Source organism: Phoca vitulina, unplaced genomic scaffold (assembly GCF_004348235.1).
Source record: "Phoca vitulina isolate PV1807 unplaced genomic scaffold, GSC_HSeal_1.0 scaffold11, whole genome shotgun sequence".
Classification (NCBI taxonomy): domain Eukaryota; kingdom Metazoa; phylum Chordata; class Mammalia; order Carnivora; family Phocidae; genus Phoca; species Phoca vitulina.
Genome location: NW_022589714.1, coordinates 32995129 through 33125250, shown reverse-complemented (window position 1 = coordinate 33125250; position 130122 = coordinate 32995129). Strand labels below are relative to the sequence as shown.

General features: G+C 39.4%; 1 protein-coding gene across 1 annotated transcript; it reads left to right on the top strand.

Moving 5' to 3' along the window:
• Nucleotides 1-38527: 38527 nt before the first annotated feature.
• On the top strand, nucleotides 38528-100704 carry TFAP2D (transcription factor AP-2 delta). Its single transcript, XM_032410153.1, has 8 exons — nucleotides 38528-38566; nucleotides 39584-40081; nucleotides 43616-43676; nucleotides 53334-53499; nucleotides 53677-53795; nucleotides 68513-68654; nucleotides 74584-74697; nucleotides 99951-100704. The coding sequence occupies exons 1-8, from the start codon at nucleotides 38528-38530 to the stop codon at nucleotides 100168-100170; spliced, it is 1359 nt and encodes a 452-aa protein (XP_032266044.1). The 3' UTR covers nucleotides 100171-100704.
• Nucleotides 100705-130122: the final 29418 nt, after the last annotated feature.

Genomic DNA, 130122 nt, shown 5'->3' with positions numbered 1-130122 from the left:
AGAAAGAAAGAAAGAAAGAAAGAAAGAAAGAAAGAAAGAAAGAAAGAAAGAAAGAATAAAGAAAGAAAATGTGGAGAAGTATGGGATAATAAAGGATCCTTAGGGGAGAAGCTTGTCAATCAATCACTCCAGGGACCGTACAGAAGCATTAACTGATTTCCGGTATATAGAAATCCAAATATTCACAGAGCTACAGCGTCATGCAGAAGCTTTCTTTAAAGATTTCTCTACCCACACCCAATACAAGAATAAGAAAATTATTAATATCAAGCATTTGTGTAATTAATGAATTAAAATTGGCACTAACACACTTCCTTCTTGTTCTTTTCTGTCATACACCACACCCTAAGGGGGAAGCAGATCTCACAGAACAGCTTTCTCTGCAGCCTGGAGGACTGCTTGGCACCTGGATAATGAGGCAAAAGCTTTAAATCCAAGGGTTTTGAAACCATACAAACTGAAGAGTAACACAATCATTGGTCAGGACCCAAGGAAAGTGGAAAAGCTGTGATCTTAATACATATAATTTGCATTCTTCTGGTCCCTGGAGTTATGTACACAGTAGGTAATCAGTGTAGACAAACTATGTTTTATATACTTTGTGGGCTAGTTGCATAGGGATATGTGTGAGCTTTATTGTTGTTGTTGTTGTTTTTTTAATTTACCCCTCTGGAACCATGTGGGTAGACAGGTGTTAGGGTTAAAAATTCATATGGTATGTGATAGGATTTTGGTGAGGAAATGGAGCAGAAGGGATGGACATTTTAACAGCTTGTGAGGTTTTAGAAGTGAAAAGGGAAGGGGGAGAAGTATTTTGCCTATTGAAAAAAATCATTGAAATATACAATTGTGCATACCGAGGAATCAAAAAGGTCTAACTCTAAAGTTAGAGAAGAAATAAAAAGTCAAAAATATTTTATAGAGACTAAGAGACTATTTAAACTGGGGATTTTTTTCTCCAGAGATTTTTCTAACAATTTAGCCCAAGGACAGATTAATTCCGTTATTAATCAATAAATCAATGTGAGATACAGACAAAAAGAAGAAAACAGATTCTTGTTGGAATTTTATTTCTTAACATAGATCTATTCATTTATTCTAAAAATATTTATTGTGCTCTTCATATACGCAAAGAATTCTACTGGCGACTGAAGTATACGAAGAGATTTCTTTTAATTAGTAATATTGTAATTTATAAATAGGAAATTATGTAATAATAAAAGCAGTTAGCATCTTTGAAATCCTATATATATACCTTTGGGTAAGCATTTTACATGGATAGTTTATAATACTGACAATAATGACACAGGCAGGTATTTATAATTCTTATTTCACAGGAAATTGCATCTCAGAGAGTCTCAACGATCACAGGACTGGTATATGATAGAATTAAGATTTGAACCCGTATTTTTTTTTTTGCGTTTTGCTATATGAATAACAGCAAAGGTATATGTCAGAAGCACAGTATCACAATACAAAGTAATTAAAAGCGCAAAGGAAAGAGAGAAGTGCATTTTCAATCTTCCTCTCTGCATCCTTTTATGTCTTTCTACATCATTGACATCAACTTTTATTTTTCCATGTATTCAATAATTCATTTAACACATACCAGTTGAGTCCTACTGTATATCTGGCATTATTCTAGTTTTGGGAGGCATGGTCCTTGCCTTTATGGAGCTTACATTCTAATGTGAGAGTCAGCCAATAAACAAACAACTATAGTGTCAACTAATGTGCCATGAAGAAAAATAAAGGAGCAGAGGAATAGAGAATCAGTACTATTACAGACCATTTAGGACAATCGTCAGAAGGGGCCTTTCTGGAGAAATGGAATTGGAGGTGCTGTGGTATAGTGAGTCCTGCATATACCTGGAGATGGGCATTTTGAGTAACAAGATATACTAGTTTAAAGGCTGTGGAGAGTTCAAGGACCAGCACGGGGCCAGTGTGTGTGTGTGTGGCTACAGCAGCATGAGTGATGGAAAGAGTGATGAAACAGGAGGTCAGATACGGAGGCAGGTTACCTATGAACCGGGTAATGTGGGTTCTTATGTGTCATGGGATTCTTTAATTTCATTTGTAATGTGATGAAAAGCTATTAGAAAGGTTTAAGCATGGAAATATCATACAGTGCACAATTTTAAAAAATCACCCTGGTTGCTACATGAAGAACAGACTCTCTAGAAGGCCAAACTGGAGGCAAGGAGACCAGTTAGGAGATTGTTTTAGTTCTGTAGGGAAAGGATGACCCATCCCATGGATCTGGGATGCAGGAATCTATATGGGAAAAGAGTGAATCTTTTTTTAAAAATTTTTTTATTGTTATGTTAATCCCCATGCATTACATCATTAGTTTTTGATGTAGTGTTCCATGATTCATTGTTTGTGTATAACACCCAGTGCTCCATGCAGAACGTGCCCTCTTTAATACCCATCACCAGGCTAACCCATCCTCCCACCGCCCTCCCCTCTAGAACCCTCAGTTTGTTTTTCAGAGTCCATCGTCTCTCATGGTTCATCTCCCCCTCCGATTCCCCCCCTTCATTCTTCCCCTCCTGCTATCTTCTTAAAAGAGTGAATCTTGATCTCTAATATATACCATATACAAAACTTAGTTTGAAAAGGCTCATAAATCTAAATGGGAAAGTTAAAAATATAAACTTCTAGAAGAAAATATAAGAGAATATATCCATAACCTTCACGTATCCAAAGATTTCTTTTAAAAGAACACACATGGGGCGCCTGGGTGGCTCAGTCCTTTAAGCGTCTGCCTTCAGCTCAGGTCATGATCCCAGGGTCCCAGGATTGAGACCCGCATCAGGCTCCCTGCTCAGTGGAGGGCTTGCTTCTCCCTCTCCCTCGGCCATTCTCCCCACTTGTGCTCTCTGGCTCTCTCTATCTCTCTGTCAAATATATAAATAAAATCTTAAAAAAAAAAAAGAACACATACAACAAAAAACATAAATAAATAAATAAGCGAACACACCAAAAAACCTAACCATTAAAGAAAAGATTAATAAATTGGACTTATTTAAAATTAAAAACATCCATTCATCAAAAAGAATAAAATTAAGAGAATAAGAAGTGCATAGGTGTAATCCAGAAAATACAAAGAATCCCAATATAGTAAAAACAAGGCAAAGAAAAATAATATAGAAATGACAACCAGTCACCTTTGTCATATTCTGTTGTTGCAAACAAGTCACAGTTCCCACCAACATTCAAGGGCATGAGAACCAGGAGGCAAGGATGACTGGGGGTCATAGTAGAGTCTGTGCATCACATATCTCACCCCTTTCTTACACAAAAGGAAGCCTTCTATACACACTATTCTCACCTGGCCTTTTTTTTTTTATGACACTATATATTCTGTACTCACTCCATAACAGGATATAGAAATCTTTCCCATTCCTTTTTACAGCTTCGGAGTACTCTTTTGTGTGAATGTGCCATATTTTTTTAATCAGTCCCTTATTAATGGACATTTTGGTTGTTTCTAGTCTTTTGCTATATAAATACTGTGGCAATGAATAGCCTTGCACATACACGATTTGTTTTTCCTTTTTTGTTTTGTTTTGTTTTGTTTTGCCAGTTTATCTATGAGATACGTTTTTAGAAGTAATTTCTTGGTCACCAGATTAATGCATATGTAATTTTGTAATCCCTTCAGTAATATATGAAAGTGCCCATTTCCCCACATCTTTGCCAACAGAGTGTGTTCTCAAACTTTTGGATATCATATCTCATTGTAGTTTTCATTTGCATTTTTCTTATGAGCAACATTAAACATCTTTTCATACTTTTTTAAAAAAGATTTATTTATTTGAGAGAGCAGGAGAGAGAAAGTGAGATACTTTTCCAGATAAGTAATTATATTCATATGTAGAAAAAAGGTTTTATTTCTTCCTTTCACATTTTTATGCTTCTATTTGCTTTCTTTTTTATTTTTTTATTTTATTATGTTATGTTAATCACCATACATTACATCATTAGTTTTTGATGTAGTGTTCCATGATTCATTGTTTGCATATAACACCCAGTGCTCTTCTCTTAACTAAGTTTGTTGAGTAACATTGTATTAAATAGTACATTGTGGGCATCCTTGTCTTTTTCCAAACTTCAGCCAAGATGAAAAGCCTCTGGTGTTTTCCCTTTAAGACTTTCTAGGGCTAGGGTCTGTATGTGTATACAGGTGAATGTAAATGTAGGTATATAATCAGGTTAAGGTAGTAACTACCAATTGACAATTGATTGTTTATTTTTAATATTAACAATTCTTGAATTTTGTCAAGTGTTTTTTTTTTTTTGTCAAGTAATAAAATGTTTTTTCTCCTTAGCTCTATTAATAATTTGTTGAATTATATAATGGTATTTTTATTATTGAACTGCCCTTATATTCCTGAAGTAAACTCCACTTGATCATTATGCATTTTTTAAAGATTTTATTTATTTATTTTAGAGATTGAGAGTGAGTGAGCGTGAGTGGGCGGGGAGGAGCAGAGGGAGAGAGACCAGCAGACTCCATGCTGAGCACAGAGCCCAATGTGGGGCTTGATCCCAAGACTCTGAGATCATGACCTGAGTTGAAATCAAGAGTCAGACTCTTCACCAACTGAACCACCCAGGTGCCCCAATCATTATGCATTTTTGAGCGCTCTTGGAATCTGTTTGCTAATTCCTGATTTGTAAATTTGGCATTGATAATCTGTAGTTTTCTTTTTGGTACAATTTTTGTTAGGCTTTTATATCTATTTATAGTTGTTTCATTAAAAGAATTAGGAAGTTTTCCTTCTTTTACTAAGCCCCCAAAAATATAATTAGCTTTAGGATAGTCTTATCTTTACATATTTTATAAACTTTTGTATCTTGTAGCTCATACTCATACCTAGAAATTTGAGCAGTTAGGTGGAAAAATAGCATGAATTGTGCTGGCTACTTCAATAAGGTGTTGCTAAAAAAGAAACTTTTTTTTTTTTAAGATTTTATTTATTTGACAGAGAGAGAGACAGCGAGAGAGGGAACACAGCAGGGGGAATGGGAGAGGGAGAAGCAGGCCCCCTGCCAAGCAGAAAGCCCGATGCAGGGCTCAATCCCAGGACCCCAGGATCATGACCCAAGCCGAAGGCAGAGGCCCAACGACTGAGCCACCCAGGCGCCCCAAAGAGAAACTCTTCAGACTGATACAGCATCCTTTGAAAAGAAAGAAGGTTAACAGCAAGAATCTTTGTTACAAAAGATCTTTTTTACCCAGACCAAGAAATTCAAGACTACTATGGGTCATATTAATCATGCGTTTTTTAGAATTTGCAAAAGCCTAATAGGCAATCTCAAGACAAATAAAGTGTAAGCAAAAATGAGGTGTAGAAGGGAAGGACATGGGGCAAATTAAGCTGTGATATGGGAAGGGTCAGAGCAATGGGGGAGCATGATCTGACAGGACTCTCCAAAGCCCTTCCTGAAATGTGCTCCAGCCTGACTAAAGTACTAATTATCTACATTATGAAAATCATCTATAGAGAAAAAGCTTAGGGGCAGGCACTATAACCCTGTTCTTTCCTGTTGATTTAAGGATCAGGCACAGACTAAAGCCAATGTTAGGAGGATTAGGGAAATGGACAGAGTTCTGAGGCCAGTTGCTAAAGAACAGAAACTATAAAGGGAGGCCAAAGCGAAGATTATGATGGTAGTCTGCATTCAAGGACCATGACTGGTTAAGAACACCAAGACTGATGAATAGCTAACAGTGTGGAAAAGAAATTCAATAAAGTAGCAAGGCAATTAATACTTTATCTGCTGCCCCCAACAAACCGCACCTCCAAAGGGTGAGAGGCTCAAGGGGTGTAGCTTCTAGAATAGAAATCGTTCTGTGTCTACTTCAATTACGGTCATGGAAAACAATGAACAAGGCAGAGGCTTCTCTTGGGCTCACCAAGAAACCATCTCCCCTGCCACAGCAAAGAGATTCCTTGTTCTTCCTGCCCAGGAGAGTGTTAGAGACAGTGAAATTTGTAATTGATTCATTGTCAAATCCTGTGGAGCCAATCTGGACCCAACCTCAAGGAAAACTTATCATCTAGAATTGGGACTAGATGCAGTAGCAAGAAGTGACACAATGTGTCTCCCACTGGGGAGGAGTGAGTATATTTTTAGTTACAATCTGAGATGGCTCTTAAAATCATAAATGGCAAAAAGCACACAGGTGCAACTGTATGTGTTGCAATATGTATGTCTTAGCTTAAGGGTGTAAGAAAGCAGGAAGTCAAATACAGTAGACTGTTACTTTATCTGTCTAGCATCTCTTACCTTCTGGAAAAAAATTCCTCCTTTTCAATGGAGAATCTTTATGTATTGCTTAGATAGGGCTGACCTCACCTTTTCCCTAGCCTAGGTTCTGGGTACTGGGGCTACAACGGCGAACAAAATATATCAAATCCCTGGCCTCTTGGAGCTTTCATTCTAATCATTAGAGAAAAGCAGTAAACATAAAAATTAATACCTATCAAATATGTCTGAAAATGTTATATTCTAAGAAAGAAAGAAAGAAAGAAAGAGAAGAAAGAAAGAAAGGTGATGGAAGTGAATTATTTAATGACTCAATAAATGTTCTGGAAATAACATTTATTGGATTTTTATGTACAATGCACTCAATTTTGAAATGTAGGGAAACAAAAATCGTACATTAGTAACTTTTGAAAACTTTTCTCCTCTTGGGGCACCTGGGTGGCTCAGTCAGTTAAATGTCTGACTCTTGGTTTCAGTTCAGGTCATGATCTCATGGGTCGTGAGATCAAGCCCTGTGTCAGGCTCCTTGCTCAGCGGGAAGTCTGCTTGAAGTTTCTCTCTCTCTGCCCCTCCCTGTCCCCTCTCTCAAATAAATAAATAAATCTTTAAAAAAAAGAAAAAAAGAAAAGTTTTCTCCTCTCTATCAAAAAACTTTAATAAGTTTTCTCCTACATCTGAAGCTTATTTGGTCAATATTGAAAATATTTTGAAGCTGATGTATTATAACCACCAAAATATGCCTTTCATCTCATTTATGAGATAGATGTTGAAGAGATCTGCAGATATTCCAAAACTCACTTTCCTTTGTGTAGAACTGTCAAAGTAGAGTCTGTGACTTTTAAGTATCTTAAATCCATTTCTGCAGACTGTTTCTACTTTTTCAGAAATATATCATTCATGTGTAATCATTTCGTTTCAACCCATGTGCAGAGGAAACAATAGAAGGAAAGATTTGCCATGTAATCATTTTTAAAGAATGCATTTTAAACCATATTCAAAGAAATTCATGAAGCTTTAAGAAGAAAAAAAAGATTGTATGTCATCAGCTTAGCCATACCAAATAAGAAAACTCATGCATTAAACATCGCAAAAGGAAGTAATACAGCTTGAGTTCAATCTGTAATTTGTGAGCTATCACAGAGATTCTGGCTTGGCACCTCTCAGAAATGTTCACTGAATATCATTGTAAAGGTTTGAGAGGACTCTCCAAGGACCAATTAAAGGAATGGAGAACTAGGGAAGATTGTTCACCAGTAGGAAAAAGCAAGAATAATGGTGCAAGATGGATGTGGTTTTCCAATTTTCTTGTTTTGACTGTAAAGATGGAAACCCAAGTCAAAAATAAATAATAATAATAAACATCTCATCCTGTTATTTGTTTATGATCATTAAAAAGGGATTTTTTGTACCCCAATCTGTCCTTGTCCCGTCTAACTCCCAGTAGCCTTCACTCCCAAACACCAGACTACGTCATCGACTACATTGTCACTGCTCCTTTACCATGTGTGAGTGTACACACACACACACACACACACACACATTTTGAGCTTATCTTCATTTTATTAGCAAGCAGTATATGATGCAAAAAATAGAAACCAAATATTCTTATTTAAGTATGTGAACAGAAAATTTTTTTAAGAAATATTCTTTACCAACATAAACTTATGATTAACCATCAATTTTTATGTTTTATGTATTATATGCATAGGCCCCATTGATACATATATGTTAGCTTCCCAAACAATTCAGGGCATATTATAGACACACAAATGTTGATTTAATAGTTAGTCAGCTAATTGAGTAACTGGACTAGTTGGACTATGAGTTTTTACTATGTCCTTTAGGAAAAAAGTCTTTCCTCTTTTTCATACGTCTTGTTTACCCAAACCCAGTTGATATTTTCAGAAATTTAAGGAGAAAGTTGCTGACTAGTTTCATTACACAGAATGCTATGAGTTTCTGTAAGTCTGGAATATGAATGGAGGAGACCACAAAAGGAATAAAGACAGAAAGGACAGAAAAGCAGGTTCTATTGGTCCAATGATTTTAATTTTCTCAAAGGTGAGGACCTTCTTCTGTAATTTTCTATATGCCTGGTGATAAATAATAGACCTTCACCAATTACATGTTGTATGAAGAAAAGGCAGAAATTTAGAGAAAATTTAAATCCCCTGTAGTAACTCTTCCCTGAGGAGCTTTTCACTTTGTTTTTTTCTTTTGTCTCCTTTTCACCTCTGGGTTGCTTTAGTTCTTTTGGAGTTTAGCCTCTGAAATATACCAGAGCAATTTCTGTTCTCAAACCACAGAAGGGTGGAAAGTCTTACAAATTAGGATAGTGCCAATTCCAGTTAGAATAATAAGTAAGAATGACCACAGAGCCTTGGGTTGAGTGAAGTCCTGGTCTGGAGATAATAAGTGGTGAAGTGGAAAGAGCCCTAGGCTGAGTAACCAGGCATGTCCTTTTATACCATTTGCCTTCCTTGTCTGAGATCCAGTTTCTTCATTTGGAAAATTAAGGAATGAGTCTTGTTTCATTCCAGCTCTGATTTTCCATAATTCTAACAATTTCCCTAAAGTGCATACTTTGCAATCATTTACAAATACCACAGATTCATTTTGCACAGACATGCCAAATATCAAAGTGAATAAATATTCCCTAAAGATCTTTTTTTTTAAACTTTGCTATGACCAATTGGTATGTAAAAGACTGAGTTCCATTCAGTGTAAAGTTATGGCATGAACATACTTTGTACAACTACTATAGAAATTGTCACAACACTTTTTTTTATCATCAGTTTACAGGTCCTTTAAATTCAGTAGACTAGGAGCTTCTCTGGGGCAGTACTGTTTCTTCATCATTTTTATATCCCCAGTACATAACATTTAGCATGAAAAAAATTAAATGTTTTTAATAATTAATCTGAACAGCTAATCCAGGCTGGAGAAAAGCTTGTGGAAGAAAAGCACGTTGACTGACCTCACTTCCAAGACATGACCAAGAGCCTTGGGGGTCCTCAGTGTTGCCTGGAAATCATACTATATTTCCCTAGCTCATATTTCCCTACACTCATAGGTGTCTATTTCAGACTTCATTTTCTATCCTCTAATCTTCCAACACTTCCTACCTCATACTTGCTTCAAAAGAGAACATTCACAAGCTCCCATATGCATCCTTATCAGCATCTGTACCATATGGTAAGTTTTCCTATTGCTATTAGGAATGAACTTTTTATGTTCTTGGGCAAGTCAACAAATCCACCTATACAACAGATCCATCCTCTACATCAATACAAGAATAATCATTCCTTCCGGAATTCTCCTCGCGCTCTATTGAATCACATGGATTCTCTCTCTCCACTGGATCTTTTCCATCAGTGCACAAACATGCTATTGTTTCTCTCATCTTAAAAAAAACTGAAACAACAACAAAAACTCTCTCTTGACCCCACCTCTCCCTCTAACCACTGCCCAATTTCATTTTTTAATTTATTATTGTACTATAATTGCCATACAATATTTTATCAGTTTCAGGTGCACAGCACAGTGATTTGACAATTCTATATATTATGTTCACCACGGTAAGTATAATTATCATCTGTCACCATATAACATTAGTACAATATTATTGACTATTCCCTCTGCTTTACTTTTCATTCCCATGACTTACTTATTTTATAACTAGAAGTTTGTACTTCTTAATCCTCTTCATTTATTTCATGTATCCCTCCTATCCCCTCCTCTCTAGCAATCACCAGTTTGTTCTCTATATTTATTTCTATTTTGTTGGTTTGTTCCTTCATTTGTCTTGCTTTTTAGATTGCACATATAAGTGAAATCATATGGTGTTTGTCTTTATCTGTCTGACTTATTTCATTTAGTATAATCCCTCCAAGTTCATCCATGTTGTTGCAAATGGTGACACTAAGGTTGCTTCCATATCCATACCTACCTCACGATATTCGTCCTCAACCTCCTTTATGGATCTCTCCTCTTCTTCCCAGACTCTAAATAAACAGTGGTGAACACCAGAGCTGAGGCTTGGGACTTCTCTTTTTCTATTTCTCTGTGTTACCTGAGCCAGATCCAGGGATTTCTAAATCATCAAAATGCTCATAATTCCAAAATTTATACCAAATTTATAATGCAAGGACCAACCAAACTCCCTATATCCAAACTTGTATATCCAATTGCCTTCTTAACATCTCCACTTTGAAGTCTGATAGGCCTCTGAAACTCAGTACATCCTCAAATAAAAGTCATAAATCTCTACTTCAATCTGAATAATTATAACTCAACAATTCCAATTTCTCAAGCCAAAAATTTGGGAGTTGTTCTTGAATTCTTCCTTTCTCTCATGTCTGTAATCAAATCCTATCTGATACAGCTGTAAGCTATATCGAGAATACAACCGTCTTTCACAACTTCACCTTCACCTGTCCGGCTCAAGCCACCATCTTCTCCCATCTGAACTATTGCAATAGCTCATTCTTTTGCCTGTGTTTGTCTCAAGAAAACTCTCAACTAGCAGCCAGAATGATCCCTCTATGTCAAATTAGGTCAGAATTCTGCAATCTGGTCTCATCTCACTCAAAGTAAAAGCACAAGAAAAAATAAAAAATAAAAGCCTCATCAAAATCGTCAGGCTCCTTGGAACTCCCCTGACTTCCTCCATTCTCCCCTGCTTTGTCCCACTCAACCACAATGATCCCCTTGCTGTCCTCTGAACACCCCTGGTACATTCCAATTCAGGCCTTGGCACCTGCTGCGTTGCACAACCTATCACATTCCTCTCCCATGTAGCTTGCTCCCTCCCTTACTTTAGGCCTTTACTCAGATGTCAACTCAATAAGATCTTCCTTGTCCTACTTATCTAAAATTTCAACCCCTCCCCACCAACCTCCAGCAGTGTCTCTCCTCCTTTCCTGCTCTATTCTGAAACATAGTAGGATCTTACATAGCTAGTGAATGAACTGAAAGAAAGGAAGTCACCATAACACACAGTCAGTATTAGAGATAATTTTTGAGAAACGAAACTTACTTTCAAATGCCTCCAACATTCGTGGAGAGGCCTCTGAAGTCTTTCTACAATTAATAAATAAGAGTTGTTCATAATGAGTACATAAACCTTTTGGCAACAATTGGATATTACTAACATACTTACAATAGTTTGAAAAAAAGTCTTGAGAATGAGAATGTTAACAGATGAAAATTTCACAGAATTAATGATTGTTCATCTTTGCTACCGACAAGCAGGAATTTATTCATTTCTCTGTTGCAGGAAGACGTAGGAAGAAGAGGAAGCACTTTAAGTCTAATTTGAATTTTATCTTCACCAACTAAGAAAATAAAACTCGATAACACACTGAACATATAAGACCTACCTCTTACATGCACAGTAGGGAATTAGTAAATGGAATTTCCCTTCCTCTAGTGTATTATATATATTATTATTTAGTAAAGTGTTTTTACAATTTACTATCTAAACCATTTGTCATATCACAATCACAGTGCTTTCTTAAGCAATTGAAAACTTTTTTCCCACATATATAACTTTCTGCAAGAAAAAGATTTGGCCACTAAGTAGAGTAAAACTGAAGACTTTCTTTTTTACTCATTTCATTGTTTTTTTTTATGGAAGGGCATTTGCTACTTCAACACTGTCTTCCTGAATTATCTTATTTAATTACTACTGCGGATATTTAACCTTTTCAATAGTAAAGGGTCCAAAAAACAAAAGTCATGAACACAATAATAGTTGAATTCAAATTTTTAACTGCACCCTGGGTGTTAAGGATTGAGAAGGTGGTCACTTGGTTAGAAGCGTCTCATCATATCTTGTAAGTAAACGTTAAATAAAAAGAAATGCAATCATTATTTTTTTGAGGGAAGGTGTTTGGCCACCTTCTGATGATTTCTTAGCCAGGAAGGAAGCTTCTGAATATAAGCTGCTAGAATGACAGTGGAGAACTGAAGTTCAGCAAAGTCTGGAGAGATTTAGGAAAACAAAGAAAGATGGTTAAACAACAAAAAAAAAAGAACTCTGAAATTAGTTCTTAATCCAGAAGGCCAAACTCTCCTGGTTTCAAATGAGCTCTTGAACTGCAGTCAAGCTGCTCAAAATGGGGGTTGCCAATTGAAATTTTTAGGAAGCAGAAAGTGACTTGCTGCCTCTGTTTGTTTTAGTGATTTACCCTTCCTCCGGACATTGTATTACTCCCTTTCAAAGATGTAGCTGAATCTATTGTTTAGTAGATGGGGGTTTTTCATTTACCCATCAAAGCACCCTCTCTCCTTCTTTTCAGAGTATTGTCCAGGGGTGCGTCATCCAGGAAGATGAAAGGAAGGATATAAGGTCCATGGTCACAGGCAGAAATTAGCAACAGTTATAAAAATAAATAGTAGATATCCAGTGGTTTTGACTTTCTGCTCTTTGAAGGTCTCCCTGGAGAGATGAGGAAGGGAGAAGAGTGTCCCTTTAGTTCCTACAGAGTTTTCCTCTCTAGTTAGTCATAAACCTGAGTGACAGAGAAAAGATGATCCAAGGCCCCTGCTGCTCCTAGAAAAAGGAATCAGTATAAGAATGTTTTTACATACCCTTGCACAAAAACCATCATTATGTGTGTGTAACCTCTTGCTGTACCCAAAACCAGTCCCAATTAAAGTGAGAACAGGACTAAAAATCACCCTGAGAATCATTTCTCCAACCTCCACAGTGCTTCCTTTTCTGAATAGAAGAAATAATTTCTCCTTTCTAGCTTTTGGTAATATCCCTGTGCATTTCCACTGGCAGATGAAGTAAAAACCTTGAACTATTGTTCTAGCCTCCATTCCATGACAAACTGCCATATAATGGATGTCACATCCCCCATATTTTCATATAAGGCTGTGAGCCTTTCTTACGAATATAAAATATTAAATGTAAAAGTTACATTTACCATTAAGATGGATGAAAATGGATTTTTCAGACTTATTAGTCTCTCTGTTTGCACTTCTGATAAGCCAAGAAAGGGGATGAAAATAAAATCTATCTAGAGTAATGATATTCTCACATGATTGGTCTTGAGCCCTTGGACCCCACCCAAATCACAAATTTGTGAAAAGCTGGCTCCAAGGAATAAACATCTATATTAGTAGTCCAGTTGGCAGGGAACTCAGGCCAAGTATGTATGAGTGGCTGTGTGTGTGTGTGTGTGTGCGTGCGCATGCATGCATGTGTGTTTGTGTGCGCGTGTATCTTGTTACTTTCTACATTGACACTTTGGAAGGCCTACTTCATCACTATGTAAACTATCCAACACATTCCCACTGAAGCAATGAGAAGTCAGATAAATCATAATTAACAGATCCTATCCTCAACCAAATCCCAGCCCCCAATCTAACCAACAATGCTAGATTTTGCTCTGCTTTAGATTGTATATTATTTTTTTTGATTGGCCTGAGGAAACATGAATCACCTGACTACTACCATATTTATGTGTCCTCTCTTGTGTTTGTCATGGCTAAAAGAAGATTGTAGCCAAGCACACTGTTCACTTTTACTCTACACCTCACCACCACCATCAAACATACACTTTGGCAAGGACATGCTTACAATCCTCCTATTACGTGGCATTTGTCAGGAACGTTTCAAAAGTAGCTGTAACATATATGGATAATCCTTCAATATTTGCATTATCAAGCCAACAAAATCTTGTAATCTAAGCATCCTTACCACAGAGAGAACTGCAAAATGGACTCACTGTAATTTGATGGAAAGCTTATTTTAGGAAAAGTAAAGTACCATCGGTGAAATGTGACCTAAGTGCTGCTGAATAACTCAGAAGGTGAGCTGAAGTCTCTCTAAAGAGTGCACATCCCCGAAGATGATAAGGCCAAGGCCTGAAGGTTCAGAATAATCCTGGAGATTTCCAGAAGGGCAACTGGAAACAAAATTGAAAGTACTACTTAACTCTGATGCAAAATAAGGACTACTCCCTGAAAAAAAAAGGGGGGGACTTAGTGGAAATTGGACAGAAGATAATTAACTAGAGAGATGGAGGAACCTTAGGAGAATAAAATTTGAGAAGGTAACAATGTTTGTAACTTGTGCTAAAGCTATGAGTAAGGTCAATTAGACTTCCACCAAATCTGAAATTTTCACAACCAGGACCTAAACCATGAAATTTGAAGGAGATATTTTTAGGGTAAACAAATCACCTTTGTGAATAGTGAATTTATCAGACAGATTGCATCAAGTAGTTGCATAAATAAGAGATATAGACATATACATTGAAAAGAGATCAAAATAATAAACATATAACTAGATACAGGAAATCGGTTTTATATCTCTGAGTTTTTTAGGTGAAAGTAAATAAAGACAGTGATGCTTTCACACAAAATACTATTTTGCCTTCCTGTCAGTGTGTCAGGATGGGACACAATGGGCTGTTTGTCTCACCCAAAGAAGTGTTTCTTTATCATGTCAATGTCAAGAGATGGGCTTTGAGTCTACTTGCCTCTTCTATGTTTGAATCCTGGATCCATCACGTGCCATAAAAGAACTGCAATTGTTTCCTTAGCTCCAAAGTTGTAATAACCTGGCCTACCTCTCAGAGTTATGGTGTAAATTAAATGAGATACTCTGGGTAAAGCATTTAGCACAATTCAGGATATATAGGAGGGGCTCAATTAGTTTTAAATATCATCCACAATAATGTAAAATAAGCAATTTACTCTCAAAATAATAAAATGATACCCCAGTGTCTTCTTAACAATTCAGTTATACCCTGGAAATTCTTTTTCCTTGTCTTGATCAATGACTTTCCCCTCTGTATAATCAGCTATTGCCACAATAATGCTGCATAACAAATAACCTCATATTCTTGATGGATTACATCAACAAGTACTTGTTTTTCTTGTTCACAAGAGTTGAAGTTTCGTTGATTTCAGCCAGACTCAGCCAGAGGTGACTCTAAGACAAGGGCTAGGTTAAGTCTGTTCCATGAGTCTGATTCTGGGGTCGGGCTGAGGGACAGCACCAGGACATATTCTCATGGAAATGGCAGAAATCCAGGAGCCAAGCAAAATTATGAAAGCATGTTTTAGACTTTTATAACATTCCATGGGCCAAAGCAAGTCACATGGCCAAAGATGACCTTAAATGGGGGCAGTAAGGCATACTCTACCCTCAGTAAGAAGAGAAGAGAGTGAATATATGTTGAACAATAATCTTAACTATCACACCAACTGATATCGAAGGTGAGAAGAATTTTAAAAGAAAGAGTAGTGTGGGAAGGCAATCCAGCTATTTGCAATAACATGGGTGGACCTTGAGGGCATTATGCTAGGTAAAATAAGTCAGACAAAGGCGCATACTATGTATCACTTATATGTGGAATCTAAATAACTTGTAAAAACAGACTAGACTAGAATGGTGGTTACCAAGGGGTAAGGGGGTGGCAGAACTAGGGAGGTGTAGTTTAATGGTACAAACTTTCAACTAGTAGATAAATAATTTCTGGAGATCTAGTGCACAGCACAGTGATTACTGTCAAAGATACTATATCATAAACTTAAAGTTGCTAAGACACTTTATCTTCACTTCTCATCACAAAGAAGGAATGATAATCATGTGACATTATAGAAGTATTAGATAATGTTAGCATGGCAATCATATTGCAACATATAAATGTATCAAACCAACACATCACATACCTTAAACTAACACAATATTATATCTCAATTAAAAAAAAAAAAGAATAGTGTGGGGAAAGACTCTCATTGTCTCTCATAGCCCAGAAATCATACTCAAAATCTGCTTTTCACAGAGTCAAATTTGATAAATACAGAAGGAAAGTATAATGGGAACATCAGGCTATTCCCAAGGAGATCCAATAAACCCCAGTATCTAGAGTTTCCAAAAGGAGAGTGGCATGATCTCAAAAGTGCACATCACATTGATATCATGAAAATGGTCATACTGTTACTCACTTAAAGAATATGCTCTGCTCAACATTGTGTTTATGTCTTTAAATTAATACTCATTATAGGAAATATCTATACTATTCAAGTAAATGTAATAGAGCTTGAGGAACCATGGCATGGCCTAATTTGTCTTGACTATAAAATACCATTCTAAAGTTTGTATATCAATAATAGCAGCAACACAAAACAACAACACATAGCCCCCTCTCATTAAAAAATATTGGAAAGAAGCAAGTCTTGAAAGAGATCAAAGGATAGAGGGATCCCGAAGCAACTGCATCACGCTGGGCCCTCTGGTCAATGACATCAGTTACTTTGTAAATGAATTGGAAGTCCTAATTCTGCTTTAGCTTAGAAATCTGATTATCCTAGAGCTTGTAAGAAATCAGCTTTAATCCTCTTTTAAATGTCATTCAACAGGTTCTCTGTTGTACATGGGATGTAAATGAAGTTCCCTTATCAGATCCTTTCTAATTCATTTTTCTTCCACAGGACATTCTCAGAAATAATTTAAGACTGGACTCTGAAAATTGTTCCAATCTTGAATAACATGTTTGAAGCATATTGTCTCTCCAATCAGCAAATCACTCCCGAATCATTATTCAAAAGCAGAAATCCTTGTTACTCTACAGGAAAATTAAACACGAAATTTTTCTGACATATTATGTCCACAATTAAGCTGCTCTCTGTATTTCAGTGTCAGCTCAAAATGAAATTTAAAAGTCCCAGCATTGTCTACCCTATTCAAAATACACCAGATTTTCTTATTATTGGTGTGATTATAGCCAATATTGCAAGGAGATGGGGGATGTAACTCAAGTTGTGCCTTCTTCAGACAGAGAAAAATTGTACTAATAATTACTCTTCAAACAAATCAAAAGGAAAATAAACACGGACATGGAGTCCAAGTCCTGGTTTCAGTCCCAAATCTGTAAGAAAACATGGGAAAAGCTACATCTTCGTAAATTATTTTGAGTTGGAAAACAATGAAATTTTGCTGTTGTATTGATAATAAGGTCCTTTTAAGAGGCATAGCTGCTGAAATGTCACATTAAACAGTATGAATTTTATAATGTGTTTGGTCTAAAACTAAATCCATACAGTTGTTGAATCTAATTTGGAGATTTAAGATGAAATTTATAAAGTGTTATTAATCATATGTTAGACCTTCTAAGAAAGCCTTGGGATGCATGATTTGTATTTCTCTCTTTGCTTAGATGTAGGCACTCATATAAGTGTTAAATGATTTCATTTACTCTATACCAGTGTTACCTTTTTGATCTTTTAAATAAGTTATCTTATCATTGAAGATCAATATTACATTTAGAGTTGGGAGAACATCAGTCAATAATTGTCAGTGTCCTTTCCCCCTAAGACAGAGTTTTTTTGTATTACCCATTTTATCAGTATATATGTATATAAATATAATATGTATATAATAGATTTTATTATATATAAGATATAGATGCAAAATGGATACCCAGGTGAAATTAACATGCATGACCCCCAATATTTTAATCTTATGTCTAGATTTTAAGAATTCCTTATTTTGCAGGTCCTGGTAGGAGGAAGAATCTGTCCCCTGGTGGGGGCGGAGAACTAAAAATCTGGATACTTGCATTTTTGGCCTCTGTTACAGCTAAGTAGGACACATGTACTAGTACTGGCCAATCAGACACAGCTCTTCCAGGTCTGATTCCCAGAACGTCTAGTAGAAGAAAACTCAGGAGTGGTGGAGAATGCATGTTGGAGGTAGTAACAATGGTTCAAGATAGGCTCCAGTGTTTAATAAGCAGAGGTAGTCTTGCCCTCAGCAGAATGGTTCTAAGCCATGATTTGTGCCTGAGGTTCACATTTCTTGGCTCCTTTACCTTGCCTGTTCTCCAAGTCAATTTACCCAATCTTCTGGCAATTCAGTGAGCCACTCAAAATCTTTTTAATAACTTCCTTTCTGCATAGGTCGCTACAATCAGTTTGGGTTGCTTGTTACAAGGAATCTTGACTAGTTGCACCATTCTGTGAACAATGAGAAACTTGGGCTTTTCAGGAAAGATATCAAGGTATGACATATGCTAGCTGTGGTATCTGGCAATCTCTGAGGGAACCATGACATACAAACTCCTAGTTGTAACTACCTTAATAAAATAGTAATAGTTGGTCATCTAACATTAAACTAAATAAGTAGTGGATAGCTCTCCCTTGACATGCTTCTTCCACCATGACTTACTGAGTTCAATAGGCCACTGGAAGCCTGTGTATCTATTTTATGCAGTAATGAGGGTAGATTTTAGGTAAAGTTAAAGACTTAAAATACATTTTTAAAATTACATTCTGTCTATCAACACATTTGGTCCCTGCCCCACTCCCACCTCTTAAAATAGACTATAAAAGTCCTGTGCTAGTTTTTCTCAATTAGCTTCCTCTGGTAACAAAAAGATTATTCTCCACCCTTCTATGCCCTTCTCTGTACCCCAGTAGGCTCACCCTATAATCTGGACTCTGTGGCCATTTATTTTTCCCTTTGGATTGGTCAGTGGGTGGCAACAATGGCACAATGTCTTCATCAGAAGAAGCTGCAGCTCAGCTCCTGCTCAGAGCCCCCTTCTATCTGACTCAGCTCTCACCAGTCTCTAATAACACTAGTTCCTTGATTTTCCCCTTCAGTCTTAGCAGTGGTCTCCTACTATTATATCTACTGATTGTTTTCCCTTGGGTAACTCAACATCCTTCATTCCTTTAACCCTAGCCACAACTCTACAAATAGTCCCTTCATGAAAGTCTCATTATTTGCATCACCTTACCTGAATTTCCTTTCCTGACATAACCGCGACTGACATGGCAGTCCAAAGACAGAGGCTGGATCTTACTCACCTTTTAATCCCAATGATCAGCAAAATACCTATCACACACAAAGTTCTCAGAATATGTTGATGGGTCTGAACTAAGTATACAAGAAAAGCTCCCAGACAGCTTCTACATGGAGACTATATATGTCTGATTTTCAGCAAGCTCCCAAAATCTATTTCACTGTAGCTCCTAGGACTCTTCCCATTGTGTCTGGAACTGGTATGCTGGAGTAGAACAAGCATGGAATTTGAAGATAGGCAGATAGATCTGTGTAATCTTAGAATAATCATTTAATTCCTCTCAATCATTTAATTTCTCAGTAATAAAACTGACCTTAAAGGACTGAATTGACTATTTTATAGACTAAACCATGGTGTCAAATAAATATAAAAATACAATGGCTTTGATGAGAGTAGTTTATTTCTCTCACACATAATAGTCCACATGAAAAGTGGCTCGTGCTATTGGAGCAAGTCTTTCAGTGTGGTCATTCAGACCATGGTTTTTGCCATCTCATTGTTCTTTCACACTTGGGATAGTGTTTTCCTCTGCTTGGTAGAAGCTAAGTGATGACTACCATATGAGTGGTTAAGCAAGAATATGGAAAATGTACAATTTCTTTTTAAAATGTTTTCTTCTTTTTCCATTTTTTTATTGTGGTAAAATATGCATAAGAAGATTTAGTATCTTAACCATTTTCAAGTTTACAGTTCAGTGGTATTAAATGCATTCATATTGTGCAATCATCATCATCTATCTCCAAAATACTTTTCATCTTGCAAAACTAAAACTCTAGACCCATTAAATCATAACTCCCCATGACCTCCCCACCCCAGCTCCTAGTAACCATCATTCTACACTCTGAAACTATGAGTTCTTCTTTGTTTTTTTCTTCAGATACAATATATAAGTGATATACAGTGTCTGTCTTTCCATGCCTGGCTTATTTTACTTAGTATAATGTCCTCCAGGTTTATCATGTTGTCAAAATGGCAGGATTTCCTTCTTTTTTAAGGCTGAATAATACTGTATTACATCATATTATATTAATATAATAATTATAATTCATACAATGGAATATATACAATAAAATTCCATATATACATATATATACACTTTCTATACACACACCCTACATTTTCTTTATCTATTCACCCACTGATAGACATTTAGGTTGTTTCCATAACTTGTTATTATGAATAATGCTAAAACATGGAGCTGCATATATTTCCTTGAGGTAGGATTTTATTTCCTTTGGATATATACCCAAATGGTATTGCTGGATCATATGGTAATTCTATTTTTACTCTTTTGAGAAACCTCCATGCTATTTTTCATAATGGCTATACCAATGGCTCTGTGTGTGTGTGTGTGTGTCTGTGTGTGTGTGTGTGTGTGTGTTGCTTGACAAGATTCTAAGAAAATGAAACAATCCCAAACTCTGGAGTAAGACAGGTTTAAATCCTGGCTCCTGTCTTTACTATACAGGTCACCTTGGGCAAGTGACTTAATCTCTTTAAGCCAATTTCCTCATTTATGAGTCATGGAAAACAATAATGAATACTTCATAGAATTTTGGTGATAAATAAAAAGACTATATATATAGTTAGCACAGTATCTAGAACATATTATGTGCCAAACCAATCATTATTAAGAACTGCATTTCTGTGGGAACTGAGTAAGGCAAATATAGGTCTGTTTATTTCCCAAGAAAGGCACACTGGAGTGGGACACCATGGCAGTCACCACCTCAGTCAGCTCTTAAACCAAATAGCTTAAAAGTAGTATTAAACCTCATAAAGATAGTCATATTGTTATGTTCACCTTCACCTAGGCTGAGGATGGTATAAGGACTTTAATATATCTAGGGAAGGGCATCAAAGGAAAGACAGACATACAAACATGCAAAAACAAGAAGAAACAAAAAAAATGACCACCTTAAACTATAAAACTTTGTCTGGAGAATACTACAAAACTCTAGCATCACTTATAGCTTCTTCCCTACTTTAACTTTTTTTTAGAATAATATAGGAATTCTTAGGCTGAACAAGAAAATAAAAAGCTCCAAAGTGGAGTGCCTGGGTGGCTCAGTCAGTTAAGCTGGATGACTCTTGATTTCAGCTCAGGTCATGATCTCAGGGTTGTGAGATCAGATCGAGCCCACCTCAGCTCTGCACTGGGCTGGGCATGGAGCCTGCTTAAGATTATCTTTTCCTCTTCCCCCACCTCAACTTTCTAAAAAAAAAAAAAAAAAGTTCCAAAACAAGAATCCCCCCCACCTCAACTTTCTAAAAAAAAAAAAAAATGTTCCAAAGCAAGAATCCCAGCCCACAGACAGGATGGAAGCTTTTCTGGTTTCGTAAGTCATGCAGTATCTCCTCCACAGCATTCTATTAGCTGAAAAGAATAACTAAAATCAGCTTAGATTCAAGGATAAGCAACACACACAGACTTCTTGATGGAGTTTTAAAATCTCTATATGATGTATTATTACATTTTTGGACTCAGGTCATAAGTTGTTATATATGTATTCTGGGTCTATACTGAACATTCCACATACTTTGAAATTTAAGACTACAGCTCAAACATTATTTAAGCAAAGCCATTATATAACACATAACGTATATTTTTAAATTATAATGGCATCTATTACCTTAAATTCTCTTTCCAGAGTTTGTAAATATGTATCAAATGTAATGGACAGAATATATTAGCAAAAAAAAGTGTTTGTCATAGCAAGAACTTTCTCAAAATGATTGTTAAAAATACAAATTAGATGTAAATGCTATGTATTTTTGTAGACAACAGATGATATTAAATAGTCTTGTAGATGTTTCCCCAAAACTTCCCTCCCTAGAACTACCAGTGCATTAGAAATGATGCACTTGCTAAAAAGCAGTATCCTTAACTTAAAAGCTCATACAATCAATTTTATGGTTCACGTATTTGAATTGTCATTAATTTAATTAGGAGTTATTTATCTCAATTCAGCCCAGATCACATCTAATTCCTGAGTGGGTGGTACTCTGCTAGATTATTGTTTTAGAAAAAATTCAATTTATTGTTCAGTGGCAAGAATATTATCCTTATCTGAGGAAGACTAAATAGTAGAGCTGGCCTGAAAATGATCTGATACAAGGAAAATTCACCAAACTTGTCTCTAGCCTCATGTTTTTGGTTTGATATGGTATGACCCACACTTCTACCCTAATGTAATTCTCTTATCCAGTTACCATCCAAGCAGTCCCATGGGAAGCTGGGGTTTATGCTTTGAATGTGAGTATAATTTCCCTCCTTAGAGCAAAGAAAACATGAGATTTTCCTGAAAAGAGAAAGGCTTAATGTAAAGGACAAAATAGAAATGATACCCATGTTCCAGTATAAAAATGGGAGAAAAAATTATCTGTCCAATAAGAGTTAGAGGTAGAAAATGTGAATTAATTATTATGATTCTTTATTATGATTTATTTTGATTGTTATGATATGTAACTTTGATTTTTAATGCCATATATCAATGCTTAGGCTATGACCATGTTGTTTTAAAATACCCCTCTTCACCAAGTCCCAGAAAACTAACCTAAACCATTCTGCCCCATGTTATTATGTCACATCTGTTACATTTTGCCATTCATATAATTGACTGCCATTCATATAATTGATTTTACCTGTGAGTATTATTTCCTCAACTGGATTGTAAGTTCCCCAGATTCTGAAAATTATGCTTTATACACTTCCTCATGCCTTCCTACTATCTAATGAGGTATTAGGTATAAATAAAATAGGTGTTTACTTAATTTTTTAGAATTTGATTAAACTATTGAGAATTAACATGTTAAACTTACATCTAATAGAGGGCAAAATACTAGGTTTGAGTACCAGAATCAGTTTAATTTTATATAATCAGTCTCTTCAAATAAAAACAAAACTTTGATGATAAATAAATCATCAAGACCCTGAATAACTTTAAGAAAGCAAGAATAATCATTTATGTTTTGACAAAGAATTCATTATTCAGTAATAATACAAGATAAAGGAGATGGGAGTAAAAATAACAAATAAACCATAAATTGTCAGAGAAAATAAGTAAAAGCTGAAATAATCTGATGATTTCAGTTCTGATTGTTGACCAAAATTTCCATATTATTTATCCATATTTGAAACAAACTAAAAAGAGTGACTCAAAGAAGACACCATGTTTTTAAGATTTTATTTTTAAGTAATCTCTACACCCAGTGTGGGACTTGAACTCACAACCTGGAGATCAAGAGTCGCATGCTCCTCCAACTGAGCCAGCCAGGCATCCCAAAGAAGACACCTTTTAACTTAAAAAAGAATGTCATGATAGGACATGGAATGAAAACTTCAGAAGTTGAAGATGTTCAGTTAGACTCATAGAAGGTCAGAACATGAAGAAATCTTAAAGATATCTGATATACCTCCTTAACATAAGAGATGAGGATCAGAGACCAAGAGATTTGCTATGGGTGTGAAAATTAGTGACTGAACCAGGAACAGAAAAAACTTCTAACTCTGTAAATGAGCTTTTTACCACAATGTGCCCTTTTTATCACAATAGACAGACATTCACTCATCTATTATATATAATAATGCACATTGGCTCAATTTTAAATGCTGTTATTTTGAACCCCCTAAAAAACTTCTTCTGTTCCAAGGAATGCCTCAAATTGTGCATTTATCTTCTTTTTTTCACCACCTGTGTAATATATCAATAGAGTCTTTACAGCTAACCAATTGTCGATGTCATACAGTACGTCATGGACAAAGGGAAAACCTAAATTGAAATGGACTCTTGTCTAAGGCTACTTTTTCCCAGTAGATAAAGTTTGGGCAATCAAACGTTGACTTCATGTTCGAGTATCTTGTTGAATTCTTAAAAATGAATTCTACTAAAATTGATGCAAAGTGATTTTTTTTAAAAAAATGCATTTAATAAATACAATAGCTTGTATTCCATGAGCATTCTGGCAAAAGAAAGCAAGAATTAACCCAAATTAAGGGCTTCTTTTGTTAATTTGGGAGGTGTCCCAAATATGTAAACAAAAAATAATTTCAGAAAATATACTATGAGTAAAAACCAGCAGAGGGCTCACACAGAGTAGTTAATCAATAAACATGTATTTAATAAATAAAATTATTTTTCTAGATAGTGTTGGGGTTTTGATCCCTTTTGCCTGGGGACTTACTGTCCAGTAAAATTATAAGAACTGTGTACAAAAATAAGTAGGAGCACCAAAAGGTAAATTATCAGGGCCAGATGCAGATGCATAATACAGACAACAGTGCATGCTCTAGTAGTTCAGTGAAAGAAGAAATGTTTGGCAGGGGGTGGGGAAAGGGATGGCTCATATAACTGGACTGGATGTTGTTGCTACAACAGAAATGTCTCAGAAGAAAATAAGAATGATTCTGCAATAAAATCCCTTGAAGAGTTGTTTCACTGTTTCCATATAGACAGCTTTTGAATGCAATATGTAAGACAGCATACCAACTGAAGTGCAAAAATCCTTCTCAAAAAAAGCATTTTCCTTATTACCTGAGGATCAAATAATAAATAATAATAATAAATGCAGCTTGAGGAGGAAAAGCCACACTTACATTTATTCTTCTTTGTGTTTTACCTTAAAAGAAGCTTTGATATTTTTATACATCAGTCAGCATGAAGCTCATTTCCGTGCTGGTGTGTTAACCTTCTCCCTCTGGACACTTGGGATATTAATATTATCCTCTGTAACAATCAGCAGAAGAAATAAAGCATTTACGCAAATACTGCAAATTAGATTAAACTGCAGTTCTGATGTAACCCTGTGACATACAGTTTCTTGCGAATTAAGCCAAATGTACAAGCATTTAATGACTAATCCTTTTAGGTATTTTAATGCCCACATGAAGATTTATTGAGGAGAAAGGGAAAGCATATGCGATTTTCCGTTAGAGCCTGCCTGCGGGCGGAGGATTGAGCAGATTGGCTTTTTTTAATTAATATTTCAGTTCTTTGTGTTTTGGCGGGCAGCTTGCACGTGGTCCTGGTACTGAACGGACAGCTCCTTTCTCTTAGGCTGTGCGCTGGGGGCTAGCAGTCTGAGGGCAGTGGCAGACCCTGGAGAGAGAGGAGAGAAAAGAGGGCGGGAGAGTGATATGAAGTGCTGACTCCCCCCTCTTCCTTATAGCCCACACAGCCATAGGCTTGCCTCCTTCAGAAATTAACCTACTGATCTATATTGGTAAAATTAGTTATACTAGAAGCCTTCTCGGTTCAGCCACAAAAGGGGAGGAGAAAGCTTGTCAGACCCTCCTCCCTCCCCTGGGCTTACTACAAACAACTTTTCTGATGCTAGGAGGAAACCTTTGAAGATAAAGGCAAGTTCGCCTGCATTTTAGGAATCCCTCCTGCAGATGGGAGGATTCTAACTAATGAAATCTCAAGGATCACATTTGTTTTTAATGTTATGAAACCTTGTTAAATAAAGTAATACATGCCTGTGTGTATGTATGCATATATACATATGTGTGAGTGTGTATATGAGTACGCATGTATGTATATACGAGTATGTATATGTATATGTATATAAAGAGAGATGGAAATAGATGCATCGATATAGATGGACAACCAACTTAAAAATATCAATGATCTTGAAATTTTTCTTCTATTTATTCCAATTGCACACTGCTTTCAAACAAAATTTGAACTTTGTTTTAAAGTTCATCTGGGTATAAGAAAAAGATGTAAGGAATTGTGAGCTCTCCTTGCCCTGTAGTTAACCACAGCCATGTGACTAGATCTGGCCTGGAACATAGAACTTATTTACTTGTGCCAGAACCTCCAGACCACTCCCCAACATAACCTGGTGATAATGCAGAGATAAAGATTTCACTAGATCCCTGAACCTCCATATGGAGAATAGCAGCCCTGGTGAGGTGTCCAAATCCACAATGAATTGTATATTTGAGGGAAATAAACTTTTGCTGTGTTAAGCCACAGAGACTTGGGAGTTATTTGTTACCACAGTGCAGCATGTCCTAATCTGACTAATAAACTCCTTTAAAGAAAAAAAAAAAAATAGTAAGCTTCCCATGGTCAGAATTGCCAAGGATTGACCTTTCTTGGGACATTATAAACCAGTGTTGTTCAAAAGAAATAAAATGCAGGTTACATAAATCATTTTAAATCTTCTAGTAGTTATAGTTTTAAAAGAAAAAAAGAACAAGTAAATTTCCTTTTAATAATATATTTATCAATATATCAAAGTATTATCATTATGATCAATACAAAAATTATGATATGCTTAAAATTTTCTTTTTCAAATAAGTATATGAAAATCAGGTGTGTATTTTATACTTACAGCACATCTCAATTTGGACTAACTTTATTTCAAATTGTCAATGCCTTCTAGCCAAAAATCACCAAACACACACCTGTTGAAGAAATTGGGTTTATAACTTGTATGCACCTCATAGGGAATCATGGAACATCTTAATAAAGGGAGTTAGAAAGGATTGATTATATGAGTTGAACTTTGGTTGGGTTTTTTCAGGAATGGTCCAAGGGAGTAGAGGTTCACACTGGATTGAGTGTTCTCAGAAAGAGGGGAAAACTTTGTGATTGGGTATCACAATAAACGTTTTACACTGAGGGAAGACTAAAGCAAAAGCTGTAATTAGTAAAGAAGCAGCGGTCCCTCCCATTAGGCAGGAAAGGAGTATGTTGGGTATTTTCAGGTGTGAACAATGTTCATGTCTTGTCTGTATTGACATGATTGCAGAGTAGTCTTGTTTTCATCTAAATCTGTCATGGTCACAGAGTGGCCCTGTGTAACGTTGATGTTCTGTGAGATGGTTTGTACACCTGGCTGTGAGTTAGGCCAGCCTATAGCAACACCATGGCCTAGCTGATAATACTAGTTCAACTCCTGGATGTCAGAAGCCATTTGGGCCGGGGGGGAATGGGGCGGAAGGTTAGTTTAGTTTTTTTCTCAAAGTTCTTGTATTAGTCTGCTAGGGCTGCCATAACAAAATAGCACAGACTGGAGGCTTAAATAACAGAAACTTATTTTCTTACAGTTCTAGAGGCTGGAGTCCCAAGATCAAAGGGTCGGGAGGTTTGGTTTCTTCAGAAGCCTCTCTCCTTGGCTTGCAGATGGCCACCTTCTTGCTGTGTCCTCACATGGTCTTTCCTCTGTGGGTACACATTCTTGGTTCCTGTTCCTCTTCTTCGAAGGACATGAGTGATATCAGATTAGGGCCCCACTCTTTTTTTTTTAATTTAAATTCAAATAGTCAACATATAGTACATCATTTGGTTTTGATGTAGTGGTCAATGATTCATCAGTTGCTTATAACATCCAGTGCTCATCACATCACGTGCCCTCCTTAATGCCTGTCACCCAAATACCCCATCCTCCACCCACTTTAGGGCCCCATTCTTATGACCTCATACAACCTTAATTACCTCCTTAAAAGCCCCATCTCCGAATATAGTCACATTGGGGGTTAGGGCTTCAATATATGAATTTTGGAGGGAACAATTTGGTCCATAATGGCACTCCATAGCCACATGTAGCTAGGCACAAAACAGTACAATTATAGACAATTTTTTTTTTAAAGATTTTTTTATTTATTTATTTGAGACAGAATGAGAGAGAGAGAGAGAGCACATGAGAGGGGGGAGGGTCAGAGGGAGAAGCAGGCTCCCCGCCAAGCAGGGAGCCCGATGCGGGACTCGATCCAGGGACTCCAGGATCATGACCTGAGCCGAAGGCAGTCGCTTAACCAACTGAGCCACCCAGGCGCCCCCAATTATAGACAGTTTGAAACTGATTGTGTCTATGTGCTAGAGACTCACATTGACTGGAGACATTTATCAATGCAATAAAAAGTTTTTGCAAGTTTCACTGCTAAAAGGAACTCTGGATATTTTTGGTCCCTCTTTTTATTATGTCCTTTCCCCATAATGTAATGTACTGACTTCATGGTAAAAAGCTCTGTAATTAGGTGTCAAGATGACCCAATTTTTCACATTAAGGTGAAGTTCCATGAACAGTTAAATAAAGTGGGTGAAACATCTCCCTATCCTTTAACATTTCCTGATTTCCAGTCAATGAATCACTTCTTGAGAATAGATTTTATAGTGTCATAGGAACCCTAACTCTGTCATTCCAAGCCACCCAAGTGGCATTCTTCCCAACCTAGCAAGAATCATAAAAGAGCCTCTGTCTCATGCTAGATATACCACCTTGGGAAGGGACAGGATGAACTTTCTATACTTATTTCCTAAGAGGCCAGTAGTCTTACTTTTCTGTGGAAATATGAGTAGGTTCCATGTTCTACAGAAAATCACAGATTTTTGGGGTGATCTTTGGTTTTTTGATTTTGAAAAGGGAGAAAAAAAATGTTAGCATGAGCAATTTGAAATCCCAGACCTTTTAAAATAACCCTTTTGGGTTATTCTGGCCACCGTGATCTATGTAATGGTGGTAAATAAGCACAATGTCAGGGTATACAATTTCTACATCTCAAGGATTTTGAATTTTACTGTCAACTGTACCTGAGACACACTTGACCTTGTGAATGAAAAGTACATTAAAATGATGTCTCTAACATTCTGAATTGCTACTCCTCCTCCACAGCCAGAGTCCAGATAATTAGTGGAGGAGAATCTTCCTCTAAGTCAAAACTGGATGTGCTAGTGCAAAGCATCTACACGTGCTTAGTTTTGTCACCATCTAAATCTTAGCATTCAGATTGGAACACACTCCTAAAAGACTAATGCTGTTTCAACGTATTTAACTAGGGAAAGAAACCTGTTCTCCTTAACTCCTGGCACATAAATATACGAGAAGTAGATAGTGTTCAATCATACAAAGAACCTTACACTGTATTATTTATCAGAATGTCTGCATTCATTACAGATATTTCTAATATGTGGTACATATTTAATACATCACAGTCTATACGTATTTCGGGTGTCTTATACCAGAGAGAAGTCTCAGTGCTAGATTTAGTCTCTAATTTTCCAAAAGGAGGGCTTGAGAGATGTTATTTTTACATCTGAAGATTTACATTAACCCATAACATCCCCACTTCACTGAACTTCTTGAAATGGACATTCCATGACATGCCCTCTTCCCAGCCAGATTGGCAGGATACTCCCAAGGGGACAAGACTCCAAGAATCATTAGAATGGGTTGTCTTTTTTTCCGCAGTAATTTCTTCAGTAAAGATGCTTTATCTGAGGACAACGAGAGAGAAAGGGAGTGATTGAGAGCAGGAAAAAATATTAATAGTGAGAGGATGACCAAAGGGCAGCAGTAGTGATAGGTTGTTTCCGGGATTGCTACCTCCATCCTTTACAGAGAACATTGAGAGAGAAGAGGGGATTTGGGAGTATGCCTGCAGGTTCCCTCAAGGCTTTTCATAACACCATAATGGAGAAGAGGCCTGAGCAAAGTTGTCTCCTCTGAATCTAGACTTCAAAAAGATAGTACTCTGACATGGAAATCAGTAGAAATGTTTCCAATGAAGACAGACAAACCAGAATTTAGTGTGGGAAAGGATGGATCATGGAAGAGAAGCCATACGCTTCATCACTATTAGGAATTGATACAAACCCATGAGAAGGGTCAGCCTACCAGCAGGAAGGTAATTTGAGAAATAAATCTTACCTAATCATTTGAAAGCGCACTATCAAATACAAAGTTGCTTTGTATATATTTACCCCGATTTAATATAAACTGGCCATGAAAGAGCAGAGTGGTTAAGTGACTTACCTGATGTCATAGAGCCAGTCAGTGGCAGAATCTATGCATCCTTCATTATCCTCCACAGGCTCAAAGGGAAATCAAAAGAGATAAATTTATGCTAGCAATTGTCTAATGCCCATATGATGCCTATAACCAGAAGTGACTTGGGAGGAAGGGGCATTACCTCAGGCCACCAAAAATGGCAGGGCCAAAGTAGAGGAAAAAAATGTAATGGAATGTCCTACTAGGTAAGATACATAATAAGGCAGAACTGGTACACATTTCTGGACAATGTCCCTGAACATTCCAGGCAGCAGACAGATAGCAGGAAACAAAGGAATAAGGTAAATATGGATGGACCAGGAGTTTCAAAACAAAACTATTCAAGGGTAAGTAAAAGACAGACGTGAGGTCTAAACTGCATGCGCAGAGCGTGGAGATTCGGCAAGATTACATAATGAAGTCAAGAAAGTGTAAAGGCAAACACTAGCACAGCCAAGTTGAAGAATAAAGGGCGATTGCACCAGAGATTAAGATAAATAAAATAATAAGGCATTGTTCCAGTACATAAGGAAGAAAAGGTCAATGGAAAAATAAACGGGACCTCTGAGAGGCTTGCTGAGGTAATTGACAGAAGAGGAAGACAAAGCTGTTTCAGGAAGAAAAAAAAAAAGTAACTGGAGGCCTTGATTGCCTCAAAGCTCCTCAAGGCTACTAAGAGGGAGAAGAGGCAGGGGCTTAGGGTCAGCCACCAGACACATCAACAGGGGTCAGTTAGAAGGTAGACAATGAGATATATACTAGGGTGACCAGAACATGAAGTATTACAAATGGAGAAGCACACCCACACTCTCCCAGCCCCCATGTTACTGAGAAGATGCCCAAAGAGAGACGGAAACCTGTGGACACTGGAAGGGAGGGAACTAAACCAGAGCAGAATCCCAGGAGGGCGTATGTATGGGGGTCCTGGGGCAAAATTGGGGGGAGAGAAGGAGGAAAAGAATGAAGAAGAGAAAAAGGGAAGGAGAGGAGGGACTGGGAGGGAGAGGGAGGAAGGGAAGGGAAGAAAGAGAGAGAAGAAGAGAGGAAGAAATGAAACTCAAAAATTGAAAAGACCAAAATGTTCAGTAATCCAGGAGCAAATACTGGAAATAATTAGCCATAAAGGAAAAGGAATTGGGGTGTGCAGAAGGAGGACTGAGCTGTCCTTTCCCTGGATCCTGAGTGAGAGGCTTTGGACTGAGCGGATGCAAGCTTCTGAGTTCTAGCCCCAGCCCCGGCCTTGTCACTTGCTTAGCTGTGTGACTGCAGCAAACGGTAGGACCCGATGACCCCCTGCATCTCCCCCAGCTGGATTTTCTTTGGTGCCATCTGTCCAAGGGCTAGAAAACCCAACTCTGAGGAAGCTAGTATACCCTGCTAACAATGTCTCTCTTAGTTACCTCCTTAGCAACCACCCTCCTTCCAAATAATAATACCCAACATTTCTTAAGAGCTTCCCTCCGTCCAGGCTGATCAAAGGGATATATATATTTATATTCATATATATATATTCACTTGAGCCTCACAATGTCCTGATAAGCTAAGTGTTCATAGTCTTTTTCCCATTTTACAGGTGAGAAAATTAAGTAACTGGCTGAGGTAGACTCGGGATTGAAGCCCCAGGCGCTGTGGTTGCAGGGGTTAGGAGGGGGTCCCAGAGTCTAGCGCTGGATCCACAGAGAGGCACTCGCCACCCTGCCGGGAGCAGGTGCTGAGGGAGACTGGCTGATCCTCCGGTTGGCCCAGCGGCCTGGCTCCGTCTGCGTTCGGCACTCCCAGCAGGTCTGAGCCACTGACTCTCAGGGGTAGGGCCCGAGGCCCACGCACCAGGGCAAGGGACAGGCTCTGGAAGCCCGCACACGGTCGCCACCAGAGAAGAGAGGGACAAAATCAGGGAGGCCGGATTTGAGGCCTCGGGAGTCCGGAAAACTTCCCCAGGAAGGTGTCAAGGTGGCACATCTCTTACTGCAAAGGAAACTTGGACCGGGCCTCCAGGTGAGTGGTTTCTGTAAGGAGTCTAGAAGGGAAGGGAGACTAGGGATACAAAGGAGGAAAAGTTTCCACACAACAGCAGGGGCCAGAAGACGTAGCAGTAGGACACCTTGGCGATCACTCCTACCCTTTTAAGCCTCACTTTCTGGAGGCTTGCCTACCTGCCGGGGGCGGAAAAGTCCTGAGCAACTGCCGAGTGCTTCAGTTTCCGCCTCCCCCGGGGTTGGGGGAGCACTTACACCGCCTTACCTCCAACTAATATTAGTACACACTCTACCTACCTCATCGGGTTGTTGTCAGCATAGAACGACGTAATGCTTGTGAGGAGTCCGAAGATAGCAAGTGCTCAATAAAAGCTAGCTCCGGCTATTACTTTGTTGCTATTCTTTGCTCTATAAAAACAAAGTAATAACTATGCAAATCCTCGCTCCTTGCGTCGTGGAGAGGGGAGTGTTCTCAGGATCTAATGAGTCAATACTTGTAAAGGTGCTTAGCAAAGGAAGGCTCCAGAGGCGACCCGAATGCCTCAAACATCCTTAGCGCCCCGCAAGGTGAAACACTGAAGGAAGGGGGAGAGGACAGAGCTCGGCCCTCTGTGAACTCAGCAGTTCTTTGCGGAAAAGGAGCAAGTTTCCCCAGGGGAGAGAGCAAGGCCTTAGCTGAAGAGCCGGCTTCCCGCCTCAAAGAGCGCAGCCAGCCAGGAGGCCTCCGGGGCGCCGCGCCCTCCCGGGCTCGCGCGGCTGCCAGGGGTGAGCGCCCCCAGACGCCGCCGGGCTGGCGAGGCCGGCTCCCCCCGCGCCCCGGTCGCTCGGAGAGGGTACGCGAGCCGGTGCCCTGCCTGGGTCCAGCTCGGCAGCCGAGGCAGAAGGGCGAGGAGGCTGCCCTCTCACATGAGGGCCTCGGCTCCGAGTTGCACTGTTACGAAAGAGAAGACTTCAGACGAGAGTTCCTCTATTTAACTTTCGACTAATACATTCGCAAGGCTTTTTAATTGCTTGCAAATGCATCTTCTCTGTACGATTATGGGATCCGTGTTGCCTGTCGGCTGCAAGGCTGAAGCGGAATACAGATCTGCTTTAGGCTTTTGACAAACAGCGCGGAGGGCGGGGTAGGGTCGTGCGGGAGAAAGTTTTTTTAAAAAAAAACAAAAACAAAAACAAAAAAGTAAGTAAGAAAAAAGAATTTAGAAAAATCAATGACAACCCTAAACTGAAATGACTGGAGAGTCTGTCAGAAATGTTAATTTCCCCTAAATATCCCAAAGCTCTTTTTAAAAATGGTCTGCCTTTTCTCGTTTGGAATTAGGTAACATTTTACGCAAAGTGGCCCTTCTGTTGTTGAAAGTGGAATCGGGGCCGGGGAAGAAAATACCAAGAGAGAAGGTAGAAGAGTTATCACATCCTGACTGGACGGGAGGGACCTTTCCAAAGACACCTGGGATCAGCGTCAGCTCAGGCTAATAGAAGTAGGAAAGGCAAGCAATTCGTTCTTGGCTGGGAGGGGGGGTCTGACCTGGAGTGCTTATGCATGCCGGTGCTGTCCAAGGCTTTTCTCTTCAAATATCCTAGCCCTTGTAACTGGGCCAAGTTTTAGCTGCTTGGCTCCTGACCAGAATTTTCCCTGTATTTGGAACACTCTTCTCTCTCCATCTTGCATTCATTACTAATGAGGAAAAATATGAATGAACCAGGGATTGGAATACTGTGGTGGACCCAACACGTTTGCCTTTCAAATGACTTGAAGGATTGTCCCCACCCACCTACCTATCCACAGCATCTGTAACTGGGAGAGATTAGAGGAATCACATCAGAAGAGGTCCTTGGATAAGACCTTTCCATTATCATTAAAATCCTGAGAGATTGTGAACCTTGGACCCCTTCCCCAGAGGGCCCTGAGATCTCCCTCTGTTGTTGGCTCTTGGAGACCCCAGGCTGAGCTCAGAAGCTTATCCAGCCAGGGTGGAGGCACTCGGAGGGCAGGGAACTCAAGAGCAGGGGGAAAGGTGCCTGAAATAGGGTAGAAGCAGACACCACTAAGATAGGACAGAGCAGGGGTGCCTGGCTGGCTCATTCGGTAGAGTATGCAACTCTTGGTCCTGAGTTCAAGCCTCACGTTGGGTGTAGAACTTACTTAAAAAGAAAATAAGACAGGACACAGCAGTCATTGGCTTTCTTTAGGCTCTCTAAAGGTCCCTCTGCTCCCTATGTGCATCCAAAATAAAAAGTGGAAGGAAAGGATTGGAAGGGTTATGAGAGGTACTGATATTCAGATCTACACCCCTTGTTTTGCTTTGTGGAAAGAAGGTCTGCCTACTATATTGGATCTTTAGTGCTCTGCTCTTTCCCCATACTAGTACCCTTCCAAAGCTGGGTCTTTGTAATCATGAAAATTATCTCCTATTGTGCAAACTTATGTCTGGGTTATGGAACTGTATGCCCCACTGGAGCAGAAGACACTAAATTTCATTACTAGATAATGTACACACATGCCCTGATAAGGCATAAGTTTAATGGATTCAATCTCATCTCTATCTTCCTCTAAAGAGGAAGGGAGGAAGGAAGGAAGGAAGGAAGGAAGGAAGGAAGGAAGGAAGGAAGGATGGAAGGAAGGAAGGAAGGAAGGAGGGAAGAAGGAAGAAAGGAAAGGGAGAGAAGAAGGAAGATACTCTAGTTGATTCATATGTATGAATATATCCAAGGAAATAATTTTGGTTAAAAGTGTCCAAATAATTAGAATAATTACAATCTTTATTCCATTTCACTTAGCATTATTTGTGGGGGAAATCTATTTAAGCAACAGGAAAATGCAAAAAATCTGTTTGGAGGAGAAAAGGAAATCCCAAGTAGGAAAAAGAAAAAAGAGGAGGAGTGGGGGGAGGAGGGAGAGGAGGAGGAAAAGGAGAAACATGTGTTTAATAAAGTTAGGGTAGCCACCTGTTTGCTGGTAATTGTCCACCAACTTCAAACATACAGTGGGTGGCAGGCCCTTTCAGGGGAGATGTTTGGCATTGGATGAAAACTGTGGTGACTTGTATGATACCAGCCCAGAAGCTCAGGAAGGGACCTGAGCTTCCCACACCAACATCTGAACTGTAGGAAACAGTTCATAACCTCTCTTTTCTAGCTCTAACAACCAAGACAGTAATGATAGATATAAAGATTGCAGATTCCTAAAAAGCGACTGCAGTAGAACAATCCCTCCTGGGGTGTGGAGCATGGAATCAGACGGCAGAACAGAAGTGCTGAGTGCTAAGGGAGACCCTTCTTCAGCTTCTAGGGTGGGAGGCTGGCGGGGATTCTCCGGTGCTTTTATGAGCTATCTCGAGTGGGCGGGATCTGCCCGGCCTTGGGCTCAGGCTGGGATGCTCACTACCGGTTTCCCGAGGGAGGGAGCCCCAGGCGATTGTCACCGTGTCTCCAACTCGCCGTGGCCAGTTAATTCAATTATGCGCCCGCTGGAGAATGTATGGCCAATCGCTCTCCCGGAAAGGGGCAAAGCAGAGAAAGAGGAATTAGCTTTGCTGAAAAGCCCAGCCTTTGGGTCAAGCAGGATGGCACTTATTAATTGCTCAAGACTATTAATTGGATGGGAAAGGGAGATGGTGTGGGGTGGGGGGGACTGTCTGACAGAAACAAATCCCGAGCGCGCGCACATCACACACACACACACACACACACACACAGACACCAAGCACAGCCACACACCTGCCTCGATGAGTTTCTTTAGAATAGGGGCGCGCCAAGCAACCCCAGAGCAGATGGAAGGGAGCGTTGACCAGTATGTGCATATGGCGCGGATGATTTCCCCAACTTTTCTTTCAGGGACAGACAGCTTTTTTTTTTTCTTTTTGTTGGGATGAGGCGAGAGGGAGCAGTTGGCCAAATGGAGTTTCCCTACAGTTCAGACTCTGGTGTGGGAAGCTGGGACACTGGAGTGGGAGGAGAGCTTTCCAAGGCAGATGTGGGTCCTGGCAAAGTAGACCCTTAAGCCAAGAGACACACTTTACCCTCCCTGCTTCGTTTCCTTTAAATATAAATGCAAGTTTGTTTGTTTGTTTGTTTTCTCATTCTGCAAGATCTTTACTTTCCTCTAATTCCACGGGGGTTCCAGAAACAGTAAATGAACCCTGGAAGCCTTTTGTCTTATTATCCAGAAGTCACTCAGGAAGATGAAATGGGGATAGGGAGTGGAACGGAGAGTTAAGATTGCCCATTCTTCCGTGATGTCCAGAAGGATTTAGAGGGAGGAGACAACTAGAGGTCGTTAGGTGGATGTACTCAGCTCCAGGCCAGAGCTCATTACCAAGAGTATCAGTAGTGCGGGGCCTGCGTGTGGATCTTCTCCCGGATGGGGACAAACACATGGGCCAAACGCACTGGCCCAGCAGGCAGAGCAGGCGGCCACCACGACCTGAGCCTCCTGGTTGTTCCCAGGGGAGAGGATTTTGCGTCTGCTGCCTGGACCTAAGCTGGGGAGAGAAGGTCCCTTCACTTTCAATGAAGACGTATCTGACAGTAGGGGAGTTGGGGGAGGGGTTTGCAGCTCGTCTGAGAAGGGGCCATCCTTTTCTATTTGAGCTCGGACATGCAGGGAAACCAACATCATCCACCTAGAAAAGCGCGTCTGGCAATTCCCAAGATAACCTGCGGGCTCTACCCATTCTCAGGGTGGGGGTGGTCATGGTGAGAGGGGTGTTAAACCTTCGCAGAGGCGGAGGTTCCTGGGGTAAGGTCGTGGGGGCAGGCCCCAGCTCCCACAGACGGTTATTTTTTCCTCTGTGGGTGGAATATAGAGGCCTCACTCAGTCCTGACAAACAAAAGATTCCGCTGCAAGCATTTTGGGATTCAGCCCCTCAGTGCCAAGGGCACTCATCTTACCCCCTCCTACTTAAAGATCAAGTTGGGCATTCTTTCTTTTCATCTTCATTGGGCATTCTCCTGACTTCATTAGACCAAAATATAAAATTTCAGGAAGGGGGGGAGCTTGCGCACCTTGAAAAAGGGAGCAAGTGCTGGCTGCTGACCCTTGTGCAGGACTGAAGCATCACGGATCTCCATTTCAGACAGAGCATTTCAATTCTTGTCGTGTGCCTTTGTCCATTTATATAAAGCAAAGAGCGCTGAGTGACAGCCCCAGTTAGCCTGCATGAGCAGATCCTAATAAACCCTCCCAAACCCCGACCTAAAAAAAAAAAAAAAGCCACATGCCTGTTTGCCTGCGGCTTATTATTAAGACACCTTCTCAGCTTAAACACTTAAAAGCTAACCAAATGAAATGGCAATTAAGACTAAATTACCCCTTCTATCTCTGAGATGAGTCTGTGGGGCCAGCCAGTTCTTATGAGATAGACAGGGCTGGAGAGCGGACCTCGCAAAGCCTCAGTATTGCGGGCATGTAGCCACCGCTACCCCCTCCAGGTGCTAGAACACTTGGTGCAGGAAGCAGAATTTTGAACGAAGTAAAGCTCAAATACTGTTTGAAAGTCGAGAAATCCACCGAAGAGACAGAGATAGGTGTGCACTGCCTCCTTTCTGCCCTCTCTTTGTAAAATATAACTTTCAAACATTTAAGGATTATTTTGGGGTAATAGTGTTCAAATATCTGGTGTCACTGCTAAATGGTCTACAATCCCCCCCACCCCCATCCAGCACTGTTTCAGAAAGGGAAGAAGGAAAACACAAAAGAGGAGGAAAATGGGCTGGGTTGGAGAGTGCAAGACAACGTTTTACCTAAATGTAGAATCTTGTCACACATCTTTATTCTCTTGTATTTTTCTTAAATATATTGCCAGTTACATCATTTCTTTATGATGAAAAGTTGGGGCTGTCCACCGTGGCTGTTTATTTTAAAAGCTGCTGAAAGTGTAAGCAACCGCAGGGTGTTGCCTTTCAGAAAAGGGAAAAGAACCCAAATTCGATGTAAATATGGAAAGAGCAGTATTGTTTCCACTTGGGCAAAGGCAGACACCCCAATCTGGGTGAAATTGATTTGGGTGCTTGTTGGAAAAAGCAGCTTTCAGCATCTAGGGAGTGGAACCAATAGGAATGAACACTTACTCATGTAAAAGGGAGCTTTAATTAATATATATTTCTATCTCTAATATACACATATCGGGGCTGGATCTTTATCTTCACAATAAAATGTGTGCAAATGCCCTCTGTAGAGATGAGTCCCCACCTCAGTCGATATAGAAAAGCATGATAAAGGTTGGAAAAAATGGATAAAAATGTTGAAAGAACCTCCAGTTCCTTATTAGGCGAAGATACAATATTTATTCCTTGTCTCCTGGGATAAATCTCTTCTGCCTATTGTCCTCCCAGTTCTCAGTGCTGATGCTTAATTTTCAAAACTTCTATATTACCAAGGGACCTACGACATCAGCCAAAGAAATACTCAGCAAGTACAAAATCTGTTCCAGGGAGCTGCTTTTGTGCAGAGGGAAAATTTTGTTCCTACAGGTTTTTAAGTGGGTACGAGGCAAGGAGCTATCTGATCCGGGCAAAGCCATTACAATTTAGATCTCTATCTATAGAACATTTTTTTTTCCTTAAAAAAAATTGGAAAATACAAGAAGTTTGGATTTTTTTCCCGATTCTTTTTTTGGAGGGGGAAATTGCATCGTAAGCTTTCGGAGAAACCCAACATGTCAACTACCTTTCCGGGACTAGTCCACGATGCCGAGGTATTATTACTTTTTTTTTTTTTTTTTTTTTTTTGAGCGCGCGTGTGTGTGGCGGCGGCGGCGGCGGCGGCCGCGGCGGCAGCTCTCCCTGTCTCTAATCTATATTGGACCGTTACGTTTAATTATAATCTGGCTTTCGGGGGAAGTTAGGGAAGGAAAGGGGAGAAAGTTCGTTATGACATCTGTCGCCAGGAAGGGCAACTCTCTGCCACGTTAAGAAACATTTGCCATAATGAGGGGGAAAACATAATCCTAATAATAAAGAAAGGGAGGAGGGGGGTGAGGAGAAAGAGATAGAGATGGAAAAAAGATACTCAGAAAGGCAAAGTAAAGAGATTGATGGGGGGCGGTAGGTGGACGAGGGGGGTGGGGAACAACGCACCCCTTTTGGAATGGGCTTATTCTAGGAAAGTGAAGCAGAAAGGGGGGTCGGATTCCTTGCCTCAAATGGTTCAGGAAATGAGCGAGTTGAACGATTTGCACAGACTGGATTTTGTAAATATATGGATAATGATTTTGAGCAGCTCTGGCGGAGCAGCTTGGCCTGGACAACCGCGGAATCCCGGTGTTGGGACCTGGTGGCGGTGGCGAGACGCCGGCCCGCGCTCTGTGCGTGTGGACTCTGGTTCTGCTCCCCGCCGCCCCGGAGTCGGTCGTAAACCTGGCTCCCGGCGCCCAGCTCCCCGTGCAAGTTAGGCAGGGGCTGTGTGTGTGTGTGTGTGTGTGTGTGTGTGTGTGTGTGTGTGGTGTGGTGTGTCACCCGCACCTATATAGGGTGGGGGATTTTTTTTCCGCCCTCTCGACTGTGAGGACGAGGCCGCCCACCCCCAGTTCGCCTGCTCGCAAAGGCTCTCTGGCAAAGGCGCTGAGCCGGGGCTGCAGCTCGGCCCCAGCCCTGCGTGCTCACCCTCCTTGGAGAGCCAGAGAAAGCTCCTGGCTCCGGGAGAGCGGCGCCTCGGTTGCAAAATGACAAACCTCAAGTTTTTCTGCTCTCCCTTTTCCCCCTCTTCCTTCCAGATACGTCACGACGGATCAAACAGCTACCGTTTGATGCAGCTTGGCTGTCTGGAGTCCGTAGCCAATTCCACTGTCGCCTATTCCTCCTCCTCTCCTTTAACTTACTCCACCACCGGCACCGAGTTTGCGTCCCCCTACTTCTCCACTAACCACCAGTACACCCCGCTCCACCACCAGTCCTTCCATTACGAGTTTCAGCACAGCCACCCGGCCGTCACCCCCGACGCCTACTCTCTGAACTCGCTCCACCACTCGCAACAGTACTATCAGCAGATCCACCACGGGGAGCCCACCGACTTTATTAACCTGCACAATGCGCGGGCGCTCAAGTCGTCCTGCCTGGACGAGCAGAGGCGGGAGCTGGGCTGCCTCGATGCCTACCGCCGCCACGACCTGTCCCTCATGAGCCATGGCTCTCAGTATGGAATGCACCCAGATCAAAGACTCCTGCCAGGGCCCAGCCTGGGGCTGGCCGCCGCGGGAGCAGACGACTTGCAGGTAAATAAGCATGCAGCGAATTTGTCTGCGCCCTCCCCTCTTTGCCCTCCCCCTCCCGCTCGATTAAAGCTCTGACTGTAAACCTCCTCTCCTCTCCTCTCCTCTCTCTCTGTCTCTCTCTGTCTCTGTCTCTGTCTCTCTTTCTCTCTCTCTCTCTCACACACACACACCACTTATTATGGAACGTTATCAAAACAATTAGAGGAGGCGTGTGCCATTCTGTCACTCTCATTGGATCAAGGCATTTCACCTGGTCGCCGGGGAGTCTGGCTACCTGCGGGCCCCACTTTCAGTCCGTCTGCACAGAAGTCAGTTGTGAATCCTCATTTCTGTCCCTGAAGGGATGGGGTGGAGGAGATCATGGAGGCTGGGTTGAGCCAACTGGACTCAGAGTAAGACCCGATAAGATGATGACCAATCGCACCCTCAGTCTCTGCGTTTTACTGGGTCTACCCACCCATCCCAGGTGTTTGTCCCAGACTGAGCTTGTGGAAACTTACTAAGAATTGGGGGGCTGGTTTGTTCTGTAACTTTGTTGAGCTCTAGCAAAAGTTTCCCCAAATATACTAGATTGCTGTGGATAGTAAAGAATTGCAAACGAAAGTCTCAAAAATTTACACCAATCAAAGAATCTGCACAATGCACTTCACCAGGTTGTGGAGTTGAGCCTAATTCTAAGGAGCACCCAATCCCACCACCCAGCTGGGTAATTCACAACTTTATTTTTCTCACCAGGTTATTAACTTTTACACAAGATGCAACTTCTTTAAAAGAAGGAAATGAAGAAATAAAGGAAGGGGAAAGGGGAAAGAAATAAGGGAAGAAGAAAGGAGAAAAGGAAAGGAGGGATGAGGGAGAGAGCAAAAGGAGAGAAGAAGGAAGGAAGGAAGGAAGGAAGGAAGGAAGGAAGGAAGGAAGGAAGGAAGGAAGGAAGGAATCCAGATACTATGGAGACCATCAATCAGAGGATCTCTCTCCTAGTTTCTTTCTTAATGTATTTTTGCACATTCTTTGCCGACAATAGAATTTATAATTTTGCAAACATATTGTCACAGCCACATTTCAAACAAATAAACCCACAAATATCCAAAAAAGAACTCAAAAGACATGAATTTGTAGCTTCCTTTGGCTGAAAGGACAACTGTAGCTGAGTCCCCACTTTTTCAGTCTGCACAAAGCTGGCTACCCTCTCCACAGCCTCCATAACGAAAGGGAAGATACTCCAAGAGCACAAGTTGGAGACGTAAGAGATCCCTTGTTGCGCACAGAAAATCTTTGCCCCTCATTTACCTCCGAGCAAGGGATTATTTTAAAATTAAAGTGAAAGCCCTTACAGTCCCAACAAAGAGCCGTGGGCGCAAGATCGGCACACAAGAAAAAAGATTTGGCTCCATAAACCTTGACTTTCTACATTTACATTCACAAAATAATTTTATACGCTCAGAACATTTTTACATTTTTCACAAGGATCCCCTTATGTCTCAAGGGGGAAAAAATCTGCCATTCAATGCTTAGCTCAACTAAAACCTATTTACTCCTTTTAATAGCCACGTCTGCTGCTGATTTTTTTGTATCTGTACAAATTTTTTTTCTGTGCTAGGCACAAAGCCGGGCATTTTTCAAAAGAGGGGATTAGAACATTTGCAAGCACCAGACAAAGAGCAAATCCCGTGAAAAAGAACACCGTAGTTTATCCAATTTTCGACTTAGTGCCATTCAACTGGTCATTTATGCAATGTCATCCGACCAAACAACATGTTTTACTTATGAGGGGGAAAAGTTTGTTAAGTGTAGAGACCAAGATTCATTTCTTCTAAGAAAATAAACATCTTAACAGTGCGCCAGAGAATGGGAGGGAGAGTGGCTCGCTCCCTTGGAGAACTTCGAGACCCTTTACCTTCTACATTTCAGGTATTTTGAGACCTTTTTTTTTCAGTCTATGTCTTTTTTATATTTATAGTATTTTTTTTAGTTTATTGCTCATACTGAAGGAATATTCATACTGAGAGAAACACTCCAAGATCCTAGAAGAAATTGAGGAACATGATATGTGATATATTTATGTATCTATGTCTAGAGACATATCTATATATGTACATATCATTGTGTGTATATATATATATACACTATATATATATATATATATATATATATATATATATATATAAAGCCAAGTTGTAAATCTGGCAAGTTATTTTCTTGCACTCCTCCTGGACTTAGTTGGCAGAATGAAAAAGAAAGAGAAAAAAGTAATAGCTACTTTTAAAAAGAGAAATAGGGAGGGGATGTGTGGGAGAAACCCGTCTCTCTCCTTTTATTTCTTCCTTTTTAAAACATTCATCAGCATATGCCTCATTTCAAATGCAACAAATGTAAATATACTTTTCCCTGCACAGAATTTTAAGTGAAAGTCCAATGGTTTGCAGGGCGGTCTAAGTCTGCCTAACAGATGCAAACAGTCTTGTGGCTTCAGTTCCATCTTTGAGTCCCCTAAAAAGATTTGCTATGGCCAACAAAGGAAACTGTCACACCTTTTCCCATCACCGCTTTAATTTATGCTCAGTCTCCAAGTTTTTTTTTTTTCATATTGATTTGATAATCACTTTAAGGCAGAACATTTAAAATAAGAAAGAGCTCGTGAGTAGGTTGAAAAGGGGGGTCTTACAGGCCTGCCTCAATATGGTGAAAATGGGGAAGCGAGAGGGAGCCAGGGCTGTAAAGGTTGTTTTGTAAAGTGGGTTTTTATTATGCACCGACTCTCTCCGCATTTACTTAACTCTTCACGGGCTGTTGGGTAGGTTAACACCCTTCAAGGCCTCTTTCATGTCCAATACCTCGTTTGTTTGTAAAGGAAAATGAGCCTTTAACACATTTCAACTCAGGGGGAGAAAAAGACAGAGAGAGAAATTTTTATTTTTCTTAATCAAAAATCAGCAAACCCTTTCCTTCTTCCCAGCCCAAATGATCCCTCAATCCATTAGGAGCATGAAGATCTACAGTGAGTGAACCTGAAGGTGTTTCCTCTCTAAGGCATATTTTGGGTAGGATACTCCTACTTCCGTGGTAAAGCAGAACCAACATCAGATATCTTGAAGGCTGCACTTGTAATGGCTCCTCTGAGCTCCCAGAAACCCACAGTGCCAGACTTGACACTTTTAGTGTAATTTACTCCACGCAGAAAGTGCCGTGGAGACTGTCTGTATATATGCTATGTGCCTTGATGGGGACTCAAAGGGCTTCTCATTCCCTTATGCCAAGATGAAAGGCACTCAGGTGCTTTGAAGTGTAATATTGTGTGGTGCTGCAAAATGCATACCTTAAGATTTATACAACTTTTAGATTGTGGTTTTTCTGGCACTTTTTTTCCTTAAAATCATGTGTGCTGCCAAACTTGCTCCAGCTCAATGGTTGCTTTTAAATGTCTACTACGGGGATATGGGGTTCAGGAGTGGGGCAGATTGAAAGACTTAACTCATGTGGTCATACCTATTAGAATCTATTTGAGTGATTTTATTTATTTTTTCTTTTATTAAGGGCTCCGTGGAAGCCCAGTGTGGGCTTGTTCTCAATGGTCAAGGTGGAGTGATAAGAAGAGGTAAGTGACATGTTAAAACAAAACATTCTTCTCTCATCTGATACTTTGTTTTGAAGATCTGGTGGTGTTTTAAGTATCAGATTCCTTGTCTGATGATTAAGAAAACAATTACTCTTGGTTGATTACTTTTGTCTTACACAGGCATACTCCTTTCCTTCATTGAGGCTTGAACCCAGCCTGTGCCCCAAAGAACTATGATAGAAGAGATTTGCTGTTCTTCATGGAATAGTGACCGAATAAAAGTTGGGGGGGGGGGAGGAGAAAAAGAAAAAAGAAAAGAAAGGGAAAAAATCCCTGTCACACCTCCTTTCCCCATCACCACATCCTCAAGCAGAATTTCTGGTCCCTTTTAGCCCTGAATGTGCCAGCCACAGCCTGGGTGATTGAGGTGATGGTGTTAGCTTGAGGCTTTGAAGGATTCTATGAAAGACTAGATTCGTTGAGGCTTCAGGGAAGGCTAATGAAACACCAATATTGTAGCTGCCCTTATTTTTCTAAGTGTCCAGAACATTTCTTTCTTTAAGGGAGGTGGGAGGAGGAGGTGGTGTTAACTGTACCGGATAAAGCTTTCTTGTTCCCATCTGTTGAGGAAAACATCTGAATCCAGAGTTACCCACGGAATTGGAAGGTGGGGGGAAGGCAAGAGTCGAGAGCTGTTGATTTTGGCTCAGACACTGAAGGGGGCTGCATCTCAGATGTTCCATTTTGACAAAAGGTTTTGAACTATGACATTTTAAGGGCCTCAAGGCGGTGCAGATTTTGCTAGCTTCCCCAGTTAACTGTACCCAGAGCCTCTGAAGCTTATTTTCCTAGCAAAGCTGAGTAACCCGAGGAGCACACAGGCAAGGGGACCAGCTGTTATCCCAACTTCATACGAATTAATAAGATGTAGCCTATTCACCAGGACTAATTCCAGCTTGAGGGCCGCAGTTGTCTTCAGTAACTGAACGACTAAAGACTGAGTCACTTCTGATGGAACCAGATAAATGTCCTTCAGTCCCTGTCCATCCTTTTCAAAGCTTATTGAGATTCCAGTGCTTTTCCAAAGAAAGCAATGGATTCTTTCATGTTTAAACTTCAGGTTTTACAACCCAGTGTTCAATGTGAAATTCCATTTAAATTGAGGAGTAAAGAAAACAAAGATTGCCTCTCTTTTGGAACTTGACGATTGTCATAGTGGATACTTGGAACTTCCACTAAATGTAAAATAGCTATTCGGCTCCATGGAGATTTGAAACTATTTTTTCAAAAAAAAAAAAACCATCAGTGTTGCTCCATAAGGATTTTTTTAAATGAGTAATATTAGGCTTGTCAGCCAAGCTAATATTCAGCCATGTTGAAGTGACATGAAATAGGCCCAAGACTAGTGAAAATTGAAATAAAATACACATACTGTTGAAGGGAGGGGTTAAAATGCATGGTGAAAGAAGGGTCAGGTGTGATCCGGGTCTGTTGGGGCGGTCACGCTAAAGGTGAGGCTGAGTACTCAGGGCGCACGGAGATTTCGGTGGTGCTGAAGGACAGCGCCACTAATTAGCGCCCAGAGCCGGCTCCTCCCAGAGCGCGACTGGCGCTACTGCGGTCGACGCGTTCAGTTCCGCACTTGCTCCAAGATCACCTTCTCAAATGCTTGGAAATTGCATCAGATCTTACAGTAGCTGGCAGAGGGTGGGAATTATTTGAGACCGAGGGCGGGAGCTGGCAGGGAGGTGGCTGTGTAATCAGTTGACGTTTTTGGAGAGAGATTTAGGGGACACCCGCTCAGCATTCCCCCAAGAAAGGCCTACGCTCTTGGGTAACTACAAAATGGGAACTGCGGTCCTGTCCTATTAGAGCCACAGAAATGGTCTTCCTTAGGTGATGTTTTATTGTTCTTGTAGAATTTGGTGTCACTTCGTTTCACCTGAAAATCAGCGTGGAGCCTGTGATTTTTAAACCAAATATTGATCTTTTAGGAGAACAGCATAGCTCCAAAGAGAAAGGGGTGGTAACTTGGGGCTTCTATCTGTATTGTTTGACTAAATCCCAGTCCTCCCCTTCCCCCCCACCCCGCCACCCCCTGCGAAGGAATTCAGAATTTAGCTGCTGAGTGTATTCCATTTCCACATGTCTTAGAGAAAGGCCAATTAACTTGGTTGAGCCCCGGAGACCAAGTGTATGTCTGTTACTCTGAAATAATCAATGTTCATGACAATTTACAAATGGATAGCAAGGAAGTCTTGCTTAAAAGGTTTTGTACATCCTGCTAGAGTCTGCCCAGCCCCTCATCTCAGGACTGCCAGCCCCTCATCTCAGGACTCCCCGTTTTTGAAGAAAAGCTAATGAAGCCCCTTCTCTCTCTTGTCATGGTAATGCACTGGATTCTTAATATAAATAGCTCATGTCACCTTTGTTCATCAAAAACCAGGAGGGCACTAAGTCAAGCACTCTGCCATATCGCCATATTGTGCAATGGTTTTGTTTAGATAGGAATGTCTGTTTCTCTTCTAATCCATGTTTACAGGCGACTCTCCACGGGAAACATGATTTCTTGAAAAGCACAACTTTTTTGCCATTTTTCCTCCCGTGCTAAGTAAGTTCTCCAATAAACTTACGTTTCTAATGATTTCCAGAATTTACTGTGGGAGGAACAAAACAGATTTCACTTCCAAAGACTCCTGAGTGCTCTTCTAGAAGAAAGATCCCTACGTGCCCCATATGAGTTCACCAGGGAGAGGCTGTCCTGGTTTGCAGGGTGTGTGTGTGTGTGTGTGTGTGTGTGTGTTTGGGGGTGGTGGTGTTGGGGAAGGCGTTCAGTTCTTTAAATTTGGCCATCTCTATTTGCAAAGAACAAAATACCATTTCTCTGACTCACTTCGGTAAGTGGCAGTTACATTGTTTTTGCTTATAATGAAGGCCCTGTAGCCAAAGAAAGCGCGGAAGAGGGGCAGCGGCAAGGTAATTACCGCCCAGATAAAATATTTGCCCCCGCCTCGGAGGTGCAGCTCCTGCGCGCTCACTCTGCGCGCTCACTCTCGCTTAATGGTGTGCACGATTTTGCCCGCAGCTCCGCCACTCCAACCATCAGAACCAATAATCTTTACTTTACCCTGTGCTCGCGTATCGATAGCTTCTCTCGCCTCCGGCTTCGGCTTTGATATGTTAATATTTCTGAGTAGCAAATTCTGCAGAGATCATATTAATGTTGTACATACAGAGTGGAGCTTTGCCTTCGTTGAATATTCAGATACTGGCTTTCAAAAGGCGCCTCTTGAAGAAATGAGGCTTCTATTTACAGGAGTCGTCTGTGTTTTTAATCATTAAAAAAAGAAAGGAAACCCCACTCTTCTTTTCCCCATGAATCTTCTGAGGCTCCCTCATGGCCCCCTCCCCTTTGTCAGGCGCTGGTCCCTTTCATTTCTCTCTCTGAGAATTTAATAGTAGGAGAACAATGTTGATGACGATGATGATGATGCTAATAATGAATGGATCCAGATTGGAATGGCAGGGGTAGGGGTTCAATTGGGTAGGGGGCTGTGGTCTTCAGACGAGGATGGAGATGAGATAAGAAGACCCAGCTTTTCCATATTTGGGTGGGAAGTGACATTTTGGCCCTGGTCTTTTTCGAGAAATCGGAATGGCAAACTCAAAAAAAAAAAAAAAAAAGGAAGAAAGAAAAAAATGAAAAAAGTGAAGAGGGGAAGTGCCCTTGTTTCGCTTTGTGATCACTCTGCCTTGCAGCCCCAGGCTAATTTCAGACGCTTAAATACCGCCATAGCCTCTGGGCCACGCGGAGAGGGAACGGACCCGGCCACGGGCAGGCAGGAGCACTTTCCGGATTGCCCGTGGCTACACAAAATACAAACTACTTTGAATCAAAACATTTTTGGGGAATTAATATGATCTGAACTCTGCACGTTTTAAGAGAGCTGGAGTTTGTCAGATCGCTTAGAGGTGACTGGCACGCCAAGGAGGAGGAATTTACGGGGCGGTACAAACATTGTCAGATCTGATTTAATTTTTTTAAAATGCTTCTGTGAAACGGAGTTTAGCATCAATCGCCCAGTCTGCCAATAACTGGGTGGATGGACCTGGCCGCTCTTCCCTTCTACAGCCCCCACAGCTGGCTGCCCACGGGCTGCTTGGGCAGGAGGATGAGCTGCTTCTGCTTTTTCAGTTTTGCGAGGACCCTGAGCTTTGGAACTCGAGTTAGAAAGAGGCTCTGGCCCTTTCAGCGGCTTCCAGAAGGAGTAACATTGGAGTGGGGTGGGAAGGCTTCTTCCTCTACTTTTGTCAGGGCCCCCAGAATCTCTCTTTACTAGAATCGCCAAAACTCATCTCTATAGCTCATGCATTTTGAAAATACAGCCAGAAACACACCTCTCCCGCCTCTTTAGTCCCCAAATACACATGCTGCAGGTTTGGAATTCTATCTCCTTTATATGAAGACTAAAATTCATATACCAAAGTATCTATAGGCATGGTTTCTTAAAAATCTTTTTTTTTTTTTTTTTTTTTTTTGCGGGGGAGGGGAGCTCCTTTTCCGTAGCCTACTGCCTTCTCTCTAATTTCTTTATCGCTGTTAAAATAACCAAAAACTAAAGCACTCCCTGCATTGAGAAATGGGGATTAATTCACACACACACACACACACACATGCACACATGCACACACACACACAATTACACACCCACCGCCACATTAAAGCAGTGTCTCTCCGTGCAGACCTCCCTTTCTTTTGTTCTGCTTGGAATCTGCACACGGAGGAGCGTGTTCAAACCTGGTAATCCACTTATACCTGTAAGGGTATATCCTCCCCTCAAACAGCGCAGTTAGCGGCTGATGCATCCTTTGAGGCCTATTTGATTGCAATTAAACCACTATCCCTTTGCTGTTTGATTACAATTAATACCTGCTTGGGGGGGGGCGGAGGAGCAAAGAGGGGATTACCCGAGGGGTTTGGGATGGAGAAGGGCGAGGGGCTAGAGAGCAAGCAGCCGAGAACGATCCTATCCCACCCAGCTTCCACGCGCACCTCACAGAAATGCACCCGCCAGAACAAACAGGGACAGGAAACTCCTATAATCGCTTACACATTTTTAATGTGTCAGAAAAAACGAGCGATCACTGGAGATGAAGAAGGGGAGAAAAAAATCCCTGCCGTTTGTATTTCTTTCATTTGAATTGTAAACATCTGTTTGGCTGTAAGGCGAACAGAACATTTATTTTGCTCTCAAGATTTGGTCTAATTATGTCAACACCGAATCGGCGGGGAGTGGGGCGGCGCTGCGGCTTCGGAGAGGCTGCGCGCAACGGCCCCGCGCCCGGAAGCCAGCCAGGAAGTATTGATCGCACCTGGAGAGCGCGCAGGGCCTGTAGCCATCACCCGCCCACTTCTTAGAGAGGACGGCACCCAGAGGGGGCGCGTGGCTTAGAGGCAGCTTTGGGGGCGCCAGGAGAGCCACAGCCCCTTGGAGACGGTCGCGGCTGTTTCCTCTGCCCTAATTGCCTGTATAAGAAGAGGAAAAGCGCACTCATGCGTCGGCGCTTGTCTTTCTATCCCGTAGCCTCGCAAAAGGTGGGTGGGGATATTGTGGCGCTCCACAGCTCGCACCCCTGGGCGGTGGTAGTTGCCCAACACAGTGGTGGAGTTGGGCGGGCTTTACTCAGGTTGCTGAGCACGTGTGAGTCCATTTCCCGTTGCACTTCCAACGAGCTGGGGAAATAAGTTGAGCAGGCGTGAGCATCCCCATTTTTCAGATGGACAGACCAAGGCCCAGAGTTACTCATCAAAGGTCCTATGGGTCGCTAGTTGGCCAGCCTCTTACTTGCAGCCCAGTACTTCTTCCGCTCCCCCACGCTGTGCCTGCCAACACAGGGCCAGATGTCTCCAGCCACACCAGGAAGGACACAGCTCGACCCGTTTTTCTTTGGCTTCATGGGATCTAACAAGGTCTGGCAGCTGAAGGATTTGCATCTGTGTATTTCATGCCTAGTTTTGTTCCCTGCACAGTTTCTTTGGCTGACTTTTCCCTGTAGCTATGGCAAAGTTATCCCTTTTATGATAGTCATGTTCTAGACAAGTGACCTTAAGTAAATAGACCCCGATTTCTTATGCTGTTTCTAGAGCTACAGATCTGAGTTTGAGCATCACTGGAAATGGGAAGCCCCATCTCCAAATTTCAATTTTGAAAATAGTGCCCTCCATAGAAGTATTACTTCAGTGCACTATGAATGGAAAAGAGATGTACTCTAGAGAAGTTCTGCATGAGTAGCCTGGTTTTGGCACCAGAGGCACCTTTAACTGGAGTGCTGGATCTAGAATGAATGTTACATAATTTCAGTAAGAGCCCACATGCAACACAGGCACCATGAAGAACTTCAGCTGGTAACACTGGGGATGAATACTGTAAATGCCTTGGCATGGTTGACTCTCATGGCTTTCCTTTGAAGTCTCATCATTGCTATCTGTAGTCTGGATCCCCTTAAAGAAGTCCCACCTCCTTGGGCCTTCATTGTAAATGCAAAAATCTGGTTATGTTGACCTATTACTCTTTTTTTTCCTCCCCCCAAAATAAACCGCTGGGAAGAAAGAGATCAGGTTCCCCATGCTGCTGTAAACTCTACAAGTTGCCAAATCTTTAGCCAGGACGAGAGAGTTCCCCAAGGCTGCAGCAATGCCAACTATCAAAGCAACAGAAATTCCCTTTAAAGATGCTGTGACATAAAAAATAAAAGACTCTAGAGTTGATGGCTAATCCTGAATACAAAATAAATCCTCCAGGCAGTTTGTGTGTGCATAAAGCATACTCTTAATATGCAGCCTGTGTAACTTACCTAATAAATGCTTATTTGAGCATAAGCCAGAAGCCTCACCTGGATGCAGGAGAGAAAGACCCAGAGCCCAGGGAGATAGCACTTGGCTGGGTAGCAGATCCAGTGACTTCCCTGGGAGCAGCTGGCTTTCACCACATGGGGTTCACTTTGCCAAAAGGGGGCAATTTTCCAATTGGAGAAAGACTGATTTAACTCCTTTCTTTTTAACAAAAATCTTTTATAATCTTCTGTGTCTCCCTAAATTAGGTTTCTGACCCACTGTAGATTAGTAAATATAGGAAAGGTCTAAAGCTGTGTCCTTTTTCCCTTGGCTTGCTGGGAAGGTAACACATGCACAAACATTCTTCTCTCATAATTTATTTGAGACCCATTGGGTGAGATTCCTTGTGTCCTCAGTTGCATGTTGGCTATTGTACAAGAGAAGAGGATTTATGTGAGAATGTAAATTTGCTTATGATTCCATGACCATGGGTGGAGGCCCATTTTCAGAACAGGGCTCTGTGAATTTTGAAGATAGATATTATGATTCTTTAACATTTTTGCTTCAGATGACCCCACAATGACCTAAGTCCTAAAGTTATCAGGGTCCTGATTCTGACAAAATGATGCTAAAAGCCAGGTTCATTGATATCCTGTTCATCTCAGTTTTTGAGAAGTCACTTAAGAGCTTATTTGTAAAATGCATTTTGCATCTATAGGTATAAAGGGAGAACATTAATGAATGGATAATGATAGTTCCAGGCCCCCAAATCTGGGAAAACTATGATGATGATGATGATGATGATTAGTTTTAAAATTCTCTATGATGATGCAAAGTGGGGAAGTGCAGGTGAATTTGTATTTGGGGCTCTGAGGCAGACATTTGCATGATTTTCCACTATGTTGACCACAAGTTTAATGCCAGGAAAAGGATTTCGGTTTGACAGTTGAGATTGTGACCCCTCAGATTTCAGACTGAGGGCCAGTTTCCAGACATTAACATTGAGAACTTAGCCAAGTGTACAGGACTCATCTTCTAGTCTAAAGAGGGCTGGCTACTCTAATGATATCAACATCCTCTCTTCTGTTTTGGGGGGTCATTCAGGGTGATCACCAGCCTCAGAATGCTTAAGGAGAAAGACATTGGTCCCAGTACTTTCGGGGGAAACTTGGATGACTCCAAGACAGCCTGGAAGAATCCCAGGTGGTACAGGAGTAGAAACACTTTAAGAGTAGGGTAAAGTTAACCTGTTCTCTCAATCCAGGACCTCTTCGCCTTTTTAAACATCCTCCCAGGTTCCTTAGCCACTGTGCTCAGAGAACACACCCAAATCTGAATGCCAGAGACGTCAGCAACACAACATTCTCCCTGAGCACTTAGTAAAGGAGGGGAGGATCTATGTGGAAGGCAAGTGGTGAGTCCTAGACCAGGGCTTCTCAAACTTTACTATTCATGAACCACCTGGGGATCTTGTTAAAATGCAGATTCTGATTCAGAAGGTCTGAAGTTGAGCCTGAGATCCCACATTTCTAACAAGCTCTCAGGAGATGCCAGTGTTGCCAGTTGAGGACAACCCTTTGAGTAAAAAGATTTTGGACAACACTCTCCTGCTTGTTTTTCTTCTTCCACCTACTTTTCTCTCTTTTCTCTCATAGAAGACCTTTTATGGAGAGGAGTCTTAAGATCTCCCATAGTTGAAGAAATTAGATGTATGCTCAGGAAAGCAAGCCTTGAATTTGAACCTGCCAGTGAACCCCATAAGCTCTGTCCTCAGTTTGCTCAATGCATGAGGAGGCAGCCTTGAATGCCAGGGCTGTGTAGCCACCATGTTAGCAGTACGGACATTGGCTCAGGATTTTTGCAGTATGGGAGGATTGGGCAGCAGGAAACTCTCCTCAATGATTATCATCTTGGGTCCTCAGGTCTACTTCAGGTGCCTGAGTTTAGGGAATGTACTCTTGTTGTCCTGGAGAAGAGCAAAGCTCAAGGGGCTTTCTGGAGCTTGGAGACCAAAGGCTTCTGCTTCAGGAGCCCCAGCATGGCAAAATTGCTTTGGTGATTTTGCTATTAGCAGTTATTTTTGCTTTGTTCCCTAATAGTAATAATGATAACAACAACCCAAACAATAATATTATTGGCCACTAACACAATGTGACTCTTACTATGTTCTAGTCTTGTGCTATATTTGACTGTGTGTGCCAATCCTGAGGGCTGACATGTGGTAGAGAGATGTGACCTATCATCCACCCACATGGGTTGAAAGTTTATGACAATGGGTAGATTATTTTTGGTAGTACCTGGGAACTGAGTGATTCCAGTACTTATAGTTGGTAGGTGGATGAGAGAAAGGAGATGGCAGTTTTCAAACAATTTGGAAAAGAGTTTTCAAAACTTTTGTCTATATAGTAAGTCATGGATAAAATATATCCATCCATTGTGTCTATTGCACATACATGCACACACATATACAGAGCCATGGAAAAATAATACATACCCTCTGTGGGGGTAACTGGTGGAGTTTGGGGTTTTTAATTAATTGAAGTGTTTTTTGGTGTGTATGATGTCAAAATTAGCACTGATGGGCCAGCCAGCTCTACGTAGGATGATAATTTTTGCTTAAATTAAAAAATTGTACCCCCACAAACATGTTCTATATGATATTTGAAAGCTAAAACCTGTATTGTTATTTGAAAGGATGTCTTCAGAGCAGCTTTCTGAGATGATCCAGGTGATGTATATATGAGAACATTTGTTGCCATGTATTCCCAAATCCTAAATAGTGCCTTGATGTTAACTGTCTTTCGTGCAATTATCTTCTCTCACTGTCACTAATATGTAATATACTTTCCCCCTCCCTCAAGGTGGCACCTGTGTGGTCAACCCCACAGACTTGTTTTGCTCTGTCCCTGGCCGTTTGTCCCTTCTCAGTTCAACTTCCAAATACAAGGTGACGATTGCTGAGGTGAAGAGGCGCCTCTCACCACCTGAATGCCTCAACGCTTCACTCTTGGGAGGCATTTTGAGAAGGTAAGACAATTGTCTTCTGGCATGTCGTGTCTTCCAACTGTACTGATACCATACTCCTCCACCCTCAGCCCTGAAGCCTTCGGTCTCACACTGAATTCCCCGTCTGGTCAGGTCTTCTTGTCATTTCCCTCAGGATGTGAACTTTCAAAACCTAGTTTTTCTTTTGTTTTGGGACAGAGCGAAATCCAAGAATGGGGGTCGCTGCCTGAGAGAGAAACTGGATCGGCTTGGCCTGAATTTGCCAGCAGGGAGACGGAAAGCGGCCAATGTCACGCTCCTTACTTCCTTAGTTGAAGGTACGATTTTTCAGCTCTGCAAAGTAATGATACAAGGTTAGCAGTTCTTTGGACCTCAGGCTTGTTAGATTATGCTGTTTCATTTTTGTCTATGGTATTAAGCAAGACAGTCAAGACTTACAGGTGCATTTCCCAATTAATCATGATAAAGATGATGACATTAGACAACATCAGGTTTAGATAATTCATAAAATGTCATTTAATATACTAATCTTGGCAATAACACAGAAGAAGACAGTGCAAGATTTAAGTACTTCAACCAGTATTTCCTAAATAACAGCAACAAGAAAACTGGCTGTGCTATTGTCATTTTTATGATTGTTTATTTTAGAGTTCAGATAAATCTAGCTTAACTCATTATTCAGTGCAACATGATCTATAGGATAAATAATCACCCTTTATATAGGGTTCACAGGAGTCTAGCCATGATACCAAGCCTGAGAGCATAACGTGTTAATCCAAGTATGTATCTCTTAAAGTACAGTGATGTTCCATGGCTTTCTGAGTGGATAAGCTGAGTCAAAGAAGGGTTAAGGTTTATCAGTGGTATAGAGACAGAGGTAAAAATACATTCCCAGAAGTTATTTTTTTCCCAACTCACCTTTTCCTTTTTGTTTCTTCTGTAAGGACTAAACTACATAATTTTATTCAAACTTCTTTTAAGAAGAGGTATTATTGGAGACTTATTTTTCACTTTGTGGGGGAGCTTTTGAATGCCAAAGGAGAGTTCTTCCATAACCCAGAATGCTATTGTTCTAAATCTGAACAAAGGGGCCTTTTTACCAAAACTCACCTGAACACACCGGTGACACTTTTCTTGCATTGGTTACTCTCTTGTCTATAAGGCACTATAGGAAGTGAAAAGTAAGGGAAACACAAAAACAAACATCTTGCCTTTATCCAGATTATCAATTCATACTATTTACTGTACAACTTTGTGAAGTAGTGTGTTCTAGACATTGGTCTGGGCAAAATTGCTTTGGTGATTTTGCTATTAATAGTTTGCTTTGCTTTGCTTTGTTCCCTAGTTGTAACAGTGATAACAACAATAATATTATTGACCACAAACATCTAATAAGTGTTACTATTACTATGTTCTATGTCTTGTGATGTGTTTGCCTGTGTGTGCTGATACTGAGAACTGACAGATGGCAGAGGAAGTTGACCTGTCATCCACTCATATTGATTGGGGGTACTGGGGGAAGGACGAGGTAGAAAAAATGACACATGGGGTTGATTCTAAAGGGAGACAGATTCCTGCTCAATTTAAGTAAGAAGATAATTATGATTATAACTATTTAACAATAGAACAAAACACTTATTCAGTATATAATGAGGTGGATTTAAGAATCATATGGGTGGTAAGACTTGACTCCCAACTCTGCAGGAGAATCAACTCAGGAGGTTTATTTAAAAATGCCTGGGCCCCTTCCCTAAACCAGCTGAAACTCAATCTTTGGGAGGGTGTGACCCAGGCATCTATACTTTTTTTCAACATCCCCAGTGATTCTGATGTATAATGAGGTTTAAGGATCATTGGTCTAAATATTTCTCGAGATCCTTTTCACTTCCTAGGATGGACTGACTGTGAATTCTCAGGAAATGTGTAACTGGTGTGAAAATTAAAGGCCCTAAGAAAGACTGTTTTCTGTGGTGTCTGTGAAATACTGGCCAATAGAAGCTGAAGAGCCTACATAAAAGGGTATATTCACAAATCTTCTTACTGATTTTTATGGTAGCCAAGCACTAAATTATCCTGTGTGGGAATCATCAACTAAATTATTCTGTGCTAACAGAAGAGGTGAAAGTTAAACATGTGAACTCCTATGGTGATCTTTGTGGTCTTGCCATCTACTCTTCAACATACCTCTCCTACCACAGAAGTATCTAACTGTGTTCTATTCATTTGGCTTGTGTTCATGGAGGAGTTACATCAGCCTTGGCTGATAAAACCTAAGATTTAATTCTTTCCAGATACTTTAATTGGATGCTTTTGAAATCCCCCAAATCTTCATGATGTAGAGAAATACATCTTTAATTTCAGACACTGTGATGGAACTGAGAAAAAGACATTTAGAGGCAAAGGGACCTTTTGCATCCCTTAACTCCCCACATATTATAACCCTCAAATGCACGTGTACACTTTCTCTCTCTCTCTCTGTCTCTGTCTGTCTCTCTTTCTCACACTGAAAAGTTTTATTACCATGTGTATATTCTCTGATTTTTATTCTATTCCATATTTTTGTGTTCTTTTTAAATGCTGATGATAAACCTACTAAATTCATTTCAAGACTCACACTGAGTCATGACCCACAGTTTAAAAAACTAGAAGTTGTCTTAGGACATGAAGAGAACCTAATACTTGAAGAACAAGGACATTCCATCTAAATTAAAATAGGCTTTATTTTATCTCTGGCTGACAAGAAGAGCAGTTTTATTGTTGAGGACTCTCCTATATATTTTTATTCCTACATTTTGGTTACGTTGGTGATGACAGCTGATGACTCCTTTCCAGCCAGCAAGATGCCATTTTCTGCATTAGGCTCATAGTCTTTGGAATCCTGTAGATGATGTTGGTTGCATACAAAATAATGGTGACTCAATTCTGATTTATCAAGCCCCTGGAAAATTGACATAGTTAATGCTTTTCTTCAGTACTTTTGGAAGCTTGATCCTTTTTGAACTGATTCAGTTCCTTCAGGTTTGTTTTGCTTGTATAGTTTTAAGTGGTAAATTAAAACTTCCCCATATTTACCAGTTGGTGTTGGTAAGACTTTGAGTTGACCATGTCTCTGGGTGATACTTTTCTTCTTTTATCAAACATATTTTGTAAGAGCCAGCAACATTTCAGATTAATTTTTTCAGAAATTCCAAAACTAGATTCCTAGTCATCAAAAATGGTTCATCAACTTTCTTATAGATCTGTGGTCTTATGGAAAGGAATAGTATTTTTCTTACCATTTTTATTGCTATCTCCCCTTTACCTCCTAGATTTTCTGCAATAACCCATATGTATATTTGAATACCAGTACCTAGTAATTTAGCTTCTCTTAAATGGCTCTCTTTTTTTAAAGTTTTTATTTTAATTCCAGTTAGTTAAGATACAGTATAATATTAGTTTCAGGTGTACAATATAGTGATTCAATCATTCCATACATCACCTGGTGCTCATCACAACAAGTGCACTCCTTAATCCCTATCACCCATTTTACCCATCCCTCCACCCCCCTCTCCTCTGGTAACCCTTGGTTTGTTCTCTAGTTAAGAATCTGTTTCTTGGTTTGTCTCTCTCTTTTTTTCCCCTTGCTCATTTGTTTTGTTTCCTAAATTCCACATGAGTGAAATGATATGGTATTTGTCTTTCTCTGACTGACTTATTTCCCCTAGTGTTATACTCGCTAGCTTCATCCATGTCATTGCAAATGGCAAGATTTCATTATTTTCTTTGGCTGAATAATATTCCATTGTATATATACACAGCTTCTTTATCCATTCATCAATCGATGGACACTTGGACTGTTTCCATGTCTTGGCTATTGTAAATAAGGCTGCTATAAACATGGGGGTGCATGTATCCCTTTGAATTAGGGTAAATACCCAGTAGTATGATTGTTGGATGGTAGGGCAGTTCTATTTTTAACTTTTTAAGGAACCCCCATACTGTTTTCCACAGTGGTTCCACTAGTTTGCATTTCCACCAACAGTACACCCATGTTCCCTTTCCCCTATGTTCTCTCCAACACCTGTTGTTTTTTGTGTTGTTGATTTTAGCCATTCTGACAGGTGTGAGGTGGTATCTCACTGTGGTTTTGATTTGTAACTCCTGATGGTAAGTAATGATGAACATCTTTTCATGTATCTGTTAGTCATCTGGATGTCTTCTTTGGAAAAATGTCTACTCAGGTCCTCTGCCCATTTTTTAAATTGGATTATTTGTTTTTTGGGTTTTGAGTTTTATAAGTTCTTTATATCTTTTGGATACTAACAATTTATCAGATATGTCATCTGCAAATATCTTCTCCCATTTTGTAGGTTGCCTTTTAGTTTTGTTGATTGTTTCTTTTGCTGTGCAGCTTTTTATTTTGATGTATCTTAAATGTCTCTTAAGACTGTTAATTGAGACTCTTATAGAGTTATTTCTCAAACATCCTGATGGCCCAATATATTATTACTATTCAATCACACACCCCACCCCCATTTTGCGATAGGACTTAAGCATAAGTGAGATATTATCTAATTGATTTTATTTCTCATACACCAGACTTAGAAATAAATTTCATCATGATGTTACAGTACTTGTCAGGGCTTTTCTGGGGAAGATTTGAATACAGACTTGCCAATTGTTTCTATTTTGATAAAAATTCCAAAAAATAAAAGAGTAGTACGTGGAAACTCTGGTAGGCATTCCATGCAGAGATGATATAACCTTTGTAAAGATCCAATTGGTGAACAGCAAGGTGCTTTTTATAATGAGGATTGAAATTAGCAAATGAACATTTGTTTTTCAAAAACTACCCCTGTCACTGACATAACAGTAGTTTTGTTATGATAGTCCAAATTTCCATGCTTGCCTTGGGCTTTCCATCATTCTGTTTTTAATTGTTTTATAATAATTTTCCCCTGTATTTCTTTTAAATGGAGTCACTCAATTAATAGTGCCATCCTAACATTGTTCTCAAATCAACATATTAAAGTAATTATTTGGGGATTATTTTAGAAATTTAAAGGAGAGGGCTATTTAATGCAAATTTATATTTAAGTAATTCACAACATTTCTGTTACAAATATCATTGTACTTAGTAACCACTGGGATGAAGTGGTTCACTTGAAACTGATTTCTTTCACTTCACAAAGTTGATTGAAAAGTGAACATTTTGGTAAGGCAGATATTTAGAGTGGGGATTTTTTGGGTCCGTATAACAGACATGTTTGAGCTAGAATGAGGTATGAATGTTTGAATCTAGAGTCCTCAGAATGTAATAGTAGATCATTTCCCCCTTTTTATCCATATTTCTTCATCTAATGGGTTTTAGATATATAACTAATGGTTGATACAACTTCTTCTTCCCCACTTTATCATAAACTTTCTTTTTGTTTCCCCTTGTTTTAGTCATATTGCTGTGACTTCTTTTTTGTCTCATTCTGCTTATATATGACATCAAAGAGATGTTACTCTCTGGAAAATATGGTGGATTAGAGTCGTTTAACCCAATGCACGTATCTTCCTGAGATCTTGGGATAATCCCAGCCTCTTGTATAGTGGTGATAATTCCATCTTTGGAAAACATTCAAAGAATTTGGCCAATATTATTGTTCTGATTCTAATACTCTTACTATATATTTATTATTTATGAATTAGCACCTTCTGTTAGCTGTCTTCTCTGTATTTTATTCCAGAACAACCTTTGCAGAGTTGGTGGTTGTTAAAACAAACATGAGGAGTCAATGATGGAGTTATTCCTACCCATTGCTCCCCCCCTCACTTGAGGTTTTCCAAGATGGCCAAAGTTGCAGAGTGTTGCTGGAGGGAGGTTTTGTTCACCGGAGTGGAGTGCTTTCCTGGGACAGTTCTGCTGAATTTGCAAAAGCTCATGTAACGTTCTGAGGCTACACCAGGAGTTCTGAAAGCACCGTTGAAGTCCTTAAACATAAATACCTTGACTTGCAGTTTGTTGTGACAGGGGGTCAAATCCTCTGTGTGTGTGTGTGTGTGTGTGTGTGTGTGTGTGTGTGTATTCCAAAACAGTGTGGGGCAGAGAAGGGTGTGAATATACACCAGCAAAAGGAAGGGGACCATTTACAAATACCTCATATGATCTCTATTCACTCTTTTTGAGTTTAAATCCTTCATTACTATTGTTTCATTCTTTAGTTTCAAAAAATGTAAGCTTCCAGACCTTGCCCTGCACGTCTTACTTCATATGACCTAGTTGTCCCACTTGCAAAATGTATTTTCCCTTGGGCAAGTACGCCTCCCCTGTCCTGAATAAATTCACCGTTGAAATTTTGTCAGACTTTGAGCTGGTTACTTAAACTGACTCAGCTTCATTGTCTTAGTTTATAAATAAAGATCATAATATCTGTAATGGTTAGGACAATGTTAGCTGTTATAACAGTTAATTCCCAAATTTTCAGTGGCTTACCATGATAGAAGCTTATTTCTCAGCATAGTTTGAGGTGGGTGTTCCTCACCAGGGTCACGGTTTTAATCAAGGACCCAGAGTCCTTCCATCTGTAGCTATTCCCTTCTCTAGGTCCTAGGAGCCTGTTCATTGAACTCACAATAAGGAGAGACATGGTGGCAAAAGTACACAGCTTCTTACCCACCTTACTACTGTTCACATTCCAAGAACTAGTCATGTGTCCATAACCAATTCCAGAGGTGGGTGTGGGGGATACTAGAAAATGTAGTCTCTAGCTGGGCAGAGTCTTCTTAGCAGCAATGCTATATGGTATGTAAAGAAAGGACAAATCTTTGATGGTCCCTCACTCAACTCTGCCACATCTGTCTTGTACATCTTTTTTTTTTTTTTAAGATTGTATTTATTTGACAGAGAGAGAGACAGTGAGAGAGGGAATACAAGCAGAGGGAGTGGGAGAGGGAGAAGCAAGCTTCCCGTGGAGCACGGAGCCCGATGCGGGGCTCGATCCCAGGACCCTGAGATCATGACCTGAGCCGAAGGCAGGTGCTTAACGACTGAGCCACTCAGGCACCCCTGTTTTGTACATCTTATGTAGGATTAAATATACTCACATAGACAAGGACAACTGACTTGGCAATGAACTCTTTCCTGGAGAGGAGGTATAGTGAGTGAGTATAGGTATATCAAGTTTCCCTGATGTGATTAGTCCATGGCTTTTTATTTTAGGAAGAAGTATTGTTCACTGCTTGAGACTCATAGGATTCAAACACCAAAATCCTTTGCCAAGTATTAGTGGTAATACATGCACAGGGCATGCTCAGCTTTAGATGCTCTTCTCATGAAATTTAGAACAAAACGGATATTCTCATTACCTTCACGTGGTACCACAGTGGGTTTCTATGGGAATCTGGAGCTGAAAGCTAGCCTTCAGGGACTCATGGCATGATTGTAAGTCTGAAAGGACCTTCATCCCATGAGTCTGGCCATTCCAGACTCGCATTCCCACGTTAGTCCCTCCTTCAGGATAAAGGTTTCCAGCTTCCTTCTTAAACTGTGTGTGACATAAAAAGGCTAATAAATTGGCCCTTTGTAATAATAGCTCTAATTGGTGCTCACTTTGGTCAGACAGTCAGATGGAAGAGCTCAATCACTAGGAGAACCTGGTGTTCCCTTTTGCATACAAACACTCTGTCATGGACAATGTCTTGAGCACAGTTTTTGCATTTCAGAGCTGTCGGTGGAATTGGGCTCAACAAAGTAAATGCTAGTAGGGCCTGTGTGAATCATTTTAACATCTGTCTTGGAAAAGCTTTCCGACCCCCCCCCCCAAGGTATCACGTTATTTGTAAATTTCTTATTCTAAAGTATGGAAGAGTTTCTGAGAGACTCTGCTTTGATAATTGGTAATTAGATAACAATTAGATATTATATCTGGGAACTAGCACTTACCAGAATTTTCAAGAATTGATCTCCATGAATGAGAGATTGTATCAGACAACGCTGTGGACAAATAGACACCATCTTAGGAGACGTGTTCTTAAGTCATTTGTAATATTACTCCCCTGATCTGCATCTTATGATTTCATTCATCTTCAGGGGAAAAAGGTATTTACGTGTAGGGGTAGAGGAAATAGGCTACTACCCATATGCTTTTGGGTCTGACTGTGTGCTTGGAGTGTCCTTAAATTCCTGCTTTTACTCATTGCAAAAAGGCAAGTGTCTCCAAGCCTGTTTGGCTGAGTCCTGCCTGCCCTTGCCCGCTTTGGTCCATCTCACTGCTCACTCTTGCAAATTGTGCTGCTCACTTAAAAACACACGTCTCTGCATTACTTCCCTCGTGATTTTATTTTCTTCTTTCCATTATTCTCTCTTTCAATGTATATGTCTCGACTAATGTGCTTTTCAAACACGCAGTTTCTGCTTTATTTCCATGATTTACATTTATCAAAATCCATAGGTATTTTAGTAAAATTATAGACTGTAGTTCTTCCTATTGATGTCTACATCCTGCTAAATAACAGTGGCAGGTTTGGAATAGCTTGTGTTTTAATTTACAATAAATATTTGAGTTTAGATTTAAATCTCTCTAAGAATGGAGTCAGAGAGTAATTTTACTTTTGAATTAATATAACTTTAAATAGATAATTGATTCAAATGGTAGAAAATTTAAAAGTTACAAAAGAGCATCTTGTAAAATATCTGTTTTGCACTCTATTCCCTTGTTGTCCAGTTCCCCTTCTGGCAGAAAACAAATGGTGTCTCTATTTCCTTCCAAGGATATGTGTGTGTATGCATTGGATTTTTTAATTTTTAAAAGAAATTATAGTATTCTATACACACTATTCTGCTGTCAGGTTCTTTTTTTCACACCTTATAATAGTGTTTTTTCTCAGGGCTTACAAGTTGTCCATTCTTTTAAACACTCATGATATTCCCTTGTTTGAGTGTCTCATAATTTATTTAACCAGTTCTCTACTGAATATTATATAGATGTTTTCAATCTTCAGCTATTACAAATCATGCTACAATGAGTAACCTTACACTTACATAAATAACTCCATAGATATGCAACTTTTGGATCTTTGCTAATTTGATGGGTAAAAAAAAAAAAAAAAGGCTACCTCAGTTATGAAGGAGGTTGAGTTAGGTATTCCTAGAAGAATTTAATGAGCTTCACTGTCTATTCTTTTACTTTGCCCTTATGGGATATTTTCAAATGTTTTTCTTAATGATTGGTAAGTGTTCATTATATAACAGAAAACTGGCTGTATGTCTCTGATCTGTGTTGCAAAGCCTCCCCACCGCTAGCTTTGGTTTGTCTGTTTGCTGTTACAAGTTTTCTGTTGGTTTGCTTATTTGTTTAGGTCTATGTATTACAGACTTTTTGATATGAGTATAATCATATGTCTCATATATTTTATATCATGGTTTTTAGTTTTAACTGTAATATTTTAAAAACTTTTTTATTCCAAGACTATAAAAGAATTCTGCTGTGTTCTAATTACTTTGTGGTTCTATTTTTTATGTTTAAATTGTTGATCCATCTGGACCTTGTTTTGTTGTTAGATGCATGGTATAGATCCAATTTTATTTGTTTATTTCCAGATGGCCACCCAGTTGTCCCAGCATCTTTTCTTGAAAACCCATCTTTTCCCTGCTAGTATGAAAAGCAAGCTTCATCTCACACTATATCTCTCTGTACAAATACACTTTTTCAGTAGACTAATGACTTCGTTTCCTTAACAGTGCTCTCTGTCTCTCCTTCTACCATTACGTTTCTGTTTTTTGTTTTTATTTTATTTTATTTATTTATTTATTTATTTATTTATTTATTTATTTATTTTAAGTAGACTCCATGCCCAATGTGGGGCTTGAACTCATGATCCTGAGATCAAGAGTCACATGCTTTACCAACTGAGCCAGCCAGGTGCCTCTCCTTTTTTTGTTTCGTTTTGTTTTGTTTTTAGAGTTTATAGTATGTCAGCCAAATAAGGCAGAACTCTTTATGCAAAAGCCCTGATAGACAGAGGTCTTTATGGTTTATAATTGACTTTATAGTGACTGCCTTCCTTTTGTATAAGCCACAGAATTCTTTTATTTCATGAAGGTGTACAATTAATCCCTACATAATGCTTTCCCATCACCTTAGGACAGTAGTTCTTACTGTTGGCCTGAGATTACTTCAGGAGCTTCAAAACAGGCACATACCCAGAGATTGATTGTTATGGGTTGACACCCTTACATTAAAAACAAAAACAAAAAACCCCAGGTTACGGGAGCAGAAAGTGTTGAAAAATATAGGTATAGTCTATTTTATAAAATGCCTCCACTGATATAAGGATAGACTCTATTTTTATGGATTTTCTGTATAGTTCATTCTTTCTAGCAATTCTTTGTTCCGGTTTATCACCATTTTCTTTAGAAGTCTTCACAAGACTATTGTTATAATTAACCAATAAGATCTTTGAAAGCTTTTTCATGTGACAGATGTTTACTGAGTACCTATTATGAATCAGGTGCTGTGCTAAGTGTCTGGTGTGGAATGGGGAACAAAACTATTGCTTTGAGAAACAAAGTGTTTGTGTCTAAACAAAATCATCATTAAACTAGGGAACTACCACATTATAAGGCAATGGTTTATATCATAGACTCTATTATATGGAGTGCTACAGAGTACATTCCTTTCAGAATAGTTTGGGAAACCTATAATATATTAATTTTGTCCTTCAGCTCTAGGGCTTACTGTAGCTTGATATTACAGTTTATTTGATAGAATATCTTATCCAGGTTTGAAAATATTCTCAAATTTGCTTTTTTTTTTAAGATTTTATTTTTAATAATCTCTATACCCAGTGTGGGGCTCAAACTTACAATCTTAAGATCAAGAGTCGGGTGCTCTACTGACTGAGCCAGCCAGGCACCCCTCACATCTGCTTTCTAATAGGTACTCCTTGGAATAATCCTACAGATAGATTTCAAAGTGCTGGTTTCCCATACATATAAATAAAATTGAAATCATAGATATGGGACTAGAAGTTAACACATATGAATTGTTGCTTTTATTTAATAACATTGGGTATTGCAATACTAAGTTAAACAAATTGTTTTTAAGGCAATATTGTTACATTGACAGTTGGTAAGAATTATATGGTGATAACAATATAGCAGTATCCTTTAGTGCAAATTAGTGTACTAGATGTTGATTTTTAATTGTCTGAAGTACACTTTTCCCTAAAATACAGTAACTCTAAAGGAAGGAAAAATCCTTAATGACTTATAAAAGGTTGAAAATCTGGTGTATTTATTTCTATTTAAAAATACATTTAGATCTTCTTCCTGTAAAATAATGTAGGAACCCAGAAACTCAGTAAAACAAGTGATCCAGAAAACATTTTCCCATTAACTTTCCACTTCTAGGCTGTATCAGTGATGGACATTTAAACTTTTCCTAGTATTTTCCCCTAGTTGTTCACTTTTTGCTTTTGAGTGTGAAAAATGAGTGTCCTGACATCAGGGAGAAAATTCTTTTTTATGCTGTTTTCATATTCTGTAATTTTACTTCTGCTAGCTTTTTGAGAGAGTTACTCAGTAAGAGTCACCTACCACTAATGTTATTACTGAAAAAAATGAATATTTCTTAGGGGTTTTTACTTTTTTGGAAGGGGGGTAAGCACTATTTGGCTTATAGACCCTAAAGCCTTGCACTTAACATACTCCTCTACAAGCAATAACCCTAACCCCCAAACATCCATCCTAATTCTAAAATATGTTTGAAATGACATGATATAAAATGGCCATCCATGCTAAAGTTAGTGTATTGCTTCGGTTGTGTAAAAAAGAGGGGAGGGTACCGGTTTGTCAAGTGGCACAGTGCATTAAAATGTAAAAATGACTTAAACCTATTTTGCAAACAAAGAACTAGGGCATCTTGGGGCACCTGGGTGGCTCAGTCGTTAAGCGTCTGCCTTCGGCTCAGGTCATGATCCCAGGGTCCTGGGATGGAGCCCCGCATCCGGCTCCCTGCTCGGCGGGAAGCCTGCTTCTCCCTCTCCCACTCTCCCTGCTTGTGTTCCCTCTCTCGCTGTGTCTCTCTCTGTCAAATAAATAAAATATATATATAAAAAAAAAAGAACTAGGGCATCCTACTTCATCTCACAAAGATATGAGGTGACACAGCAATATTTGCCATATGGAAATAGAAGGAAAAATGTTCTCGGCCTTTCCTAAATCACTCTTCCACCACAGGTTGCTGCACCCTCTTCTTGTTCACGTGGGAATTTTGTCCCACCACAAAGACAGAGAAGCTCATTGATCTCTATCTTCATGAATCAGTCAGATCCCCTAGAATCTTATTCACATGCTTTAAAAAAAAAAAAAAATTTAAAGGGTTTATTTATTTGAGAGACAGAATGCGCATGTGCGTGCAAGCATGTAAGTGTGGGGCGGGGCAGAGGGAGAGAATCTCAAACAGCTTCCCCACTGAGCGGGGACCCCACTGTGGGGCTTGATCTCATGACCCAGGAGATCATGACCTGAGGGGATACCAAGAATCCAATGCTTAACTGACTGAACCATCCAGGCGCCCCTTCACATGCTTTTTTGATCCTAATATTTCTATTTTTCTTAAACTTGTTGACTCTAAGATACCTGCCGTACAGGATTTAAATACAGAGCTGTCCTCCTTACTGAATATCATGTGTATTTTAATTCATGGATTCATTTATTCATTCATTCTTGGGCCCTCACACACAAAGCTTTGGTGGCATGATACACACATTTTAACTACGTATCAGAGTGTCTTCACTTGCCACTTCTTTTGATGTAGCATCGCTGTGCATCCAGTAACAATGTTACATTGCAAGCAAGAGAAAGCAGTAAACAGAACGAAGGGAAGGAAGGATCTGGCTGTCAGTGTAAATGTAAATAGCAGCTGTTCCATTCAAACTGTTTTAAAAACTACCACACGGTGAGAGCTTTGCATATAATGGGCCAGAATCAGGTTTTAGCATAAAATTTAGGAGACATGCTGCCACCCTCCTGTTTGCACTGTTTCACTTCTCCCACTACTGCACAAGCGGTGGAGGACAAATATATATGTAATAGTGTCTGTGAAAATGTTACCCAAATATCTTTTGGTGACAATATTGCAATATGCAGATATATCAATATACATAACTCAACATAATGTACAAAGATGACACTGTGAACGGGTTATTGTGTTAGGGGCAAGATACTTGTAGTCTCAAGATCACATGAGCTTATCCTCAGTCATGTGCTATAGCCACTGTTTCAGATTTTATACCTCAATTTTGAAATGTCTTGAATTATCTCCCTTCTGTCATTTTTCTAGCAAAAGTGGCCATCCTATATGGCATTACGATGTCTTTTTTTTTTTTTTTTAAGATTTTATTCATTTGCCAGAGAGAGAGAGCACAAGCAGGGAGAGCTGCAGGCAGAAGAAGAAGGAGGCTTCCTGCTGAGCAAGGAGCCTGATGTGGGACTCGATCCCAGGACCCCGGGATTATGACCCGAGCCTAAGGCAGATGCTTAACAGACTGAGCCACCCAGGCATCCCACAGTGTCTTTTTTTTTTTTTAATCTTTGTGCCATTTTTCTGCCAAATATGCACACATTTTCTTTCCTAATCAGTTAGGGGGATAAACTACTGGTAATAAGCACTTTAAAAATATTTCCTGTACATTGCAGCTTTATCTAAACTGTGACCCTTCAATAACTAGCACTACCCAGACTCATCAATATAGGGACCCTTTCCATGTAGTTATGTCCTCTTCCTATTTAGAATGGATGGCTAACAAGGATGTTTCCTACTACATGAATATGAAAATCTTAACTAAAAACCTGCCACTGCTTTGAAATGGGGGAGGGGGTTGGAAATCATTGATCTGTAATTCACAAGACATTATCTGATCTAATTGACCCCCTTCTCCCCCTTTGAATGTCTGTAAAACACTTTATCTGTAACACTCATGTGATACTTGTAGTACAATGGCTTCGTTATGTATAATAGCAACATAATGTCAGTAAACATGAGCAGATGATAGTGTTCATATAGGTTGCAATGTAAATTAGAAAGTGCTACTAGGGTGTTTTTTGCTACTATTATGGGGATGATTGTCATTGTCCTAGAAACAGGGACAGCCCTTTTATATCCCTCATTACTCCTACATAGCACTGCACCTTGAGCAAAGTAAGTGCTCGGTATATGTGCAATGAGAGCTTGCTTTTTTTTTTTTAAGTTGTCATGCTCAGGTGAAATTTGGCTTGAGCTTTAAAACTACTATTGTTTTCAAGGTTGAACTATATTGCCAAACCTAACTTCGCAGATAAGCCATTTTTACCTCACTTCTTACCAATTTACTCAGATTTAAGATGTTTGTGAAAGGCTAAAAGTTATTTATGATTTTATTATACTTAAAAAGCATTGTGTTTTTACTAATGTACGTAAGAAGCATTGTGCACTGTGCCAAGAGGTACTGAAGCCTACCATGAAGCCTGATGATGCTGGTACTATGATCACACACTAGCGTCCTTGCAAACATAATGGTACGAAATTGATAACATTCACTGCTCTCCCCTTTCCAAAGTGTTTCAGGTTCTTTGGAAAGTTACTTGGACCCTTTGTCAATATTTTGATAGATCCCCTGGGAAAGATATCTGAATATTTCAAATATACTAAGGATAGATTGTAGGTCGATCAACAACAGAATGGCAAGCCCATGGAGCTTTTTCCCTCGGGCATTAATGTATAGGATCTGAGAAGCCAAACTGGGCTCGAGCCTCTAGGGAAGTCAAAACTCCTAGATCATTGTTCTTGTTTTCCCCTTCAGCTTTTCACATACCTCTGCCTGGTAAGTAACTTCTCTGTTCCTCAATTTCTCCTCATCCTACTCTATCCCCCACCCCAAAAGTCCTTTCCCTAGGATTATTTAGAATAAATAGGAAAGAATGATCCATCTGACCACGAGGAGGGATGAGGCTTGAGGAAAATATAAAGTGCTACTCTTACTGAGTTTAGACATTTGTGGAAAACTGACTTTTATTGTCTGCCAACAGGAGAAGCTTTACACTTGGCTCGGGATTTTGGCTACACTTGTGAAACAGAGTTTCCAGCCAAAGCTGTAGGAGAACATCTTGCCAGACAACATATGGAACAGAAAGAACAGACAGCAAGAAAAAAGATGATCCTAGCGACCAAGTAAGCAGAATGGGAAGTCTCTATATGCCTTCTCTCAGGTTTTCCGTTTTCTTTGAGTGAGGGAGAGTCTAGAAAGTACCAGTTCTCTAAAGCAGAGGGTCTCAAGCTTCAGCAGCTAGATGTACTACACAAGGACATAGCCTCACCCCCGGCCTTGCACCCATAGCAAGATTTACAAACTACCTTTGTTTAGTGATGATGAAAGTTTTTAGAAAACCTCTCCAGAATATGCAGGAGTTCTTAGGAGAAAAGTATGTTCAGGAAATGTAGATTCCAGGCAAATGTGTCATTAGCTGCTATGTGATTCGGTCGAAACCACTCACTGCGTCTTAACACATGAGGGTGAAGATCTCAAAACACTATGAATGTTTGGAGAATATGACAAAAGAGGACCCAGGTGTGTGAGAGGTAACATGGAGACCTCTGGGGCCAAGAATCACCATCAGTGTCCCTATCTTTTCTGGTGTATAATTAAGCAAATAATCCCTATCCTGTCTCACCTCCTGTGGTGATAGTGTCGAAAAGAAAAGGTATAATGTATGTGAAAGCTTCTGAAAAGTGTAAAGTTCAACAAAAATGTGAATTAAAATAATGACAGAGATGACATAGGAAAGGGGAGCTTGCATAAGATGAGTTCAGATTCCCTCAAACTTGAAAGTTCTTTGATAAGGAATGGAAGAACTACCATTGAGTTTGTAAAAACCCAACAGAACAGTAAATGCTGCTGCAAGTCATGTTCAAATTTTTAGAGAAAAATTTTTCAGGCAATAGCTAATTCTTGCTCTCTTTATTAAAATAAGTTATGCTACATAATAGACTATTAATAATCTTATCTAATTTCCTAACTGTATGTTCAGAGTTTAGAACTAATAGTCCTAGGTGGGTTAAGTTATTTTTTCTAAATTAGTTTCTTATTTGGGGAAAACTTTCAAAGAGACAATATAAAGTAGATAAGTGTTAAAGACGTTGTTTCTCAGAAACTGATGGAAAAGGACTTCACAACAGGTTGGCTAAAATTTAAATGGCCTCAAAATGCATAAAACCAAAACTAAATATTTCTTCTACCCACTTCTAATGTCACATAGGTCTTTTTTTGTTTTTACAAGTTTAAGGGTTTAAATGGGAAACCTACCACCCAACAGTTTTGCCCACGATACTGAGTCCCGTTTTGGGGATTTGTGCTGCTTGTGGCTGGCACTCTTCGGGTCTGGGATCTATCTGTGTAGTGCTCTTCTGAGAGTAACTTAGATGATTCATCTTGCCCCAGAGAGAAGGAAAACAAAAGATGGTGGCAAAAGGAGAAAAAGGGTAAAACAATGAAATGAAAGGGAAAGGACCAGCGGAGAAAGAAAATGAAGAACAAGGGTTAGAGAAAGAAAATTAGAAGGCAGGTATAAAATGTGGATTTAAGATTTCGGGATAGACCTCATTCTGTGCAAGCTCCTAAAAACTTGCTGGTAGAAAGAGCTGAACCTGGATTTTTTGTGTGGCTAATCTCCTGGGGGATCTTTCCTTCTGTTTTGCTTCTACTCTTGCTCTCTTGCAAGGCAAGACCCAGAGGGGTCTTCATCAGTAACATTTTAGTTTCTCCAGGAGAAACTGAAAGTACACGTAGTCAGTTTGAATCCTTAATACCATCTGGGGAGAACTATAAAGACCTGTTAGAGATCAAGAGAAGAATACACTGCTAGAAGTTAGGTAGCGTCCTCCAGGTGTTCCCAAAGCATAGTCTCCTTCTAGCTGGCAGGATTATACAGATTTTCCCAATATGTGTACCCATGTGACACCTCTGAATGACACTGTTATCCCCAGATACAAATTATCCATGAAAAGACACCTTTATATTTTCTACCTCGAAAGTAGTTGGTTATAGTTTCATCATGCATATTCTAAGACTTTCACTCCCTAATCCAGAGAAATCCTTCTTTTTGTCCTCCTTTCCCCAGGATGGTTCCATAGCTGCCCATCTCTACCACCCACAGCAATGCCACCATTAGCATTCAGAACACAAGTACCCACTTTCTGGAGAGTTCCCATACTCTATTTAAATGTCTGTGCGTTCAAATTGATGCGGAGATTTTGTTTTCACCCAAGTCCAGTGTTAGAAGAACTTGAGGGGATTAAGAGAAGTACTTCCATATTTGTCAAAGTTATGCTGAGACGTCTATTTTAGAGTAGTGGATTCAACTCAGGAGTAGTATTTTCCTTTTACCTAGGATCTCAATAATGTCTATTTTTAGATGATATTTGGGACATTGGTTTCATAAAATATTGTGAGAACATGTACTTTGATCCTTCTGCCCATAGCTGGACATTTGCAAACCATTAAATAATCAAGAATTGGGTTCACTGATTCCAGTTACCTTAGTTTATATGAGTAAATAGGTCATAAACATCTAGAAATTAAGAGACAGGCTGTATAATTTTTTTTTGTCTTTTTGGTTGTGTATATCCATCCATCTTCTTATAGACAATGGGAAACAAGAATGAGAGACTATGTAGTCATAGCAAATATATACAAGACAAGTAGTCATCAATGTAAGTGGATAAATTAAGGAATGTGTAGGAATAACATGCTTTTTCTGCAATATATGAATGGATCCAACATGTGTTCTGAGAAGTTTCTAATTTTCTAATAGTAAAGCTTTGGATATTTTCAATTAAAATGCTCAATGTTGAAATTAAGTAGCCTACATGGATACTCATTACATTCTAGTTAGCTCATCTTTGTTCACAAGACTGTGACAATTGCATCAAAAATCATATGAAATTCAAAATCATTGGATGAGAGATCCAATAACTGATCTGCATTGTTGGATTGGCTTACATGTTTCTCTTTTAACTCTATGAATAACAGATTCAGTTGTATTTAATTATTTTGCCAACTGCATAATTAAATGAAAGGCCCATTGACTAAGGGTCGAGCTTCCTAATTCCTCTTAATTTCTTGTGTTTTGTTGATTAACCAAATATGTTGGTGTAATTAGACAGTTATATAGGAGGGACAGAAACTGAATTAGACCATTTTTGAATTCTAAAAATGTACTGGACAAAACCTTTGATTCATGGAAAACACATTTAAACTTCTTCATTGAATTTAGGACTAAATATGCTTAACATTTGATCTGCATTAGGGTAAAGCAGAATCATTAACATGTTTTAATTGTTACTATAACAATAATTGTCAAAAGGAGAAACACAGAACTTGAAATTCAGACATCAGCTTAAAAATTATGTCCTTAAGGACAGTGACGTAAGTGATAAAGTTAGAATTTATGATTCACCGAAGATCATCTTGTGTTACATAATTCATAAGGTGACATTTTGTTTTGAGAAATGAGTATTTCTTATTGTAGCCTTATAAATAAAATTTTATTTTTTTTATTTTTATTTTTTTTAAAGATTTTATTTATTCATTTGAGACACAGAGATACAGAGAGAGAGAGAGAGAGGGCATGAGCAGGGAGAGAGGCAGAGGGAGAGGGAGAAGCAGGCTCCCCGCTGAGCAGGGAGCCCAACGCGGGGCTCGATCCCAGGACCCTGGGATCATGACCTGAGCTGAAGGCAGACGCTTAACCATCTGAGCCACCCAGGCGCCCCTATAAATAAAATTTTAAATGAGGACGAAACTAGTCATAAAAATAATATCTCTGTAACTGTCATAATGAGATGATGATCATAATTGCCTAAGGGGGACTACAGAATTGTCCTCTGTTTTTAAGTCAAGAAGCTGTCCTAAGTCAGAATTAAGAGCAGCAGAATCAAATACCAGAGGTTGAGAATTCTGCAACTTCTCCAGATACATCTTCCTGTGTAGTGTAGCTGAATTGCTTAGCACAAGTTAAATTTTTCCACATTTTGTCTTTTCCTCATTTCTTCATCCCCTTTAAGTTTATTGTAACTTGCTGTAATGTTTATACAGTAAGGAAGTTGATTTACCAGCTTATAAACTAATTTTTTCAATTACCCAAATAATTCTGATATCATACCACAAGAACTAAAGCAACGTTTCAACCTTTATTTGAATTTTTAAATATATTTTAATCTGGTATAAAATTAAAAGACTCTAAATAGCCCCAATATTTTTTTTTTTTTTGGTAGTAATGGAGCATACTGATAGTCTACCAAATATCTATAATTTATATTACCAGTCTGAAAAATGATAGCATGAATCTGGATTTAAAATTTTAGTTAGAACTTTCCTAAAAAATAAAGATAAGAGTATATTTAACTCTATTCAGTAACACAAAGCACAACAGATAACGATGCCCTACCAAATGGCATCACTTGATGCCACCGACTGGCATCAAAAACTTAGTTTAAATTGCTATTAAAACATAGGCAATACACCTGCAAGTCACTCAACTAAGTCTCTAACTCAGAACAGAAAAAGTGATAAATTCAGATCAAATATTCTCAATGAAAGTATACACATGCAGTTGTTAAAAGCATGCATTTAGATGCTATATCTCAGAGACTAAAACATTAGCTGGAGGATATGGAGGATCCTGTTTGATTTAGAGCAGATAAGGGCCATCTCTGGTTTTTTGTTTGTTTTTCCTCTCCTTATGACCCACTTTTACTTTCAACTGTGTTCACAAAGAAAAGGGCAAATTCTATAAACTCACACAGTATGAAAATAACACTGGCAATAAACCTGGGGATTATTGCTCATTTAAAAAAATCACAAATGATCTTTAGAAGAAATTTAGGCACCTAATTATAAAACTCTACTGGCTTTAACTCACTGGTAAATTATTTGTGATTCAAGACATTTTGTCACTTTTTGGTAGTTATTTGTTAATGACACAAATGATTTGGAGAGAAATTAGTGGCTGGGTCCATGGAGTAACATTCACTTGGAATGATTTGACTCTCTTGTACTTACTTGTCTTTGGCTAGCTACATTGATAATTATAATCAGGGCTAATGATTAGATTTTTATGACTACCTGTTGTAAATCCAGACCAAAAAAAACCCTAATCACTATCACATTATCCCTTGACTATGGAGTGGCCTCATATTAGATGATGTATTCTTTTGAGCAATTCCTTGTCTGTCCTTTATTTCACTCTTCAATTACTATATTAATCTAGTAAGTTTTGTTGTTGTTTAAAAAAAAAACTGTTTTCTTTATATGTTTTGCTTCTTTAGAATTGTATCATTTAGACTATGTATCACAAAGGCTTTGCTGTTATTCAATATATATAGTAATGTGGTAATTAAAACTCATCAGAAATCACAATTATTTAATGTAAGAAAAGCAGCAGATTTTCTCTTAAGCATACCTTTTGCAAGAAACCATATTACATGGGACATAACAATCATTTTTGTGAGGCTAATGGGCTGGATTGTGGTAAATGATTACGTACTTTAAATATTAAAATATGAATTCAGTTCACAAGAGTCTGAATTCTAATGAAATGCTGGGAAACAGGATTTTCCAAAGCCTACTTGAATCACCGCTCTGAAAGAAGCCTATATACTTGATTTAAACTTTTTACAAATGTGATATCCCCTCCAAAAATCATATTTTAATATTTTAAAAAAACAATGATTAAGTGTGATCCTTTCATATAGATTTTTCCTTGTGCTGAGGTTGATCTGTGAATATTCACCTTAAAAATGAACACGGTTTTATCAGTGCTCGTGGGCTGTTGATCACTTCCAAAGTTTTACAATTTTCCTATAGTACTTGGGAGCAAAGTTGCTGTTGTGAACCTCATCTGTATGTTGTAGATGGAACTTTGGAGGTTGATTTATGAAAGTTGACCTCGTCCTCTTTTATTTTATTTATTTATTTATTTTATTATTTTTTTTTATCTAGTCCTCTTTTAAATGAGAAAACAAACCTTTGGTAAAATATCATGGGATGAAATTAAAGCCCCATGTTAAGGGTTCAACTTCAATGATGAATCTTTCATTTTAGACAAATTTGTAAAGAATTCCAAGACCTCTTGAGCCAAGATAGATCACCACTGGGATCCTCCAGACCCACTCCAATTCTAGACCTTGACATCCAGAGACACTTAACACATTTCAGGTAAGACTGGCTTTCCAATCTCCTCAGACTCTCTTTTAAATTCTTAAACCATCTTTATTAACCCAGACATTTTTGTATTCCTGTCGCAGTTCCGTTTAGAGATATTGCTTATATATTCATATAGTGACTGACTGAATCTTTTGAAATTGCAAGCATCTAAGATCAAATTATAAAAATAACTAATGCATGAAGCACTTTAGATCAGAAAGTTTAGTGTCTTTGTGCAATTTTCAGGAAATTGTGACTTTGAAAGTGAACACTATTATTTCAAGTAATGGCACTTTTGAATCAGGATTCTGGAATCATTCTTTATCTTGGTGAGGCACGTTATTGAATGGACAGATATGACACAAATTAATGGGATATCATACACTGATTTTACAGGCATATGTTAATAATTTCTGCCCAATTAGAAGCTGCAAACGGTTCTTAAATTAGACCACACAAGTATATTTTAAAGCTCCTGGAATGTGTTATTGAAAGCATATTTAAAATTTTATTTTCTGAGATGCTTTGGAAAAGAATAGACTACTTTTTTCTGGTTAATTTATGCCCTAGAGACAATGTGGAAAGGAACAAGATAATTACTCAGGTAACTTCCAGTTTTAAAGCCCTAAAATTCTAATGCCTTACATAATATTTCTCATCAATGTAAAAAATATTTTGTCCTCTTTTAACTATCATCATTCAGTTTAAAAAACAATGTTAAGCAGGGGTTCCTGGGTGGTTCAGTTAGCTAAGCATCTTGATCTCAGTTCAGGTCTTGATCTTAGGGTCTTGAGTTCAAGCCCCACATTGGGCTCCATCCTGGCTGTGGAGCCTACTTAAAACAAAACAAAGCAAACAAATAAAAACAATGTTAAATAAAGACTATTATACATTAAATTTTAAAATGTTTTCAGTACCTCTCACCAATGATAATGCTTTTGAGGAGGATACTCCCTTATATAAAATAATGGATATTTCAATGAGTTGGAATTTTATCTGCAACATCAGAGATTATTTAAATAGAATATTTTATTTTGCATCATGCCACAAGACTCCTTCAGATGTAGTAAATACATCTTTGGAGACTAAATTTAAGGTTTACCTTCTAAAAATGTACCAGATATACCAAAAATATATCTCACAGGACTTTTCTCCTAGCATTCAATTGGGTTAGTGAAAGTGAGTGTAATAAAACTGGTAGAAATTACAATGCCCAGAAGTTAAGGGGAAAAGGCTTTGGAGTCAATAGAACCATCTTCAAATCCAGACCGTCATACAGCTGAGCTGGGTAGTTTTGGGGTAACATGCATTCTTTCCAACCCTCGATTTCCCTAGCTTTAAATGGAATAAGAACCCTTTTATTATATGGTGGTAGTGAGCAAACATGACATAATGCATATAGGCTGGCTCAGTCAGTAGAGCATGTGACTCTTGATCTTGGGGCCATGAGTTCAAGCCCCACGTGGGGCATAAAGCTTACTTTAAATAAATAAATAAAAATAAATAAATAAATAAATAAAATGAGATAATGAATATAAAGTAAGCATTCAGTGAATGATGGGTTGTTTACTCCACCACCGATCCAAGTTTAGAAGGTATGGTTTGTTCCACTGTCATATCTGTACAAATGTTTTCCATATTTTTGTATCCACACTAAAGATATTTGTAATTTTTACAGAAGTTCAATTCCAAGCTTAATAATTTTTATACAAATTCAAGTCTTGATTTAAGGAAGTTTGTTAAGTTACAAATACACTCTAAGGAAGAATTTATTGTTAAAACATAGAGAATTCAGATTTTATATCGTAGCTACCAGGTTATTTCCAATTACAGGTGCTGCAGCCTTCATCAGACAGTGAGCTGTCCTTTTTCAGGCGCAAAACAAAATACGGCATCAATGTGTAAATTGAATATTGGCGACAGTGTGAAATAAGTAGGCAAACCATGTGTTTGCTCAGCATAGGCACAATCTGCTAATTTGTTGATACTTGAGTTAGTTGCCAAATCAATGCCACAGAACTCCTTAGAGAAAACTTTCACTTCTAAGCTTGAGCTGTATGTTTCCTTCCTGGGCTTTATTTGCTCTCATTTACCTCCCCCCTCTGCAGAATATGGTAACAAACTAGTCTGGTATTGTCCCGAAAAGAGCTACATATATTGAAAATTGCCCCGCCCAGTTAAAAAAGAGCTTATATTTTGGATATACAACTCTCAAGATTATGCATGGCTGCAGATTCTCAGTCACAACCATTTGAAATAGACAGCCATACCTTAAACAATTTAAAACTACATGGTATATCTACTTATAAAAGTATCATCTATAAAAATTTTGGTATTATCATTTATATATTAATATACATGGGCATAAATATTGTATTGTTATAAATATTATTTATTAAGTGTTTTGATATCAGAAAGTTATGATTTCCTATTTCTATGCCTTTTTAATATTTTCCAGATTTTTTATTTACTTTGCTTTAACTATATTCCAGATTATTTATTTTGATGAGATGTTCTGATTTCATAGTGGAAGGTAGTAGGATGATAGAAATCACTTAACTGGTGGAGTTTTGGAATATAGGTGAGGTTCAGTGGGATGGAGTCCGGAGCTGATGACCAAGAAAGAATTCTTGAGGCGTCTTTAGTACAAAATGGTGGTTTATTAAAGCATGAGGACAGGACCCATGGGCAGAAAGAGCTGCTGCCCTGTGGTCTTGAGGAGTGGCTGATTATATACTCAGGAGTTGGGGAGGTGAGCACAAAGGGGGTGTCCAGAAGGACTGCCATATGCTAAAGACTCTCAGGATACTGGAGGCCTGGTTATTGTCAAGCCAAGGTTGTTTTTCCCTCTAATGAGGCACGAACATGAAGACAGTTGGGAGTTTCCTAGAGGAGTGTTACATTCCTCCTATCACACGTCCTTGTCAATGGGCTTCAGGTTCAAAAGAAATTCAATATTATTTACATTTCCTTCTGCCTCAGCCTCCCTCAATTTCATGTAGGGGAGGATGTTAGGGCTTCAGGAAACTGCATTATGGGTCTCTGGAAGTTAGGTTATTGATAAGAAAGCTCTTCCTTGTAAGTCACTAGGACATTTGTAAACTGAGGGAGACTTCTGTCCTGCAGGACTGTGATCTCCATCAGTTAACCATTTGTTTTTCCTTTAGGGCAGCCAGGAGTGCCTGAGGAATGTCACATATATCCCAAAGTGGGTGGGGGGGGGGGGTACCAGCTTCTGCTTTGTCCTCAGCTAGCCTTCTGCTCCCTCATCATAACTAAAATTCACTTTATAGCAAACTTCCTAAATTATATCTTTTTCATTGTGATAAAAAGCACTTAACGTAAAATTTACCATCTTAACCATTTCTAAATGAACAATTGAGCACTGTTAAGTGTATGCACAATGCTGTGCAACCACTCTCCAGGACTTTTTCATTTGGCAAATCTGAAACTCTGTTACCATTAAAAAACTCCCCATTTCCCCCCTTTCCCCCTGTCTCCTAGCCCATGGCAGCTACCATTCTACTTTCTGTCTCTATGATTTTAACTACTCTAGATGCCTCCTATAAGTGGAATCATACAGTATGTCTTTTTGTGACTAGCTTATTTCACTCAGTATAATGTTCTCAAGGTTCATCTGTGTTGTTGCATGTGTCAGAATTTCCTTCCTTTTTAAAACTGAATAATATTCCATTGTATGTATATGTCACATTTGCTTATCTATTCATTCATTAATGGATACCCCTTGGCTGTTGTGAATAGTACTGCTATGAAAATAGGTATGCAAATATCTCTTTGAGATTTTGCTTTCAATTCTTTTGGATATATACCCAGAAGTAGAATTACTATATAATATAGTAATTCTTTTTTAATTTTTTGAGGAACTGTCATAGATTTATAATACATGAAAGAGATTTTACAGTAGAGGATTAAGCAGAGTACAGGTAATTACCTGGGATAATTAGGAAATGCTTTCGTCTTTCTATCCACAGTACTTGGCACATGGTATGTACCCAATAAGTATGTTAATTGTTTTTCATAGTGGCTGCACCCTCTTACATTCCCACCAACAGGACACAAGGGTTCTCCTTCCCCCACATTCATGCCAACACTTACTGTTTACTGTTTCTGTTTTTAATCGTGGCTATCCTAATGGGTATGAAGTGATATCTCATTGTGGTTTTGATTTGTATTTCCCTAGTGATGAATGATGTGAAGCATCTTTGCATAAGCTTGTTGACCGTTTCTATGCCATTTTTTTGGAGAAAGGTCTAATCAAGTCTTTTACCCATTTTTAATCTGGTTATTTGCTTTTTTGTTGTTGAGTTGTAAGTTCTTTATATATTCTGGATATTAGCCTCTTTTAGACATAGGATTTGCAAATACTTTCATTCTGTAGGTTGCCTTTTTATTCTGTTGATTATCTCCTTTGATGCATAGAAATTTTTATGTTGTTCAACTTGCCTTTTTTTTTTTTACTTTTGTTGCCTGTGCTTTTGGTGTCATAGCTACGAAATCCTTGCCAAATCCAAAGTCATGAAGATTTCCCCCTCTTTTCTTCTAAGAGTTTTATAGTTGTGGGTCTTATGTTCAGGTCTTTAATGCACTTTGAGTTAATTTTTGTATATAAGGTAAGGTAGGTGTCCAGCTTCATTTTTCTTCGTGTCTTAAACTATGTCTTTTTAAACAAAAGATACATGGTTGACATTTCCAATTAAAACCCAAATCGAAGTCTCCTGATACAGATCAAGTTTAAATGTATGTCTTTTTTTTTTTTACTGTGCATTTATTAAAAGAAGCCTCAATAGAATAACTTAATAGGACTATAAATGTCAGCTTGCTGCCTGACCTTGAAAAAGACTTCACACTTTTTTTTTTTTTAAGATTTTATTTATTTATTTGACAGAGAGAGACACAGCGAGAGAGGGAACACAAGCAGGGGGCGTGGGAGAGGGAGAAGCAGGCTTTCCGCCGAGCAGGGAGCCCGATGCGGGGCTCAATGCGGGGCTCGATGTGGGGATTGATGTGGGGCTCGATCCCAGGACCCTGGGATCATGACCTGAGCCAAAGGCAGACGCTTAACGACTGAGCCACCCAGGCGCCCCAGACTTCACACTTTTTAAATGTAGCCCTTAAACCTGGTTTCCCAGCTCCAAATCTCTCTTGGAGTTTTTAAAAAATCTCAAGGTCAGGAATATACTTTAAAAGATCTAATTTAATAGGTCAAGTCTAGCATTGGACTTGGGCTTCTGTGTTGTTTGCAGAACTCTGAAGTTGATTCTGGTAGTTAGCTTTAAGAACCACAGCCCTAGGATGTTTCTAGACTATTAGCTTTTATTTATTTTTTTTTAACTTTGGAAGAAAAACCATTCTGATTCATTTTTAAAGTGACACTGAGAATTATATAAAGTTCTGTCTTGTATACCAACGTATTGAAAGCCTTCTGTACTTATTATTCTGCTAATAATCTGGGTAAAAACATGTCAGCATGGAATGTGGCTCTTTCATAATTTCCTACTGACAGCAGTAACTTTAATTTTGATAGAAGCATAAGCTCAAGAGAAAAATTAGTTAGAAAGGAAGCATAACACATTTAACTTTGAAAACAGTCCATTGGCAGAGTCTGATATTTCTACTGTTTTTGCTGAGTTCTGGCTGGGAAAGAAGTAAGGAGAGAGTGTGATTGGATAGGCATAGAGAATGCTCTAATTAGTAACATCGACTTTTGCTATTATTTTACTTGGTCAAAATACCCTTCCCGGTGTAGACCACTTGAATTACTCCTTACAGGGTGGTTGATTTGGTACCTTGAGGACTGTGGCTTCCTTTCGGCCCACTGAATATGTCCAGGTAAAGCTAGGGAATGATCTGACCTCATAAAGCACAGATAACTACTTCCAGTTTCCTGTGGTAGTTGCCATATCTGTGTGCTCTGGGAAACCGTATAGCAGTGACTCTTCTCACAATCTATAGCCTGAAAAGTTGTTTGTTTCCATCAAAATGACAGCAGTCAGGCTTATTCATTATTTATAATTTACTGAGTACCATCAAAAGTGTAGAGAACACAGCAGACACTGTAACACCTACTGGAAGAGGGAAGAGAATTGATTGAAATCTACACAACACCCCACAGATACAATTCCCAGGAACAATGATGGCAATTAGACCAAGGTGGCATGGGGCCTCACAGACAGAACAGACTCAGCTCAGACAGAGGCCCAGGGGCCTCATTTTCTGCAATGTTAGCAACTCCCCTCTTTGCGATCTCAAGGAAGTCTTAGCAACTTTTCCCTTCTTGGTCTCTTACGTTCTCCTAATCACCTTGAATCTGAAGTCAAGGGAAAGCACGTCTGACAAGGGGAGGGAATTAGACTATCTTTAATGTTCCATTCAGAAAAAGCAGTCTAGCAGAAAAATGAGGATGTTTTCTTTCCTAGCACCCATCTTAGGAGCCTGAAATGTTATTATTTCTTGTATTTTACAGTGGTAATGGCCAGTGGTGCAAAGATTGGGACTCAAGGATTGTCGCATTCTTTAGGAACTTGTAATGCGGAGGAAAATTACTTACAAAAACTTATAATATATGAGAGATTTTGTAAGAAAGGATTAAGTACAATACAGGTAATTACCTGGGGTAATTAAGAAAGGCTTTCATCTATCTATCCATAGTACTTAGCGCATAGTGTGTACCCAATAAATATATTCATCAATGTGGATTATGATAATATCTCTATTAGGTCTTGGATGTATTCTCCACTGGGTTATTCCCAGGGCCATGGTGTTGTAATCGAACCATGGGCTAGGGAAGTGAAATGATCAATATGCTTAATTCTTCTGTTGCAGTCAAAAAGTGAATTGACATCACACCTCCTTAGAAATAGACCCTCCCATAGAAATGGGAGAAATACTCCTCCCATCATTCCTGGAAATAAGAAATGTATAGGCACTTCCCAGATACCTGTATATTTGCTGGTGATGACATCTTCTTCATGGATCCTCAATGTTGGAAGGCCCCTTACATTTCCCACTCTCCTTCAACATTTGGATCTTCTCTCCAGCATTCTTGTCAGGTTGTCACCCATTCCAGGCTCAAAAACTTTCAATAACAGACTCTTTTTTTCATTGCCCAGACATCCCTTCTATCTCTGACAACTCTATCTGAAGTGCCTGCCTTCCATGGAGGCAACATCTGTCTCCCTAATGTCCCACTCCCTGGGGGACTTCCACAGTCAGTTTAATTCCGTTTCCCTCCCAATTTCTAAAGACAGCTTTGGTGTCTGGTTTTCTCTTGCTGGGCTATTCATCCCCCTTTTCTTTATGTTCCACATATGACATGAATTCCAGTCAACTCAGCTACTATCTTCTGAGCGCCATATGCTCGGCAGCTCACTCAGGAGAGCATGTGTGTCTCTACTTGAACGTGACCTGTTTGGTTGTCTCCAAGGAGCCCAAAGTGTGTATAGGTTTGTTTTTTGTTTTTATTTTTCTCATTTTGGGGGAATGGGAAAGTGGTAGGGAAGGTAATCAGCAGTGGATAGTTTTATTAATCCTGTGAAATCACTCATTAGTGTCAGAAGAGAAATGAAGAAATTTCAGTGCAATCTCTAATCTCAAAAGAAAACATCATGAAATAAATCATACAATGAGGCTTAGCATGTAAGAAATAAAATTATTAAGCCTCCTTCAGGATGTTCTGCCAATTCAAGAGGACTTCTGGGACCATTTTGTTTAAGAATATTCAAAATAATGGGCCTGAATTGTGAAGAAAAAAAAAATCCTATATTTCCCACTTAAGCTTCTTTATGTAAGGTTCAAATGCAACTTTAAAACTTAAACTTCAAAACCTGTGTGCCATTCCCAGTTGCAAAGAAAAACATACCTGTAAACGGTCAGGTCTTATTCACTAGTTAAATATGGACAGTTTCTATTTACATAAGAGTAAAAATAGTCTCCCTTGAAGTAAAATTTTCACTAGTAAAAATGTAGACTAAAAATAAAACAGGCAACAGTTTTCATCCCCTTAGCAGACAAGTGGAATTATGATGAACTTCTTGTATGAATCTACATTAAATTACATTATTTAACGTTCACTTAACATTAAGCAGGAAATTGAATAAATAAATTAGTTGCCAATATTTATTGTACTTCCCAAGTTGCATGGCACCAAACCAAAGGCTGCAGGAGATACATATATAAAAGCATCCCTTGAAGGTCACTTGATGACATCTTAAATGATTTTTAGGTGCAGCACTTAGGAGACTAGTAATTCAAACAACAGAAACCAGAGGCAACTATTTCTAACAAGTTCCAAACATGGCACCCTAAAAACAACATGTGTGAATAATTGGGGAATGCATAGTTGGTAAAGAAATTTGGGAATTTTTATTTAAATAATTTCTATCTTTGTTGAGCTGAGGATTGGAGGACAGTCTGGGTAGACAGCACAGGATTGTGGGAAGCACTCAGGATGGGTTTCAGGGACCTAACTCGGTCTCCTCTTGTTACAGCTGCTGGTGTGGATTTAGAGGAGACATTTTACCAGTCTGGCCTCTGTACATTCATCCATAAATTGATACAGTTTAGCTGGATGATCTCTAAGGCTTCTTCTAGACCAATGATATTTTACCCCATTTTCCATTTACCGCTCCATGTTAAATCATTACTTATGCTGTGTTTCCATATGATGATGTCATTTTTCTCTTTATGTTTTAGAAATTTGTTCATTTTAAAAAGTCAACAATTGGGGTACCCGGGTGGCTCAGTCGGTTAAGCATCTGCCTTTGGCTCAGGTCATGATCCCAGTATCCTGGGATCGAGCCCCGCATCAGGCTCCCTGCTCAGCCGGGAGCCTGCTTCTCTCTCTGCTCCTCCCCCCTGTTTGTGCTCACGTGCTCTCTCTCTCTCTCTCTCTCTGTCTGAAATAAATAAATAAAATCTAAAAAAAAAAAGAGGAAAAAAATAAAAAAATAAAAAGTCAACAATTGAATAAAATTCATCTAAAATAGCACAAGACCCTAAGCTTAGCCATTCCATTCCCTTATTCTAAATAGAAAATATGAATTGCCTGATAGAAATATAAGGAGATGGTTCATTTATTCCTAAAATCTCTATTGCTATATGCAAAAATAGGGTGCAGATGTCAAATATGTCTTTACCTTCAAAAAGTTGACTTGAATGTGATTGACTTTGGTGTTTCCTAATGCATGTGCAATGATTATATCCATAGCCTCCTTTGCTAATGAGCTGGATTGAAGTAAAATGGAATCACAAGGACTCAATCCCCTTTGGGACCTGAGTAAGTGGCTGAGAAGAGCAGGAGGAACAGGACCTTAGGACAGTAGATGGGCAACACATGTCCCAATCCGGCAGAGATTCAGGGCAGTCATAAATACACTTCTCCAAAGGGAGTTTTTGAGTTTTGTAGAACTCTAGCCCCATGAGATTCTCCTTGAAAGTGTCTCATGGTCAAGTGTTTTATGGTTCGGGAAACCCTGCCTCTTATAATGTGCTTGAATTATACCAGTTACACATTAGCATATCAAAAGCTCCCAGAACCCTTTCTGAATGGAAGAAATACTCAACCCCATGTTTCTAAAACATGATCACAGGAACTCTTTTTTTCTCAGAGTCACTATTAACAGCCCATGAAACTAAGGTTCTACAGAAGTTCTTGGGGGAAATGCTGAAGTTCTTCATTCTCTTTTTCCTGGGAAGGATAGCAGACATGGTAGTTAGGTGTTACTTCTTGGCCCTAAGGGAACATACCCAACTCCCTGGCTGCATTTAAATTGAATGAGTACTGTTTAAAAAATACTGATGTCGTGGAACCCCCCCAAGCGAATTAAATCAGGATCTCTGGAGTGGGACCCACACGTTGGTATTTTTTTAATAAGCTCCCCGGGTGACTTTTCTATGTATCTGAGGTTGAGAACCACTAGCTGAAGGAAGCACAGAATGTTTGTGAGTGCTGTCAAGGCCTTGCTAATGAGTAGATTTCAATAATTTCTCACCACCAGAGAACTGTATACCTTAATTATACACTTTAATGAAACTCCATTTGAAAAGCACTTGGGGCCATGGGACAATATAATCTATGTAGAAAATAAGCACAATCAGACAGTTTCTCTTTTCCTCTATGTCCACGGCCGGTTAGGCTACAAAGGATAGATGCCATCAAGTTTTGGGAGGATAAGCCCCAGCTACTTTCCTCAGGGTGAGGTCTCTGTCCATGGCCTATACTCAGGGTTTGTGCTGCTTCCGAGAGATGAAGTGCCTTACCCTCACAGCTCTGAAAAGAAGTAAGGTTCTGCACAGAAGCCCCACAATCCTTTGTTGGCGTTCTCCAGAGGCTGTTCCCCAGCCTGCTGCCCTCACCACTGTTCTCACGCGTGGAAGAAGGCATTTTTCTGGCTGCCACCTAAAACCATAGTGGGGAGTATAGACTGAGCCTCAGGCTACATTTGGACCTAAGCCTGCAGTAGCTGAATAATCCAGGAGGTCAAGAGAAGGAGGCTTGTCTTCCCCTTAAATCTTGCTGCCTGCATGCCTCCCGGAGGCCAAAAAAACAGAGCTGAGGTTGGTGACAGTGGCATCTGTATGCGATTCAGGAAATCAAAGATGCATGATAGCAAACACCCATTGGAATGATGCAACAGAACAAAATAATGAGAATAATAACCCCAACTATTTCAGCCTTTATACACACTGAAAGAAGTAGAGGAAGAGATGTTTGCTTGTCAAACATTTTCCAGGTAGAAAGTTGAAATTTGACAAAATGAAGTCAGCTTTTACTCTGATTACCTAAATGATGACAATGGGCTATTTTCTTTTTTCTTTTTTTTTTTTTTTTGCATAACATATTTTATTTTATTTTATTTTATTTGTAGTTTTTAATTTTATTATATTATGTTAGTCACCATACAATACACCATTAGTTTTTGATGTAGTGATCCACGATCCATTGTTTTCGTATAACACCCAGTGCTCCATGCAGTACGTGCCCTCCTTAATACCCATCACCGGGCTAACCAATCCCCCCTCCCCCCTCCCCTCTAGAACCCTGTTTGTTTCTCAGGTCCATAGTCTCTCATGGTTCATCTCTCCCTCCAATTCCCCCCCCCCCGCCATTTTTCCCTTCCTTCTCCTAATGTCCTCCATGTTATTCCTTATGTTCCACAAATAAGTGAAACCATATGATAATTGACTTTCTCTGCTTGACTTATTTCATTTAGCATAATCTCCTCCAGTCCCATCCATGTTGATGTAAAAGTTGGGTATTCATCCTTTCTGATGGCTGAGTAATATTCCATTGTATATATGGACCACATCTTCTTTATCCATTCATCTGTTGAAGGGCATCTCAGCTCTTTCCACAGTTTGGCTATTGCGGACATTGCTGCTATGAACATTGGGGTGCATATGGCCCTTCTTTTCACTACATCTGTGTCTTTGGGGAAATACCCAGTAGTGCAATTGCTGGGTCATAGGGTAGCTCTATTTTTAAATTTTTGAGGAACCTCCACACTCTTTTCCAAAGTGGCTGTACCAACTTGCATTCCCACCAACAGTGTAAGAGGGTTCCCCTTTCTCCACAACCTCTCCAACATTTGTTGTTTCTTTCCCTGTCCATTTTTGCCATTCTAACTGCTGTGAGGTGGTATCTCAGTGTGGTTTTGATTTGGATTTCCCTGATGGCTAATGATGATGAACATTTTTTCATGTGTCTGTTAGCCATTTGTATGTCTTCTTCAGAGAAATGTCTGTTCATCTCTTCTGCCCACTTTTTGACTTGATTATTTGTTTTTTGGGTGTTGAGTTTGAGAAGTTCTTTATAGATTTTGGATACCAGCCCTTTATCTGTAGTGTCATTTGCAAATATCTTCTCCCATTCTGTGGGTTGCCTCTTTGTTTTGTTGACTGTTTCCTTTGCTGTGCGGAAGCTTTTTATCTTGATGAAGTCCCAAAAGTTCATTTTTGCTTTTGTTTCACTAGCTTTTGGAGATGTATCTTGAAAGAAGTTGCTGTGGCCGATGTCAAAGAGGTTACTACCTATGTTCTCCTCTAGGATTTGGATGGATTCCTGTCTCACATTGAGGTCTTTCATCCACTTTGAGTTTATCTTTGTGAGTGGTGTTAGAGAATGGTCGAGTTTCATTCTTCTGCATGTGGCTGACCAATTTTCCCAGCACCATTTATTGAAGAGACTGTCTTTTTTCCAATGCATGTTTTTTCCTGCTTTGTGAAAGATTATTTGACCATAAAGTTGAGGGTCCATATCTGGGTTCTCTATTCTGTTCCATTGGTCTGTATGTCTGTTTTTATGCCAGTACCATGCTGTCTTGGTGATCACAGCTTTGTAATATAGCTTGAAATCAGGCAACGTGATGCCCCCAGCTTTGTTTTTCTTTTTCAACATCTCCTTGGCGATTCGGGGTCTTTTCTGATTCCATACAAATTTTAGGATTGTTTGTTCCAGCACTTTGAAAAATGTCATTGGAATTTTGATCAGAATGGCATTAAAGGTATAGATTGCTCTGGGTAGCATAGACATTTTAACAATGTTTATTCTTCTGATCCATGAGCATGGAATATTTTTCCATCTTTTTGTGTCTTCTTCAATTTCTTTCATGAGTGTTTTGTAGTTCCTAGAGTATAGATCCTTTACCTCTTTGGTTAGGTTTATTCCGAGGTATCTTATGGTTTTTGGTGCTATTGTAAATGGAATTGTTTCTTTAATTTCTCTTTCAACAGTTGCGTTGTTAGTGTATAAGAAAGCAACTGATTTCTGTGCATTGATTTTGTATCCTGCCACATTACTGAATTGCTGGATGAGTTCTAGTAATTTGGGGGTGGAGTCTTTTGGGTTTTCCACATAGAGTATCATGTCGTCTGCGAAAAGAGAGAGTTTGACTTCTTCTTTGCCAATTTGAATACCTTTTATTTCTTTTTGTTGTCTGATTGCTGTTGCTAGGACTTCTAGTACTATGTTGAACAACAGTGGTGAGAGTGGGCACCCTTGACGTGTTCCTGATCTTAAGGGAAAGGCTCTCAGCTTTTCCCCATTGAGGATGATATTCGCTGTGGGTTTTTCATAGATGGGTTTTATGAGCTTGAGGAATGTTCCCTCTATCCCTATACCCTGGAGAGTTTTGATCAGGAAAGGATGTTGTATTTTGTCAAATGCTTTTTCTGCATCAATTGAGAGGACCATATGGTTCTTCTCCCTCCTCTTATTAATGTGTTCTATCACATTGATTGATTTGCGAATGTTGAACCACCCTTGCATCCCGGGGATAAATCCCACTTGGTCGTGGTGGATGATCCTTTTAATGTACTGTTGGATCCTATTAGCTAGGATTTTGTTGAGGATTTTGGAATCCATATTCATCAGAGATATCGGTCTGAAATTCTCCTTTTTGATGGGGTCTTTGCCTGGTTTGGGGATTAAGGTAATGCTGGCCTCATAGAATGAGTTTGGAAGTTTTCCTTCTGTTTCTATTTTTTGAAACAGCTTCAGTAGAATAGGTATTATTTTTTCTTTGAATGTTTGGTAGAATTCCCCAGGGAATCCATCAGGCCCTGGACTCTTGTTTTTTGGGAGGTTTTTGATCACTGCTTCAATCTCGTTACTGGTTATTGGCCTATTCGGGTTGTCAATTTCTTCCTGTTTCAGTCTTGGCAGCTTATAGGTTTCCAGGAAGGTCTCCATTTCATCCAGATTGCTCAGTTTATTGGCATATAGTTTTTGATAATAATTTCTAATAATTGTTTCTATTTCCTTGGTGTTAATCATGATCTCTCCCCCTTTCATTCATAATTTTATTAATTTGGGTCCTTTCTCTCTTCTTTTGGATAAGTCTGGCCAGTGGTTTATCAATCTTATTAATTCTTTCAAAGAACCAACTTCTAGTTTCATTGATCTGATCTACTGTGTTTCTGGTTTCTAATTCATTGATTTCTGCTCTAATTTTAATTATTTCTCTTCTAATGCCTGGCTTAGGCGTCATTTATTGCTTTTTCTCTAGTTCTTGAAGGTGTAGACTTAGTTGGTGAATTCGGGATTTTTCTGTTTTTTTTGAGTGAGGCTTGGATGGCTATGTATTTCCCCCTTAGGACCACCTTTGCAGTATCCCATAGGTTTTGGACCGATGTGTTTTCGTTCTCATTGATTTCCATGAATTGTTTAAGTTCTTCTTTGATTTCTTGGTTGAGGTTCCATGGTGTAATGGTTAGCACTCTGGACTCTGATTTCTTGGTTGACCCAAACATTCTTGAGCAGAGTGGTCTTTAGCTTCCAAGTGTTTGAATTTCTGCCAAATTTTTTCTTGTGATTGAGTTCCAGCTTTAGAGCATTGTGGTCTGAGAATATGCAGGGAATAATCTCAATCTTTTGGTATCAGTTGAGACCTGATTTGTGACCCAGTATATGGTCTATTCTGGAGAAAGTTCCATGTGCGCTCAAGAAGAATGAGTATTCTGTTGTTTTAGGGTGAAATGTTCTGTAAATATCTATGAGGTCCATCTGGTCCAATGTATCATTCAAAGCTCTTGTTTCCTTGTTGATTTTCTGCTTAGATGATCTGTCCATTGCTGAGAGTGGAGTATTGAGGTCTCCTACAATTAACTTATTGTTATCAATATGACTCTTTATTTTGGTTAACAGTTGGCTTATGTATATGGCTGCTCCCATGTTGGGGGCATAGATATTTACAATTGTTAGATCTTCTTGTTGGATAGACCCTTTAAGAATGATATAGTGTCCTTCTGTGTCTCTTATTACAGACTTTAGTTTAAAATCTAATTTGTCTGATATAAGAATTGGTACCCCAGCTTTCTTTTGAGGTCCACTGGCATGGAAGGTGGATCTCCATCCCTTCACTTTCAGTCTGGATGTCTCTTTAGGTTCAAAATGAGTCTCTTGTAGATAGCATATGGATGGGTCCTGTCTTTTTATCCAATCTGCAACCCTGTGCCGTTTTATGGGAGCATTTAGGCCATTCACATTGAGAGTGATTATTGAAAGATATGAGTTAATTGTCATCATGTTGCCTGTGAAGACGTTGTTTTTATAGATTGTCCCTGTAAATTTCTGTTGTAGATCACTCTTGGGGTCTTTCTCCTTTTATAGAACCCCCTTAATATTTCTTGCAGGGCCGGCTTAGTGGTCACATATTCTTTCAACTTCTGCCGGTCGTGGAAGCTCTGCATCTCTCCATCCATTCTAAATGAAAGCCTTGCCGGATAAAGTATTCTTGGTTGCATGTTCTTCTCATTTAGTACTCTGAATATGTCTTGCCAGGCCTTTCTGGCTTGCCAGGTCTCTGTGGATAGGTCTGACGTTATTCTGATGTTCCTCCCTCTGTACGTAAGGAATCTCTTCCCCCTAACTGCCCTTAAGATGGTTTCCTTGGTTCTAAGATTTGCAAGTTTTACTATTACATGCCGGGGTGTTGGCCTGTTTTCCTTGATCTTAGGAGGGGTCCTCTCTGCCTCTAGGACTCGAATGTTTGTTTCATTCCCCAGATTAGGGAAGTTCTCAGCTACGATTTGCTCAAATACATCTTCTAGCCCTCTCTCTCTCTCCACTCCCTCCGGGATTCCAATTATTCTGACATTAGAACGCTTCATGGTGTCACTTATTTCTCTGATTCTATTTTCATGGATTCTGAGTTGTTTTTCCCTGGCCTCCTCTTTTCCCTTTTTATCTATTATACTGTCTTCCAGATCGCTTATTCTCTCTTCTGTCTCAGTTACCCTAGCTGTTAGATTATCTAGATTGGATTGGATCTCATTGATAGCATTTTTAAGTTCTGCCAATTCCCCTTTTATTTCTGCCCTTAGAGACTCTGTGTTGCCATTAATTGATTTCTCCATTCTAGCCATTGTCTTCACAATTGCTAGCCTGAATTCCATCTCTGACATCTTGGTTATGTCTGCATCCATTTGTAAATCTGCAGCATAAGTCATAATCTCTGAGTCTTTACTGTTTTGGGGGCTCCTCCTCCTAGTCATTCTGTTGATGGGTGTTTGAGGGAATGTATAGAGTCCAAATTATTGACCCGAACCCAAGCAAGATGCACCTGTTTTCTTGGGACCTTAGGGTTGCTGGCCTCTTGTTTTCCCAGCCTATCTTCTGCGGGAGGGGCTTGCCGCACTGTTACTCAGGCAACCCTGTTTGGGCGGAGTTGCCCTGCGCCCCTGTGGCGGGGGATGGGCTCAGTGGGAATCAGTCTTTGGGGCTTTTGTTCTCTGGCGCCTTTCCCTGGCGGCTTTCCACGTCTCTTCCGCAAGTCAGAGCAGAAGAGACCGTTTCCAACCCTCTGCCTCAGAGCAGAGAGATCGCAGTCTGTTCTTCAGTGAGCTCTCCAGGCCACCCTGTCTCCGTTTCTGTCTGTGCTGCTATAAACTGCAGCGTCCTGGGTTGTGCGCCCCTCCGCAGCGCCCCCAGTCCTGCCTCCAGGTCAGGGCACATCTCTGCCCTTTGGGCTTCTAAAACCGCCAGCCGCTCCCAGCTTGAGCGCCCGCCACTCCGCTGCTTGGGGTTTCCACCCCCCGGGGTTGAAGTTCACCGGCACGACCCTGGCGCACGGGGTTTCCGTCTCGGAGGCTGCAGTTTGCGTTTGCGCGACCGTCGCTCCGGTTTCTGTCCGGGGGGCTACAGTTCGCTTGCGCACGACCCCGCCGGTCTGGTCCTCCACCCTGGGGGCTGCCTTAAAGTCCTTTCCTGACGCTACCGGTCTGCGAGTCTGTGCCCCGTCCACAGCGCCCGAGGCTGTCGCTCACCGGCGGTGGGCTATTTTCTACTGATGTTCAGTCTACTAGTTTGTAGCTCAATAGTATCTAATTATGTTCAGCTTTTTGTATCCCAAAAGAAAGCTAGAAAATGCCATCCATTGTTGTCAGACACACCTGAGTGACCTAGTTTCAGTAGGAAATACTAATGAGGCTGCCATTTCCTTTTCAATATATTTTATTTATTTATTTGTTATTCCTCACTTTTTTTTTGTTTGTTTGTTAAATTGGCTCCACACCCAATGTGGGGCTTGAATTCACAACCCCAAGATCAAGAGTCACATGCTCTACTGACTGAGCCAGCGAGGTGCCCCACCTTTTCAATACGTTTTAAACCAGTGTTTCCTTATTAGTATTTGGAAAGGATGTGCTGGATCCTAAGCCCAGCTCTTTAGATAGGAACAGTTCAGCGGAAGATTCCATAGGCGTTTGCTTTAGGCTATGTTTTAGAAAATAGCTTTAATGTTTTAATTTAAATTAGTTTAGACAAATCAATTAAAAGTAATGATAAAGCATTTCTGAAGGACAGCTCGAACAATATGGAAACAGCTTTGTAACAATTCTCGAGCATACAACAAAGCTCCTGAAGTATAAACCATATTTACTTAGATTAAGGAAAGTAAAATAGCTCTTGTTCCTTAGGTAGTTGTCTTTTCAGAATCCTCTATTAATTTGAAGCTTTGGAGATTTTCTCTTTTTTTTTTTTAATAAAAGATTTTATTTATTTATTTGACAGAGAGAGAGAAAGCACGTGGGCAAAGGCAGGGGAAGCAGCAGGCAGACGGAGAGGGAGAAGCAGGCCCCCCCATGGAGCAGGGAGTCTGATGCGGGGCTCCATGTGGGGCTCAATGCTGGGCTTAATCCCAGGACCCCAGGATCGTGACCTGAGTTGAAGGCAGACACTTAACCGACTGAGCCACCCAGCCACCCCTGGAGATTTTCAAGATGAACTTATAAGGCCTTAGCCACAAGTAAAAAATGTACTTAATGAGAGATCACAAGGTGTGAAGAGAAGTTTGTGAAATTTCTATTATGCAGAAGTTTCCTGATAGATTCTTATCTTTCATGGCAAGTAGTTTATAAGCATAAACGCTGAGTTAAACCTGGATTGTTCCTAATGTCTTATTAGCAAAATCACACAGGGAAAAAGAAGAGAGGATTATAATTTATTCTCTTTCAAATAGCAATTTCTTCTTTTCCACCTTCTGTTTTTACCTCTGTCATTTCTGTCTCCATTTCTTCATTTTTAGCCCTACTGATAGAGAATACAGTTTGAACTGTTGCAATACATTTCCCTTAAAAAGTTGAAATCTATAATCTTACTCAGGTCAAGCCCATTGGTCAAGAAGAGATCAAAATGTCACCTTATATTTTATTTTATTTTTATTTTATTCATTCCTTCCTTCCTTCCTTCATTCATTCATTCATGTATTTATCTTAAGTAAGCTCCCTGCCCAACGTGGAGCCCAACTTGGGGCTTGAACTCACAACCCTGAGATCATGATCTGAGCTGAGGTCGAGAGTCTGATGCATAACAGGCTGAGCCACCCAGGTGCCCCCAGAATGCCACCTTATAAAAAGACAAAAAACAGTGTAAGTCCACAGGTCCATGTGCACACACAAACATACCCTCTCCCTAAAAATTGTGGTTCTGCTCTAAGCTATCCCTCCAATTGCTGAAATGTGAACATATCCTAACACTCAGGGGGAAAGTCAAAAGTAGAATTTCACCTTTTGGATCCAGCATAGTTACTGTCTTCCTGAGCTCAGCCAATTTGAAAAGATGGTTTATGTTGCACAAAGATGCTCTTGAGAGTGTTAATTGGGGGATCTGGCAGAATAAGAGTTTATAAAACCATGAATAAAATTAAGACCATGACTATTAAATAGAAGTTGCATTTTCTCTGACATCGGGTGCCATAAACTATAGCAGTCTGGATTTTCTCAGTGGGTAATTGTGTTGCTCATGGTAAGTTGTCAGAACCTTCCTGCTCCTCAGTGTGAAATTAGTAATAGGAAAATGAAATCAATGAGCTGGAATCTAGTTAGAGAGAGAGAGAGAGAGAGAATAGTTTAAGGTGAATATAACTTCTAAGCCTGACTAGCTGTGATCCAAACCTCAAATTTTGACCCTTGCTTTTTTTTTTTTTTTAACTTAGATTTACTGATTTGGTGAGCCTTTCCCTAAGAATTGCTCTTGGGTCAGATCTCTCTGTCAGCATACTGCAAATGGATAGGTTTTCCTTAATCTCCCCTAAATTTCACACCTTTGTTTTTGCCCACCACCAATGCTTTTTTACCACAAAAAAATTTTTTTTTAATTTTGGTTCCATTATCCAATGTAGGAATTTTCCTCTCTATTTTAATGCCAGCACTTAAATCTAAGATGCCTTCAATCACATTGTCAATTAACATGGCAAGCAGAGTGGGATGCATGGGAGAGTCTTCCAGCACTCCACTGGAAACACACTTCAAGGTTGACAAATGCCCGAGGTCTACACTTCGGGCATCATTGCCCAACCAGCTGTGAGTTTCCCTAAATCGGCTCCCATCTAGTTCACTTGTCCTCTCAACTTATCACATGGTATTTGGGGAAATTTTTGTCAGATGCATTGCTTAAATCCTATAGTAAAATGCATTGTTAGTCCTTTAATAACACTTTGTTAAAAAAAAATACAGTTACTGGGGTGTTTGGCTGGCTCAGTCAGTGGACCATGCAGCTATTGATCTCAGGGTTGTAAGTTGAAGCCCTACATTGGGTGTAGAGATTACTTAAAAATAAAAAAAAAATCTTTTAAAAAATACAGTTACTTTATTGGGCTCCTTACTAAACACCTCTGTGGTCACTTCCCTTTTAAAAATATTAACACTTCAGAATTGTAAGGACCCATTATATGAACAAATGGTAATAAATCCATTCAATGGAATACTTAACCAGCAATAAAAAATAATCTACTGATAAACACCACAACATGGATGAATCTCAAAATTATTATGCCAAGTTGTAACAGTCTATAGACTTGATTATTCAGTTTATAGGACAATTGGGAAAAAGTAATAACTACAGGGATGGAAATTAGAGCGCTGATTCCCAGGAGCCTGGAGAGAAGGGGTTGACGGACAAGGAACATGAGAAAATGTTTTGGGTAATCATAGTGGTTACACAACTGCATGGGTTTGTCAAAATTCAACAGTCTGTATTCCTAAAAAGGATAAATCTTACCTTATGTAAACTTACATTCCATGTACCTGATGTTAAAAATGTCCCGTTATAGGAGTACCTGGGTGGCACAGTCAGTTAAGCATTCCCCTCTTGGTTTCTGCTCAGGGTCGTAATCTCAAGGTCCTGAGATCGAGCCCTGCTCTGAGTTCAGCTTAGCGCAGAGTCTGCTGGAGATTCTCTCTCTCTCTCCCTCTCCCTCCCCCTCTGTCCCTCCCTACTCTCTTTCTCTCTCTAAAATAAATAAATCTTTTCTTTTTTAAATGTCCCATTGCAAGGAACTTGTTAAGGGATGAATTAAATGTAATTTAATAAACTGGAGTTCCTAAAATCTGTCTCTTTCCATCCAACAACCCCCCCCCCCCCGCTTTGATTATTAAGGCAGTTGCTCTGTTCTATTTCACAACTTCTCTCCATCTTCCAAGATTTTTCAAAGATTACCTAACAACTCCGGTGTCTCAAAAACACATGCCTGTTTTCTTTATCCTGAATTAGGAGTTTCCTATACTTAAAAAAAAAGTCTCAACTTCATTCATTATATCATTGACAGTTTTAAACTGTTTGAAAAGAAAGCAAAGTATCTTAATTACCATTTAGTCTTTCCTCTGCTGAGATCGCACCATCGTCCCTCCCCTCCCCTCCCTTCTCTGCCACGTTCCTCTTTCCCATTCTTGGAACCTAACCTTACACTGAATCCTACTACCCTGGGCTTCAGAGACTCCCAAATGAAGCCAGGGAAACTTTAGCCTTTTGGTAAGCCAATCATTCCAGACACTGAGGTACCCCGCCCCCTACCACCACTCTCCCCTGAGGCTCCTGCCTCAGTAACTGAGTGCTGGCAACCGACAGTGTCAGGAAGAGTATAGGTTGATGATAGTAGTGACCCATCTCAGCCCTGTTTGTTTTTGTAGTTGCTGTTCCTTTGTGGTTTGTTTTATTTTAACAACTCTTGTGTATTTTTAAGATGGGACTATAACTTTAGATTACCAATTTATAGTAAGAGCTCAAACCGCAAACTTTTAGAGACACATACAGCATCTTATTTGCCACTCTATTAAGATCTAGCGTACTTTGGTTATCACTGGGCTGTGAGGCCAAGCATATGGCTTCCAGTCCTCCTCCTTCTGGTGACTGAGATCTTACCCTCCCCTGTCTTTGTCTTCCCATTGTCTTTCCAGGCTCTAGTTTTACAATTTGGTGGTGGTAGGGGGTGGAGGTGGGGGGGAATGTTACTCCTTTCTCCTAAAAAGTCTGTTTAAGTTCTCTTACCATTTTGGCAAGTTTCTATCCTTTGGCAGGAGCAAATCTTTTTCAGTGTCTTAAAGGACCAGGAAATGAACACGTTTTTTTCAATATCATCCAAGGAGACTTGATGGGTCAGTGGACTTTAGATCAGCTGAGAAGAAAAGGGAGGACAAACAAAGGTGCCCAAATAGGAATGACCATCACAGGTTTGGGGATAGAGAAGAGAGGAGCCTGAGATAAGCTTTTCAAAAATAAAGAAATAGAACACATGATTGTAAAGGGGGGAGGCAGGAGAACTGAGAAATGCAAATATGATAGGAAATCTGATAACAGCATTCATACTGGCTGCCAACTTCAGGAACGATTTTGAAAATGTGGCATGAAGAGGACACATTGAGCGCAATGCTAGTTGTCTCTTTCACTTGTCTCATTCCTGAGGATACACTTTTAGATGAATTTGAATTTAGAAAAACTTCTAAATTTTGACTACCTACTTCAACTGTTCATGGCTACTATTTAACCCAGGTAATATTTGCCTGTGAAATCCCTCTCCTGTTAATCTGATGAAAATATATGCAAATGCCAAGTATAATGTCAATGTTAAGTCTGTGGCTGAAAAATAATATTTTCTAAAGGCAAAATTGATCTCTGTTATCAAAGATTTTGGAGATTTGACTAACAGATGACCTCAGTTTATTTTCTGTCTAGGACTGAAAGTCAGCCTTATTATTTCTGTTTTTTCTTTTATTTTTCTATAGATTCTACATTATTCCTTTTCACCTTTTTGTATGTCACTATGAATGAGATATACACCTATTTTTCTGGAGTGGTTGGGGCCAACAGAATAGCATGATATTTCTAGAAATTCCTTTTAATCATCCTGTGATTTCACACTTTTTTTCTGTGCTATTCTAATACAATATTAAATTACTTTAATTACTTAGATTAATAAACCTCACTGAAAACTGCTAGAACAGAAGCTATCTTTTGTACTTATTATCATCCTATGCAGTGTGCCATGTATGTTTTTTGATGTGCAGGTAATGTTAAATGAAGAAAACTAACAATTTACGTGATGTTTCCCATGTTGAAAGATAACATTTCAAGCAGTTACTTTACTTTTTTTAAAGTTTTGTTTATTTTTATTTAAGTGTAATTAACATATAATGTTATATTAAGTTTCACGTATACAACATAAAGTTACTTTTCTCGTGTTGAAGATTCCACAATCAATTTTAGACTTCTCTGTTCAGCCCAGTGGTCTTCCAATATCCATAACCTTCTCTCCATGTCCTGGGTTTAAAAAAGAGCATTAACACCTGTGGATTGAAGGTTAGGGTTGGAAAGAACTTGCAGATGTCCTAGTCAGACCACTGTCATCTTACCAAGCTAAATAACTTCTTCCAGATCACAAAGTGCCTGAAGTCAGAGCTGGTGTGAAGACTTGGCATGCCTGGTTCTCAGTGCAGGGCAGAGGTGACAGGGCATCCTGCTGATAGTGCATTGTATAGAAGCAAGCAAGGCCATCAGCCAAGAAAGGAGACCAGCTTAAGAATCTTTCATTATGGGGACACCTCTTCTCCACATGGAGAATTAAAGCATTTCTATAGGCCTACTCATTTTGTACTTGATTTTTCAAAACCCTGATCTTAGAAGAGTAAGAAGAATTCTCACCTTCCGGGCCTACAAGTCTGCCTACAGAACAAAATTTGAGAAACTAAGCTAAAACTGCCAACAGAATGTGACTTTCCTTAAAAAAAAAAATAAATAAATAAAACACACCCACATCCTGAGAACATAAGCACAGAGGCAATACAGAATATTAGATTTCTCAGACAAATTACTTACCTCTGCACATTAGTGTCTTCATCTGTAAAAATGGAAATAATACCTAATTTTTAGTGTTGTTTCCAGGATTATAGAAGGTGATGCAGAATGAAGCACATAGAACAGGGCCTGGCATATGTTCAAAATTCAAATATTGGCTTATTAACTTTAATATTTAACCTAGTGAAACTAAATTCTGCATACTCTGCCATAGATAAAGAGGGTGGTCCCCACCAAGAGAACATGGCACTATAGAGGAAAATAAAATTCATCCAGTGGGTACAAGGAGCTCGAAACAGGAATAAAGCATGAGCAAGAAAGGCAGTTTGTAACCAGAGCCAAGCATTTCGACATTGATGAATGGCTTCACTCAGTTGTCTTTGTGGATGCAGCCATGATTAATTCTCCCACCACACCAATCAATTCCATTTGTTGTCCAGATTCCCTGATAGATCTTAAAGCATATGGATTCCCTTCTAGTTATCTCATTGAGAAATGGAGCTGAGGTCAGTTTTCCGGCTCAGCAATGCAAGATACTGTAGCAAAGATATGCAGATGCTTGAACTATGATGATGTTTTATACTTCAAATTTTGGCGAGCATAGTTGTCTAAGCACTAACCATTCTTATTTTCTAAATAATTGAAGACTGAAGACGTTCCTTTGTAATATATGTTGATTATGACCTAGGCACAGAGCAGGCTTTGTAAAATGTTCAGATGAAAGATGCTAGCAACCTGTGGAGTATAATGTGAGACATGCAGAAAATTTTACTCCTACCATGAATATCCCATAGCCAACAATATCTACCATTTATTGAACACTTACTATAGGTCTGGCATCATCCTGAGCCCTTTTTATGGACTAATATAAGCAATTCCATGTGATAGATCCTATTATTATCACCACTCAGGCATATCAGCAGGCTACCTTGGACCGTAAATCCTTCATTTGCATTGTTTTAAAATCTCCTTATTTTTGCTCCTAAAGATTACATACCTTACGAAGGGTAACAAGCTAGTTAACATATTATGGAGGATGATTAAAAACTGCAAATGTCATAACAATGATACTAGGACTTGTGAGCAGTTAATAGCTCTGTTTATTGAATGTATAATATATATACTATGTTGTATACATTATAACATATGCATAATATATGTCAAGCATATCTTTCTATATTATTACAAGGTATTAATTATGGGGAGCAACCTGGCAGAGTTTCACTTCAGAAACAATTGACCAAATGAACAAGCTGGGGTGGGGGGGGGGGGGTCTGTTCACAAGAGTGAATCTACAATTACGCATTTGCTCAGCTAGAGATGGTATTTGTCATGACTGGAAGAGTTACCTGTGCTGAAGTTGCCAACAACACTCCCTACATTTTCTCATTATTTCTGATTATTAGTTAATTAGTTAGCTGTTAAAACCCAAACATAGAGTGGCTTACATAAGATAGAATTTTATTTTTCTCTCACTGAGGACACTGAAGGTGAGTGGGTTTCTTCAGTCTTGTTCTATCCTCCCCCTCCACTAAGGTGATTATCTTCATCTGCAGAGCTGCTTAAGTATTTTGAGAGAAAAATAAAGGGCACTCAATTTCCTTTTAAGCAGGTGGGAATCACATACAACACTTCCTCATGTTCTGTTGTGGGAAGTTTGTCCCATGTCCAAATGTAACTGCAAGGAAAGCTTAAAAATGTAGTCTCCAGCTAGATGACCGTGTACCCAGATAAAACTTTGTTACTACGAAGAAGAGAAGAACGAAGTTGGAGGAACAGCTAGCCGTCAAGCCTACTCAGTCAGCCTTTACTTCTTGTGCGATCTGTGCTCATACCAGCATATATGCCATTCTTAAAAATGAGATGATCCCCACATACAGAAAGTTGTAATTTTGGGGCTTTTTTAATGAGAGAGAGAATCAGAGCCAAATCATGTGTTAATTACTTAGGCTTGCTGATCATTAGTGTATATCAAGTCTATCAATGACAAATCTTCTAAATGCATCCTGAATTTCTTATGGTCAAAAGCGATACGTTGACTTGTGTTCTATCTTTTCTAATGCTTGACACCACTTAGGAACACAATGAAGGCCTGTTTCATTGAATGTTCTGGATCAAATGCTTGTTCTGTATCATACTCTAAGTTGTTCATCTCTTTTTCCCTACCACTTCTCATTTCCAGTTTGATCACTCATGGCTTTGGGACTCCAGCAATATGTGCAGCCCTAAGCACTTTCCAAACAGTCCTCAGTGAAATGCTGAACTACTTGGAAAAGCACACTACCCACAAAAATGGCGGAGCGGCAGATTCTGGCCAAGGACATGCCAACTCGGAGAAAGCCCCCCTGCGGAAAACTTCAGAGGCTGCCGTGAAAGAGGGCAAAACAGAAAAGACAGACTAGCTACATCAAACAGAATCTATTTCTAGAGAGTCTTGCTGCTGATATTTTTTCTAATATATATATCATTGAGGGTGATTAATCTTCAGTGGACTACATCTCTACCCTCCCCCAACCCTCCATAAAAAACAAAAATGGAAATGAAAAATGAAACAAAAAGGACAAAACTTCCCCAAAAAAAAGAAAAAAAAAGGAAAACAGCAGTGTAACCGTGTGATGAAATTGTCACTTTTTAGTTTTATGTTATGATAAACTCTTTTTGTGCACGTAACTTATTGTTCCGGATTCTATACATCACAGTTTTTAAGCACTTCTGGACTCTGGAGGGGCAGCACATGCTTTTTCACGTCTAACTGATGCACTTTCTTATCCAACTATGTAGTTAGGGATTAGAAAGCATGACCAACTGGAATCTGCCACCAGTGCTTACAGCTCCAGTGTTTCTTCACTTAATCCCCTGGTAACAGAAGAGTACCTCTTTCCATTAAATAGACCAGTCTGGCAATCAATCCATCAATAAATGCTTTGGGAACTGAAAAGGGCAGTCACAAATCTTTATCCTATGAATTGACAGAAATCCTAAAATTTTGGTCACCCCTAGCCCACTTAACTACCAGTGCCTTGGTGGTATTTAAAAATTCCAGAAAAGTCTGCCCTCTTTATGTATGAGCATTCCCACCCCACCCTAGGACCTTCCCCAACCCATAACTAAGAAGAGACAGCATAATATGGAAGAGGTAAGAGATGCACTCTTCTATTCATTTTCTTCACGTCCCCAACCTAACAGTTCAAGGAAATAGACTTGCACTTAGTGGCTTGGGGCAGGATGGACACAGGAAAGGGTAGCTTTGCCACTCTCGGGCTCCCGAAGGAAAGCAGTGCTATTGTTCTGCCTGGAAAAGCACGGGAATAGGAACAGTGATGTTTCCAGGAACCCTTGCCCCTCAGAGACAGGAGGGGAGCCCAGGGGACTCGTGGAGGCTCCTTGAAGCGCTAGTGGCCAATGATTGTGTGGTTACAGTAAGAGCCGTTCTTTTTCTACCTTTATGCTTCTTCAACATGCCTCATGGCTGTGTTCTAAACCTTTAGATGCACAGAAGCATTGGGGTCTGTGTTCAATAAAGAAAACAAAACCAGGATGATCAGAGAAGACTTTTGCTTTTAAGATCCTTCCTTCTTTTATAGCTTGTTCTTATACCTTCCTTGTCCTTTAGTTAAGACACTGAAAACAAGAGGTTCCTGGCTGCAAAAGCCCGGGGCTAATTGAATGAAAGTTTGGTCCATTTAAACCTGAATGTGTCAAGAAACCTGATTGGTACCACATTGTACTGACCTTTCTATTGTTAACAATTTTCAGACTTCTGGGCAAATAAAGATGTAGGTCATCATCTATGAAAAAAATTATTTTAATAATATCTGGACTCCTAATACAAGTTTAGCATGAAAATATTGTCCTCTTACTAACACATTTCAATAACTTTCAAAAAGTCTGCCATATTATAATCCCATGGAAAATATTAGTATTATTTTTAATTGAGAGGAAACTGCTCGAGATTTTTCATGGAGAGAGCACACAAAATATTTGTACCTAACAATAATTCTTAAAATTATTTGATCTTTATCTTCAATCTTGTACAGAAAAGAACCAGAATCAATGAAACACTAAATTTTCTAAACTAAATTCAATTAAGAGAAGACACTGCTAAGGAATTCTATGATAAAGGGGTTTTATAGTTATACCATAGAAGAGCTTAAAATAAATGTAAAAGTAATGAATTGTGATTTCATGTGTTTATCTAGTTCCATTTTTTAAATTTTACCATTATTCATGGATTAAAAAGTTTTTGAAATAAAATAGAATAAAGCAGGGATTCTGCTGCAGTTCCAAATTTCATCACAAAGTAAATGATTCCATTTTACATGAAATTTTCCATGTTGTAAAATATACACATGAAACAAAAATGATGAATATTTCAGTTTAATAAATAGTAGGAAGGCTCTATACAGATAATATGGGCTACTAATATTTCCTTAATGAAATTTCCACATTAGCTTTCTTTTATTCCTTTTATTATTAACAATTACATATGTATTTAATATGGCATTTTGATATGCATATCTGCTAGATATTTAATGTAGTTATATACCATGTCAAATGTTCACCAATAATCAGATGAAAAATTAGATCTGGCTTATAGTACCACTTTCTCCACCCATAGTTGTGACTAGCTGGGGTTCTTAACACCTCAATGGGGTGTTATTATCTATTAGCCTTCGAAACAAAAGTATAGCTATAAATAACTACAGTGCATATTATTTACCAAGATTCTGGGTGTCTTAAGAGCCTTAAAGGGACAGCACCCATTGTTTAACTTAACCAGCCATTAGGCCATAAATGAGTTGATGGACTGGTCATGTTTAGAGTCATTTATTATCATATTCTAACAGACATTGTTAACATACCAACTTTTGCCTTGTATATAATAGGTACTCAACACTTTTTAAATAAATGAGTAAATGAATGTGTGTGTGTTCTTTGTCCAAAATGGGCCAAAGGACCTACTACTTTTTTTTTTCCCCAATACTCAGTGTTTCAATCTGGCTTGCTTTATCCATAGTAATTTATAAATAGCTCTTTTTATTTGAATAAGATAACATTTTCACTATATCACATTAGTTTCAAGTAGATATACTCAGTATAGAACGATAAAGAACACTAGGTAGGTATCCGAATTTTAACAAAAGTGAAGTTATAATCAATACCATAATTTATAGTAAAGGAAGGCAACTCATAAAAATTTGTTTGATTTTCAGTGTTATAAGAAATAATAAAGCAATGGAAAAGTTTTTCAGGTTAACTATTACTTGCCCAGAAAAACTGTCCAAATTTCATACTCAACCACAATTAATAAATGTACAATTTTTATATTTAAACTTGTGAAAGATTAAGCCAAATTCCCATGAAAATAAATGTCTAAGGCTGTTTCAGTAACCAATTTAAATGCCATCTCCACGGCTATTTCATTAGAGTTACCATTTGACTTAAGTTTAGTGGTTCTAGAAAAATAAATGAAACTGAATTACTCTATATTTATCTCCTCTGGAAAGATCAGAGCCCTTGGCAAGATTCCTAGTCTATTCTCCTGCTCCCTTCTTTTCAGATGCTTTTAGAATAGGGATAATTCTTTCTGGCTTTGCAGTTCCTTTTTCCTTTTCCTTCTTTGAGGGTATATTCTCTTTAATGTCTGGGACAGAACATACCCTTTAGCACACCTATGAGCATCCTGACCCTACTGTGACAGTGATAAGAATTTGACCTTCTGTTACCTGGTGCTTTTAAGGTAAATGTATCAGTAAATTATCCTCGTTAATGGTAAGTAAAATAATATAATTCCATTTCCCTATATGTTCTTCCTTTTATGCCTCATTGGAGACATTTTAGAGCAGTGCAATTTAAAAAATGTATCAGAATCCTTTACACAAGGAGCATGCCGTGTCCTTATAAAAGCCAAGTCAATAAGTGTGGCCTGGCCTAGTGACTAAGAGCTTAGACTCTGAAGCCAAATAACCTGGTTCAAATCATGGCTTTCTCCACTCGCTACTGCATGACCTTGGGCAAAGTGCCGAACCTCTCTGTACATCCATTTCCCCATCTGTAAAGTGAGGACAATAATAGATCCCTACTCTCATATTTACTGTCAGAACCAAAGAGTTAATGCATCCCATCTGCTAAGAGCAAATAGGGACATAGTTAGTGCTATGTGAATGTTAGCTATTGTCTCTAATACTTAGTTTGGACAAACAATTTTTAAAATCAAGAAATCAGTTTATCCCCAGTTTATTGGACCCTTTCTATATGCCAGGCTCTGTCCTAGAGGCTGTAAATACAGAGTAGAATAGAACCTTTTTTTTTTTTTTTTTTTTGCAAGCTTCTCACAGTCTCCTGTGAAGAGTCCAGCCATTAGAATATGGTAAGTGTCATAGTGAAAATGGGCACATGTTGCCCCAACACAAACTGGAGCACTGTCCAGGAAATTGGGGAGGAGGGGGAAAGACCAGAGGGGTGGGGATTACGATCAGGGACAGGGAACAGTGCTCAGGAAAAGAGTGAATTAAAAATATCTGGGGCAGGATGCTGTTTTGAAAACTGACAGACGCACCTTGTATTTCCGGGTATTCCTGCCTTCCGCCCCCGTCTTTGGGCAGCTGACATTTTGCCGGTACCGCCTCAAGGCAGGAATGTGACCTGATGGAATGCAGGTAACAAAAGAGTTGAACTTTTGTGTAAGTTTCAGTTTTAAAATCTTAGGCCCTAAGGAGGAATTGAGGTTTAAAAGCATCTCAGTCAGGAGCTTTTTCTTTCCTACACACACACACACACACACACACACACACACACACACACACGCACACACTGGAGACCAGAAAATAGTCCCTATGTTGGGGAAAGAAGGACACAAAAAGTAAGGAAGCTCAGCTATGATTGATTTCTCAAAGAATGGACCATGTCCTGGGGGTGAGGTTGGGGGCAGAGGGAACTCTGTCCCCATCCCAGAGGAAAGGCCAGGGAGGAAGAACTCCTAGCAGAGTGCAGAAACAGCAGAGCTGTCTATGTGGTGTGTGTGTGTAGGCAGATGGGTCTTAGCCCCGCAGGCTTTCTCCCAAAGAGTTTCTCTTCAACATGGCGCAGAGGTACCAGGACAATGTGGGTGCAAGCAGGCAACAAAGCGGCAGGAATTCCCACACCCCAAGGGAATGCAGCAGCAAGGGGATATTTTAGGTGCCCTCAGGAGCAACCCAGGCAGCCAACAGGCATACAGAGTCCTCACAGGTTGGACACGAGCATGCCCAGGAGAAACCTGAGACGTGTGCCAAAGACCAGATGGGAATTCAGGCACATCCTTAGCGTTTGTTTAGGAGAACAGAAACCTGCTAGGGATTTCAAGGAGAAAGGATTTATTAAAGAGAATGGGTTGGACAGGTGTTAGAAGGCTAGAAGAATGAGAAATGAGACACGGAATCACCCAAATATTATGAATTGAAAAAAGCAGTGACCACCCCTATAGATGGAAGGACACAAGGAAGGAGGTGAGGTTACCTGCCTCTGGGAACTCCTGAGACATCCCTCCCCTCCACGGTTGTTATTTGAACCCCAGAAACTGATGCTGGTGGTACCCCTGAGGGGATAGAGCATGGCTAACTCTAGGAATACAAAAGAGGTTGGGGGCTGGAGCCAGAACCTTCTGCTTCTACTCAAGGGAAGTTGACAGAAACGAGAAATATATGGAGCATTCTTTTTACCTCCTCCTTCCTTTGAATTCCTACCAGTGTCTCCCATTGTCAGAGTCCAATTAGAAGCCAGCTGGCAAAGGGTTGTGAGAAAGATGGCTTGCAGACTTCCACCCCAGCCTCCCACAATACACAAGAGTGGGCTTCTCTGCAGGTGCCAGTAGATGAAGCATCAGTAGACAAAGATACAGACCATATGCTCCTCCACACAACATGGTTCTCCATAAGCCCTCCTCCCCCACCTGTGGGACATCGATGCAACCCAAGAAGACCCTAAATGGACTAAGATTAAATTTCTGCCACATTTAAAATGAAGGCTCACATATAAAAATTAGACCCTAAATGGACTAAGAAGACCCTAAATGGAAGAAGATTAAATTTCTACCACATTTAAAATGAAGGTTCACATATAAAAATTACATCACGTCACAGAAAAAAGTGACATTTCTCATATATCCAAATTGGCAGACAGACATTCATAACTACTACACTTAAAAACTATACTTGAACTACTTCCCATCTGCATCACAGAGAATTCAAAAGGAATAAGACACGTAGGAAAATTTGAAATAATAATCCCCATAAGAGGCAGAAAAGAATAAAAACAAGTAAACGTGTACATGTGAGTTATTGCCAAAGTCTGATGTAAGTTTCAAAGCTATTCTTCCCTTAACATTGTATTTCCTCAATTATTTCATTCATGTCAAGAGGTATTTGGAGCAAGGACCTTACAGTGATATTTCTGTTTAGTGTTCCAAGTCCAATCAGGATGTTCTTGCAGTCAATAATAAGGTGCATAAACACTGGGATCTTTTATCTTCTCACCTCACACATTCTCTCTGGGCAATAGCACCTTGTATTATGTATTATGTATTATGTCTTTACTTGTGGCGAAGACCAATAGCCATCTAACAAAGTCCATTTTACCTTTATCCAGGGTAAATGTCTATCCAGGGGTTTGTAAACTTTTTCTGTAAAGGGCCAGGTAGTAAATATTCTAGGTAATGCAGACCATATGGTTTCTGCTGTAACTAATCAACTCTGCCATTCTAGCCTGAAAGTAGCTATAGACAATCTGTAAACAAATGCGTGTGACTGTTCCAAGAAATCTTTCTTTACAAAAATAGGTATTGGGCCGGCTTGATCCTGAAGACTGTAGTTTGCTAACTCCTTTCTTAGACTATATTTCTCAGCATTTCTTGCTGTTTGTGGCTATGTGCTTAAGTTCTTTTCAGTGGGGGAGTGGAAGTGATATTTGATACAAAGACTTTACAAATGAAAACCAGCCATGTACTTGCCTCCATGTTATGTCCTCTTCTACCAGCTGCATGAGATGATCATGAGTCCCTAGGGCAAAGATTCTCAACCTTGGCATTACTGACATTTTGGGCCAGATAATTCCTGATTGTGAGGGGTTATCCTGTGTGTTGTACGATGTTTAGCAGATCCTTGGCTTCTATGCATTAGATGCCAGTAGCATCTCTCCTAGTTGTGACAGTCAAAATTATCTTCAGACATTGCTCAATGTCTCCTGGGGGACAAAATCACTCTAGTTAAGAACTACTGTCTTAGAGATGTCAGAAACACAAGATAGAAACACAAGATACCTGGATCCCTGAATGACCATGTGGAAGAGAAGTACATGTTACTCCAACCTAAACTTCTAGTATGTTAAGCCACTGAAATTGTGGGTTGGGCAGGAGTGTCTATTTGCTGCTATTCATTAGCCTAGCTTAACACAATGCTGGTGAATTACAAATCCATATCTTCATCCCAGACTACTGCTGTGCTCCAGATCCATGTAATCAATTTTCTATGGGTATCTCCTTATGAAAAACAGTATCTTCAAATAGACAGATATAGATATAGATATATAGATATATATCAACATATATCAAAATAGGGATTTCTAATCAATCCCCTCCCTCAATCTCAATCAATCTTCCTCCTTCTAAGTTTTCCATTTCTGTTAATGATGCCCTTATACAGTTGCCTAAGATGTAAACCTGTGAGTTAGCTTAAATATTTCCCTATCTCTACCCCTTCCTACAGTTGATCACTAGGTTCTGATAAATTAATACAATAATATTATAATAAATTAATTTTTCAGGACCTAATGATCAGCTGTATGAAGCAGCCATTTTCCTAGTTCAAGACAACATCAGTTCTTGATTGCGTTATTGCAATAGCCTTCTAATTGGCTTTCCTGCCTATAATCCTGCTCTTCCTTAGAAAAATCATTCTAAAAAGTAACTCTGATTTGCACATCCTAAATAAAACTCTCCAAGGCTTGCTGTTCCCTTCAAATAAAGTCAAACTCTTTTGGAAGATTTGTAATATCCTTCTTACCTGGCCTTTGCCCCCTCCTCCAGCTTCCTCCAGCTTTATCTTACTTATATCCAGGCTTCCCTCATCATATTCCCTCCTCTGGCCCACCACATACACACTCCATGGTCCAGTCATGTCAAGCTTCTTTGAATTCCTGAAACTATCCACAAGCTAAGCCTGACTATGTAGTCGTCTAAGCCTGGAACATTAGGTTCTACCTAACCTCCTTAACCAAGCCAGCTTCTACTTATGTTTTAGGTATCAGCTTAAAAGTCACTAATTCAGTGCAACTATATGAGTTTTCTATTGCTACATAACATATAACTACAAACTTAGTGGCTTAAATTAGCATCCACTTATTAGTGCCATTTGTATAGGTCACAAGTCCAGTCAGGCCCAACTGGGTCTCTGCTTAGTCTCTCATTAGACTGAACTCAAGATAATAGCCAGGCTGGGCTCTTATCTAAAGCCTCTAGGGAAGAATCCACTTCCAAACTCATTCAGGTGGTTGGCAAAATTCATTTCCTTGTGGTTGTAGAACCAAGGCCCCCTTTCCTTGCTGGTTGTCAGCCAGGAGTCACTCAGAGCTCCCAAACTCCTCTCAGTTCTTTATCACAGGCCCCCTCCATGTTCAAGGCCAGCAACAGCGCATTGAATCAGCAGTGAATTTGACTTTCCCTTCAGCTATCAGGTGGAGAAAACTTCTGCTTTTAAGGGGCTCACGTGATTAAGTTGTGTCATCTCCCTTTTGATTTACTTAAAGCCAACTTATCAGTAGCATTAATTACATCTGCAAAATTCTTTTATCCCCTAAGTTGTAACGTAATTATGAATGTGATACTACATTATATTCAGAGTCCCGGGGATTAGATGGGAAATCTTGGAAGTTCATCTTTAGAATTCTTCCTACTAAAGAGGCCTTCTCTCATTCTCTAAACCAAGTTGCTTTTCTCTCCTTTGTGCTCCCCTACTACCATTTATCCTAGGCATGTCACTTATTAAAGTTTTTTTAATAATCATTTATTTAATTATCTTTCCTATTAGATGATCCCCAGTTGCCTTAACTGTAAAATGAGGATGATTATAGTATTTACATCATCGGGCTGTTACAAGAATTAAATTAAATTTTCAATGTAAAACAATAATAACAGTGCCTGAGACATAGTAAGGGCCCAAATGATGTTAGCTGTTAATATATTACTGCAAATAGTCGAATTGTGTTGCTTTTTTTTTTTTTTTAAGATTTTATTTATGTATTTGACAGAGAGACAGCAAGAGAAGGAACACAAGCAGGGGGAGTGGGAGAGGGAGAAACAGGCTTCCTGAGGAGCAGGGAGCCCGATTCGGGGCTTGATCCCAGGACCCCGGGAATGATCTGAGCAGAAGGCAGACACTTAATGACTGAGACACCCAGGCACCCCTGTGTTGCTTTTTTTTTTTTAAAGTTCTATTTATTTAAGATGCACCACATGTGGTGCTCGAACTCACAACCCCGAGATGAAGAATACCATGCTCTTCTGACTGAAGCAGCCAGGTGCCCCCGTGGAATTGTTAATACTAAGTATCATTAGGTTTTGAAGAGGGAATCCATGTATCTTGCCAATCTTTGTAATTCCAGCAACTAGCCCAGTACCTACCTGGCAAATTCCTATCTGGCAGGAATGACTGAGAGACAAATGAATCAATATGAAATTCAATGCCAGTCCAAGTTCTATAGAGAAAATATGTCATATGCTCTGGAAGAAATGGCGACAGTCATAAATTACTGGAAGCCTAGGAGTGTTTTCAGATTCACAGTGCCAGAGTAGAAAGTGATCGGCGCAAAACATCTCATGCATTAACACAGAAAGTCATTATCACACTCAAGTCTCCAGTGTATAAATCCTGGAAGCACATTGTTAAAACTACAATTTTAAATAAAAGAGTAATGGAAAATAAAACTGACAACTTATTGTCTCATCTACAGCAAAGCATTCTTTGTACAAATTATATCCTCAAACAGCACTGAAATTGGTATAAATGCTTATTGTTCCTAATTATCCTAATTATCTATTTGAAGCCTATTTACTAACACAGTAGAGATTTTTTTTTTTTTTTTCTGAGGGTAGCTGAGGGGGTATGGAAAGGCTGCATTTCCTTTCTGGCTTCATAAATGTTTTCTCTAATTAGTTAACTTCCATTTTAGAGTGGATAAGTTTTTGTTTTCTTAATGAATGACAGAATTCCACTGGAAATTATAGTCTTTTATCCTAGAGGTTATAAAGCTATTATAATGACTTTGAGACAGAAGACTTTTGTAATGGTTTTACGGAAAGGGATTTGGAAAAGATTGCCTGTGACTTCCTTAGGACATGGAGGAAAAAGCACCCCTGGGCTCTGGGCACACTGTGTATGTTTTCCCCCTGTTGTCTGGCTAAACTTGCATTATATGAAAGCGTGTATTTAATTGACATATGGACATGTAACTCCTGGAATGCATAATGATAACTTTGGAAATTCTGGATTTCCTTACAAATGGGTTAAGCTAAAATTCTAATCATCAGCAACAAATCATATTTAATCAACAAGACTTTCTTGAACCGAGAAATTTTTAAAATAAAATCCTTTCACAGCCTTTATCAGAATGGAGACCAATTAAACTCATTCGTTCGTTCAACAAATTTTTTTTTTTTTTAAGATTTCATTTATTTATTTGATAGAGAGACAGTGAGAGAGGGAACACAAGCAGGGGGAGTGGGAGAGGGAGAGGCAGGCTTCCCGCTGAGCAGGGAGCCCAATGCGGGGCTGGATCCCAGGACCCTGGGATCATGACCTGAGGTGAAGGCAGACGCCCAATGACTGAGCCACCCAGATGCCCCCATTCAACAAATATTTATTGAGAACTGGTATATGCCAGTCACTATGCTAACTATATATTAGAAGATGTTCCATACATTGGGCCCTAGAACTTTAAATCTTTTTCAGTCCTTTGTTTTTATTGGTCTTGTTTTTTCAAGATTCATATTAATTTCAAGTCCTGGATCTGAGATCTCATGCTCATTTCCAGTGGCTCTAAGAAGCAATTCTCATTATGTATTTATTAAGTAAGTCTTGATCATAGACTAGAAGTACTTTATTTTATTTTATGCATTTATTCATTTATGTTTCTAAACTCTTCAAAACTAAGATTTAATACAGCTTTCAGGAACTTTTTTTTTTTTTAAGGATTTTTTTTTTTTTTTTTTTTTTTTTATTTGACAGAGCGAGAGACAGCGAGAGAGGGAACACAAGCAGGGGGAGTGTGAGAGGGAGAAGCAGGCTTCCCGCGGAGCAGGGAGCCCGATGCGGGGCTCGATCCCAGGACCCTGGGACCATGACCTGAGCCAATGGCAGACGCTTAAAGACTGAGCCACCCAGGCGCCCCAGCTTTCAGGAACTTACGCAAATAATAAAATACTGTAAATTAGAAATAGCTGAGAAATAAAAAGGCAAATAAATGGTAAAGTATAAAAATAGAGTCAGAAATGAGGCTAATAAAAATAGAATTATGAGTATTTGCTACATACAGGTGTATAACAAACTTAACTCTGAGCTTTCTTTTTTTGTTGTTGTTTTGTTTTGTTTTGTTGGGGGGGGAGGGGCAGAGGGAGAGGGAGAGAGAGAATCTTAAGCAGGCTCCATGCCTAGCACGGAGCCTGGCACAGGGCTCGATCTCACAACCCTGAGGTCTTGACCTGAGCTGAAATCAAGGGTCAGACACTTAACCGACTGAGCCACGCAGGCACCCCTTAACTCTGAGCTTTCCAGTAGCCATTGAAAAATGGAAAAGTTGATCACTGATTCAATTCACTGTATTTGTGTTGAAGATTAAGCCAAAACATTTGCTCAGCAGAAATACAACTATTTCTGACACTTAGAGGGCAAAAAGAATTTTCAAATGAATCCTTGGACAGTGGTCCAAGGACAACATTCTTTCAGCAGACTGGAGTTTCTCAACCTTAGCACCCTTGACATATTGGCTGGGTAATTCTTTGCTGTGCGGGTATGTCCCATGCATTATGGGGTATTTAGCATCAATTCCTGGACTCTCTCCATTTAATGATGGTAGAACTGCTCCCCCAGCTGTGATAACCAAAAATGTCTCCAGACATTGCTAACTGTCCCTGGAGGCCATGTCCCCTGCCATGCTTTGTCCATTAAGAACCACTTTAATAGGTCCCAAAAAGGACTGTTTCTTAGACAAATGGCATTATATCAAAACATAGTTCAGTGAAAACAAGACCCTTTTTGGCCAGTTACTCAGCCCTCTACTGGACTGACTTAATCCTGGGTTAAAATTAGAGTAACTAACTGACATCCATCAGTCAGGACTTTAAGAAGACTATTCCTCTCACCTGAACTTCTAACAGATATTGGGTTGCAGTGACTTTAAAACTGTCCTTCTAGGTAAATACTATTTGACATTTTGCTTATTGACATACTGATGGTTGTAATTTTTCCCACCTTCCTGTACTCACAGCCTTTGGTGGTGCCCTCCCACACCAACTCTGGGCTTAGCCACGTGGCCTGCTTTGGCTAATGAGAAAGTAACAACCTCGATGCAAGCAGAGCCTTGAAAAAGCACTTGCCTGTTCTCTTTCTCCCTTTCTCCCTCTCTCTCCCTCCTCCACCCCTTCAATTCCTGCCTCTGTCTAGAGGACAAATCCAGACTAACTAACTAGAAAAGAAGGGACTTTGTGGAGAAGAGATGAGCCACCAGGCAACCTACCAGGTGATCACCTGCTCATGCCTCCCTGCTCAAGCCAGATGCATGAGCAACAACAAAGCACAATGGAGCTGAACTCAGGTCATTGGGTTGGCCCCGGCAACCCTCAGACTTATAAGAAATAATAGTTGCTGTTAACATCCACTAAGTTTTGGGGTGGTTTGTTACCCAGCAATATGTAACTGATACAGTTGCCAATTCAAAACTGTTAACAGGTTGACATCCTTTTTGAAAAACTGAGGGACCAAGGAAGGATGCCTCACCTTTGCTCTGAGTGAGAAGATGATTTTGATTTGTCTATCTGAAATGCTCCATAGAATTGTCAAAAGCATTGGACCAGTGGTCAAATGGGGGAAACCGTTCCAACAGCTTAATATAACAAATGTATTTGTAAATTTCTGGAGAATAACTTAAGCAAACAAAATTTCCAACCATGATTCAAAAGACTAACACCGTCTTTTCGTTCATAGGACAAATACACGTTGATTTACTCCTCCGACCTTAGCATTGTGCTGGGTGTGTCGTGCTAAACAAAATTACACCCATGGAGCCAGAGTCAGAGAGCAGCACTGGTGGCCGTATACAGGACTGGTTTAAAGTAGAAACTGGAGTCAAGTTGTCTCGATGGTAACCTTGGCTTGGCCACTTTCCAGTGAGGTCTTTTGCTTGTGCAAATATGCACTTTCAAATTGGGTATAACCTAAGGCAAATTAGTTTCCAGGCCTTGTTTTTTTATCTGTGATATAAAGATGATTATACTAATAGTACTACCTTCCAGGACTGTGGTGAGGCTTGACTAAACAAGTACATGTAAATTGTTTACCAGAGAGCCTCACACAGAGAACATTATTCTGGAGGCAGTTTTGCAAAGGGTTAGGAGTGATGGGGGTGCTGGAGTCAGACTGCGTCAGTTGGAATATGGGCTCAACCACTCCTAGCTGTGTGCCCTGGGGAGTTCCAAAGCCCTTCTAAATCTTGTAAGGTAGGATAAATAATAGAAGGAGAATTAAAAGAGATAAATCTTGTATAGTACTTAACATATACCTGACTCACAGTAAATATTCATTTATCTAAAACTTTATAAAATTAATAAATAAACAAAATGACAGAGATTTGATGTAGACAAAGAGAGAGAGGGCAAAACTCTCTAATGGATGGGAGAATGACGTGAAGGTTGAGTAGTAGTTAACCAGTCCAAGGGGGAAAGAAAGAGCATTCCTGGTGGAGGAACAGCATATGTGGAGCCCCTGAGTGGGGAGAGAGCTTGGAGTTTATAGGAATGGTCAGAGTCAGTGAGGTGGCCTTACAGCAAGCCAGTGGCAGGTGAGCTAGGAATGGGGGTGAAGATGAGGCTGAAGAAATGTTCTGGGCTTTGTGGCCCCACAGAAGATCCCATATTTCATCATAAATACAATAGGGAGCCATTGAGGGTTTTAAATCCAGAAAGTGGGGAAACCAGTTGAGGTTTTCAGTCCTTGAAGTCTCTTAACATCTACCCTTTGGACCTCTTATCCCACTCTTTCTTTTTGCCTCCAGCTTGCTTCTAGTTGGAAAGCAGATGGGTGATATGGAGAGCTTGGAAATAAGTGTTTTTAAATCCCTTTTCAGTAATAACACAAATATAATTTTTTTCTGAGAATATCATCATACTAAAAACAATTTTGGTGCCAAATTTAAAAATCTATGGAGTAGAAATGGATTTTGAATTGGTTGTGATACAAGTGTAATTCACATTGGGTCCAAACAAATTACAATATTCTAAAAATCAAAATAGAATTTGTATATACCTGAACATAATTTTAAAAATAAAATAAAATCTTATTAGGAAAGCAAGTATGTGCCCGTGGGACCAGGTAGACAAGGAGCATTGGCAAGGTCCCAAGGGGAAACTCTAGTATTTGCCCAGCCCTCAACACCCACCCTAACCCTCAGACACAGGGACACAGATGTGAGCAAGATGATGCTCCTCTTCAAAACCCAGGGTTGCTGATGCCCTCAGTGTAGACACCCAACCAAAGATCATCAAGGAGCCATTCCTTTTGGTGCCCAAGTTTTCTAGCTCCTGGGAGGATGCTTGTTGATAGTGGCTCTGACAATCAATTGATTTGCAGACATTAGCAACATCATCTTTTATCTTCAGCGTGGATTTCTTAGAAAGTGAACTTGAAATTTTAGACATATTCCAAATATTTCTGGAAACAATACTCAAGTGTTTTTTTGTTTGTTTTGTTTTGTTTTTATTTGAGATATAATTGACATATAACATTATATGAGTTTCAGCTCTACAGCATAATGATTCCATATTTGTATATATTGTGAAATGATCACCATGATAAGTCTAGTTACCATCCATCACCATACATAGCCAAATGTTTTAACTGAACTTAATTTTCCATACAGACAAGGTCAGGGGTGCCTGGGTGGCTCAGTTGGTTGAGCAACCCACTCTTGAGTTCGACTCAGATAATGATCTCAGGAACATGAGACTAAGTCCCAGGTCCAGGGCAGCTCCACACTCAGTGTAGGGTCTGCTTGGCTGCTTGGGATTCTCTCTCTCCCTCTCCCCCTCCCCCCATGCATATGTGCGAGCACGTTCTCTCTCGCTTTCTCTCTCTCAAATAACTAAGATCTTTTAAAAGAATTCCAACCCTATCATCTTTGAGAGAAAAAATGGAAAAGCTACACCTGTTTAAATACTTCAGGTAAAAGTCTTCTGGATTTACCATGCAATTGTTTTTCAAAAAAAAGAGAGTGTGTAAAGTTGAATGTTGCTTTGGATTGAGCAACTGTTTTAAACAAAATGAATCTTTCAAGTGTGATTTTTTTTCCTAAAAAATCCTATGCCTACCTAAGTACATCATTGGTCTTGTCTCCTATAGTATTTTGAAAATACTTTTATCCAGGCAACCCAAAAAGTTGGATGTTTCTGTATGTTTCACAAGTGTAGCATTTCTCCTTTTAAAAAATCATAATAATGGGGCACCGGGGTGACTCAGTTAGTTGGGCATCTGCCTTCAGCTGAAGTCATGATTCCAGGGTCCTGGGACCCCGTGTCTGGCTCCTTGCTCCTTGGGGAGACTGCTTCTCTCTCTGCCCCTCTCCCTGCTCATGTTTTTTTCTTTCTCTCTCTCTGTCAAATAAATAAATAAAATCTTTAAAAAAGAATAAGAAATAAAAATTCATAATAATTATTGCATAAAGAACTAAATATGTTCTATGAAAATACTGTAATATTGAATTTCAAATTAACTAGACTGCTAGAGTTAAAAGTAATTAGTCATAATTAAAATACTATATATAAGATTGAAAATCATTTAACAGCACTGGCAAGTAGCCAAAGGACCCCCAATCTTAAATATCTATTAAAAGTTTGGCCAGGGGCTCATAATATGATGAGCACTAGGTATTATATTCAACTAATGAATCATTGAACATTATATCAAAAACTAATGATGTAATATACTTTGGCTAATTGAATTTAAATTTTAAAAAAAAGCTTGGCGAGAAAATTCTTCATGACAATTTCTTGAGAGCTGCCACCTTGGGGCACCTAGGTGGCTCAGCTGGTTAAGTGTCCAACTCTTGATCTCAGCTCAGGTCTTGATCTCAGGGTTGTAGCTCCAAAAGAGCTCCCGCCTTGACCATTTTACAAATTAATTTTTGAGGAGAAACTTATTTCTGAGCACATTTTATGATACCTAATTCTTTTCATTTTATATAAGCACACAAATTCAACATAAACAGAACAGGCAGCCTTGAAGCGTGCTAAAAGGTGTTTAAAAAAAACAAGCAGTATAAAAGGGAGTATATAGAACCCTCAAACCTCTTAGCCTCTCTGAGAAAATGTCTGTAGACAGGACTAAACCGTACAGATCCAATGCACTGAAGCCGACTATGCAGCTCACCTTTGTAGGCCCACTAAGGATATATCCACATATACTATTTCTAATAAAAGAAGCAGATGAACTTTCGGTCTTACTTTGGCCATATGATAATTCTGTGGCCCATGCTTTGAGTTGACTAAAACAAAGACAAACATGTTGGGAGACAAATCTGCATGGGTCTCTCGTGTTTCCACACATCTTTTGCACTGACTACTTTCATCTGAACTAGCTCCTCAAGGATGTTCATATGGTGAACAGGCCTGGAAAATAGAAATAGTATCTCCCTCTGGAGCAAAGAGCAGGTTTGCCAAGTCTTGGAAAACAGAATCTCCTGCTAGAGGACAGGAGAACCATGCTTTTTTTTATTGCACTTTATAAAAGATTTATGTTTCATTAACTTAGATTTCCTCTCTTATAACATGACCCACTGTATGTATAGGTATCAACTGGCTCTCTTCACATTGTCCTGGGGTCCTAGGAACTGACACAGATGCTTACATTCTGGCTACAGCTATTACCACAAATAATAAAGTCTTTTGTCTCTGACCTAGAAGTCTCTTATCTTTTGCCAGCTTCTGTGAAACTGTCTTGGGCTAAATTGTTAGCTTCCAAATAAAGTAAAATTTCAGACCATTTACAGTTCTTGACAAAACTATCCCCTAAGGAATTCTCTTCCAATTTATCCCTTCAAATGAAGTTCCACGTGTGGGGAAATTTAAATATTTTGCTCACTGATGTATGTATCCCCACCACCCAAAACAATGCCTTATATGAAATATTCACTTAAATAATGATGAATAGATGAATGAAATTAAAAGTGTATTTTGGAAAACCGATGTTTAATACAGAGTTCTTACCAAAAAAAAAAAAAAAAAAAGTTTCTGCCAATCCCAAAGTAAGAGTTCACAAGGTAGAAAATGGCACCCTGTACCAAAGCATATTTGGAAAATATTTCTTAAAACTTGAAGCAATTCCGTTTCAATGAATATTAATTTCCCATGACTCTTGTGACAAGTCCAAATACCTAAACAAGGTATAGAGACCACTGACTGCTGTTTTTGCCCTGCCAGCTTCCCCATCCGCACCGCCCACCACACTCATCAGAGATCCTGGGAAGATTTCGCACATTTTCAGCAACCTGAGAAGGCAAGTAGTATGACCTAGATCTTGTACATACTGAAATGCTTTCTACCCACCACCTTCCCTTTCCCTCTCCCACCTACGAATCCTTTGGGCTTCAATTTACATATCGCATCCTTTGGTAAGCATTCTGTGATATCCCTCACCACTACCAAAACTATCCTCTAAACCAAATTAGATCCAATCAGGACACATTCTTCTCCCATTCAATCCATATTATGTGACTGTATTTACTTTTGTCATAGCACTCGCCACTATCTGAAGTTATTTGTTTATTTGTTGAATGCTTTATTTCCTGTCTCCATGGAGGTGGGGTACATGGCACAGAGTAGGTCATCAGTAAATGTTAGTCAAATAAATAAACAAAAGCTAAATGGAGGGGCAAAATTATAATTCTTTTTTTTCATCAGAGGGTATTTGCATTTTCTTCTATTTTTTTAAGTATAGTTGACATACCGTATTATATTAGTTTCAGGTGTACAACATAGTGATTTGACATTTATATATGTTATGAAATGATCACCATGATAAGTTTAAGTTGCCATCTGTTACCATATAATTCTTTATTTACTATTCTCTATATTCATTTATGATCTCTACTGGACTGTAAAGTCTACAAGAGAACAGAAACCTTATCCCTGCAATGCCTGGGATGGCAGAAAAAGTTGTTGATGAAGACTGTTACATCAAACCGCTCAAACACTAAGGTAAGAGGAGTTACTTAGAGAATTTGAAGTTGGAATGAACCATAGATGGAATATGATCCAGTCCCTTAGTCCTATAAAAAATAAGAATTAATATAATGTTTAAGGTGGGGCGCCTGGGTGGCTCAGATGGTTAAGCATCTGCCTTTGGCTTGGGTCATGATCCCAGGGTCCTGGGATTGAGCCCCACATCGGGCTTCTGGCTCAGCGAGGAGCCTGCTTCTCCCTCTCCCTCTGCCTCTCTCCCTGCTCATGCTTTCTCTCTCTCTCTCTCTCTGTATCTCTGCATCTCAAATGAATAAATAAAATCTTAAAAATATATATATATATAATGTTTAAGGTGATACTGCCTTTAAATCTTATCCAGGACAGAAGCTGCTGTGTATATGACTTTGCTCAGCAAACCCTTCTTTCTCTCCTGTTGTGGCCCCTCTTTCCCCATTCATTTGTTCCCCCAAATTACAGTTTCACCTTCATGGTGGCCAAGAAGCAGCTAAGTGTCTCCAACACCAGGATGCTTCAAGGAGCTGTGATCGGCAGGAACGTTTGGACCTTCTTACTTCTTTTACTTTTTATCTTCCTCATTGAAAATTGGCACCGACACTGATAACCACAGTTGAAGGAAGGACAAGGGAGGTGTGGGTATTTGTGGATGATGGAGATATGTACACGTGAGTGAAAGAATATGAAAATATGTCATGATCCCTGGGTTCTGGGATCGATCGAGCCCCACATTGGGCTCCCTGCTCCGAGGGAAGCCTGCTCTCCCTCTCCCACTCCCCCTGCTTGTGTTCCCTCTCTCGCTTTGTCTTTCTCTGGCAAATAAATAAATAAATAATCTTTAGAAAAAAAAAGAAAATATGATCTAACAGGTAGTGAGATCAAAGGGAGAGGACTGAGAAAACTTTCTACACATCACATTGACAGGTTTGGCATGAACAAACAAGGTTTGGGAAAAAAACTATTTATAGAGGTGGGGCTCTGGAAAATTATCTCTGCCCTAAAAATGTTTTTTAAAGGTATTTTTAAATGTTTCTTGAATAACTAATAAATAAACTAATAAAAAACAAATAAATGAACTTATCCACTAGATATTTTAGTAACTATAAGGCACAGTTTTACTTTATTAAATAAACTGGTAACCATAGGGGCAGATTTATATTCCCTATAACCTATTTCACAGGGAAATACAATACAGGTAAATTACCTAAATATAGAAGATAATTAACAAAGATCCTTGAAAAGTACAGGATTATGTGGTGATGAATGTTTTAGAATGAGGCACCAATTACCAATTCCCTAAAGAAGAAAGTTACAGTGAGAAATAATTTTTTATTTTGATTCATAACCCCCACTTTTCTCTGAATTTGTTTTCAGCAAAACTCTCACATTACTCTTTTCTTCAAAACGTATCTGAACTCCGTACTTCTTTTTAAAGTATCAGCCGTAGCTCGAAGGCCTCGATGAGCTAGAGAGCGTATTCTACTGCCCTCTGCTGGAAGATGGGGCGAGTTTTCACCCATCAACCAGATGTCGGAGCCGGCGGAAGAATGGCTACTCTCTTATTTCATTTAACAAGTTGTTATTTACCACATGCTAGCCATTGTATCATTTGATATAGGTTATAGATAGGTAGATAAGAATATTATTTAGAGGCAATACTGAGTATCTATATTCTGCAACTATATTACATGTATTTACAGAACTAAGCTAAACTTCTACAAACCTGCAGAATAAAGCTGGGATCACACTTAAAATGATAAGCATTTGACCAGTAGAGAATGCGAAAGAAGATGATCCTACACGATGTCCAGATAACTGATAAACTGAAGCTCCTCCACAGAGGGAAAAGATCTAGGGTAGAACACAGGGAAATTGGTGTCAAATAATAAACAAATAATAAATGTGTGGGTAAAGACCTTATCACAACAGTTCTTTAATACATTTCTTTATTTAATTATGAGCCCTACTAGACTATTGAGTCCAAGAGAGCACTTAACATTCAGTAAATAGTTACATGGTTTTGTGCCTCAGTTCACTGACCTTTAAAGTTTTTACTCCAACATTACACACAGACTGAAGGTGACAAACAGTGTGTTTATGTGTATGTGTGAATTTTCTTAAAATATGATTTTTAGATTTAATCGCATAATTTTATCTGAACCATGGGTTTCATTCAAAGTTTCCAGAAGGTTTATATGAAATATAATGGCTTAAAATTTTAATCAGTCCTACTTGGGGGACAGTTTGTATGCTCCCTTGCCGGCTACTGTTGACGTTCACCTTTGAATGATGCATCTTGACTCACTGGGGTTGTGTTTGGGCTTGGATACTCGCTCGGCAACGTTATTCCAATCACTGGGCAAGGAACTAGCATGGGTTTCAGATTCAGACAAACTTGGCTTTGACTCTCAACTCTAACAAAACATTTAATAACTGTTAAAGCAAACACTTGCATAATATGTATCATGTACAAGAGCCCCCTGGGGGAAGCGCCATTATAATCCTCATTCACCAATGAGGAAACTAAGGCTCAGAGAGTGTTAAGTAACTTTTCTGGACTTAGTCCCTGAGTCAGTACGTGGTGGAGTCAGGATTCGAGCCCAGGGCTCAAGGTTCTAGAATCCTTGCTTTCAAGCCCTACATTATGCCACCTCTCTTCCCTCAGTCGTATTATCCTAAATCACAAAATGGTAGTGAAGAAACCCAGCTCACTGGATTTGGGGGAGAATGGGGAAAACACACATCAAGGGTGAAGCTCTGATCCTGGTACCAGGTAGAGGCCTAGTAAAATTGTTGCTAGTATTTTGTCTTTTAACAACTTGGTGCCTATGGACTAACCTGACATCCAGTTTTTAAAAACAATGGATCACTCAGTAAGGCCACTATAGAGCCTTCCTGCAGAATTCAAAATTCAGTGCTGGAAGAGAACCAAAAGACCATCTTTCCCAGACTCTTCATTTTAGAGGTAAGAGTAATGATGCTAGAGAACAAAAAATTTGCCCCCAGCAGCACCAAAGCTGGACCCAGAACTCCGCATTTTCAGATCGGTATGTCATTTCTATCACTCTGTTTTCTCCTAATATAGCTTGTTGTCTGAATGGCCCCACCAACCGAAAGTTTTGTGAGGAAGCCTAGGCTACAGTTTTGGTGAGCTCAGATCCTAAACCTCATCACATCACATATGTCAGTTGAAAAAGTACAACAGAAAAATAATTACACTACATCTCCCCTATTTGATAGATAAAGTTTTCCCTTTCCCTCTTTGATTTGGACATCCCCCCCCCCTTTTTTTTTTTTTTGGTCAAAATAACTTAGCCCTGAATTTCCAGTATGTTCACATTTATTTCAAATAAGCTTTCTCTCTCTCTCTCTCTCTCTCTCTCACACAGACACACACACAGACACACACACGCACACACTACCACCTACAAACTTTCACCTGAATCTGAATTTTCTGAAGTCTTTGTTAAAAGGAAAATCCCTAGGTCCCACTCCTGATTTACAGAATCATGATGTTTAGGGGTGAGCCTGAGAATTCATATTAGCCGTGCACTCCCCATTAAAGCACCTTCAAGTTTGGAAATTGCTACCTTAGAACAGGGAGCTAAGGTTAGAACAGAGAGGGCAGCAAAGTACACCTCTGATCCCTGCATCCCCAGGACTGGGTCTGTTTTGATTCCCTAATTTTCTTCTCTTCTCCCACCATCCCTCCACCCCCATCCACCATAATCTCTCTCTCTTTCCCTCTCTGTCTCTTTCTGTTTCCTTTTTGCCTTTTCTTGGTAAAAATGGGAACTGTGAGACTAGAAGAGACCTCTGAATTTCAGAGCAGTATTTATGGATGTGTATGAGTGTGTGCTAAGGATTGTTGGTTTTAATCCCATTTCTTAATTTATTGCAGCATATTGAGATTCAGTATCATAATACCTTTCCAACACTGGCAAAATCTCCATGGAAATCACTAGGCAGTTTGGGGTGAGTTAATCGCATACAATGAGGTCATCTCAGGACTTTGTAGGGCCAGTGGGTTTCAAGGACTCCTCTCTGGCCAGTCTGCTGAGGACAGAAAGAAGCACAGAAAAGCATACCTGTCTCCCTAAAGTAGCTCAAGCACTGCCAGAGAATCCAGGATAAAGGAAAGATGGGGGGCAGGAGATGGAAGGGCTAACTGAGAGCATTGTGGAGGTCCGTGAGACTGTGACAAGTTGAGAGAAAATGGAGTCCCCATGGGGCATTGGAAAGGAAGAGAAAAATACCCTTCACTTCACATGTGCCATGACATCCCTGGCTCTTCCTTTCCCCTCACCTATCCATGACCAAGATGGGTAGACACAGCCCTAAGATGGTTTCCCCTCCCCCACTTGAAATTTTACATACAACCACAGTGGTTGTAAAAGTGACATTTTTCTACCTCCAGCACCCCCATCTTAACTACTAGGGCAATCCCATGATTCACCTAGGTCGGGGCCAGTTCTCTCTAATTGAACTAATTACTTCTATTCTAAGAATCTACATGTCCCAAAGGCATAGAAAAGGTGAGAATCCGTTTATTCTCTCGAGCTGTTATCTAGAAGCAACATTAAGATCCGGAGCCCACAGTAGAGCTGTATTCATTGCCATTCCTGACTCATAGAGCACCCTTGGGCAACGCGGGTGTCCTCCCAGAAGTTTCTGTGGTGTTAGGAGAACGTCTGTTGTTTCCTGGCAGTAAGTCTTCAGCCCTGGTTACTCCAGTGACCCTTCCATAATGTCTCCTCCTGTAGAGAATGTTTACACTCCTTGGTTGCCCCCACCATTTGATGTGGTTCCTCCAAAGGATCAAAACGTTAATTTTCAGATCTTTCCTCAGGTGTCTGCTGCTCCAACCTGTAGAAGTAAATACCAAATGGAAAGGTGTCATTACTATACCTTACTTGTGAGCCACAAAATTACATGGTTCATTTATAAACCCTTCGGTGAAACAGGCTTTTATGACTCTAAGTTGGGCAATTTGAGGGGCTTTCCATTTAACTTCAGGTGAGTTTCCATGGTACTAATCAGGGCATCCCAGCTGCATGTGATATCGCTATTTTTTTAAAATACTCTAAATTCCTACCCCTGTAAATATTTCCATCTAGGAGTCCCACCATCTATCAATAAGGATAACTTTTTTTTTTTTTTAAAGATTTTATTTATTTGACAGAGAGAGACACAGCGAGAGAGGGAACACAAGCAGGGGGAGTGGGAGTGGGAGAAGCAGGCTTCCCGCGGAGCAGGGAGCCCGATGCGGGGCTTGATCCCAGGACCCTGAGATCATGACCTGAGCCGAAGGCAGACGCTTAACGACTGAGCCACCCAGGCACCCCAATAAGGATAACTTTTAACATGGGTGGGATGTTTGTGGAAGGTTGATGGGTGAAAGAACCTGGTCCGCATTCCCTCATCATCAGTTTGCTGCTCTTCAGGCAAACCTGTCATATGATTAGACAAATTTATATAGTGATAGAGTCACATGTATAGAGAATTATTCACTTCTTAAAATAAATTATTAGCTTCCTTTTTAATGAAATGATTTCTCTTCATGTTTCAAAAACATGCTTTGTTCCACAAACACAAAAAAATAGCAAATTTACTAACCTATTTATTGAAGCCTCATTTAATCAGCTAAGAACATGAAAGAAACAGGTGCTTCATATATATTTATGCATATTTTTCTTTATTATACATGATACCTTTTTTTAAGATTTTATTTATTTGACAGAGAGAAAGACAGCAAGAGAGGGAACACAGCAGGGGGGGGTGAGAGAGGGAGAAGCAGGCTTCCCGCAGAGCAAGGACCCCAACAAAGGGCTCGATCCTAGGACCCTGGGATCATGACCTGAGCCAAAAGCAGACGTTTAACAACTGAGCCACCCAGGTGCCCCAACACCTTCTATTATTTGTTTCTTGCAGTCAAACAGACTAAACTTCTTCTGGCACCTTCTTGAAGAATATGTCCAAGTTCCTTTTTAATAATGAGCCGAATTCTTGTCTAGGCTCAAAAGCCCCCATTCAGTTAATCAATGAATGTTTATTGAGGACCTACTATGCTCTAGACACTCTTCTAAGCACTGGGGATCTATCAGCAAATAAAGTAAACTACTGTGCCTGCCCTCATGGAGCTTGCATTCTAACATGTGTTATCTAATGGAAGAGGAAGATCTAGGAAGTAAGTTTTAATTCTTATTTTCCAATTTATTTTCTATTAATTATTTTGTTTTTGTTAGCCTCACAGCTTTCCTTTCCATTAAGTGATTGTCTTTTTAAATACCTTTTACTTGCTTCATTCAAGTGTTTTGAAATCTAATAAAACAGCATGGATACAGAAAGCCATGTATACAAAAGAATATATCCCATAGGTCCATGGGATATATTGAGAGATAGAGCCGTGTTGTCCACCCTCAAGGAAGTGTTAATCTTGTCCAAGGAGATGGCCACGCCATGAAAGATATAAGGATGATTAATTACTAAACTGTGTGCTGCTGACCCCACTGCAATTGGAGAAATCAGTGAGCACTCAGCTAACTGGCAGCCAACTCAAGGAGAACATGAAACTTGGACTGGTTCCCAAATAATATTAAAGTTAGGGAGATTAAAAAATAAAACCTGAAGTAAAATTAGGCAGAGAGTAAGAAAAGTCTAGTGATGGGAAGTGGAATGATGTAGCTGATTTACAAAGATGAGAATTTCTTGATAAGATTGAGAGAAATAATCAGCCAAATAAAGGGCATGGAAAAACATGTTGGAGGTCTTCCAGTCCAGACAGAGGGTTTGATGCATTAGAGGGCCAGTGGAATTCTTCAGCATGAAGGAGAGCCATTGACAGTGCTATCTTAGGAGGATCTGTGCTGGAGACTGATTCTACTGTAAGTTTCTCTTAAGAGTGGGCATGTCCTGACATTGTTGGCCTCTCCCAATGATTGGAAGCCTTCCCTTTTAAGACCTCGTGCACTTTTAAAGCCTTGGAATAAGAGAAGAAACATATGTACCACCTGTGTACCAGAAGAAAACCATCATCACTATACCTCTGGGTCCTCCACCTGTACCTGTATGGGAAGATCCAAAAGGTGAAGCAAAAGTTTGACTCAGTCTTCCTCCACTAAACTGAAGAACAATAACTTAGTCTTCAGCGTATACTCATTCCATAATGCATTCCAAATTTGAAAAGCTGGGGAAAATATCATTAACGTAGGTTTGATAGCTTAATATAGTAAGTGCCTGGAGAAACTGTCTTCTTGAGAATCTCAGAGTAATGTGGTCAATCAGCTGAGAAAGGGTTTAACACAAAATCCAAAATATCAATGGCTTAAGTGAGATAAAAGTTTATTTCTCTCAGTAACTCCAATCATCAATGGCCAGGCTCTTTCCAGCCTTCAATTCCACAATCTGAGCCCTGACTTCCATCTTTAAGATTCAACTCACGGTCCAAGATGACTGCTATCATACCCATTTTGCAGGTAAGAGGAGTGAGGGAGAGAGAAAAGTTTAAATGTGCCCTCCTTGGCTGAAAATGCACTATCTTTGAGCACCCTTCCTGAAATGTCAGACCACACTGCACTGATAGTTCAGTTATCATGTTGACTCTATGATCAGCTGAGCCTGGAAAAGATAGTCTTTCAACAAGGTTTATTCCTAGTAAAACTGAGCTCACCAAGGCTATAAAGTAACTGCATTTGAAAATCTGAGAAAGTCTTTACAGATGGGAACAGACCACGGTACAAAATAGTGAGAATGATCCTTGAGGTAAAGAACAAGATGTCTACATATTTTTCCTATGATTAGGCATGAAATCAAAATAAGGGCCAGCTACCAAAACTGGGCCTTTTTTTTTTCTGCCTTATAGATTGCTGGAGAATGTGTTAATATACACTTAACTCATATTTTTCAAATATTAACATCATACTTCATGTGCTTCATATATATATGTATATATATATATGCATATATATATACTTTTAAGAATAAATTGCAGACATAATGCTTTATCCTTAAATACCTCAGTGTCTATTTCCTAAATTCAAAGACATTCTTTTATATAGCCACAACACAATTCTCAAAATCAGCAACTTAGTGTTGATAGAATACTATTTAAAATCTGCACCTTATTTAGATTTTGCCAATTACACCAACAACATCTTTTATACTAAAAGAAAGTATCAGATCTCACATTGCATTCAGTTGTCATATCTCTTTAATCTATTTGAATATGGAACAGGTCCTTGGCCTTTCTTTTATGATATTAGCAATTATTTTGTAGTATGGCTCTAAATTTTGTCCAGCGTTCCCTCCTCATAAGGGAAAAAGAGTGACTTACAGCGGGGACACCCAGCAGACACCATTAGAGACAAATGATCAACATTAATATCACCAGCCATAGCACAGATTGACATCATTTGCTTTCTGATATGATGCAATAAGAACACATAATTTCTGTGCTATTCCTGCCAAAAATGCATAAACTGAATCTAATGTCATTCTTTTATTTCTTGTAATATGCCAAAACCATTCAAGCACAATGACTTCTTTTCCATGCTTCCCTTGTCTCTCTGTTGTAATTGCATGATGAGCCATGTGAAATTATATCATGAGTACTGAGTTCAACTACCTTATTTGCTTTAAGATCTAGATCATTTGCAAGAGAGGGGTGAGTGCTACAAAAAGAATGCCAAGTATGTTTTCTTGCTCATGGTCACGTATGGGTTTCTGAGTTTCCATAATGTGCTCCACCCTTTGTGTCCAACCAATTACGTTCTCACTATTTCTTTGTATATAAATATGTAGACCCAGAATCCGGGCAGTTGAAGGGAAAATTTAGTTCCCATCCAATGTTTCAGAATTAGAAAGACACAATATTGTTCATTGTGTGATTTTTGAACCAATTCCGAAATTAGTTTAGGCTTCTCACTCAGATCAAAATATTTTAAGAAAATCTTAAAGTATTTGTTAAAATGAAATTTCTGTCTCTTTTTCCCATGAATGCCCAAGTATACTATTGCTATTATTTGCATAGAGAATGAAAGCTATATTTTTTCCCATTGTCTAATGGCAAAGTATGCCAAAATTCAAATTTTCAGAGCCATATGAAGTTTCATTCCTCATGAAACCCAAGCTACATGGAAATGAAAAGAAACATGTTTTCTTTATCAGCATTTGTTATTTATCTTCCTTCACCATATTTCATTCATTTTATTCCTTCCATTTTGTATGAGGGATTAATCTGGAATGTCTGATTTTAATTATAAATCCCTTTTATACAGAACTTTTTAAATATGATTTTACATATAATTTATTCCTCACTTCAAATCCTGTGGACAGGGAATGTCAACAGCTTCTAATAACTTCCTTTTAAAGATTACATGAGTAATGATCTAGGGAATGGGGCAAATGAGAACCACTAGAAAAAAAATCAAAGAAGGTAAAAGCAAACACTAAATCAATTAGTAAAAATAGAGCCAGATTTGCTTTCAAAACAGAATGGTCTCCCTAATGACACAAGTGATGCTTCTCGCTCACTGCATGGGCCCAGGATTGTCCCTTAACCTTGCCATTCTTCGTGTTTTCCCTACAGAATAAGATGATAACCAGACCTCTCTTGTATTAGGTCAACTTTAGGTAGCCCTCCCCCCACAATTATTATGGTAAATTAGTAGAATGTAGTTTTTAACATATTTCTAATGAACCACATAATGAAATTTCATACCTAGGCTTTAGTATTTTGTTACAATTTCTCTAGAATATTGTTTTAAACTAATTAAGTAGGGTTATTAAAACAAAGATGGTGTTGTTGCTGCTCTTTTTTTTTTTTTATCAATTCACTATACATAATATTTGAGTTACTCTGCAGACCAAAAATATTTGACTACATCATTGAGCCAATTATGCCTTCATCCTATGCACATTTCTGGTCACCAAGAAAATGGAATTGTGGGTTTGTTTGTTTGTTTGTTTTTCTCCCACTGAGTGAGATGGTTGGCTAGATGAAGAAACAGATGATTAAATGCACTTTGGAGGTGTGGACTATCTCCATAGCACAATCCTGTTAAGAAGATTCCATCATTTCTTTGGATGCCTGGGTGGCTCAGTCAGTTAAGCGTCTGCCTTCGGCTCAGGTCATGATCCCAAGGTCCTGGTATCGAGCCCCGCATCGGGCTCCTTGCTCAGGAGGGAGCCTCCTTCTCCCTCTCCTTCTTCCTGTTGCTCCCCCTGCTTGTGCTCCTTCTCTGTCAAATAAATAAATAAATAAAATTAAAAAAAAAAATTCCATCATTTCCACATCCCTGAGGATCTCAGTCTCTCTGCTCAGAACCCCTCCTAGCTCTGGCCAGCTTCCCTCTGGCCTTGCACACAAAGGCTTCAGGACCCAAGTTCGGGTTGGGGGGTGTCTAGTGGAATCCAATTCACCTTGAGTCACTTCATTAGCTTTAGAACTCCACCTTCAACTACAACCATAAAAAATATCAGTCCATAAAATGCACATTGCAATATCACTAGCATGGTTTCTCGCCTGCCGTTTGGAGGGTTGTTTTTTGTTTGTTTGCTAATTTTCACAATGACTGGCACCCGTTCCTCCCGTGTCTCTGTGTTTTTCCTTCTCCCCTGCTTCCCTCAGGTTTTAGCTGTACATCCACCTTTTCATAGCAATTCTCTCTGCTTAAAATCGTGTCCTGACTAGTACCAGCTTTCCCTCCTGTCCATTTTCCTTTTAGACTGGGTCCAGCATTTGACGTCAGTGCACAGTTCATTCATGTATTTGATTTTAATTTTTGAGCTCCATTCTCCCACGGTTAAGTTACACTCATGAACAAGTTGTACGCATTTGAAAAGTTCATTAAATGAAGAGCAGGAAGGAATTAGTAGTGTTTTCATCAGTTATTCACAAACTACCGGGGCACCTGGGTGGCTCAGTTGGTTAAGCGTCCGACTTTGGCTCAGGGCATGATCTCTGGGTGGTGAGACTGAGCCCTGCATTGGGCTCCCCGTTCAGCAGGGAGTCTGTGTCCCCTGTCCCTCTGCCTCTTGCCTCTCACCCCCCTACTCGTGCACGCTCTCTCTCTCTCTCTGAAATAAATAAATAAATCTTTCCCAAAAAATTTCACAAACAACCATCATCGCAAAACCATAACCTGGTTCAATCAAAAACAGTCCAGTACTTCATCATTATTACATTTCTCAGAGGAAAGAGCAAATATTTTATCAACCATCACAAAACTTTCAAGAGAGTCTATAAATGTTCATGTGTGTGTTAGAGATGTGCTTGTGTCCTTGTGTGCTTTTTTTTTTTAATTTTATTATGTTATGTTAGTCACCATACAATACATCATTAGTTTTTGATGTGGTGATCCATGATCCATTGTTTTTGTATAACACCCAGTGCTCCATGCAGTATGTGCCTTCCTTAATACCCATCACCGGGCTAACCAATCCCCCCTCCCCCCTCCCCTCTAAAACCCTGTTTGTTTTGCAGAGTCACAGATGAATGGATAAAGAAGATGTGGTCCATATATACAATGGAATATTACTCAGCCATCATAAAGGATGAATACCCAACTTTTACATCAACATGGATGGGACTGGAGGAGATTATGCTAAGTGAAATAAGTCCTTGTGTGCTTTTAACTAACAGACCTGAGGAATCATAAGGACAGACACTTAAGTGTTTCCAGGGTACGTGTTAGTAATGAATTGCAGGAGAAAATTTGCTGGAGGGGAAGAACTAAGAATCGGAAGGTAGAAGAACTGGAGATTCACCCCAGCCCAGCCACTTATGACCTTAGGCAAGTGATTCACCTTTCTGAGCCCTAACTTCCTCCTCTGTAAAATGATGGGCCTGGCATAATGGTTTCTT

Coding starts and splice junctions, on each gene's coding strand:
- TFAP2D (XM_032410153.1), top strand. CDS start 38,528: ATGTCAACTACCTTTCCGGGACTAGTCCACGATGCCGAG. Junction 43,677..53,333: donor AGGTGGAGTGATAAGAAGAG/GTAAGTGACATG, acceptor CCCTCCCTCAAG/GTGGCACCTGTGTGGTCAAC. Junction 53,796..68,512: donor CCTTACTTCCTTAGTTGAAG/GTACGATTTTTC, acceptor GTCTGCCAACAG/GAGAAGCTTTACACTTGGCT.